The 144179-nt window shown below is 38.3% G+C and overlaps 6 protein-coding genes and 1 long non-coding RNA gene across 10 annotated transcripts in view; 4 read left to right on the top strand and 3 right to left on the bottom strand.

Annotated features, from left to right (window-relative positions):
* Positions 1-30286: 30286 nt before the first annotated feature.
* Positions 30287-31159, bottom strand: LOC138876112 (uncharacterized). Its single transcript, XM_070155008.1, has one exon. The coding sequence runs from the start codon at positions 31157-31159 to the stop codon at positions 30287-30289; it is 873 nt and encodes a 290-aa protein (XP_070011109.1).
* A 44086-nt stretch (positions 31160-75245) lies between these two features.
* Positions 75246-82068, top strand: LOC104247669 (probable sucrose-phosphate synthase 1). Its single transcript, XM_009803740.2, has 14 exons — positions 75246-75283; positions 75454-75646; positions 75836-75925; positions 76586-76824; positions 76953-77016; positions 77169-77867; positions 78061-78177; positions 78324-78455; positions 78555-78731; positions 79400-79453; positions 79544-79606; positions 79721-80638; positions 80743-80870; positions 81685-82068. Exons 2-14 carry the CDS (start codon positions 75461-75463, stop codon positions 81950-81952), a joined length of 3135 nt encoding a protein of 1044 aa, XP_009802042.1. The 5' UTR covers positions 75246-75283; positions 75454-75460; the 3' UTR covers positions 81953-82068.
* Positions 82069-84572: 2504 nt separating this feature from the next.
* On the top strand, positions 84573-92550 carry LOC104247673 (probable glycosyltransferase At5g11130). 2 transcript variants are annotated; one of them, XM_070155589.1, is made up of 4 exons: positions 84573-84679; positions 84763-84920; positions 90596-90950; positions 91824-92550. In XM_070155589.1, the coding sequence occupies exons 3-4, from the start codon at positions 90609-90611 to the stop codon at positions 92487-92489; spliced, it is 1008 nt and encodes a 335-aa protein (XP_070011690.1). In that variant the 5' UTR covers positions 84573-84679; positions 84763-84920; positions 90596-90608; the 3' UTR covers positions 92490-92550. The 2 variants fall into 2 exon arrangements, with proteins under 2 accessions (XP_070011690.1, XP_009802047.2); XM_009803745.2 differs by having other exon boundaries at positions 84760-84920.
* A 9768-nt stretch (positions 92551-102318) lies between these two features.
* LOC138876500 (uncharacterized) lies at positions 102319-113873 on the top strand. 3 transcript variants are annotated; one of them, XR_011401805.1, is made up of 6 exons: positions 102319-102495; positions 103427-103485; positions 104168-109892; positions 110824-110882; positions 111568-111658; positions 113807-113873. It is a non-coding gene; the product is annotated as an uncharacterized lncRNA (long non-coding RNA). The 3 variants fall into 3 exon arrangements; XR_011401806.1 differs by lacking the exon at positions 113807-113873 and adding an exon at positions 112836-113088 and having other exon boundaries at positions 104168-104258; XR_011401804.1 differs by lacking the exon at positions 113807-113873 and adding an exon at positions 112836-113088.
* A 3435-nt stretch (positions 113874-117308) lies between these two features.
* Positions 117309-122417, top strand: LOC104247670 (probable glycosyltransferase At5g25310). Its single transcript, XM_009803741.2, has 4 exons — positions 117309-117748; positions 118218-118345; positions 121092-121443; positions 121749-122417. Exons 1-4 carry the CDS (start codon positions 117437-117439, stop codon positions 122409-122411), a joined length of 1455 nt encoding a protein of 484 aa, XP_009802043.1. The 5' UTR covers positions 117309-117436; the 3' UTR covers positions 122412-122417.
* A 3055-nt stretch (positions 122418-125472) lies between these two features.
* LOC104247671 (uncharacterized) lies at positions 125473-137701 on the bottom strand. The gene is made up of 10 exons (XM_009803742.2): positions 136013-137701; positions 134873-135346; positions 134440-134741; positions 131687-132367; positions 131331-131609; positions 131019-131180; positions 130002-130940; positions 129653-129868; positions 126768-127028; positions 125473-126391 (listed from the first exon to the last, which is right to left on the bottom strand). Exons 1-10 carry the CDS (start codon positions 137394-137396, stop codon positions 126047-126049), a joined length of 5043 nt encoding a protein of 1680 aa, XP_009802044.1. The 5' UTR covers positions 137397-137701; the 3' UTR covers positions 125473-126046.
* A 3857-nt stretch (positions 137702-141558) lies between these two features.
* LOC104247672 (vesicle-associated membrane protein 711) overlaps positions 141559-144179 on the bottom strand; it is a 3899-nt gene continuing 1278 nt past the window's right edge. Inside the window, exons 2-4 of the mRNA XM_009803743.2 lie at positions 143664-143854; positions 142833-142996; positions 141559-142013 (exon numbers count right to left, since the gene is read on the bottom strand). Coding sequence (XP_009802045.1) covers positions 141923-142013; positions 142833-142996; positions 143664-143854 — 446 coding nt within the window. The 3' untranslated portion in view covers positions 141559-141922. The remainder of the gene's footprint in view (positions 142014-142832; positions 142997-143663; positions 143855-144179) is intronic.

The following is a 144179-nucleotide window of genomic DNA, read 5'->3' as shown; positions in this document are numbered from 1 at the left end:
TTTGTTGGGGGATGAATAGCTGCCCACCTCTTCGCAAATGCGGATCCTTTTTGCCAATCTGTCTTGTCGCCTTATAGTCCCCTTCGAGGGGTTTTCACTAATAATACTCTCTCTTTTCTCTCAGCTCCCGTCGCCTTACGGTGCCTGTGAAGGTTTTCACCGATAAGACTCTCTCGTTTTATCTCTCTCATCTTTCGTCGCCTTATGGTGCCTGCGAAGGTTTTCACCGATTAAGACTCTCTCATTTTATCTTTCAATGGGGGATTGGAGTGTTGCCGATATGACTCTCTCTTTCGGAGATTCTTTTTGGCCATCAATTCATTTCCAGTTTATGACCCTCTTCTTTGCTGGGGATCAGCGTATTATTCTCGGCTTCCATTGGCCTGACTTGGCATCTCTCGGATATTGATCGGGAGGTCTTTTTGGACATCGATGTTGGTTTTGTGTGGGTTAAAAAAAAAAGGCTGCCAAATATTTAACGTAACTTTGATGGGTGAAATGTTACAACTCTTGGAATCAAACCCTTTTTGGAGATTCAAAAACATAACTCCTGCCCCAGTTTTCTTGCTTGGGGAATTTTTATATTTACACTATGTTGAGCTATGCACATTATGCACACTATGCACACTATGGTGCACTATGACCGAGTCGTGAGGCGCCTACGTATCCTCTTTGAGGAATCAGGTCAAACGCAGTTCCTACGGTTCCTTTATTTTCTTATGATCTTTATCTTGTTTTCATTTTTCTTTTCTTTTTTTTCATATATTTTTCCCATTAGTGATTCCAAAAGAGGGGTATGAAAGAATAAATAAGGCTCAAAGGGGGGAAGCAAAGGTTAAAAGTGTTTGAATAGAAGAAAGAATTGCCTCCGTCATTTCATTATCCAACGAGTACCAAGTACAAACAAACGAACCAATAACTATCATAATCAAAGAAATTACGCATAATATCTTTTGACTGCATCAGAATTGATAGCCATGTCGACGCATCTTCCTTCGATATCTGTTAGACATAAAGCGTCGTTGGACAACACTCTGGTCACGACATAAGGCCCTCGCCAATTTGGGGCGAATTTGCCTTTTGCTTCGATCTGATGTGGGAGGATCCATTTCAATACTTGCTGCCCTACTTCAAATTTTCTGGGGTGCACCTTCTTATTGTATGCTCTTGCCATTCTCTTCTGATACAACTGGCCATGACACACTGCTGCCAATCTTTTTTCATCTATTAAGCTCAACTGCTCGAGTCGAGCTTTGACCCATTCATCGTCGTCAATCTCGGCTTCAGCGACGATTCAGAGGGATGGAATTTCGACTTCTGCTGGTATTACTGCTTCAGTTCCGTATACCAACAAATAAGGAGTTTCACCTATGGAAGCCCGGACTGTAGTGCAATAACCCAACAAGGCAAAGGGTAATTTCTCATGCCATTGTCTAGATCCTTCTACCATCTTCCTCAGTATCTTCTTGATGTTCTTATTGGCTGCTTCAACCGATCCATTTGCATTGGGACGATACAGGGTGGAATTGCGGTGTGTAATCTTAAACCGTTGGCATACCTCTCTCATCAAATCGCTGTTAAGATTTGCACAATTATCCGTGATGATCACTTTTGGGACCCCAAATCTGCAGATGATATGGGAGGGAACAAAATCCACCACTGCCTTCTTGGTTACCGATTTGAAAGTTTTAGCTTCAACCCACTTGGTGAAGTAGTCGATGGTCACCAGAATGAACCTATGGTCGTTGGTTGCCGCCGGCTCAATAGGCCAAATGACATCAATGCCCCATGCGACAAATGGCCATGGCGCGGACATTGTATGCAACTCTGTCGGCGGAGAATGAATCAGATCTCCGTGTATCTGACACTGATGGCATTTCCTCACGAAAGTGATACAGTCATGCTCCATAGTGAGCCAATAGTACCCTGCTCGAAGAATCTTCTTTGGCAATACATACCCGCTCATATGTGGCCCACAAACTCCAGCATGCACATCTGCCATAACTGTCGTGGCTTGACCGGTGTCTATACGTCTTAGCAATCCCAAGTCTGGGGTTCTTCTATGCAACACTCCTCCACTGAGGAAGAAACCATTTGACAAACGCCGAAGGGCTCTTTTTTGGTCTCTAGTGGCCTGCTCCGGATATATCCCCATCTTGAGGTACTCCTCTATGTCATAAAACCATGGTTCGCCATCTACTTCCTCTTGTACCGCGTTGCAATAAGCATGTTGATCGCGTACCTGAATGTGCAACGGGTCAACATACATTTTGTCGGGGCGGTGTAACATTGATGCTAAAGTGGCCAATGCATCAACAACCTCATTATAAACTCTCGAGATATGTCTGCATTCCACTAATCAAAATCGCTTGCTCAGATCGTGCAAATATTGTCGATATGGTATGAGTTTCAAATCCCGTGTTTCCCACTCACCCTGAATCTGATGTACCAGGAGGTCCGAGTCTCCCAAGACCAAAACGTCCTAGACATCCATGTCTGCAGCTAGTCGCAGACCCAAAATGCATGCTTCATACTCTGCCATGTTGTTGGTACAACAGAAGCGTAGCTGAGCTGTAACAGGGTAGTGCCGTCCTGTTTCAGAAATGAGTACTACTCTTATTCCAACCCCTTTCGCGTTTGCGGCTCCATCAAAGAAAAGCTTCCAGCTTGGTTCCTCGGGTAATTCCAGCTCACCTGCGTGCATTACTTCCTCGTCTGGGAAATACGTCCTCAAAGGCTCGTATTCTTCATCAACGGGATTCTCAGCCAAGTGATTAGCCAGCGCTTGGGATTTCATGGCCGTCCTCGTCACGTAGACGATATCAAACTCTGTGAGCAAAATTTGCCATTTTGCTAACCTCCCTGTAGGCATAGGTTTCTGGAAAATATACTTTAATGGGTCCAAACGGGAGATGAGATAAGTAGTATACGAAGACAAGTAGTGCTTCAACTTCTGAGCCACCCAAGTTAGGGCACAACATGTCCTCTCGAGTTGAGTGTACTTGACCTCATATACTGTGAACTTCTTGCTAAGATAATAAATGGCCTGCTCCTTCCTTCCTGTAACGTCGTGTTGCCCCAGCGCGCAACCAAACGAATTCTCCAGGACCGTCAGATAAAGAATTAATGGCCTCCCCGGCTCAGGTGGAACCAACACAGGTGGATTGGACAGATACCCTTTGATCTGGTCGAAAGCCTCTTGACACTCTGTCGTCCAGTCTACCGCAGCGTCTTTCTTCAGCAGCCGAAATATGGGTTCACAAGTCGCCGTGAGATGAGCGATGAACCTGCTGATGTAATTTAGTCTCCCCAGCAGACTCATTACCTCTGTTTTGTTCTTTGGCGGTGGTAAATCTTGGATGGATTTGATCTTGGATGGATCCAATTCAATACCCCGTCGACTGACGATGAATCCTAACAGCTTTCCTGATGGAACCCCAAAGGCGCATTTGGCCGGGTTGAGCTTAATATCATACCTTCGAAGTCTTTGAAAAAATCTCCTTAGGTCTGCTACATGGTCTTCCTGACGCCAAGACTTTATGATCACATCATCTACGTACACTTTAATTTCTTTGTGTATCATGTCGTGAAACACAGTAGTCATTGCTCGCATGTACGTTGCCCCAGCATTCTTCAGTCCAAATGGCATTACCCGGTAGCAGTAAGTTCCCCATGGTATAATGAAAACTGTCTTTTCTGCATCTTCTTCGTCCATTAAGATCTGATGATATCCTGCATAGCAGTACCCAAAGGATACGATCTCGCGCCCAGCGCAATTATCGATCAGGATATGGATGTTGGGCAATGGAAAATTATCCTTAGGACTTGCTTTATTGAGATTGCGGTAGTCGACGCATACCCTGATTTTCCCATCCTTCTTCGGCACTGGTACCACATTGGCCAACCAATCAGGATATCGAGAGACCCGAATAACCTTCGCCTGTAGCTGCTTAGTCACCTCTTCTTTGATCTTCACACTTATATCTGTTTTAAACTTCCTCAGTTTTTGCTTGACTGGAGGGTATGCTGGGTTAGTGGGCAACTTGTGAACCACTAGATTGGTGCTTAATCCCGGCATATCATCGTATGACCATGCAAAAACATCTTTGAACTCAATGAGGGTTTTGATTAATTCCTCCCTGATGTTTGGCTCAATGTGGATGCTGATTTTGGTTTCTCTGACATTATCTGCATCCCCTAGATTCACAGCCTCGGTGTCATTCAGATTAGGCTTGGGTTTCTCTTCATATTGGCATAATTCTCGGTTTATTTCTTCGAAGGCTTCATCCTCGTCATATTCAGACTCATTGTCACAATCGACCTCTTGTATCATTAAGTCGGAGTTGGATTGATTTATTAGACTAGGTCGAAGATCCGTTGTGCATGCCATGTCATTAGAAGCAGTAAAAAGAGAACTGTTCAGAAAGAAAAAGAACAAAACAAAATTAAAATGAGACAAGAGAAGAGAATTTTATTAAAATTGCGGGATAACAGGGTTCACACTTTTACAAACAAAATGAGATTTGGATTACACCCTGGAATAATCCGAAACAAGAAAGCAAAAATCAAAGCCTACTACCAGGACCCCCCCGGATAGGAAGAGGAGTAACCGTCCAATTGTTGGTTTTGGCCTCAGACCCCACAAACTGTATGTCTGCTCCGCTGGAACTCTCTCCAACTTCGACCATATTGACATCAGTGAACAGTCTTTCGAAGCTCTGGTTCAAATCCCCGTCTATCCCAATCAGTGGTCCGAGAATTTTCGGGACCGGTGCCCCTTGGCACTTGCTCTAACAAAAGATCTTGAGAGACGTGGCACAGGTTTGGGAAGAAACCAAACTTTCTTCTTCATTTTCCGCGCTCGCTTTACATCTGCCGCAGTCGGTTTGAACCCCAACCCAAAGGTCTCCAAATTCTTGGGCAAAGAGACAGGTTGAACAATCCCCTGAAGCTCAGCCCCCGGGCCTTTTCCCGGCACAAACCCATTACCCAACATCTCTGAAACCATCATGACCGTTGCGGGAGCTACCCTAGGGTGCTGAATGATCTCCCCATAGGGAATCTTGTTTGCCGACACTGCATCAAAAATCTGGTAAACCCAGGGACCTTTGTCATCATTGGTCTCTATGAAGGGCACAATGGCGCCTCCCATGGTGCACTCCATGTCCTCCCCATGCAGCACGACATCTTGTCTGTCCCATTCGAACTTGACCATTTGATGCAAGGTGGATGGTACTGCTTTAGCCGCGTGGATCCATGGTCATCCCAACAGAAGTTTATAAGATACCGCAGTGTCTAATACCTGGAACTCTATGGTAAACTGTACCGGACCGATGGTCAGCTCAAGTATAATATCCCCCACGGTGGCTGTCCCACTTCCGTCAAACCCTCGGACGCAAATGTTGTTCTTGTGGATTCTTCTGTGGTCGATCTTCAACTGGTTCAGGGTGGATAATGGACAAATATTGGCACTTGAGCCGTTATCCACCAATGCCCTAGTAACTGCCGAATCTTCACATTTGACAATCAAGTAGAGAGCTTTGTTATGTTCCGTGCCTTCCACCGGCAGATCATCATCAGAGAATGTTACCCTGTTCACCTCAAAAGTTTTGCTGGCAATCGTTTCAAGGTGGTTTACTGAAATTTCATTGGGCACATGGGCTTTATTCAGTATCTTCATCAGGGCCCGGCGATGTTCATCCGAATGGATCAGTAATGATAGCAGCGAGATCTGGGCCGGTGTTTTCTTCAACTGTTCGACCACGGAGTAATCCTGCACTTTCATCTTTTTCAAGAATTCCTCAGCTTCTTCTTCTGACACAGGTTTCTTTGTCACAGCTGGGTTGGATCTTTTCAACTCCATTGGAGCAAAACACCGTCCTGATCGAGTCAGTCCCTGCGCCTCACAACTATCCTCCTCTACTTGTTTTCCCTTGTACATCACCACTACTTTCTCATACTTCCAAGGCACGACCTTGCTATCAATCATTGGCAATTAGACTACCGGCTTTATAGTGACCAGTTCCCTACATACCCCTTTCAACACAACTGCGGGTGTGGGTGGTGTCCCTAATATTACCAATTTGGCTGGCTCTGGTTTCTTTGTTGCGGTGGACGGACTCTTTCCCAATATCACTACTGGCTTGACACCTTCCCCCTGCACCTGTACCCCTGGTCTTCCACCGGTCGATTCTTCTTTCGGAGCGGCTTGGATTGTCATCACTGTCTGTGATGGTTTAATTGGCTCTCCTCCCTAGTATACCAACTCGATCATGTGAGCTTCTTGGTGTACTGGCAATGGATTCTGGTTGATGTTGGGCGCCTCCGACGCCTGGACCTCGATTTTGTTGGCATCAATAAGATCTTGTATTGCCTGCCTCAGCCTCCAACATTTTTCAGTATCATGCCCCAACATTCCTGAGCAGTACTCGCAGCTTATCGATCGGTCCAAATTTTGGGGTGGGGGGTTTTGCTCTCTAGGCTCGACAGGACTCACCAAACCTAGCCGCCTCAATTTGTGGAATACGGCGGTATAGGTCTCTCCCAACTCAGTAAAAGCTCTATGTCTCTGTAGCCTGTCATTTCTAGCAGCTTGACTCCATCGAAAGCCCGCCCCCGGAGGGTTCCTGTATGCTCTTGGGGGAGGGTAGGCGCTTTGTGGTGGAGGGTATGTGTTTTGTGGTGGTGTATATATGTTCTGGGGAGCCGGCGCGTGCCATTACGGGCGAGCCGGAGGCTGAGTGTATGTTTGGGCTTGGTGCACGGAGAAGTGTGGTTCTCGAGGTGGATAGTAGTGTTGTGGCAGGCTGTCTGGATAATTTGGCCTGTGAGGGCTGGGTCGGTGGTAGTATGGTTTGCCGGACCTGGACCAACTGCTTGCCTCAACCGTGGCGATTTCTTCTTTCTTCCTCCTTCCTAGCGCACCTCCTCTGCCGCTCTGAATAGCCTGGGTCGTTGCCTTAAGCGCTGAATAATTAAGGATTTTGTCAGACCTCAAACCCTCCTCTATCATGACCCCTATCTTTACTACTTCATTGAAGGATTTTCCAACCGTCTTCACCAAGTGACCAAAGTAAGTTGGATCCAGCGTTTGCAGGAAGTAGTCCACCATTTCTCCCTCTTTCATGGGAGGATCAACTCTGGCTGCTTGTTCTCTCCAGCGGAAACCAAACTCACGAAAGCTTCCCCAGGCTTCTTTCCGGTCCTCATCAATGTGAGACGGTCAGGGACTATCTCGAGATTGTATTGAAAGTGACCCGCGAAAGCCTGCGCTAGATCATCCCAAGTGTACCATCTGCTGGAATCCTGCCTGGTATACCACTCCAATGCCGATCCACTCAAATTTTGACCGAAATAAGCTATCAGTAGCTCATCTTTGCCTCCTGCGCCTCTCATTTTGCTACAAAAGCCCCGCAAATGTTTCATGGGATCATTGTGACCTTTATATAAATCAAACTTAGGCATCTTGAACCCAGCCGGGAGTTGGACGTCCGGGAAAGGGCATAGATCCTTGTAGGCCACGCTGACCTGGTTTCCTAATCCATGCAGGTTCCTGAAGGATTGCTCCAGGCTTTTGAACTTCCTCATTACCTCATCTTGCTCTGGGACCTTAACCGGCTTTTCAATCTCCGCCGGTACCTCCAAGTGCGGATTGTAGGTATGGGGTTCTGGTGCATTGAATGTGGGTTCAGGGGGATAGTATTGCATATCGTGAGCCTGAAACAACGGCTCGCTGGTTGATCTTTGCAGGGTGGCCGATGTGGGTCCCATAAAAGTGGGAACATTTGGTGTTGGGAGAGGTTGATGGGGTGGTGGAGCTTGGGAATCATGGGGCTTCTCTCCTGATGATAGCGGTGATTCGGGAGGCTTGTTGAAGGGCCAGAGTGAGGGTATTCCGGCATATGCCCTAGTGGTTCAGGGCTCTTTTGTGCTTTGGCCAAAGCTAATTGCATTGCATTCATCTCTAGTCCCATCCTTTCTATCTTCTCCATCGTTTCTTCCAACAACTGGCTTACCGGCTTTTCTTCCTCGGTACTATTTTCTGAAGCAGTCATGCTCGTTGTTACCGGTCCTTTGGATCTGGTTTGATAAGGGTGTGTTGCCAGAATGCTTTAACAACTAGCTGTCTGGTATTTGTGGAAAACAACAAACTTGTTAGCATTAGAGTTTAACAGATTTGATAATAGCACATTGGGGATGCAATACTCCTAGGCAGTTAACCATTTCTAACATGCTTTGCTTCAAACACATGCGTCATCCCGACTTGCTTATTTGCCCCTTTAAAGTACTTTGGGAACCCTTGTATTTTTTCCATTTTTTTTTCTTTTTTCCTTTTCTTTCTTTCTCTTTTTTTTCTTTTCCTTTCTTTTTAATGGCGGTCGAATCTTATGTGGATTGCCTACGTATCACGTCCCCGCGTGAATCAGACCGGGTGTAGTTCTGCCACAAAGTAAAGACACAAAAAATTCTTTTGGAATCATTCAATTCATCACCAAAATTTGCTATTACAAATTACTTATCTCAAATAAAGAACAGCAATAGTACAGATTCCAAAGTTCTTAACCTGACTCGATGAAAAGAAAAAGAAAACAACATATGGGAAGACAATAAAGACAACAAACAAGACTCTAACAAGGGATTAAAATTCCAACTTAGGGGCTCGCGAGGCATCGTTCGGCCTTTCCGCAGACTTTGGTGTAAGGCCTCTCTGCAAGCTCTTCAACTCATTCATGATCTGGTGGACGTAGCCCATGATGGAAGCAAGGAGGGTATCCCGAGGGATTTGCTCACATGCTAGGCATCTCATGTAGATGTAGTGCCCAATCTCATCAATCATTCCTCGAATGTTGTCCCTCTCAACGAACAATTGCTCTATTCGCCGGTTCTTTAATCCCAGTGCTTGAGCATTGTCGGCGAGTCGATCCTGGAACTTCTCCATTTGTCTTTCCATTCTGGTCATCCCATCGTAACAGCGCCTTCTGTCAGCTTGGGCATCTCGTGCTTGTTTGAAGATCCGCTCCTGAAGAGTGGAGTTCGTTTTCCTTAATATCCCGATGCTCATTTCAGAATCCCTTATGACTTGTTGCAGACGCTTCCTTCGGGCCATTGTACCTTTTGCCCATCTGACCTTTATTCTTGCTATGCAAGCTTCCGATCTCTCTAATTCTTCTCGGCTTTTGCTGACTTGATTTCTTAACTCTGCTATCAATCTTTCGTCGGAGCGACGTTTCTGTCGGTCGCTGTTACTCTTACTGACTTGGCGAATGCGGGCTTTCAGTGTCTGGTTTTCTTTGGCTAATTTGTTCTTTTCACCCTGCTCAGAGGTGACTTGCACGTTGTTCTCAAATATAAGCCTTTCAACTTGTTGCTTTAGCTTCCCGATTTCAGCCCGGTAGCCTTCCTCCCTCCTTAACCAGCCCCACTGTGCATGCGACGATTCTGCAAAGTCTTGGACGTGAGCTCTCTTAGTTGGTCTCTGGTGCTAAAGCTCTCTTTTGTACCACGTGAGGTATTTTGGCGACACTTCGCCCTTGGCCCGATCTTGTACACAAGTATCTACTTTCAAGGTTTGACATTCATTCCAGATTCTTCGAACGACTGCTTCAGGGAACTGCCCACCAAGCCCGATTTCGACCACCTGGCTACTGAGATCCTCTTCCTTCGGGATTATTTGACATCGCCCCAACTGCCTCAATACTCTGTTTGGCGCATAAGGCTGGATACTTTGGAGACCCATCAACAACAAATGAGACTCGACGGATGACATGTGTATGACCTCATCTATGGGTAGCCACCCAAATGCCTATTCTATCTGGTTTGCTGAAACGGAGCGTAGTAGAGTGACCCATTCGGCGACCCCTTCTGGCAGGTTGAACCCGTCGACCCTGGTGGAAAACTCTTCTATACAAGTCTTTTGTGATGACCCATATTTCAGAAACTGAGGGCGATGACATAGATGCTCTATCATCCACATTTGCAGTAGTATATTGCATCACTCAAAGAAACCTCCTCCGGTTTTGCAAACAGTGAGTGCGCGGAAAATGTCTGCTATTATCATCGGTGCCAGAGTGTTGTTGTCTTGCTTGAGCAAAGTGCTGACGACCCCAGCGATTTGTATGTTAATTTTCCTATCCTTTCTAGGGAACACCAGAAAACCCAGAAAGGCTATCATAAAAGCAATGCACCTATGTCTTTCCCATTTCAGCCGGCTTTCCCCACTGCAGATCTTACTCTCGGGATTGTTGAACCCTCCAAGATGACCGTACCTGTCGTACAGAAATGCCAAACTACAAAACCCTTCTGACAACTCTGGGTTGTGTACCGTTTTGCGGATCTTTACGGTGTCTAGGAACCTGTGTATGGTCACGGTCCTTGGTGCAATGAGATACTGTTCTCTCATAGGGATTTTAGGACATCTGATGTACCCTGCCAGCTCCTCTAGCGTCGGGGTGAGCTCAAAGTCCGAGGAATGAAATACATTGTGTGCCGAGTCCCAGAATGAAATTAAAGCCCTTATAATGTCCCCTCACGGATCAATGTCCAGCAATCCAACCAAGTTTCCTAAGTATATTTTGACTGTATCTCGCCCTGATTCTTCCAAGTCGTTCCACCACATGCGTAAGCCCAAAGGGACTCTGTTTATAATGGCCCCAGATGAACTCTTACTCGTGCTCATTCTGCACATTTATTAAGGTGATTTAGACGAAAGCAAAAATCTTTATTTTGACTCCAAAACTATTTTTCCCATTTTCCTTAATTTTTGAGAAAAGAAAGACTGACTTTCCCAATACGGCCTTTCAGCTCTTCAGGGATGAAGATTTTAAGGCAGTGGGATTTTAACCGGCCAAAAGGTAAGAAAAATGGCCAAAGGCGGCCGTTTGTGCAAAGACAGCCTTCCGGCATCCCTTTCGGGAACATTCGGCTATTTCCGCAAAATGGCATCACCCGACTCTTTTATGAAAGAAGCAATATATATATATATATATATATATATATATATATATATATATATATATATATATATATATATATATATATATATATATATTATTATTTGCAAAAATAGGAAGTTGGACCCGATAAGGGTTGCCTACGTATCTCACATCCGGTGAGAATCAACCCGACGTAGTTCGGGTAAGAAAAATTAGCTAAATCACGAATCCAATTTTCTTTCCTCAAAAATCAAAATTTTGGTGGCGTTTTCATACTATTTGGTTTTTCTTAAATGAGCAGCTCTTAATTTTTTCAAAATTCCTGTTTTCACCCACCGGTCAGCATGCAAATTCAAAGCAAATTAAATGCGCCAACAGACAAGATGCAGTAGGATGGTCTTTTGTTCCAGGCTGTTATTCCTAGATGGGCCCAACCCCTGTGTTGAGCCCCCTAAGTCAAATACAACGTGATGCAAATAAGCGTTTTCCTACTAGGGATCCGGCATGAAGTCATGTTTTACTAAGTTTCAAACTGGGCTTTGTTCTAGACCTGGCTTACCCGAGTGGACAACTCGAGTCGAGGAGGGGGCTACGTACCGGGGACCCGCGGGGTCGTCCGGCTTTGTAACTTATCCGAGCCTCTTTCTACTTGGGCATGACACTAACAGAATAGGGAGTCTCAAACCAGTGAGCCGCATCCCCGAAGGTAAGAAGAGAAGGGTTTCGACGCAGTTTATATATACAGTCAAATAATATCAAAGCGGTAACACACATTATTTTGCACATGAAGCACATATCTCATAAAAATATCAGATAAAGCTGAACATAACAATTTATTCTAAGCTCGATTTCTAACCCTGAACCAGTGGTTCTGGGTCTAGTCCCCAGCAGAGTTGCCAGAGCTATCACACCTCCTTTTTCTGCCCCCGCGAGGGGCGAAGGAGTTTTTCCAATTAAAGGACAATCGAAACGGGATTTGTTTGTTTATTTCAGAGTCACCACTTGGGAGATTTAGGGTGTCCCAAGTCACCAATTTAATCCCGAATCGAGGAAAAGAATGACTCTGTATTACAGTCTGCGAACCAGAAATCCGGATAAGGAATTCTGTTAACCCGGGAGAAGGTGTTAGGCATTCCCGAGTTCCGTGGTTCTAGCACGGTCGCTCAACTGTCATATTCGTCTTAATTATCTGATTTTATACATGTTGAACCTATGTGCGAATTTTAACTTTTAACCGCTTTTATCATTTACTGTTATTTTTTATCAAGAATTGCAACATCGTGGAAACACATCTCGAACCACGTCACATTCAATGCACCCGTGGTTGTTGGCATATTTCAACTCTGTTGAGATTGAGATTTGGGTCACATATATGTGCACCCGAGTTTAAGAAGATAACATTATTAAATACGCGCCTAAAGCGACTAACGTGTCATTATTTTTGGGTGGGGCCGTGAAATTTGCTAAACGGCCCGTCCCGGAATCTAAGTACCCGAAACAACTATCCGTTGAGGGCCCCGCACTTCGGGTATTCTCGTTTATCGAGGCTCGTCTCATTCGTTATTATTTATTATTATTATTATTATTGGGCGAATTTTCAACGTTGTGAAAATACATCTCGAGTCACGTTACAGTCAATGTACCCGTGATTAAAGACGCATTTCGACTCCGCTGAGATTTGGATTTGGGTCACATAAATGTGCACCCGAGTTTAAGAATGTAATTTATTAAATACGCGCCTAAAGCGACTAACGTATCATTATTTTGGGTAGGGCCGTGAAACTTGCTAAACGGCCCGTCCCGGAATCTAAGCAATTTTAAAGCAAATATTTACTGAGGGCCTCGCAATTTTTGCATTTTTATTTGGCGAGGCTCATCTCATTCTTATTATTAAAAGGGCAATCCTAGAGGTGGCTAAGGTTTTCTATTGGGTTTATTTTTAACAATGAGAGAAAAAGAGCGGTTTAACTTTATTTACATGCTCACAAGTTAGTTATAGTCGGGTTCCTAATATGATTTGAGAAATCCGAACATGAACGCGTATTTGGGCAGTTGTTTAGATATTACGGGCCCAGGCCTAATGTGCATAAAATTAAACTCGGCATGGGCCACCCTTATTCCAATTGGGCCTATTCAATGTGTTTGATATATGTTTGACATTTATAAACAATGGGGGGGAACTGAAATGAAACGTACTATTTGCCTTAATCAAGCCATATTCCTACCAACTTAAAACAGGCCATTTGTTTAAAGCAGGAACTATTGGGTACCTAACATGCTTCTTGACAAAACAATAAGACACTAATAGAACATGGCTGCTACAACATTAATCACTTTCAATTATAAGCAACACACAGGGTTTTCCAACTAAATGACATGCATAAAAGTTCAATTATATCACAGCTAACTACATAGTTCTATTAGGGAAAGTAAATTATCATGCTGACAAACTATTTTTCAGTACATTTCTAAGCTGATTCAGAATAACTTCAACTCTTCCAATTTTCTTTGTATTCAAGCTTCAAATTTCAGCTTACATTGACAGTGTATCAGTCATGTACCTGGCATAGGAAAGCAAAAGAAAAAGAGGAATGATCAGCGGGGCAGTATGCAGCAACGCAGCAACAGCAGCAACGGGGATAGCCCAATAATAGACCAAAACTCAGCAGCAACTTAACTGAAAATCCAGCAGAAATTTCAGAAAACCCAACAGCAACAACCAGTGGACTTTCAATCCAAACAGAGAACCAAGACATTCAACTGAAACAGTTTTTAGCAAGTAAGAAACTATGAGATCTAAACTGAAACCCAGCATTGTGCCCAGCCAAACCAGACCAAACAGAGAAAGAAAGCAGGTGCAGAAACACAGTGATTTCTGCTTGTTATGTTCAGAACTCCAGCACTCTTTTAACTCTCAACACTTAAAATTGTCCAGCCCTTAATTTTTGATTCCCCCCCCCCTTCAACTCTGATGTGTAACCTTTTTCTTTTTATCCTTTGATGTCTAACCCCCTTTCTTCCCTCAAATGAACCTATTTATAGGCTAAATACAGGCCAGCCCTACTGCCTTGTTTACCCCAGCCCTCACATTCTGCCCATAACTCCTTAAAACTAAAAAAATGCCCAATGCTCATCCTCCTGACAGCCCCTTAGCATGTGCTTTCTGCCCAAAGGCATGGACAACCTATAACTTTTAATTACCCCCATGCTACCAAGTTTGGTTCCCCACTATTGTATTAGTTTAATGGTATTTTAGTACCCTATTGTCAGCCCATCTTAAACTACTCATTTCTGCTCTTTTCACACCCCAAACTACCCCTGTTAGCTCCTAATTGTTACTGTATTACCCCACTGCAGCAGTAGGACATTTTGAACTTCTGCAAGTTCGAATTCAAGCTGCCCCAAACTGAGTTCTAGCTATTATAGTGTAGCTACAATCCATTCCCAGATAATGTCAGACAAACAGCTAACGTAAATGATTCGATCAGTCATACGAACCTATATGAATCAGAATATTTGAACATTCAGTTTTATAAACTAATCGACGACGTTTATCTAATCGACTAAACTAATTATAACATAGAACAAACAGTCGACCAAACAAACAACACGAATAGGACATCAACTGTCTTTGACAATTTTGCACGACATAGGGAAACTACAGGCATTATTGATTCAACGATATTATTCAAATTGAAATATGTATATCACTATACGTATTCAACCATAAACAGAATAACAATCGACCGAATAAAAGGTCTTATGAAGATGGAGAACAAATTGGAGAAAATATCAGAAATACCAAATAAACCAAACAAACATGCTGACAAACCTAAACAACATTTAAACAAAAATAGAAGAGAGAAAAGGAACTCACTCTGGAAACTTAAACACAGACGACCCAAGCCCGAACTGGATTTGCCCATTTGAGGTCGAACAGACCTTAATCGAGGTATTCTCAACCGAGAACACTTCGATTAAAGTCTATTAGACCCCAACTATCCGTTTGATCTGGTCGGACTCCAAAATTTCTTGTGTTCTAGGGTTCGAACAGTCAGATTTGGGGTTTGGGGATTTGTGGGTAGATTCGGACCAAACCAAGCTTGGTTTGGTCATGAGTAAGGCTAGGATAATGGCTGGTGTGAATCTGGGGTGGGTTGGTGTAGATCGGGGTTTTGCTCGAATCTTCAAATCAAGATTCGTTATGAAGGGAGATGATTCGAGGCAAGGGGGTAACAGATTTGGGTTCAGGGAGTGTAGGAGGTGCTATGGTGTTAGAGGGGTGACCGGCGGCGTAGATGCCGCCGGGTTTCAGGCGAAGGAAGCTTAGGGAGGCTAGGGTTTGGGAGGTCTGGGTTTGGGTTTGGGTTTTGGGACGATGAAGGGGGGGTGTTCGGATGGGGACGTGGGGTAAGGGTTTGAGTTTATATATGGGGTGGGTGGTTTAATCCTGGCCGCTGGATCAATCAGGATCGATATCCAGGATTAGGGGGGCTCATCCATACGGTGTCGTTTGGTTAAGTGGGGGGGTCGGTTCGAATCCAGGCAACGGGTCGGGTTCAAGGCATGGGTAAGGGAGATGAGATCATGGCCGTTGGATTGATTTAAACCAACGGCTCCGATTAAAAGGGCAAAACGACGTCGTCCCAGTGTCCGGGCACAAAGGCATTTGGACTGGGTCTATGTATTGGCTTTGGGCCTGATTATTTTGGGCCCAATCCGAGTTTTTGTTTTTCCAACTCTTTTTCTTTTCTTCTTTTAATTAATAATCAACAAAAAATTCTAAAATAATGTGTAAAACCAAAATTATCCTAACACTATTAATCTTTAACAACAATTGTCACACAAGGTTAAACATTTAATTAATTTAGCACAAAATTACATAACGGCACACATGACTGACAAAACGCAACAAACCGTATATTTTGTAACTTTCTTTCTTTCCATAAAACGTGACTCAATTAATTCCAAGACGTACACTGAAATCTTGAAGGTGCGTGCAACATGTATTTTCGTATTTTTTAATTAATCACAACAAGGGTAAATATTTGCGGACAAAATAATTACCAAACATCATGCAAATTCTCACAATTGTACACAGATGAAATTTGTTTTATTTTTGATTTCTTTTTGGAGTAATTTTCGTGAAGCAAAAATCATGTGCTCACAGTAATATCATCACAGAGTATGTTATAAACTTTGTGATGATCATTGAATATTTGGTCCGTTCAAGTTCTTATTTTTTACATGCTTGCTAGTAGGTGAGGCCTTTTCTTTGCCTCAATAGGATTAGTAAGGTAAGGTTTAGCCCGAGTTGTGTTGCCTTAGTCTTATGCTTTTGGAAATTATCCATACGGCTATGAGATTATGTGCCCTTGTGAGACGTTGCCGACAGCTACACCATGAATCCTCTACATGAGGTTGTCATCATAAGGCAGTGTGAGGCGCAGAGGAGTGATTATATAGCCAAGGTATATGGGTAACACTAACGGTGTTATTGTCCCCCTTATTTATGCTTTTCCTAATTGTTGTATTTTTCTTTTTTCTTTTATTAATAAAAAATCAGCCCTAGGCGCTTGCTTAGCGGATAACCAAAAAAAAAGCACTCACTATTATCAAGGTATAATAGAGTCAAGATATATTGATTCAATTCAAAACATAGCACAAGGTTTCCTACTCCTAAAAAAATAAAAACTAAATACACCCGGTTCAAATAAAACTCTTGGAAAAGAACCGCGTCCATAAAAATCAAGGGGGAGTTATTACACTACCTAACAAAAGAAAATCTTTTTGTTTATTTATTTCAACTTTAATCCCCCAAGAATCCTTTCAAATAATATCTATCCTCGGGAAAAATTGAAAATTTTAAAAGTTTTATGATTTTTTTTCAATTTTTCTATCAAACTACTAAAACTAACAAACAAAAACTAAGACTAATATACATACAACATACAAATATCCCCCACCCCACACTTTAAGTTGTGGCATGCCCTCATGATACACAATTAAAAAGCATAAGGTAAAGAAAACTTCCCTAAATTTTCTTCTTTTCCGAATACTTATGAACTCCACCCTTAATTCTGAATGCATTCCTCCTTTTCACTCCTTGGGATTCTTTATGGAGCTCATTAAACTCAAGTCTTTTGAGAATACCTGCAAGACCCGCTCATTTCTTTTTTTTCTTGTCCTCATCTTGAATGGTGATTTACTCGTTCATGATTATCCTCAACTTGTTCCTGCATTCTTTCACATGATCAATCCATACATATTATTGTAAATCTCCAAAAATAAAATTCACATGATCAAGGTTAGAATAAGAAAACAAAGATGAAAAGTCAAGTGAGTATTTCTCTAGCATGTCCAAGACCATTTGTTTCTCATTCTATTCTGCTATATGTTGCAGATGTGAAAATGTGGATGGGAGTCTGAACTCTTTTTTCATTGCTTCACACTCAACCATAGCCTTACTCTCGGTCATCTCAGTTGAATCAGAGTCTTCTTGTACCGTGTAAATCTCTCTCTATAGACGCTCATCCTCTTGATTAGGCTCATTCTCGCAGGGTATCTCCTCCAAATATTCACCATCACAATGCAAAGAGCTTTCAGAAAGTGTACTTATTATTTGACTTACTTGCATTGTTAGGTTGTTAATGGTTTCATCATCTTGTGTAAATCTCTCTTCCACCTTATTTATGAACTTATACACAAGGTTTTCTAAACTACCATTCTCCCCTTGAGGTGGTTGTCTCACTTTGCTTCCATTCAGGTTATAATAAAGGTATTCACCCCCACTAGAGTCAAGATTGTGCCCATATGAATCCTCATATATGTATGGACTAGAAACAGAGTGAGACTGCTCAAAATACGAACCATAGGAAGAATACATACCTTCTTGACAATCAACCCATAGATTATTTTCACCGCATTTAAAACACATAGCAGACCGCTGATAATATTCAGTTGCTAACTCTTCAACTATTTTTTAGGCTGCTTATACTCCATCTTCATAACATTTAGAGTTCAATATCTACAATATCTTATCCAACTTGCTAGGTTCTACAAAACAAATCTTGAAAAGAAGTTAACTAATAAAGAAAAGAAAAAAAGAAAACAAATAGTTCGTAATTCCTGAATTAGCACCAAAAACTATTTCAAACACCATTGATTTCCAATGCCCGACAACGACGCCAAAATTTGTGAGCGCAAAATACACACTTAAATATGCTCGCTTGTCAAATATAGTATAATATAATATTGTATCCACCGGGATTGGAGTTAACCAATATTTTTGTAGTTTATAGCTTGGTTGCTATCCAAGATAATCAACAGTTGAGAATTATGAGATAAAAAACTACAATTAACTAAGAATCTACGGTTATTGACTAATGACTGTCGCGCCCCTTTTTCCTCGCGGTGTCCGGGTTTCGACATTTCGGGGACAACTCCTTTCCTTTTGGGAATTGGGTAAGAGATTTGAAGAGCCGCCACCTAAAGGATTAAGGTGTGTTAGGGCACCTAAAGCAAATAACTCATGAACTAGTTTACATTACCAGAGATTGGGTAAGGACTCGAAATTACCTTGAGGGAAAGGTGTTAGACACCCTTCGAGGTCCACAATGGTGCGTCCAGGCCAAACTCAATTTAAGCGAATTAGTCTTAAAAGGAAATAAAGCAATTTAAACAAATAGATATCACTTTTTTTGAACAAGGAGTGAAAAGGGGGTCCTAGGTTTTTTAGCCTATAGGATCACTTTTGTGCAATACTTGGTAATCGTCCCTAAGTTTGGGTACTACACATAGCATTAGCGCACATGTCATCATTTTCTTTTACTACCAAATTACCCTCCCCATTTTGATTATTACCTAAGCGTTCTAATAACATCCAATACGTACCCTATGCGTGCACTACTTGTCCCTTACCTCTAGCCCTGGAGGTATTTAGGGCCTCTATTTAAGGCGGTTGTAGACTCACCTATGTTGTTTAAAAGGAGAAAACTAAGCGACAAACAAAAGCCAAGTAGGATTTTCACACGAGAAACAATTAAGTGGGCTCATGTTAACCTCCACAAATAGACAAACTAATGCACGCCATTCAGAAAAGCAATTTTAAATGACTTTAGGATCCTATAGGCAGAATGTCTAAATGAGCACAAAAACATAATATACAGCAGTCTTAAAGCTAATACCTATCGGTTTGCCTACTGATTTGGTTAATACTCTTAATCTGGGCATATTTCAAAGAAGCAATCATAGTTTCAGACCCAGAATTTTGATTAACCTACAGGCTTGCCTAAGTGATAATCGGGCAAAACCCTATAGACATGGTATCTAAGCTATGAACCAATTGCTGATTTTAACAGACAGATTTTTATCTTTTAATCCTACAAGCATACTTTCTAAGTGCTGAAACTGATTATAGCATTATTTCTTATAGATATGATACTTAAACACAGAAACTTGTTTTTTATACATACTTCCTATAGGCATGATATCTAAGTGTTGAAACTGTTTTTACGCTTATTTTCTATAAGCATGATATCTAAGCGCAAAACTGATATTTCCTATAGGCATGATAACTATATGCAGAATTTATTATCTTATTTCTTATAGGCATTGTATCTAGGTGACTTTAGTTCCTATAGACAGGATCTCTATTACTCATGCGTAGGCAGAATTGTTTAAGCACATTGCCAGGAAAATGGTTATTCAAACAGACAAGATCCTATAGACATGGTTACTAATGTACACTGAATCAAAAATACGTGCAGATCCTATAAACATGATTTCTAATGTGCAGAATTAAACGTAAAGTTTTATAAGCAGGGTTTTTAACATGTGGATGTGCAGCACAGAATCACATTGATCATAAAATCCCTATAGGCAGGATCTCTAAACACTATAACAGTATCCACATTAACATAGCTAAGTCCTATAGGTATGATTTTTACCCAATCTCAACAAAGATATAAGGATAGACCCCCCAGCTTTTACTAATAACCCTATATCTGTTTATTACAGCACAAATTACATAAATTAAATAACAGTATCTATTATGCTATAGGGAGCCTTCATAGGCCCAATATGAACCTGGGAACCAGGCCTTAAAACATAGCAAATTTGGAGCATAATGGTAATCCATCCATAGCATATAAAATTGGGCTCCTAGTGTGTCAAAGTTCCCAATAGCCTCAGAGACCCCGGGCAATGCTCACACCAGGACCACACTCATAGAAACAATTTATAAACGATTGGAAGACCAGCCCCAATATGTCAGAATTCAGAGGAGTCTCAAGGACCCTAGGCAGTGCTCACACTGGGGGTGGTAGGAACTTAGATAACTAAGAGTAGAAGTTTAAAATCTAGTATGTAGAGGGTAAAGGGAGAACATGTTCGAAAGACAACTAATTTCAAAAAGCAGGGTAAGGGGTCATATTCAGAAACCAGTGTATACAAGATAGTAACAAAACTGCCCAAACAAAATCATGTTCAACCTATAATCTAACTAAATTGGTGTTGATTCAGGCTGCATACCCATACTAATACTTAAAGCAATCACAAAGCAAGGGTACCTGAACTAACAGACAGGATTAGCCATATATTACATGCTTGCAGTATCTAACAATAGTCGGAATAAGGAACATACAACTGAATTAGTCAGTGTTTCATGTTGAAGGTAACTTAGTTTAACATTGTCACTAAGTGAAATCACATAGTCAAATAGAAAACGGAATTATGCTAAAATCTTAAACTAATAAGCACATAGGCTTGAGTAGAGTGACTAAAGCATGCCAGTTGAGAAAAGCAGTAACAGAGAACATGTTGAAGTCAAAATAAACTATTACACAGAATGAGGTAACATGAACTGAAATAGGTCAATTGACAATGGAGTAAACAGGAATCATAGATCACACAGAAACATGATGCGGTTTGAAATAAACTACCAAATAGGCACATAGAACAGGATAGAATAGCAAGAGTTAACACATACCAGTAAAGGAGAAAAAAAATATACAGAAATAGGTAGGTTCCAAAATAGCTTGGCCTTGGCTTTCAGCCGGCCAAATAATAGCCACTTAGCACAGAAGTAAGGGAGAGAGCTTAAGTTTGTAGTGAAAAATAAGAGAGTTCAAGTTTTTTCTGAAAGGGAGAAGGGAAAGGATTTTATAGCATGCAATAGAGTAGAACACATAAGGTAATGAACCAATCACACACAAATAAGATATTAAAAATCAATTAACAATCATTTTAGGTAAATTATCAGGCGTAAAATCAGGCTAGCATTAGTTAATGGGCTCAATCAAAAGCCAAATAAGGTAAGGAATAGTTCCGGAATCAAGTAGAAGTCGACTTAAATAACTAGAACATAAAATTAGGCCAGTAAGGTTAAGTCAAAGGGAAGTAGCATAAATTATTAATCAGACATTGGTCCAAATAAGGTAAGAACAGGTAAATCGATCAATATAAGAAAGTATTAGTATCATACATGAAAGGAAAGACTGGAGTTTTAGTAAAAGATTTCAAAAAACCTTAATTTCAGCAAAACCAAAAAATCAACAGTAAAATAAGGTACATAATGTAGAAAGGAGAATCTTAAAGAAAACCATAATCGAACAGACTTGGTCTGATTCTGGAGAATCAAAACCCCAAAATTTAAAGAAAGAAGCAAAGAGTTATAATGGAATGCATAGAGACATATAAACAACACTACTAAAGAAAGTAGTTAAGAAATTGAAAGTCGAAATAGATCTAGAAATATCTGAAACCCTAATTTTAGGGAGAATAAATTATTTTAAAGAAACAACTATAGAAATAGCATAGATACACATAGATAAACGAAACATTAACGAAAAATACTCAAAATTACGGAACCTTGACAGATCTAAAAAGATCTGGGTCCTAATTTAGGGTAAGTAAAATTAAACGGAAAACCTTTTAACAAAAATCACGAAAAATACTCATGGATAGACATGCGAAAACACAACTGATATTTTCACAAAATAATAATGAAATATTAACAGATCTTGAATGATCTAAACCTCAACCTTAGGGTAAACAAGATATTAAAGAAAATCTCGGAGATTTACACCCAAAAGATGAGGAACGAACATAGATGAAGAAAGAGGAAAGATTCAAACCAGATTTGGTCCGAAATTAGGGAGATTAGCTTTCCATGTCAGGAAAATTACTAAATAATACCATAATCGAGTATCCAGGGGTGAGATAGGCTCAACAAGGTAAGGGAATCTTTGATTGATTACATATTGGTTGGAATCAAATGGGGGATTAGGGTTACGTCGCTTGGGTTTTGAGAGGAGAATAGGTGAGAGATGAGAGATTTTGAAGGAGGGGGATGGTAAAGAAATGGGGGATTGGGGTTAGGAATGTTTAATTAAAAGGGAAGAGTGAATGGGAGTCATTGATCTTGAGAGATCAACGGCTGGGATTGAAGATTAGCGGGGCGGGTTGTATAAAACGGGTATCGACCTGGTTTTAATAAGGGGTTGTTTGGATTAGGCTCAGAAGCTATTGGGCTGGTGTGAATGTGTTGGGATTGTGTATTGGGTAGTTTTAGGTCCGAAAATAGGAGTAATTTAGGGCTAGTTTTTAAATATCCAACATTTAATAAATAAATAATTATAAAAGTGACTAATAAATATAAAAATATCATTTATGCATGAAAATGATTTAAACAATTACTTAACATCATAAAAATACAAAAATTATTTTCTATATAGATAATATAATTTTGCATATATATGGGCTATTATTGCAAAATGTGCAATTCTAGCCTTAAAAATCCAAATGTAATTATAATAAAATACAATTAAAATATTTAAGTACTATATGGGCATAAATGACAAATTTATATGATTAAATCATCATAAAAAAAGATATGAGGGATAATTATTGGATATGTGTAAAAAAAAATGTTGAAATAAATTGATTTAAAGCCTTTAAAATTATAAAAAATTTAAAAATACTTGTGCATGTTTGGTAAATACATATACAATATCTTGAAAGTATGTATGCATATTAAAAATATGAGGGAAAAATTGGGTATCAATAGCTGGCCCTCTTTACTCGGGAAGGATGAAAGAGTTGTCGGGTAAAAAAATGATGGTCGATTTTGACCGAATGGAGGTGTTTTGAAAAATATAGGTCGCACCCTAGTCTCTGAGCTGCTTACATATCCCCGATTTTACAGGAATCAGGCCATGTGTAGTTCTGGACCCACCGGTGAATGAAATCGATGGAATTGTGATAGGAATGGTAGTATGTTTCGGAGAAGATTCTTTTGTGAAGGGTAGTATTGGATGGGTTTGTGCGTAATTGTGAAGGCAAATCTGAATTGTAACGGACGAATCATAGGGCAGATATCCGAACAGTCACAGAGTAAAGGCAGGTGATTGATGAGAATCAGTTAAATGGCAGAGTGCAAGTGGTACGAGCGGAAACTGGAGCGAAGGTTGCTCCTGTTTTAAGAACGGTTACTTCCTGGGTTACCTGCAAAACATAAAACACGATGCATACGAGTATATAGATTATTGCAAGAATTTAAACATGATGCAAATTCCCTTTGGACCATGAAGGTTGTCTTTGGACAGAGAGGATGGCGTCCTTAGACCATGACATCCTGGGCCATGAATCATGAGATAGGGGATTCACAGGCCATGAAATGATGTTCTCGGGCCATGAAATGGTGCCTCTGAACCATGACGCCTTTGAATAATGATGTGCGGTATTGAGATATCCTCAGGCCATGACATGGTGTCTTCAGGCTATGAGGATGATACCTTCGGACTATGACGCCTTTGGACAAATTGGCTATACATCAGCCCATGAAGTGTAGAGGCATGATACCAAAGGTAATAACAAGGAAACGCTTAGCCTCGTGCAAAGTTTGGGGGCAGAGCTTAGCCCCGAGAGAAGAAGATAATGCAAAGCTTAGAATAGAGCAACACTTATGCAAGGGGAGACAATGCTTAGTCCCATGAGAAGGCAGTTCCTAGCTTTATGCAAATATGGAGGCAAGACTTAGCCTCATGCAAGACTTGAGACAAGGCTTAGTCTCATGCAAAGAGAAGGCAGTGCTTAGCATTATGTAAATAAGTAGGCAGAGCGTAGCCTCATGCAAGATTTGAGACAAGGCTTAGTCTCATGCGAGGAGAAGGCAGTGCTTAGCCTTATGCAAATAGGGAGGCAGGGCTTAGCCTCATGCACGATTTGAGACAAGGCTTAGTCTCATGCAAAGAGAAAGCGGTGCTTAGCCTTATGCAAATATAGAGGCAGGGCTTAGCCTCATGCAAGAATCGAGACAAGGCTTAGTCTTATGCAAAGAGAAGGCAGTGCTTAGCCTTATGCAAATGTGGAGGCAGGGTTTAGCCTCATGCAAGATTTGAGACATGGCTTAGTCTCATGCAGAGAGAAGGTAATGCTTAACCTTATGCAAATGTGGAGGTACGGCTTAGCCTCATGCAAGATTTGAGATAGAGGTAGGGCTTAGCCTCATGCAAGATTTGAGACAGGGATTAGTCTCATGAAGAGAGAAGGCAATGCTTAGCCTTATGCAAATGTGGAGGCAGGGCTTATCCTCATGCAAGATTTGAGACAGGGCTTAGGCTCATGAAAAAAGAAGTCAATGCTTAGCCTTATGTAGTGAACAAGTAGCAGATAGGAATAAAAAATTTCTTAGCTGGAGATATATTTACGTGGGATGGCCTGATTTTTATGAGGATAGTGACTTTGATATGTGTATATTTGCGAATACAACTGTTATGCTTACTGTGCCTGCATTCAAAGAAAAATCGTGAGTTTTGTAGGGGGGATTGGTTTGTGTCCTTGTCTGCTTGCTTTGCTTTGCTCTGTTTTGGAGGCCCAATTTGAGTTACCCTGGGTAACACCTAGCGGCCATAGAAATAAAGTTTTCCAAAATATGCACTTATTGATGAAATAGAGTTATTTTAGAAAACATAGTGATATATAATATCAAGTAAATTAGATGAACTAATGATCGTAACACTTTTAGAGACATTGCGACTTCCTTGCACCAGAATTTTGAGGGTGCCCCAGTTTGATCCTTTGTCCGTTCTGCATGCAATGAAGTTTGTTGGATCTTGTCACACCTCCTTTTTGCGTGCCCGCCCCGAAGGGTAAAATGCGCGAGGGAGTTTTTCCAATTTAAGTGACAATATTCGAAATGGGATTATTTATTTATTTCAGAGTCGCCACTCGGGAAGGTTTGGCTTTTGGTGTCCCAAGTCACCGGTTTATCTTGAATCCCAATTCGAGGAAAATATTTGACTTTCCAAATGAAGTCTGCGAACCAGAAATTCTAGGTAAGGAATTCTGTTGATCCGAGGGAAGGTGTTAGGCACCCCCGAATCCCGTGGTTCTAGCACGGTCGCTTAAATTGTTATAATGGCTAAATATCTGATTTTAAATACATGTTATAACTTGTGTGCTTTTATTATATTTAAACCGCTTTTATTATTATTTATTTTTTTGGAATTGCAACGTCGTGAAAATGCATTTTGAACCACGTCACAATCAATGCGCTCGTGGTTGTTAATACATTCCGACTCCGTTGAGATTTGAATTTGGGTCACATAAATGCGCAACCGAATTGAAAAATGTAATTTAATTAAAAATCGCGCCTAAAAAGTCTAACGCGTTATTATCTTTGAGGAAGGCCGTAAAAATTTGCTAAACGGCCCATCCCAAATTCTAAGTATTTTATTATGACCAATTATCGAGGGCCCCACGATTTGCATTTTTATTTGGCGAGGCTCGTCTCATTTTTTGAAAGGATAAACCTACAGCGACTACATTTTCTATTATGTTTGTCTCTAAAAATGAAAGAAAGAAAATACATGCTAATTAAATTACATGCTTGGCCAACTCCGGCCTCTTATTAAATATCGGATTAATTATTTATGAGGCGGGGAATTGTTTCATGCGTTATTCCATGAGCGAACATGCTTTTAATTTAATAAAGAAAATTGCATACAAGATTAATAAAATTCTAAACTCACGCTAAACATTCTTCAAGTTGAATTTAAACTAACTTATTTAAACTAGATTAATGGAATTAACTACTAGAGGATGCTACTAATGGGATTCGAACATTGTCCTATAAACTGCCTAATGGAGTCTGATTTTGACAGAGTTAACTCAAATGATTAAAAGCTATATTGCGTTTGGCCAGGTTAAAAGCAATCTGCCCTATATGTACAAAACATGACTAGAGATGAAGTCTAATTATCAATATACTAACTACTTGTACATTCTACAAATTACATAACTATATCATATATACAACTAAACAAACTATATATCACAGTATTAAACAAACTAAGTTTCAATTAAGTACAAACTACCTAATGCATTTTCTATTGAGCTACAAACTAAAGAATTACACAAATCTAACAACATTTTATAAAACTGCAAGTACAAACGGCAAATGATTAAACTCTTTCGCATCTTTCATTTCATGCTCAACTTTACTGTTATATCAGTGTGAAATGATAGTGTGTACCTGGATGTTGGACATAAGAGGAGAAGGGAGTGATTAGTGCAGCAGCAGTGATTAGAAACAAACAACAACAGCAACAGTTTCAAGCAGTGAAATAAGCAGAATGACACCTAGTGAAAGAATTCAGCTACAACCGATGGAAACAGTGCTCAAAATCCAAGCTAAAACAAACTTCGGAAAACTCAATTGAGGACCAAGCAGAAAAGGTTTTGGGAACTCGAAGAAAGGGCCCCAAGTTCCGAATAGCACAAACAGGTAATGCTGATTTCAAAACAAAGAAAGGTGAAGAAAAGCAGAATTTTCAACATCTTCTTTGTTCTCAAGTTTCTTTTGGTTCCAAAAAAAAAACCTTCTCATTCTGTTTTTAAAACTCCTGATCTCTCAAAATGTTATATCAAACTCTCTACTGTTTTTTCCTACAGTTCCCCTTTGATGTTCTGCCCTCTTCCCCTTTTATTTTCTGATTCTTAGAACTTTTTCTTGTGTGAATGTTATCACAACTCTTTGCCCAAAACCCCTCTATTTTTCTGATCGTCATTTTACTCTTGGTTGTCCCTTTTATATCCCTATAGAAAATAAGTCCCCCCCCCCCAATGACAAACTGCCCAGGGCCTAAAAACAACTCCTAATGGCTGTCATTTCCACTTAGGAATGTCTAGGCATGGGTTTTTTCTACTTTAAATCTGCTGAAATTCAAAAAGGCAGTGGATACCCTACTGTACAGCAGGTTCCACTACTATTCTCATGTGCATCTTCAGCCTTTTATTATTAAACTCATCTTACACCTGACTTCTCATCTATAAAGATGTCAGCCAGGGTGTATTTGCACTATAGACTACTCTAATGGTTCAACCCATACTCAAACTGGCAGTCCACTTAACTTAAGCTCTGAAATTTTCATTAAAATTGCAGCTATAACCAATCCTTAAGTGGTTCTTGATTCAAACTTACAAACTATAAGCAGCTATACTCAATTCGTAATTGGATTCAAACAATGCTTCAGCAGAAATCAAACAATGTGCGTCAAATTATTACCATTCAAAGCTGAAACTAATCGACGACATATATCGAATCGACTATGTGACTTACAACACGCACAATCAATAGCAGATAACCAAACTTGAACAAGCACATATATGATTTTATATTGATAGGCACGGGGATTTGTGGAAAACTTAACTGATCGACAGAGTTTATTCGACTCGATTACACAAACTGTAATTACACGCAATAAACACACAGAAACAAATTCGACCAAATAAAGATCTGGGTGAGATGGACAGGATAGTCGACACAAAATGAAAACAAATCGAACTGACATTTAAGCACATGAACAAACATTAACAAAACAAACAACATGGAACTGACACGGAAAAGAAAAAGAAATACCTTAAAGAATTGAAAATCAGATGACCCTGTCTCGGATTTTGAATTGAACCTCTTTTGGGGTTGAACGGACTTTAATCGAAGTGTTCTCAACTGAGAACACTTCGATTAAGGTCTATTAGACCGCAACCTTCTCGTTTAATTGGACAAAACCCTCAGATTCCGGATTTCTAGGGTTCTTGGGCCTGATTTGGGACTTGGGGTTTTCTGGTTAGATTTGGACCAAACCAAGCTTGGTTTGGTCACGAGGGAGGTCAGGGGGGTACCTGGTATGGATTTGGAGGGGTTTGGCATAGGTTGGGGTTTGGCTCGAATCTTCAAACGAAGATTCGAGACGGTGGGGGAAGATTCGAGACCCATGGTTTGTAGATCCGTGTTCAGGGGGTCGAACTGTACTAGGGGTGTTAGTCTGGTGGTCACCGGCATCGTTGCCGCCGGGTTTACGGTGAGGGAAAGGAGGGAAGTGCTAGGGTTCTAAGGGGTTTTGGTTCAGTCTCTGAAAAGACACGAAGATAAGGGAGGGGGGGTCTAGCTTAGGGGGCGTGGGGTAAGGGATTGGGTTTATATAGTTAGGAGGAAAATTAATCTAGGCCATTAGATCATCAACGATCGATGGCCTGGATTGATCAGCTTAAATGGAAACGACGTCGTATGGGTTAAGTGAGACCGATGGGTCTCTGGGTGAGACGGGTCGGGTTAAAACGTGGGTATGGAGATGTGATCTTGCCGTTGATCATTCCGAGATCAACGGCCCAGATCAAGGATGATCAAGACGACGTCGTATGGGCGTCCCTGAGGTCAACTGATCTAGACCGGGCAAAACAAATGCTTTGGGCCCGATTTGGGTCCAATTTGAAATGGCCCAACCCCAATTTTATCCAATTTAAACTTATTTATTTTCTTTTCCCATTTATAATAAAAATCCGAATTTACAAAAATTCTAAAAATATGTTATAAAAAATATAAAAATCAAAATTATATCACAAGACGCCAATTGATTTTTAGTAATAATTAACACACAATATCATATATTAATTAAACAAATATCAACCTTTAAACGATAAAAATGACAAAATTAACAAAGACAAATATTTTTTGTGATTTTTTATTCATTCAAAACCAAATACGATTAAATTAAAGAACAAGAACCCAACTTTATGCGCGACATATATTTTTGTATTTTCAATTGATAAAACTAAACAATAACAGATAAAAACTACAAAAATGCCAAGCAAATTCACAAAATTATACACAAAGATAATTTATTATTATTTTTTGATTTCTTTTGGAGTAATTGTCGTGTAAACAAAAATCACGTGCTCACATATCTGCTTCGGAATTTTGAGAATCCTTATCAAAATTCTACCCCAGTTACTTAACCGATTTCTAATTTTCTGGCATATAATGGCGTCGGCTGGACTTGTTCCAGAATTTTGAGGGATGGTCCTAAAAATTCTGCCCCAGTTTCTGGTTCTAAGGGAAAATGAAGATTTTATTAAGATATGACCGAACTCACAGGGTTGCCTACGTATCCCCTCTTAAATGGGAATCAGGTCAAGCGTAGTTCATTTACATCAGATGAATGAATGCAAACAATCTAAGCATAGTATCTCTTGACTGCATCTGAATTGATAGGTTTTGACCAAACTTTTCTGTCCATTTTTGCAAGTATGAGTGTTCCTCCTATTAGTACTCGGTGAAACATGTAAGGATATTGCTAGTTGGGTGAAAATTTCCCTTTGGCTTCATCCTGATGTGGAAATATCCACTTCAGCACCAGCTACCCCGGTGTGAATTCTCTCAGTCTGACCCTTTAGTTGAAAGCTTTGGACATTCTATTCTGATAAAGCTGACAATGACATACTGCATTCATTTTTTTCCGTCTATGAGTGCTAGTTGCTCATAGCGGCTCCTTATCCATTCTGCATCGTTGAGTTCGGTTTCCTGTATGATCCTTAAAGAAGGAATTTCTACTTCAGCTGGAATGACAGCTTCGGTACCATAAATCAATAAATAGGGTGTTGCCCCAGCTGATGTGGGGACCGTAGTGCGGTACCCCAATAGGGGAATGGGTAACTTCTCGTGCCATTGTCTGTTATTTTCTACCATCTTCCTTAGTATCTTCTTGATGTTCTTGTTGGCAGCTTCCACAACTCCATTCATTTGAGGCATGTATGTTGTAGAGTTTTTGTGCTTGATTTTGAAGTATGGCTTTCATCAAATCACTGTTGAGATTGGCGGCATTATCAGTGATAACGGACTCGGAAACCCCGAATCGGCAAATAATACGATCCTTGACAAAATCTGTGACAACTTTCTTGGTTACAACTTTGTAAGATGCAGCCTCTACCCATTTTGTGAAATAGTCGATAGCCACTAAAATGAACCGGTGCACGTTTGAATAAGTGGGCTCGATCGAACCGATGAGATCCATTCCCTAGACAACAAAAGTCCAAGGTGCACTTGTTGCATTAAGCTTGTTTGGTGGTACCTTTATCATGTTTGTATGTACCTGGCATTGGTGGCATTTTTGGACGTACCGAATGCAATCTGTTTCCATGGTCATCCAAAAGCATCCAGCTCTGAGTATCTTCTTAGCTAGAACTAAACCGTTCATATGTGGTCCGCAAGTTCCAGCATATATTTCCTCAAGCAATTTGGAAGCCTCATTTGCATCAACACACCTTAACAACCCCAGATCAGGAGTTCTTCTATACAGGGTCCCTCTGTTTCGGAAGAAATGATTGGACAACCTCCGCAGTGTACGTTTCCGAGTATGGTTTGCCTGTTCTGGATATTTTCCTTTTGCCAAATAATCTTTGATGTCGTGGAACCAAGGTTTTTTGTCCGTTTCTTCTTCAACATGAGCACAGTAAGCTAGTTGATTATGGATCCTCACTGGGATGTGATCGATGAAATTCTTATCTGGATGTTGTATCATTGATGACAAGGTGGCCAGTGCGTTTGCGAACTCATTTTGAATTCTGGGGACATGTTTAAATTCTATCTTTGTGAATCTTTTCATCAATTCACGCACATGATACAAGTATGGTAGTTTCTTGGTGTTCTTCGTAGCCCATTCTCCTTGAACCTGATGTACTAGAAGATTTGAATTGCCAATTACCAGCAACTCTTGTATATTCATATCGATGGCCAAATTAAGCCTCATAATGCAAGCCTCATATTCTGCCATATTGTTGGTGCACGGATACTTAAGCTTTGCGGATACCAGGTAATGTTGGCCTGTTTCTGATACCAAAACTGCTCCAATGTCCACTCCTTTGAAGTTTGCAGCCCCATTGAAGAACATTCTCCAACCGTCGTAGGCTTCAGCAATGTCCTCTCCAACGAATGATACTTATTCATTGGGAAAATACATTTTTAATGGTTCGTATTCTCCTCCCACAGGATTTTCAGCAAGATGGTCTGCCAATGCTTGTCCTTTGACCGCCTTCTGAGTTACATAAATGATATCGAACTTACTTAACAATATTTGCCACTTGGCTAACTTCCTGGTTGGTATGGGCTTCTGAAAGATGTACTTCAGAGGGTCCATCCTGGATATGAGGTATGTGGTATAGGTACAAAAGTAATGCCTCAATTTTTGAGTTGTCCAGATCAAAGCATAGCAAGTGCATTCCAGCAGAGAGTATCATGCTTCGTAAGGTGTGAACTTCTTACTCAAGTAGTATATAGTTTGCTCATTTCTTCCTGTCTCGTCATGTTGTCCCAAAACAGATCTAAAAGCTCCATCTAATACGAACAGATAGAGTAGCAAAGGTATCCCAAGCTTTGGGGGGGGGGGACTAGAACTGATAGTGTAGACAGGTATTCTTTGATTTTGTCAAAAGCCTTCTGACAAACCTTGGTCCAACTAGTTTCGGCATCTTTCCTCAACATTTTGAAGATGGGTTCACATATTACCGTGGACTGTGCTATGAAGCGGCTGATATAGTTGAGGCGTCCTAGGAAGTTCATCAAGTCCTTTTTGCTCTTTGGTGATGGAAATTCTTGGATAGCCTTAACATTGGATGGGTCCAACTCGATTCCTCGGCAGCTGACGATGAATCCCAACAACTTTCCTGCGGGAACCTTGAATACACATTTTGCGGGGTTCAGTTTTAGATTGTTCCTCCTTAGCCTGTCAAAGAACTTTCTCAAGTCTTCTATGTGATTTATGGCCTTGTTGGATTTTATGATGACGTCGTCAACATACACCTCTATTTCCTTGTGTTTCATATTATGGAAGATGGTTGTCATGGCTCTCATATAAGTAGCCCCAGTATTCTTTAGACCAAATGGCATCATCTTGTAGTAGTAAACTCCCCACGATGTAATGAAAGTTGTTTTCTCTGCGTCTCCTTCGTCCATCCAGATCTAGTGATAACCCGTGAAATAGTCTATAAAGGATTGGAGTTCATGCTTGGAGCAATTGTCGATTAGGATGTGTATATTTGGTAGTGGGAAATTGTCCTTGGGACTTGCTTTGTTTAAATCCTAATAGTCAACACACACCCTGACGTTCCCATCTTTCTTCGAGACTGGTACAATATTGTCTAACCAGGTTGGGTACTTAACTACCCTGAGGACTTTGGCTTTGATTTGCTTAGCGACTTCCTCCTTGATTTTCAGGCTCATATCTGGTTTGAACTTTTTGAGTTTCTGCTTTACCGGAGGACACATTGGATTGGTAGGCAACTTATGATCCACTATGGATGTGCTCACATTGGTCATGTCATCATATGACCATGCAAAGATATCCTCATATTCCTTCAGGAAACGAATGTACTCTTCCTTCTGTGACAGTGATAACTGAATGCTTATGCGAGTCTCCTTGACGGTTTCGGCGTCTCCCAAATTGATTGCTTCGATTTCGTCTAGGTTGCACTTAGGTTTGTTCTCAAAGTTCTCAACTTCTCTGACAACCTCCTCAGGTATTTCATTTTCTTCTTCTGAGTCACTATCCTTATATTGCATTGTCTCTTTACATGTTACAGGCATTGGTTCATTAGGGAAAGTAATAACAACGCTGAAGAAAAAATGTGAAAGATAATAATGAATACTAAAAAGCAGTGCGTTAATTAAAATTTGAAAATATCCAAAACAGGTATGGCTCGATGACTCGAGCAATTATTTCGAAACAAAATGCGTATTTAAAAAATAATTATTGAAAATATCTTAAATGTCTAGCATGGCTATAAAAACAAATCAGGCTAATTTCCAAGCTACCTAGGGACTCGGCGGGCCGGGGATGGTGTGGCAGTTCAATTCTTGATAACAGCTCCCTTCTCTATAGTCTGAATGGTGAGGCCTTCTTCCTCCTCCTCCTTAATTATCACATTGCAATCCATATTCTCGACTTCCAGGAATAAGTTTCTCAACCCAGCCAAAGCTTTTTCCTCTACAGATCCCCATATTGTATTGGCCTGGTGAAAAGTCTGACTTAGGTGTGGTACTGGATGCTCGAGAGGGTAATAAGGACCACGCCATAGAGGCGACCAATCATCATATTCTTAACAGGTGTATGTATATCCCAACCCAAAAGTTATGCCATGACGTTTCAACTGTATCGGTTTGGTAATGCCCTGGAGTTCCTTCCCAAGCCCTTTGTCGGGTTCATATCCAGACCATGCCAGTATGCTTTCTATTTTGTTACTCCACCACTTGTCCTTCTCAATTGCGTTGACATGTTCAATGTGGTGATAAGTTTCTCCACCCAACCTTCTTCCATTCTTGATAACCGGGATAGTTTGACTGTTGTAAATGGGGTTAATTCTATCTCCGTGAATGATTACCTCCTGATGGTTCCATTCGAACTTCACGGCCTGGTGTAGCGTGGTAGACATAACCCCAACAGCATGTATAAAAGGTCTACCTAATAGAAGATTGTATGTAGCTGATATGTCCAGTACTTGGAACTCAATATCGAACCAAGTTGGCCTCATCTGCTGACAAAGGCTAATCTCCCCAATCGTGTCCCTTTGAGACCCATCAAATGCTTTCAAGTTCATACTTCCTGCTCGTATCTCATGGAAATCCTTGCCCAATCTTTTCAGAGTAGTCAATAGACAAATGTTGAGGCTTGAACCCCCATCTATTAGGATCCTGGCAATGAATTTGTCCAAGAATTGTACTGTGATATGCAATGCACTGTTGTGACTTAGTCCGTCGGGTGGTAATTCATCCTCATAGAAGGTGATCTTGTGACTCTCCAGTACTTGCCCTACCATGTTGACCATCTCTCCATTGGTGATATTGTTGGGCACATAAGCTTCATTCAACATCTTCATCAGAGCATTCTTATGCGCCTCTGAATTTTGCAATAGTGACATGATGGATATCTGGGTGGGGGTCTTGTTTAAATGATCGATGACAGATTATTCTATCGCATGTACTTTCGTCCAAAGATCTTCTGATCCAGTTTCAATGATAGGTTGTTTGGTAGCAGCCTCCTTGCTTGATCCTCCCAAATTTTCGGGTGTATAAATCCTTCTAGTTCTGGTCATTCACTGTGCGGCACTAGATTCTTCCATCTTTGCTTTTCCCTTTCACCTAGCTTTGGCAATATAATCCCAAGGTATGGCGTTGGACTTGAAAGAAGGCATGGTTGCTACTGTCATTGTGAAAGGTGTGGCCATTTCTACCTCAAATGGAATAGGTGTGGCTACAGGTGGTGTTACTTCTAGCTTAAATGGAACCGATGCGGTTACCTCAACCTCAACTGGCGGTTATACCTGGACCATAATAGGATTGAGAGTGACTACGGGCTTCTTAGGATCGTCACCCTTTTTGCTAAGTCCAATTGATCCCTCAGGATCCCACTCCTCATCAATTTGTATCACATTGATCCCTTCACCCCTATGATCTAGAAGAGGATTGTTACGGACGTTGGGTGCAGCTTCCTTTTCATGTATGACCTTGTTATCAATCAATGTCTGAATCTTATCCTTCAATGTCTGGCACTCGTCAATGGTGAACCCCTTTATACGGAATGATATGCACAGGTTTTATTCGGATTGACCTATTGAGATGAATTTTCCATTGCCACAGCTGTAATAGAGGTAACATAACTAGCAGTCTTCAATCTTTCGTACAACTGGTCGATGGGTTCAGCAATGGCGGTGTATTGTCTGGGTGGTTTGCGATCAAAATTAGGTTCGGGGTTTCTAGTAATTTGGACAGGTTGGAGGTCAATGATAGTAGGTTGGCTGGGTATTATAAGTGTGATAGGTGGTGGCGGGTTGAGAATATCTGGGAGGCGAGGGTTGGTATATAGGTGGAGGTGTTTGGTATGTGAGTGGAGATTTTGGTCCTTGGGCCACCATTACTGCCCCTAGTTCTTTCTTCTTTGATATGCCACCTGATTGCAGTGCTTTGTTTGTGGCCTGCAATGCCTCAAAATTTGTCACCATCCCGCTTTTAATGACCTCTTCAATCCTTTCTCTGATTTGATGATATCAGAGAACTTATGATTCTCAATAACCATTAGCCTTTCATAATACTGTGGATCATGTGCCCGGACAAAGAACTTGTTTGTCTGTTCCTCGTCTAGTGCTGGTCTGACCTTGGCTGTTTCTAACCTCCACCGAGTAGCATACTCACGGAAAGTCTCAGTTAGCTTCTTCTTTAGGTTCTAGATATAGAAGACATTTGGTGCATTCTCCGTATTGAACCTAAACCGGTCCATGAAGTCTGATGTCGTGCTCACCCAATTGGCCTATTTCTTAGGATTCTGGATTATGTACCAAGACAGGGCATCTCCGGTAAGACTTCTCATGAGGAGCTTCATTCGAATACTTTTATCTTTTCTGACCCCCACGAGCTTGTCACAATAAGTTCTCAAATGAACCTTGGGATCACCTGTTCCATCAAACATTTTGAACTTGAGAGGTTTGTAACCCTTCGGCAGTTCCACATCTGGTTGTATGCATAATCCTCGTAGTTTAGACCTTCTATCCATTTACCTCCTGCGACTTGTCAACTTCTTGAGTTCCCCGGCCATGTTCTTGATGAGTAGGTCCTTCTCAGTGGATTTTGGTGTATAGGAGATTGGTTGAGTAGAGTGAGGTAGGGTTTCCACATATATGGGGTTGTTTTGGTGGGTGCTAGGGATTTGGGTGTAGTGGTAATCATTGGTGGAGCTTTGAGGATCGAGAATAGGGGTGGTGTGTTCTGAGGAGTGGGATAAGTAGTGGTTTGTGGGTACTGGGTTGGTTGATGATGGTGTTGTAAAGAAGTTGGTATCGGTAGAGGATTGGGATTTTGAGGTGGTCTGGCGTATTGATGGGGTGCAGGAGGATTTTGTGGACGTTGGTTTGGCGTATTTTGAGGAGGTGCTGGGTTTTGAACGTTTTGTTGGTTGACGTCTGGGACGTTTAGGGTGAGGGAGAGGTTTGCCAAGTTGCGGACTTGCTCAAGTTCTCCTTGTAACTCCAGTATCTTTTATTCCAATTGTAAGACCAAATCATTCTAGGCCGGAGTACTTCAACCATCTAAAGTTTCGATATTCTTAGCATTTTCTTTTCGGATACCACTCAAATCATCCATCTTGGCTTTCCCTCTGCTTTTCGGATTACTTAGAGGAGGAGAAGGAGGAGGGCCTCTAGATCTGGTGTGATATGATGATGATGCCAGTATGTGCGAACCAACCTTAGGGGATAGGAATAATAAAAATAAAGAAAAACAAAAGGTAAACAAGTCAGTAAGGATTCTAAAAATTGTTTGCACTATTTAAACACATATTGCGGGAATGTAAATTCGCGTCCTAATTTGGGAGTCTCATTGTGCCTGAGGTAGGCCTAGCGACAAATGGATTTGGAGAATTTCAGTGCCAATAATTTCCTCGTTTCATTAATGTAAAAATAGATGAATCTAAAATGACACTAAACAAGATAAGTCACTAATGACACTTGGCCTTATTACATTTGAAAAAGCAAATAAACCTAATCTACTTGGTCCTAGAAGGACTTTCTCTAGGCTGGATGTTTTTGGCTTCGTCGATCAAATTCCCCTGTTCGTGCAGGTTCAATAGTAGGTATGCCCTTGCTAAATGTCCTCCTTCTCTTCCTTCAGTGCTCTGGCAATCGGTGACTCTCTTCCTCATTTTTCCCTCCAATTCCATCAGACAGTACTCCAGATATTCCAATATTTTGCTTGATTTAACAGCCATCTCCCTCCATTCATTAGTTAGTTCCATATAGGTCTTGTGTCGATCAATGTTCTTGGCCTTGGACTCGTGAACTCTTTTGCGCAGTTTGTTTTACTTCACTTGTGCCTCGACAACTTCATCTATGACTCTATTTCCTGGACCAACCCTTGGCTCGAATATTCCTGCTATGTTATCTTCTAACCATGATGGGTAAAAGTACACATGACCGGCATGATATCGATCTGGCTCAATGGTATCCTTTTTCACGATAATTTTAAAATGCCACATGTGCTGAGCTTCACATTTATATAGGACATCGTCATCCTGTAGTGACTCATTTTAGCAACTCGCGGTATGACCTGCTTCATGCCTGCCTGTCTCATAACTTTGATGGAAGCATAAGGGTATATGCCCCTAAACCTGATCAGTACCAAGTATGGAACATCCCTAGATCTGATGATGAACTGGTCGGTAGGGAACCATTCGAACATCCATTGAACCTGATCCTCGGTCAAATTACTAAAAAACTACGCCCATCGTATAGCATTTTTGGCTTGAGCAAACCTGTCTGGGATATAAGTCATTCTCTTAAGATGATGGAAAGCTATGTGGTCATTCCACAGTCTTTACGGAAACTCTTGACAATATTGACCTTTTTGGAGATGCTCTAACAACTAAACTTGTAACAGCAAATTACAACCTTCGAAGTATGTGTGCCCCTTCTGACAATGCTCTAAGGCCCGCTATATGTCTGATATGATCATAGGGACAATGGTATATGTTTTCCCCTCGATCCCATCCATCAAGGTTTTGGCTACCATGGCTAGTCTGGTATGGATTTTGTCCCCTTGGATCGGGAACACTAACATACCCAAGAAATAGACAATGAAGACAAAAACCCTACGGTGAATCCAACCCAAGGAAGTGATGGAGAATTCATCATCAAAAATACGATAAGATTTTCTGTGATCGTATCGTCCATAGTGGAAGTCGAAGGGTATGTAGGAATTTTTCAGGCACTCCAAGTCATCATTCTTCTTTAATCCCATCATCTTTAGAAAGCCCCTAGTAGAGCAATTTTCCGGCACCAATAAACTAGGACTATCCCAAGGAAGCCCAGCGAATCCCCCTATTTCTTACAAGAGAGGGGTCATTTCTATGTTTCCAAAGCGAAACACGGCTCTTTCTTTGTCCCAGAACATTGCGGTAGCTTCGATTAACATGTTGTTCGGCTAGAGGTCCAATAAGAAGGAAAATTTTCCAAGACCCTTTTCATATGATTCTTATCAGTTGATGGAAGGTCCTCCCACCACTCTAGCAACAATGGTGGTATGTTACGGACCATACCGAACCAGGGGACTTCGTGCCTCATTTTCTGCAAAACAAATATGGTTAGGCCCTTTCCCCTTCTAGATCCGACTATTTATACAATAATGATTAGCATATTGGCATTTATTTCTCCAAAATTAATGCACACAATCGTGGTTGCGTCCGTTGGGATTATGGAAAACCCGATGGACTTTTGGACGACGCTTGTCTTAAAGGGTTATTATGTGGACAAAATATTAACTCGGCTAGGTTCAATCATGATGCATATACAATTAATCAGAGTAAGGTTTCTAGAGATGTCTAGATTGGTACCCTCAAGTGGACAACTTGAGGGGGAAAGGCACGGAACCGTCGACTGCACCGCTGATCAACTAGTTTTACCACAAATACGTCTTTTCGAATTTAAAGGGTGATATATAGGAAGGGCGCAAACACTCATCAAGCGTTTCTATAGGATTGATTACGCACGAGTGGAATATAATGTCGAGCATAATTTATGCAACAATAATAGCATGTTGTCACGTATTTGCACGTTAAAAATGATAAATGCGGTATTTAATAATTGAAAGACATTTAAGAAAGAAAACAAAGAGACAAGTCAGTTTTTGTAATAAAGGAAATCATAAATGCTTAAAAATAGGCAATTCAAATAAGGGGGAAAGGGAAAAGGTGCACATGTATTAACAGAATAAAGCATGTTTAAGACTAATTCACAAAAATAAGTTTGTTATAGTAAGAGCCTAAAAATATTCCCAGCAGAGTCGCCATGCTGTCACGCCCCCTTTTTCGTCGCAAAGTCCGGATTTCGATATTTCAGGGACAACTCCTTTTCTTTTGGGAATTGTGTAAGAGATTTGAAGAGTCTCCACCTAACGGATTAAGGTGTGTTAGGGCACCTAGAGCAAATAACTCATGAACTAGTTTACATTACTAGAGATTGGGTAAGGGCTCGAAATTACCTTGAGGGAAAGGTGTTAGGCACCCCTCGAGGTCCACAACGGTGGGTCCCGGGCTCCCGGCCAAACACAATTTAAGCGAATTAGTCTTATAAGGAAATAAAGCAATTTAAACAAATAGATATTACTTTTTTTGAAATAGGGTGTAAAAAGGGGGTCCTAGATATTTTGGCCTATATGATCACTTCTGTGCAATACTTGGTAATCGCCCCCAAGTTGGGGTGCTACACATAGCATTAGAGCACAGGTCATCATCCCTTTTAATACCCAATTACCCTCCCTTTTTTGATTATTACCTAAGCGTTATAATAACATCCAATACGTACCCTATTCGTGCACTACTCGTCCCTTACCTCTAGCCCTAGAGGTATTTAGGGCCTTTATTTAAGGCGGTTTTAGACTCACCTATGTTGTTTAAATGGAGAAAACTAAGCGACAAATAAAAGCCAAGTACGACTGTCACACGAGAAGCAATTAAGTGGGCTCATGTTAACCTCCACAAATAGACATACAAATGCACGTTGTTCAAACAAGCAATTTTAAATGACTTTAGGATCCTATAGGCAGGATGTCTAAATGAGCACAAAAATAGAATATACAGCAATCTTAAAGCGAGTACCTATCAGTTTGCCTACTGATTTCGTTAATACTCATAATCTGGGCATATTTCAAACAAGCAATCTCAATTTCAGACATAGAATTTTGATTAACCTACAGGCTTGCCTCAGTGATAATCGGGCAGAGCCTTATAGACATGGTATCTAAGTTGTGAACCAATTGCTGATTTTAACAGGCAGATTTTTATCTTTAAATCCTATAGGCATGCTTTCTAAGTGCTGAAACTGTTTATAGCATTATTTCTTATAGATGTGATACTGAAACACAAAAATTGGTTTGTTACACCTACTTCCTATAGGCATGATATCTAAGTGTTGAAATTGTTTTTACGCTTATTTTCTATAGGCATGATATCTAAGCGCAAAACTGATATTTCCTATAGGCATGATAACTATATGCAGAATTTATTATCTTATTTCCTATAGACATGGTATCTAGGTGACTTTAGTTCCTATAGGCAGGATCTCTATTACTCATGCGTAGGCAGAATTCTTTAAGCACATTGCCAAGAAAACGGTTATTCAAACAGACAAGATCTTATAGACATAGTTACTAATGCACATTGAATTGAAAATACGTGCAGATCCTATAAATAGGATTTCTAATGTGCAGAATTAAATGTAAAAACTTATAGGCAGGGTTTCTAACATGTGGATGTGCAGCACAGAATCACATTGATCATAAAATCCCTATAGGCAGGATCTCTAAACACAATAACAATATCCATATTAACATAGCTAAGTCCTACAGGTAGGAATTCTACCCAATTTAAACAAAGATATAAGGATAGACCCCCCAGCTTTTACAAATAACCCCATATCTATTTATTACAGAGATTATTACAGTACAAATTGAATAAATTACATAACAATATTTATTATGCTATAGGGAGCCTTCATAGGCCCAATATGAACCTGAGAACCAGGCCTTCAAACATAGCAACTTTGGAGCATAATGGTAATCTATCCATACCATATAAAATTGGGCTCCTGGTGTATCAAAGTTCCCAAGGGCCTCAGGGACCCCGGGCAATGCTCACACTAGGACCACACTCAGAGAAATAATTCATAAAAGATTAGAAGACCAGCCCCAATATGTCAGAGTTAAGAGGAGTCTCAAGGACCCTAAGCAGTGCTCACACTGTGGGTGGTAGGAACTTAGATAACTAAGAGCAGAAGTTTGAAATCCAGTATGTAGAGGGTCAAGGGAGAACAAGTTTGAAAGACAGCTAATTTTAAAAGGTAAGGGTAAGGGAGCATATTCAGAAACCAGTGTATACAAGACAGTAACAGAACTGCACAAACAAACTCATGTTCAGCCTATAATCCAACTAAATTAGTGTTGATTCAGGCTATATACCTTTACCAACACTTAAAGCAATCACAAAGCAAGGGTACTTGAACTAACAGACAAGATTAGCCACATATTACACGCTTGCAGTATCTAACAATAGTCAGAATAAGAAACATACAGCTGAATTAGTTTAACATTGTCACTAAGTGAAATCACATAGTCAAATAGCAAACGGAATCATGATGAAATCATAAACTAATAAGCACATAGGGTTGAGTAGAGTGACTAAAGCATGCCAGTTGAGAAAAGCAGTAACAGAGAACATGCTGAAGTCGAAATAAACTATTAGACAGAATGAGGTAACAGGAACTGAAACAAGTCAATTGAGAAAGGAGTAAACATGAATCATAGATCACATAGAAACATGCTGAGGTTTGAAATAAACTACCAAATAGGCACACAGAACAAGATAGGATAGTAGGAGTTAACCCATACTAGTAAAAGAGAAAGTAAATATGCAGAAATAGGTAGGTTCTAGAATAGCTTGGCCTTGGCTTTCAACCGGCCAAATAATAGCCATTTAGCATAGAAGTAAGAGAGAGAGCTTAAGTTTGTAGTGAAAAATAAGAGAGTTCAAGTTTTTTCTAAAAGGGAGAAGGGAAAGGGATTTATAGCATGCAATAGATTAGAACACACAAGGTAATGAACCAATCACACACAAATAAGGTATTAAAAATCAATTAACAATTATTTTAGGTCAATTATCAGGCATAAATTCAGGCTAGCATCAGTTAATGGGCTCAATCAAAAGCCAGTAAGGTTAAGTCAAAGGTTTCGGAATCAATTAGAAGTCGACTTAAATAACTAGAACATAAAATTAGGCCAGTAAGGTTAAGTCAAAGGGAAGTAGCATAAATTATTAATCAGACATTGGTCCAAATAAGGTAAGAAAAGGTAAACCAAACAAAATAAGAATGTATTAGTATCGTACAGGAAAGGAAAGACTATACTTTTAGTAAAAGATTTCCAAAAACTTTAATTTCAGCAAAACCAAAAAATCAGTAGTAAAATAAGGTACATAATGTAGACATGAGAATCTTAAAGAAAACCAGAATCGAACAGACTTGGTTTGATTCTGAAGAATCAAAACCCCAAAATTTAGAGCAAGAAGCAAAGAGTTGTAATGGAATGCATAGAGACACATAAACAACAGTATTAAAGAAAGTAGTTAAGAAATTGAAAGCCGAATTAGATCTAGAAAGATCTGAAACCCTAATTTTAGGGAAAATAAATTATTTTAATGAAACAGCTATAGAAGCAGCGTAGATACACATAGATACACAAAACATTAAAGAAAAATACTCAAAATTAAGGAACCTTGACAGATCTGAAAAGATCTGGGTCCTAATTTAGGGTAAGTAAAATTAGACGGAAAACCTTTTAATAAAAATCACGAAAAATACTCATGGATAGACATGCGAAAACACAAATGATATTTTGACAAAATAAGAACGAAATCTTAATATATCTTGAAAGATCTATACCTCAACCTTAGGGTAAACAAGATATTAAAGAAAATCTCAGAGATTTACACCCAAAAGATGAGGAACGAACATAGATGAAGAAAGAGGAAAGATTCAAACCAGATTTGGTCCAAAAATAGGGAGATTAATTTGCCATGTCAGGAAAACTACTAAATAATACTATAATCGAGTAGCCAGGGGTGAGATAGGCTCAACAAGGCAAAGGAATCTCTGATTGATTCCATATCTAGTTGGAATCAAAGGGGGAATTAGTGTTGCAGCGCTAGGGTTTTGAAAGGAAAATAGGTGAGAGACGAGAGAGTTGAAGGCGGCGGGTGGTAAAGAAATGGGGGATTAGGGTTAGGAATGTTTAATTAAAAGGGTAGGGTGAATGGGAGTTGTTGATCTTGAGAGATCAACGTTGATCTTGAGAGATCAACGGCTGGGATTGAAGATAAGCGGGGTGGGTTGTATAAAACGGGTGTCGATCGGGTTTTAATAAGGGGTTGTTTGGATTGGGCTGAGGAGCTATTGGGCTTGTGTAAATGTGTTGGGCTTGTGTATTGGGTAGTTTTAGGTCTGAAAATAGGAGTAATTTAGGGCTAGTTTTTAAATACCCAACATTTAATAAATAAATAATTTATAAAAGTGATTAATAAATATAAAAAATCATTTGTACATGAAAATAATTTAAAACAATTACTTGGCATCATAAAAATACAAAAAAGTAATTTTCTATATGGATAATATAATTATGCATATATATGAGCTATTATTGCAAAATGTGCAATTCTAGCCTTAAAAAACAAATGTAATTATAAAAAAATATAATTAAAATATTTAAGCACTATATGAGCATAACCGACAAATTTAGATGATTAAATCATCATAAAAATGATATGAGGGATAATTACTGGATATATGTGTAATAAAAAATGCAGAAATAAATTGATTTAAAGCTTTTAAAATTATAAAAATTACAAAAATACTGGTGCATGTTTGGTAAATGCATATACAATAACTTGAAAAAATGCATGCATATTAAAAAATATGAGGAAAAAATTGGGTATCAACAATGACACGCGTACAAGAAACAAGCAAAGAAGGTTATCAGTGGGAGAAAATAGGTTTTTGATAGGATAGGTGCAAGATAATTGTCTCGTATTTAACTCTAGATAATTCACTTCTATTGTTTAAGTGAGCCTCTCGAATTCACTCAATTATTAGTTCACACATTTAGAAGAAACTCCTCTATCGATTAGGTGTCAACCTAACAAGATGAACTAAGTTAAGCTCGGTGAAGATATACAAGAATTTGTAGTGGATTGGTCTTTAGGAGAACCTCTCTCGATTATCCTCCTAGATGGGTTTAATCAATAATTCAACTAGTCTCTTCCGATTACTAGGAAGAATTAAGAATTCAACCAACAAAATAGATTGCAAAGATATCACAAGTTATGCCTCTCTCGATTAGATGAACAAGTGAATATAGATGCAACGATTAAATCATCCAAAACAATTCAATACATAAAAACTAGAGTTATAATCTACAAACAAATATCAATACACCAAATCCATCAAACCTTAAAGAGAACTACTCCATAGATATGGAGAAATTCATCACAAATAAGTTAAAGTATAGGAAAACATAAATTCAATCCAAACTCGTGTCTTGAGTGAGAAAGAATGATGAATTCCTTGTGCTCGTGTTCTTCCAACTCCTCCTTAGCCTCCTTAGATCGAATATGTGTCAAAAGTCCTAAAAATAATGTTTTTCCATGTATATATACCAAGTAGGGTCGGGCCCAAACGAAAATACCTTTTCCTACATGAAATAGGACAATTACTCTGTAAAATTTGCACAGGCGTGCTGCATGGGCCGACGCGGCAGGCGTGGGAATTTGTGGGAAACTTCAGAGAGCTAGTTCTGACAGGCAGTAGAGATTTGCACTAGCGCGTCGCACAGTGCATCACATTAGTGCAAATTTCTCAGAGTACGGATTTCGCTTTGATTTTGACATCAAGACTTGGACCTCGACCCCCAAACACGATCTAGGATTAATCCCTTAGGCTTTTACTCATACTTCAAATCTCCAAATAGCTCAAATTCATTCCATAACATCTACATAGCTTGAAATCACTCCTACAAGGCATAAAACACACAATTAGTGTAAAACACTAGCAATTAAAATGCAAACTCAATTAAAGTGCAGTGAATTAGAGTATAATAAGCGACTAAAATATATAATTATAGTCTACCATCAACTTCCAACTTCAAGTTTAACATGTTTCCCTTCAATATCCGGGCTTGCTAAGGCCTAAAAAACAACTCAACTCAAGTAGAGGGGTAAAGAACATACCTTATAGCATACAAATCCCTGATTTTTAAAGCTTACTTTGTTGCTATGCCAAGTCTGAACATGCAACTGAGATGGAAACGGCCGCTCTAAGGGAGGCGTGGCTTGATGAGCGAATTGGCGGGCTTGAGAGAGATGTCTCGAGCCTGGGTGATCAAATTGCTGTTCTCGAGGCTGAGAGGATGCAATTGTTGGCTTTGACTCCTCCTGTGTCCGTCTCTATTGACGTTCCTCGCCGTTTGTACGAGAAGTGGATCCACGCTGAGGCTCAGCGGGATATATATAAGGGCTTGTTAGCAGCGGGGAATGTTCTTGAAGTCGCTTTCGAAGAAGTTCGTGTTAAAGCACGTGAGTCTTGACTTGCATGCGGCTATGACCCCGTAACTAGTGGAGGCGATGATGTCGAGGACGAGCTTACCTTTGATGATGAACATTCTGATGGAAAGGTTGACGGTGGAGGTGAAGCCGCTGAACCAAGCGGGGAGAGAGATGTCGGCGTGGATGGGGATAATGCTGAGTGAAGCTTTTGTACTTAATTTTTCCTCATGTATTTAGTTTTTCTGTACTTTGTTAGTTGGGTGGGGCCCTTTTGGCCCTTTGTAAGGCGCTATTTTTCCTTTGAATGGAACAGTTGATTTGTCCTTGGTTGTTCGTCTTTGGCCTTTCCTTCCTTTTTCTTTTCGAATTTCTAGGATTTTCTTACAATAAGTCCCTGACTTTTGGTAGTTAATTCGAGCGGGGCAAATGTATCTTGCTAATTCAAGCAAGGTCAAATTTAGACTTGTTAATTCGAGCGAGGTCGAATTTAGACTTGTTGATTCGAGCGAGGTCAAATTTGTCTTGCTAATTCGAGTGAGGTCGAATTTGTCTTGTTAATTTGAGCGAGGTCAAATTTAGACTTTTCAATTCGAGCGAGGTAGAATTTAGACTTGTTAATTCGAGCGAGGTCAAATTTAGACTTGTTGATTCGAGTGAGGTCGAATTTGTCTTTCTAATTCGAGCGAGGTCGAGTTTGTCTTGTTGTAAATTCGAACAAGGTCGAATGTACATTTCCTGTGTTGGCGTGATGTGTAAACTTGGTGGAGTTGTGTAAGAATTTCGAATGTTTCTTTGCTTACTCATTTACTCGAGAATACTACATGTTGTTATACGGGCCGTACATATATTCGAGGAGTCCCAGTCTATCTAGTCCCTTCATCGCTTGGCCTGGAGAGGTATTTGATAGGCTGGGCGATGAATGTCTTGCTCAGTGGCTAGTTGTGTCGTCGCATAGTGGCTTTGGCGAGCGCGTGGGTGAGTTTCACGCACTTGTGTTCTATTTGCTTGTTGGAGAGATTCATATGTTTTCCTGGATGGTGACCTAGTCCTAGTCTATACAGAGGTAGGTTTAGTCCGTTCGTACTTGGTTTTACAGTTTTGTAATTTTCACTTTCTCACCATGTTTTTCCTCCATAGGTTTTTAATAAGCTCAAATCTAAGCTGCTTCGCCGTGAGGCCAGATTGCGAAAAGTCATAAACGGGGAGAAATCCCTCAAGCTTCTTTGCGATGAGAGGGAAGACGAGTTGGCACACTTGCGGTATGAGGTGAGTCGCAGTTTGAACTATGAAAGCTACCTCGAGGAGGAGGTAACTTCTATTTCAAGGGAGAGCGTGTTTCTTTTTCTATCTTTCGAGGCTAACTTCGGTTATTTTAGTTTCAGAAAAAGACGGAGGACCTGGAACGCCTTCGGAGCGAAGTTGGCCGAGCCAAGCGCGAGTATGATGAGTTGAAGGCTTGGGCAAACGTTCAAGCTTCAGCAGAGAAAGGTGCTTTGGCTAAAGCTTCCGCCTTTAAGGTTCAACTTCGCTTAGATCGTGATAATAGCTTGGTTCGAACAGACATGATTACAAAGCTTGAGTCGAAGCTTTTGAAGATAAAGGCTGAGGTTGTGGATGCTCGGGCTGAAGCCGTAATGAGTCGAACCAAGGCTGACAAAAAAGTGGCAGTCTATTTGAAGGACATTGTCGATGCTCATGCTGAGCTAAGGATGTATATCGATTGGGAGAGTAGGAATGAAGAGTACGCGAGGTGCAAATCTCGAAGGGAAACCCTCGAGGAAATTCATGCCAGGGGCTTCGATCTCTCGGGAGAGATAAAACAGGCGAAGTCCGAAGAATATAATGCTAAGTTCCTTCTGTCTGATGCCAAAGATGGAGAGAAAGAGGCTGACGGACCATTGTCCCCGAGGGGGACGTAGATTAGGCCTTTTCTATCTTGTTTCGTGTATAGTGCTTTCAGGGAACCTTCTAAATGACGCTTATATTCCTTCACATTTATGTATAAAGGAAGCCTCGTGGTTTTATTTTTCATGCATTCCCCTTTGCCTTGATTTTAGCCAGATGAACTGGTCTTCGAATTAAAATGAATCCTTAGATTCATGGTGTAGACCTAGGCTCATTAGGCTGGCCCATAGGCTCTTACGCGCTTGGTCGGTATGACCTTTTAGTGTAACTGTTTTGGGTTCAGTCTCCGAGTCGTGTATCAACTCGAGCTCATTCGACCCTCAAGGTTTTGAATTTAAGGCTGGCCCTTAGGCTCTTACGTGTTGGTCGGTATGACCTTTTATATGGACTGGAGGCAGTGGCTCTTACGCATAGGGTCGGTACGACCTCTTATATGGGTTGCGACAGTGGCTCTTACGCATTGGGTCGGTACGACCTCTTATATGGGTTGGCGACAGTGGCTCATATCTTACTTCATTGATGTTCCACAAATCCCCAATTTTTAGAGCTTACTTCATTGCTATGTCTTTCTTAATCAGCCGCAAAGAGAGAAAGAGGCAAACTATCGATACTCGGGTTCCTAAGCATTGAATCGACTCGTTTCACTTTCTCCAGCTTTGATTTGGCTTCAAAACCCTAAGGATATGTTAGGAAGTCTAAAGAGAGTTTTAGGTCCGAATTGGATAGAAAATGAGGATTGAAGACGAAGGCCACCACTTTATATAACGAGATAAACCATCATTGGCTTTGTGGGTCCCAAAGGGAGCTGCTTGCGCAGTCTCGCAAAAAAGCGAATATCTCTCTACTCAAATAGCGTATTGATGAACAGTTTAATGCGTTGGAAACTAAAGTTTCAAGTACATTGAGAGAAAATCTCATTAATATTAGACCCAAAGTTTCAGTAAAATTATGTACGTAACTCGCGACAACTTTTGTCGACTTTGTTTCATAACTCACTTGACTTCAAACTTAACATATGACTATCATACGACTAAAATACCTCATAACAAACAATTAATTGTCAATTTTCCATGCATTTCCATCTCAATTTTTAGCCCAACCACTTGAAGAAGCCTGCGTACATATGACATTTTAGATGAACCATTAAGGGGTCGTTTGATATGCGGTCTAAATTATTCTGGGATTATAATCCTAGGACTAATTTATACCACATTATAGATGGGATGAAATAATCCCACATTTGATGGAATAATGTGGGATATGATGGGATGTCCTGGATTAAGTCTGGGATTAAATTTATACCTTTTTTGGTTGGCGGTATAAATTTATCCCAAGATAATTTTATGCCTCCAACCAAACAAGATATAAATTTAATCCTATATCTTATCCCACATTATACCTCATACGAACGACCCCTAAGTCATATATATATATATAACCGAGCCCTTAAACTTGGTTTTTATTTATTTATTTATTTAGACACAAGAACTAAACTTGGTTCCCATTGAACACCTTAACTTAAGTCCAAGTATATCTATTAGACACATATTATTGACAATCAAAGTCTGTGTGTGATACATTATGTATGAGCACGTAATGCCCTATTTTTCTTATGCATAAAAAATGCCTTCTACTTTGCGGTCGGCTACTGAGGCTGTAGGAAATGTTTCGCGTACTATCGTCGATGAACCAGTACAGGAACCTCCCTTTGAAAATGTTCATCCCTCGAGGATTCTCGATAAATAATGATTTTAAGGTTGAAAAAACTTCTTCCGTATCAGGTAGGTGCGAAGACTTCTTGAGGTATATTTGTTCGATTACCGAAGAGATCCTCCCAACGGTCCAGATAGATTGCGACTAAGCCAACAAAACTGTAGTGGTCCCTAACCCCGATAAGTCCATTACTACCCATGTCGAGGGATACTTAAGTGTTTGTACTTATCCCTTTACATTGGGACCAATGGACGGTCATTATAGATTTCTGCAAGAGTTATGAAGTTTGCCTCGGTCAGATCCACCCTTCAATATGGAGGATCGTGATCCTCCTGCGGTACTTCGTGACCAAAATGGATGGCTATCGGTTCACCATGGATCATCTACTTCGGTTGTACAGTCCCTGACTATTCTAAGGGGGAATGATGAAGCTTGTGCATCAGGCCAGCAAAGCCCCGTTCTCTAGCATCGATAAGGATCAAGACCAAGGCTGGCAAGGCCGTTTTGTTTGAGTGTTGAATTTGGACCTGATTTCGGCGGAATGCATGCCATTCCCCAAGAAGTGGAATACAAAATGTAAGTGGAGCTCTCTTTTGAATGTTGATTTTACGCTTGTTTTTTTCTTTTTCTTATTGATGTTTGTGGTGGTGCAGCCATTGCTCGGGTTCCCAATGTTGTCCCTTGACTCAAGGAGTGGGTCAAGGGTATCGTTTCTCAACTACCATACTCCGACTGTTCGTGGCGCAAACGCTCGAAGGGTCGTTGGGAGGCCCGTTCCCATGGTAAGATCTCCTTTCTGATTGGGTTGAGTTAGGCTTCTCTTTCTACTATCAAGTTCTTACTCCCTTTGTTTTCTTTCTCAGGTTTTCCTAAGGATGTTGAGCTTAGGCCTCCAGTTGGTGATGAGGACTTTCCCATCGAGTCTCTTGCTCCAAGGCAGGCCAGAGAGAAGAAAAGGAGGAGGGCTCCGAGCTCCCCGATCTCGAGAAAAAGAAACTGAGGAGGAGGCTGGTACACAAGCCAAAAGAAAGCACCAGTGCCTGAGTGCCCTCATCGGACTCACTCTACCAGATGAGGGACAAGTCCGAAGAAGAAGAATTTGATCTGGTGGCCCTCAAGCCGTCGCAGCTCGAGGGGCAAGGGGACTCCAATATAGAGAGAGGCAAGGCTGATTTGCCTCAAGTTAGGGAGGCCGACGAGGAGGCCGTGGTAGAGGCTTCCTAGGGCATGGGTAATGCCCCAAAGGATACACTTGGTGTGATAGACATCACTGATTTGCCTTTGTTCACTGAGTCCATGTATAACAAGGCTCAGACAGTGAAAGAACGCCCCAGCGAGAGGGCCCACAGAGAGGACAACCCCCTCCGTGCCTTTTTTGATGGTGTAGATTCTACCTCCATGGAGGACGCCACCGGATTGGGTGACATAGAGGTGCCTAGGAAGAGTCCATCTTCGGGAACAAGCGGGCCTTCCTCAAGCCCGAAACTAATCAACTGATTCCTATCTTCAAGTGTGGATTAAGAGCGGAAGTGATCGATCATCATCTCCATTTCAGAGGATGCCCGGGTCCTCTCTGCCTCCGTAGAGGTGGACAGTTATCTTCGGTGTTTGGTGACCGAGGAAGACCAATCCAAGATGAACGAGGTGGACGCGCCCTGCTTATTTAACGAAGCACAAAAGGCGCTAAATCGGGTAACTTCAAATACCTCTTGATGACTTTAATTAGACTAATTTATAGATAGTCATAACATTTCTCTTTGTTTCTTTAGGCCTCAGTGCTTTATCATGATACTTTTTTCCGATATCAGGATGAGCTGAACTAGCTTGAGTCTGATGTCCGAGCACTCACTAAGAAGAGAGATACTTACAAACTTCTCAGTGAGCAACGTGAAGGGGAGGCTAAGAGCCTTCAAGCTGAGCTAAAGGTGGCTCGGAAGGAGCACACTGACCTGGTCGAGTAGGTAAAAAGAATATTTGAGGTTAGTGACGATGAGCTAGACTCGATGACTAATTGTCGAAATTCGCAGGTCCAACAGAAGATCGATTGGATCGACCAACTTCGAGCTGAGTTTGATGTCATTAAGGCCAAGACAGACGAATAGAGAGGCAGGATGGACCGTCTGGCCTTGGAAAAGGAAACTGAGCGGACACAATTGGCTTCGGCTGAGGTCCAGCTTCGAGCGGCAAAGGAAAAGGCTGAGGTACATGCCAAAAAGATTGAGGAGCTCCAGTCTCAGCTGAGTTTGGTTGCCGCCGCCTGTGAGGATCTCGCAAAAGAGCTTAAAGCAGCCAACTCAGTAGCTGAAATAACCAAGGTTGATGTCGATGAGATGGTGGACCAGTATAGAGATGATGCCGAGGTAGACCAGGACCACTTGAACGACATCGTTGAGTATGAAAAGCGGCAGTCCCGAAGGAAGGCCCTCGAGGAGGTTCATGCTTGGGGTTTTAATTTGTCGGCCGAGATTGCGAACGCTAAGAAGCTCGAGGCCGAGGCTAGGAAATTGGCTTACCTCGAGGAAAAGGAAGATTACGAGGGTGATGGCCCTAGTGATGAGGCAGCCCCCGCTGAAAACCAGGGCACATAGACGCTTCACAGATGTTTTTGTTTTTTGCGCTTTTTGTATTATCTTCCTTTTTTGTTTGAGTTTGGCCTTTGTAAAAATTTATATCGAGGTAGTTTGGCCCTTGTAAAAAAATCTTTTGATATATATAAGGCTTTTTTCCCTTTAAGAATTTATGAGTTCTTTCTTTGCTTTATTATTTATATTTGCAAAGATCGAATGCCTTAGCATGAAATAGTTAGGTCATGTTCGGAGGTTCGAACAGGCCTTTCCTTTGACATTATTTTGTTTAAGGCATCATGGGGTTTTGGTATGACCAGAAACTTTTCCCCAAAGTACTTATAAAGTTTTATATTATAGTTTGCCGAGGGTAGCCTTTAGAACCGGTTAACAAATTTTAAGGTTTGTTTATTGTTACGAGTCTCGAACGTCTACGAGTTGTTTTAATATGGCCGTAGACTTTTTAGTTTGGGTGTTGCCCAGTGGGCTTGTTATCCTGAGTTATCCGGGCTTGCCTAAGATAATAGTCCCCGAATGGGGATGGCCGAGCCTTTAAAGTTTAAGCGTTTCCTAATAGGTCTTGTGCCCCCAAGCTTTGATAGCCCGGGCCATTCGAGTTTGAAAGACAGTCACCGAGTGGGAGTGATAGTTTGAACTTAGATTAAGGCGGCCCTTGGGCTCGATACCTTTAGGGGATCGGATGTTGGAAATTTCTTAAGAAAAGAAAAATTTTGAGGGACAAGATATTTATCCGCAAGGTAAAGACTCTTTTTATTCTTGTGTGTAATACTTACACTTATGTTCAAGCTTTGTGCCAGGGCTCGAGCAGTCTATGCGGGCACGGTTCATTTGACCGTTTGGCCCTTATAGTAAATCCTATCAATCGAGTCGAGACCGTTCAATAACAAAGTCTCTTTCCTTGCTAAAGTCGTTATCCTAGGGTAATGCATCCACTGTCCGAGGTTGATCATAGAGAAGTCTTAGATATTGTTGATGTGATCTTTGACATTGATTCATGATCGGACTTCGATTCTAAGTTAGCACGATCCATTATTGCCTCGTTAAAAACCTTGATGGAAAACCCATTTGGGACAAAATCGGTTCAATGGAAAAAGGGTGCAACGTGTGCTTTCACGCCTAAAAATTGTATCATTCCTTATCGTTTACTTGCAAGTGTTAGTTCAAAGATAAGTAAAAGGAATGAATGGGGTTGTACCTTAGCAGTAGTATCACTTCAAGTGAGTTACATTCTAGTTATTCGGTAGCCATTCACCATTCAATGCTCCGAGTTTGTATGATCCTTTTCTGGTGATCTTGATAATTTGATATGGCCCTTCCCAGTTCATCCCCAGCTTCCCCTCGTTTGGATTCCGGGTGCATAATGTGACCCTTCTAAACATTAAGTCCCGGACATTGAAGTGTCGAAGGTTGGCCCTTCGATTGTAATATCTTTCAATCCGCTATTTTTGGGCGGTCAATCGGACAAGGGAGGCTTCACACCTTTCATCTAATAGTTCCAGGCTCGTATTCATGGCCTCGTCATTTGATTCCTTGGTTGCATATTGGAACCTGAGACTTGGTTCTCCGACTTCGATCGCTATTAGAGCTTCAGCGTCGTAAACCAGTGAGAACAGGGTGGCACTGGTACTAGACTTCGACGTAGTACGGTACGCCCATAGGACTTCGAGCAAGATTTCCTTCCATTTTCCTTTGGCATCGGTTAACCTCTTTTGAGGTTTTGGAGTATGGTCTTGTTGGCTGATTCTGCTTGTCCGCTCCCACTAGCGTATTAGGGTATTGATATGATCTTTTTGATCTTATAGTCTTCAAGAAACTTGCTTACTTTGCTACCGATGAATTGTTTCCCGTTGTCGCACACGATCTCGGCCATCATTATGAACTGGCATATGATATGGTCCCAATTGAAATCGGTGACTTCCTTCTCCCTGACCTTCTTGTATGTATGGGCTTCCACCCACTTAGAAAAAAGTCAGTCATGAACAATATAAATTGAGCCTTACTAGGTGCCCATGGGAGGGGGCCAACGATATCCATTCCCCACTTCATGAACGACCATGGTGACAAAATTTAATGCAGTAGATCCCTAGGTTGATGAATCATCGGATCATGTCTTTGGCATTCATTACATTTTCGTACGAACTCCTTTGCATCCTTTTCCATATTGATCCAGTAGTAGCCGGCTCTGATTACCTTTCGAACTAATGATTCGGTGCCTAAATTATTTTCATAGGTGCCCTCATGAACTTCCCTCACACCGTGTTTGGTTTCTCCTGGTCCTAGACATATTGCTAGTAGACCATTGAACGTTCTTCTGAATAGGGCTCCATCTTCGGACAAGCTAAACTGGGTTGCCTTTATATGCAAGGCCCTCGATTCTTTTGGATCCAAGGGTAGTTTTCCGGTCTTCAGATATTCTATATATTTATTTTTCCAGTCCCAAGTTGGGCTTGTAGAGTTTATCTCGGTGTTTCCCTCTTCCACTATCGATCTCATGAGTTGTATAACTGCCCCCGAGTTGAGCTCATCGTCCTTGACCAATAACCCTAAGTTAGCACGGGCATCGGCCTCACTATTTTGATCCCGGGGTATGTGTTTCAAAGTCCACTCGTTGAATCGATGTAATGTTACCCGCAACTTATCCATGTACCTTTACATTCGTTCTTCTCTGACCTTGAATGTCCCATTAACTTGGTTTACCACAAAGAGGGAATCGCACTTAGCTTCGATCACTTCTGCCCCCAAGCATTTGGCTAGTTCGAGACCTGCAATCATGGCCTCATATTCAGCCTTATTGTTAGTCAATTTCACAGTCCTAATAGATTGTCTAGCTACATTGCCCGTTGGTGGTTTCAATATGATGCAAAGTTCGAACCCTTTTGCGTTCGATGTGTCGTCCATAAAGAGGGTTCAGATCCCCGAAGACACCCCTGAGTTCACCAACAACTCTCTTTTGACCTCAGGTATTAGGTCCGGTGTAAAGTCGGCCACGAAATCTACTAAAATATGAGATTTAATGGCTTCCCGGGTCGATATTCAATATCTTACTCACTGATTTCCACGGTCCATTTGGCCAACCATCCCGAGAGCTCAGGTTTATGCATTATATTTCGCAATGGGTAAGTAGTCACAACACATATAGGATGACATTGAAAATATGGTTTCAGCTCCCTAGAGGCGCTAAGCAAAGCGAGTGCTAATTTTTCTAGGTGAGGGTACCTAATCTCGGCCTCATCTAGAGTCATGCTAACATAGTAAATTGGAAATTGCGTACCTTGCTATTCATAGACCAGGACTCCACTTACCACTATCTCTGATACTGCCAAGTACAGGTATAGTTGTTCGTTTGTCTTCGGCGTGTGAAGCAGTGGTGGGCTCGATAGATATCACTTGCGTTCCTCCATGGACCATTGCCACTCCGGGGTCCTTGAGAAGTTATTCTTCTTCTTTAATAGCGAGAAGAATCTGTGGCTTTTATCAGAGGACCTCAAGATAAATCGCCCCAGGGTGGCTATGCATCCGGTTAATCTTTGCACGGTCTTCACGTTGTCCACAACCAATCCGAGTATTTAACCTTCCGAATGGACCCTATTTTAAGGAGCTTAGATACCTCGTCCTTGATTAAAGCATGTTTGACCTCGAACCGGGGTCTCTTCTGCTTGACTGGGTGGAATTTTGGGTCTAGGCTTAGCTTGTGGGTGGTTATCTACGGCGGGATCCCTATTATCAAGGTGGGACCAAGCGAAACAATCTTTGTTAGCTATAAGAAATTGAATGAGTTTTTTCCTGAGCTCGGGACTTAACCCCACGCCTAGGTATACCTTTCGATCGGGTAGATGCTCGATTAATATGACCTGTTCCAGCTCCTCGGTCGTCGATTTAGTGGCGTCGGAATCATCGGGGGCTATAAAATATTTGGGGACTGATAACTACAGATTCTAGCCTATCTTATGCTCTCTTTTGCTTAGGTTTTGGATCCCAGGGTTTGGTCAAAATAAAGCAAGAAATCATAACCAGCTCATAAAGGAGTTAAACCTGCACAAGTTCAAAACTGAGCTAAGAAGGAAAAGAACGGTCGTATAAAGTCCACTACTGAGGCGGCCACAATTACGCTGTCAGTGGAATCGAGATTCAGAGAAGGAAATTTTGGGATACAACAAACACCACTGACAGCGGTGAAATAACACAGCAGCGGAATACTTGACGCGGCCGCTATGCTAAATCTGCTGAGGGTGAATTAAGGATTCAGAGTCCTGGAAAATTGAGCTTAAATGAAAAGCGTTGTTCGCTAACATTTTACGCGGCCGCGATTGAAGACAACGCTAAGGCGATCTATTTTACGCGCCCAGCAAAATCAAGCTCAAACCTAGTCCAAAATAAAAGAATTGTGGTCCGCTCTTGCCTTTGCGCAGCCGCGAAAGTTCAAGCACTGAGGCCCTCAGTATTGCACTGACAACGGAACCTCCGTAGGGGTATTTTTGTCTAGTAATTTCAGCTGTGTATAAATAGATCTTTTTTATATTTTTAAGGTATCTTTTGTACTGAGGAGCTTGTGAACATTCGTATTTTACTACTTAGAGTAATTTTAGAACAGCTTTAGCTATTAGTCTTAGATTTTATTCGTGTACTTAACTTTTATGGCTTATATTTCATCTTCATCTTTGATTTCTACCTTTATTATGAGTAGTTAAACCCATTAGCTAGGGTTATAACCCAACCCTAGAGTGGGCATTTAATGGGTCTTCTATTTTAGGGCTTAATTGCTTATGGGTTAGTAATATTTAGCTTGATTCATGCTTTAATTGTTGAATTGATGGTTACAAACACTGATTCATGCCTTTATGACTTAGACTCTTCTTGAGAAAAAGGGAGAGGAAAATTAGGCTAACAAGGAATTGGGATGCACTCAAGAGATTGATAGCGCCAATTAAAGGGTTAAACCTAGAGATAGTAATACCCGACTTGAGCCAATTTTACTTGTACTGTTTGAACACCCAATTGGACTTGAGAAAGCCAATTAGGGCAAAGTCACTCAAACTACCGAGAGGTATAAAGTGAGTAGTTTTGTGTATAGGTTATAAAGTGAGTATCTAGATCCCATTAGATACTCGCCTAGATGTAAGTCACTTCCCTAGTGCTTTTTATCACTTGAGAATACTTTACGAAAATATTGTACTTACCATATTTTTAGCAATTCTTAGCATTAAAATTAAAATAGAAACAACTCCAATCATGGTTAAAAGTGCAATTAAAAACAACACGCATAGCTAGATTATATAGAAACCTAATTCCCAACCAATATTCACTCCATGTGGAAATCGATCCTGACCCTTCGGGTAAAAGCTGCATCGACCACTCCTTGCCATTGTATAGTGGTGTAGGGTTGGAGCCGATCACTCTTTGGCGCCGTTGCCGGGGAGTTAAATGGTTTTGGCTATCTAGCTGACTAGTTATGTGTTTTGTTTTTCTTTCCTTTTGTTTTACTAACTTGTGTGAGTTAATCGATTTCAGGTACAAAATGGCAAACAATGATCCTACCGGAAATGTTATCCCAGGGGAGGAGGTAGATGATAATGGTGAAGATGAGGTGCCTCTAGTACCTCAAGCTCAAATAAGAGGCTGTCGAGCCAATGAAAATATTCCATACCCTCCCCCAGCTCCTCCGAGAGTAGCTCTTCGAGTGCTTTCAAATGAAGGGTACACAAGTGCAATTATCCCACCTCGAATCCGGGCGGGCAATTTCCAGATTACAAATGTCATGCTCACCTTATTAGAGCAAATAGGGTACTTCACATGCGCTCCCCATCAGAATGTATATAAACATCTAAAGGGCTTTGTGGATACCTACTGGGGAAGCAAACAACCAAATGTGTCGGAGGATGTATTGAGACTGAGATTGTTCCCTCTTTCACTTAGAGAGAAAGCTTTGGACTGGCTCGAAAGACTCCCAACCATTCCATCACTACGTGGGATGAGTTGGCCGATAAGTTTATAGCCAAGTTTTTCTCACCAGGACATATGGCTGCATTAAGGGATGAGATCTTAGCATTTAAACAGGAACCAAATGAACCCCTTCATGAGATCTGGGATAGATATAGAACTATTGTCAAGGAATGCCCCAACAATAATATGACCGAACAATGATCCAACAGACATTTTATCGAGGTATAAACACGACCAATCAATGTACGGTAAACTAGCTAGCAGGGGGTAATTTTATGAAGCTGCCTTATGTTAAGGCTTATGCGATTCTTGATGAGATGGCTGACACTTCCTCAGCCTGGCAAAGTTAGGCAAATGTTCCTCATAGGGGCCCTCATGTCATAAATCTTCACAAGGAACTTCAAGACCACGGACAAGCCATAGCTGAGTTGACAACAATCATGAACCAGTTAGCCAAAGTATAGCTTTAGCAGATTCAGGGACCAAAGCAAGTGAACGCAATGGAAGGTGTTAATCTATTTGTAAACAAGAGGAGATAGCATGGGCAACAAATGCAAAGCAATCAAGATCAATATGAGCAAGGTAGCAGTGGTTACAACTAAGATAGTGGGTATTGTGAGCAAAGTGAAGAGGTTTTGTATGCCAACAACTATCAAGGACAACGAGGTAATGCTCCAAATCAACAGTGGAGATCGCAAGGGAATAATCATAATTGGGGCAACCAAGGCGAAGGAAATTGGAATAATAACAACAACAACTCCAACAATTGGGGGAACAACAACCAGAATTAGGGAAACAACAACAATTGGGGTGACAAAAACAACCAAGGAGGTTGGAATAATGGTAATCAAGGTAATCGGGGGCCGGGTTTTCAAAGGCCTCCAATGTTTCAACAACCAAACAATCTGCCTCCATTTCTGTCCCAATGTCCTAGCTCGTCCAACAATGAGATGGAATGGATCGAGTCAATGTTTGATCAAATGATGAAAAAGAATGCCGACTCTAATGCCCAATTGGCATCCCATAATACCTCTATCCGCAATCTAGAGGTCCAACTTGGCCAAATTTTGCAAGCCTTAAACACTCGCCCTAAGGGGGCACTACCTAGTGATACGGTAGTAAACCCAAAGGTTGGGAACAATACCGGCCATGCAATGGCGGTGACCACAAGGAGCGGTAGAGGTGGTGAAGCAAGTACCTCCAAGCAAAAGGAAGTTGTGAGTGATGATGTCAAAGTGAAAAATGAAGATGATCCTATAGTTGTTGAGCAAGTGAGTGAAGAGAAGTTGGATGGTGAGATGAGAATTGATATTCATGAAAATGAGGAGGAGACTCAAAATGACGTGAACCCATCTTGGTAGGGGTGTGCATTCGAATCGGTTTATCGATAAATCAAATCGATTATTTTATCGGTTTACCGATATCAGTTTATCGATTTATCGATTTCGATTTCGATTTCGAAATTTTCCTTATCGAATTATCGATTTCGATTTTGATTTTGTCCTCTTTGATTATCGGTTTATCGATAAACCGATAATATAATAAATCTGCTTTATACTATTGAAGGCTGAGACAAAAAACCAAACTTTCACGTACGTTTGAATATTATCTACAAAGAGGTGGATCCTATCCCTTCCCAAGTGATGATTTGATAGTGTCTTTTTGTCACTAGTCTTTGCAAATTCACCGACAACTCACTTTGATTCCCCCATTGTACCTTTTTATTTACCACATCGTCTTTTTGCTTCTCTGAAATTTTGTACTACTATGTCATTTAGATGCTTTTTTTAAAGAAAATATTTTTCGTCAAAAATTTAACTTTCTTACAGGAAAAATAATTTTATATAAAAGATATGTTTTCTAGATACAAAAATCATGCGTAGGAAAATCTTTACAAGCTTAATTCGGCCTACCCTTATCAAAAAGAGAATCACATACAAAATATACGTTTTGTCTCAATTTATATAATAGTAATATTTGTATAACAGAAATGGTCCAAAAATATCCCTAAATTTTACGACTGCAAACCCAACAGAGAAAGTGAACTCCGACGTACTTTAGTTTTGTTGCATGTGCTTGTTGACATAATTTTTATGTTATAAACAGTGTTCGTCTTATTTTAGCTTCTTTTTGTCCATATTAGTTAGGCGTGTTTATAGCGATATACTTTTCGTGGAATCCCACAAATTTTCTTATTGGTGTAATTGATAACCGAATCGATAAGCCCCAAAAATCGATAAATCGAAATTAAAACAATCAAAACCTTATTGAAACGAAAACGATAAGCATATGTGCAAATCGATAATCGATAAGTAATTAGCGATAACGGTCAAAATCGAATTGATAAATCGAATGCACACTCCTACATCTAGGGAACACGTGATAGATATGCCGGAAACGGTAATGCCTAAAGCCAAGGCTCCCTTTCCTAGACCTCCTCCGCCTTACCCTCAAAGACTTGCAAAGCAGAAGAATGAAAATCAGTTTAAGAAGTTTATTGAGATGATGAAAAATTTGTCAATAAATGTGCCCTTGGTGGAAGCTGTTGAGCAAATACCGGGATATCCCAAGTTTATGAAAGACTTGGTAACTAAAAAGAGATCTATAGATTGTGAGACTATCAAAATGACTCATCAAGTGAGTGTCATTGTGCACTCGATGGCTCCAAAGCTTAAAAATCCCGGCGCATTTATCATTCCATGTACCATTGGGAGTGCGGATTTTACAAAGGCCTTGTGTGATTTGGGAGCAACTATAAATTTGATGCCTTAATCCGTATTCATAACTTTGGGTATTGGTCAACCGAGAGCTACTTCAATGAGATTGCAAACGGCCGATAGAACAATGAAGATACCGTTTGGTATTATTGATGATGTTCTTGTCCGAGTTGACAAGTTTATTTTGCCTGCTGATTTTGTGATTCTCCACTGCGAAGTCGACTATGAGGTGCTGATAATATTGGGAAGGCCTTTCCTAGCAAAAGGGAAGGCATTGGTTGATGTGGAAGCAGGGGAGCTCACCTTTCGGGTGGGTGACGAAAAAGTTGTCTTCCATGTGTGCAAATCAATGAGACAGCTGAATAGTCCTGAGGTTTGTTCTTTTGTGGATCTGGTGACGGAGGTGATAGTTGATGACACGAGTTCCATGATCAATGTGGAGGATCCTTTGGAAGTTGTATTGTTGAACCATGATGTGACCGAGGATGAAGGCTTGGTAGAGTATGTCAATGCATTGCAAGGAATGGGTTCTTACTCCTATTAGCCCCATAAACTTTCCTTGGATCTTGAGAACAGAAAGACTCCACCAACAAAGCCTCCAATTGAGGAACCTCCTGTATTGGAGTTGAAGCCTTTGCCTTCACACCTCAAGTATGAATTCTTGGGCTCTTATTCAACTTTATCTTTTATTCTTTCTTCTTGATTTACTAACGTGCAGGTAGATGTCACCATTGAGTTGCTTCAAAGAAGGAAGAGGGCAATTGGGTGGACTCTAGCTGATATTTGGGAGATAAACCTCGCCTTTTGCATGCACAAGATTATACTTGAGGATGATTCCAAACCCTCCGTGGAACATCAAACGAGGTTGAACAAGGCTATGCAAGAGGTCATCAAGAAGGAAGTTATCAAGTGGCTAGATGCAGGGGTTGTGTATCCCATCTCGGATAGTTCATGGACTTCACCGGTACAATGTGTGCCGAAAAAGATGGGTATGACTGTGGTCACAAATGAGCAAAATGAGTTGATCCCCACTAGAACTGTCACCGGATGGAGGGTATGCATGGACTATCGGAAGCTGAACAAAGTGACCCGCAAAGATCATTTTACATTGCCCTTTCTTAACCAAATGTTGAATAGACTTGCTGGGCATTCCTACTATTGCTTTTTTTATGGGTACTCAGGCTACAACCAGAGTCGAAACGGAAAGGGGCGCGGAAGGGAATTTTCCAATTAAAGGACAATCGAAACGGGACTTATTATTTAAGGATCAGAGTCGCCACTTGGGAGATTTATGGTGTCTCAAGTCACCGGTTTTAATCCCGAATCGAGGAAAAGAATGACTTTGTATTACAGTCTGCGCACCAGAAATCCGGATAAGGAATTCTGTTAACCCGGGAGAAGGTGTTAGGCATTCCCGAGTTCCGTGGTTCTAGCACGGTCGCTCAACTGTCATATTCGGCTTGATTATCTGATTTTATACAATTATGAACTTATGTACAAACTTTAAACTCTTTTACCACTTTTATTATTATTATTATTTTAACAGAGAATTACAACATTGTGAAAAACGTATCTCGAACCACGTCACATCAATGTACCCGTGGTTATCGACACATTTCGACTCTGTTGAGATTTGGATTTGGGTCACATAAATGTGCACCCGAGTTTAAGAAAGTAAATTGTTAAAGGCGCGCCTAAAGCGACTAGCGTATCATTATTTTTAGTAAGGCCGTGAAATTTGCTAAATGACCGATCTCGAAGTCTATACAATTATTAACTAATTATTGAGGGCCCCGCAACTTGTGCGTTTTATTGGGCGAGGCTCATCTCATTTATTTTAAAAGGATAATCCTAAAGTGCCTACATTTTTTCTATTAAATTTGTCTCTAAAAATGAAAGAGAAAATGTCCTAATTTATTTACATACTTACGAGTTGTTATAGTCGGTTTCTGAACACAATTTGTTAAATCAGAATGTAAACACAATATGGACAGCCCGTTGGCCAACGTGGGCCCAGGCCCAACGTGTATGGCACAAAACTGGACCTGGGCCAACTCTTTCACATGTTACTACCTAGTTACATTATACTACGCATGCTCACAGTTTGTCAAATGAAAAAAAACTTGGCAATCTAATTTTATCCTAAACCATTTACATGCTGAAATTAACCAATAGTATCTAGCTAAACAATATTCCTACAAGTTCCAAAATGGGCTATTTGTTTAATGAGCTAATTGTTGAATGTTTAAGAATAGTCTAAATCAGCTAACATGCTTTTTGAGATATGATAATCATCAAACCATAACGAACTAACTGAACAGAGCTACTACACCATTAGTCTTTTTAACTAGCATACATAGACAATTCGTCCCCTAAGCTACTGTCAGATGTTCCATTATATATATCAAACAACTACATGATTCTAATTAGAGGAAGTTAAATAATGTACATATACAACTAAAATTCAGAATATAACTAAGATAAATTCAGAACTTCAACTCTTCATTTCATATTTATGCTTCAGTTTCCATTCTACAAGAACCAGTGTATCAATTTGTGTACCTGATATTGGAAGCAAAAGAAGAGGAAAATCAGCAGAAATGCAGTAGCATATAACAACAGCAAAACCCAGCAACCAGTAACAACCAGCAACGAGAAACCAGTGACGGATTTTAAAATCAAGAAAAAAATCCAGCAATAACCAGTGAAGTAGTAGCAAATAACCAACCAAACTCAAGGAACAAACCAAATGAAAATCCAGAAACACCAACAACAATCAACGGGCAGAAACAAAGTGAACCTTTTTAGATTGAAAGACCAGTTAATGTTTAACCCTTAAATTCTGACCCCTCTGTATATCCAGTGTATGCAGAGTGTATATCGAGTGTATACTACTCTCTCTTTAGATTTCCAGAATGTTTTTTCCTCTCCGAAAAATCCTCAAATCTCTCTTAATATTCAGAAAATTCTTTTAATTCTCCCTTCATATTCAGAAAAATTCTCCCCCAATCTGTGTTCAGCTCTTCTAATCTCTTTTAATATTTTCGAATCCCCTCTTAATATTCAGAAAACCTCTTCTATTCAGAAAAACCCTCCTTACTTGTGTCCAGCTCCCCCCTCATTTATTTACAAACTTGAAGCATTTAAACTAAGTCCCACCATCTTCTACCCATCCCCCTTTTGAATCTCACTACCTAATGTTTTGTCCCCCACTATATTAAATAATGTATTAACTCCCACTAACACATATCTTTTCCTTATTTAATTCCCTTATTGCCCCACTACCGCATGTTTTGTCCCCCACTATACTAAACAATGTATTATTTTAATATATTAGCGCTTAGTGGACAGAACACTCAAATTAATCAATTGTTCAAATTTTCAATTCCAAAAATACCCCTCTAAAATTACTGAAATTACCATTCTACCCCTGAAAATACTGCAATTTACCATTCTACCCTCATCAGCTATAACCAATTCACCTAATCAATTAACCAAAATACAGCAGCTATAACCAATTCCTAATCAAATTTCATCAACAAATTTAAGTTAGAAACTCAGATTATGTCAAATATCATCAAAACAAAGACTAAGGATTCAGGGAACCAAACCATATGATACAATAAAGAAACAACTGAAATCATTTTGATTGAACAATATTTTTTAACAACAAACATACTTTCAGATTCAATAACAGTAACAAATTGAACATAACAAACAAGTAGATTCAAATCACTAAACTCAATAATCAATTGAACTTCAAATTAAATCTAACAACATTACAACCAACAACTTCTATATTAAACTAAACAAGAACGAATGAATAAAAACAAACTGAAGAAATAATCAAGAAATGATAAACAACGAACAAGAAAAGAATCAAACATATACTGATTTCAAATCCGAGAATATCAAACAAAGTACGGACAGAAATGAAACTTAAACCAACTAACCGGAAATGAACAACGACGAACTCGAACGAAAACGGAAAACTCGGACAGCAAACGCGACGTACCGGATCTCGACTCAACGAAAATCCACCTTCTCTTTTAACCTCGACGAACTCAAACTGGACTTCACCGAACGACGAACAACGACGGACTCAAACAAAACCAAACGAGACCTTGACAGAACTTCGCCGGACTTTAACCGGACTGCTTCGCTTTTCCTCCGTCTATCTCTCACTTTGTTTCAATGACCTCTTGTTGCTACTCTATCCGTGTGTGTGCGTGTGGTCGTGGAAGCAGCAGCAATGATGGTGGTTTGGGTTTGATGATAGTTCGACGCTCGTCGAAGAAGATGAAGACGGGGCAAAAGAAACAGCAGCCATGGGAGGTTGGAGCTCGACGGACTATGGTTGTTTAGCAGATGGTCGTTTGGGACCTATGGGGACGAAGAAGAAGAAGAAGAAGAAGAAGAAGCGATGGTTGTTTCATTGGTCGTTCATGGCTGCTGGACGAAGAAGAAGAAGCAGCAAGGGTGGTCGACGGAGTTGCTACTAGTTTGGGGCGATGGAGGCGACGTTCATGGATGGTTGCTTGGTGGAGCAGCTGGTCGTGAGGAGGAGGCTATGGATGAAGAAGAAGAAGCAGCAAGGGTGGTCGACGCAGCAGCGCTGCTGCTCGTCAATGGCGGACGGGGGGGGGGGGGTCGACTGGTTTTTTCGCAACTGGAGGGGTCGTTTGGACGTGAGGATAGAGATGACGACGTGAAGGGGAAGGGGCAGCCATGGGAGGGGGGCGTTGGAGCTGGGGGGTTGGTTTGGAGGGGTGAACGAAGAAGATGAAAAGAGGGGGGTGCATGGGTCCGGCGGCTAGGAGAAAGAGAAGGGGTCTTTAGGGTTTTTTGAGTAACAAATGAAACAAAAATGAGAGAAAGAGTGGGGGGGTCATGTGGTCAGATGGGGGGGCGGTTGGGCTTGGGTCAAGAGGTTTTGGGTTGGGTAGAAGTGTTTTGGGCCTAGGTTCAAAATTGAAGAAGAGGCCCAATTCCGATTTTCTTTATATTTTTTGCTCTCTTTTCTTTTACTTTCTAATTAATAAAACTAAAATTCTAAATTAAGTTATAAACTAAATTAACTTATCAAAAATACTAATTAATTCCTAGCAACAATTATCATACATAATTAAACACCAATTAAAACAAAATTGCACAATTTGACATTGAATGCTAAAAATGCAAACGATGCATATTTTTGTAATTTTCATTCTTGTAAAACAAACTTAATTACTTCTAATTTTAAACTTAAATCCTAAATGCCAATGCGATATTTTTTTGTATTTTTATTAATTTAACAAATAAATATTCACAGACAAATACCAATATTATCCAAAAATACCACGAAAATTCTCAAAATTTGCACACAAAGGAAAATTATTTTATTTTCAATTTTTTGGGAGTAATTCTCTCATAGTGCAAAAATCACGTGCTTACAACTGTTTTGACTTCGCAGGGTGTTGGGAATTTCAGCACCTGTTGGAGTGTCGAAGACACTACTCTCATGTTGTGAATCCATGGCTTCCCGAATAAATTGTATCTCATATCTCCCTCGATTATATAGAATTTAGCTTCCTGCATGGTTGCTGCGATGTTCATCGGCAATGTTATCTCTACTTTAGTGGTCTCGCATGCCATTTTGAACCCGTTCGGGACTCAGAATGCAGGTACGGTATGGTCTTGTAGGCTGAGTTGTTCCACGACCATTGATCTGATGATGTTAGCCGAGCTACCTAGATCAATTAACACATGCTTAAATCAATATTTATTTACAAGTACCGATATTACTAGTGCATCATTGTAGGGTTGCAAGATCCCCTCAACGTCTTCATTGTTGAAAGACAAGGTTCCTTCCAGTACGTAATCCCGAGTCTGTTTCTCCCTTGTGATGGATACTTTGGTGTGCCTCAGCATTGGCCCTTGGGGAATATAGACCCCACCAATGATCATGTTATTGACGTGCTGAGGTTCATCCTGCTCGATCTGTTTGTTAGAATCCTTGTTCTTGAAGTGGTTCTTGGCCTCACTCAGGAACTTTCGGAGATGCCCATTGTTGAATAGTCGGGCCACCTTTTCTCTTAATTGTCGGTAGTCTTCTGTCTTGTGACCATGAGTGCCATGATATTTGTACATTAGATTGGGATCCCTTTGGACTAGATCAGATTGTAGAGGTCGGCGTCATTTGGTGTCCTTGATGCATCCTATAGCTAATACAATGGTGGCAACATCGATGTTGAATTTGTATTTCGATAGCCTTGGTGCTTCCTTAGGCCCAATAGGCCTGTCGAAACCAGTATTGCTTATGAGTCCCCGGTTGCTCTGACCTCGATCACTTCTCTTTTTATTTTGCGTAGAATTTCGCTCGAGCCCACTGCTTCTTCGATCTCTATTGTACGGCTGGTATCGATCCCTATTTGACCTCGGTTCACGATCGATATCTCTCTTGACTCTGTTGATGGGTTTGACGGGATAAACGGACCCTGAAGGGGCCCCAAGTTGGTCATCTTCGACTCTGATTTTTTATTGATACCGATTATGCATGTCGACCCAAGTAACAACCAAATATTCTATCAGATTTTGCTTCAACTACTGTGAAGCCACCGAGCTTTTGATATTGAGTCCCTGGTGAAAGCTTGAACGGTCCAATTATCAACAACTGGTCGCAGATCCATCCATTTCATTTGAATTCGAGATACGAACTCTCTGAGCATCTCATTATCCTTCTGTTTTACTTTGAAAAGGTCTGACTTCCTAGTCTAGACCTTGATAGCCCAGGCGTGTGCTTTCACAAAAAAATCTGCAAGCATAGTAAATGAGTCAATAGAATTAGGAGGTAATTTGTGATACCATATCATAGCTCCCTTTGATAGGATCTCTTCAAATTTTTTCAACAAGACAGACTCGATATTATCATCCTCCAAGTCGTTCCCTTTGATGGAATATGTATAGGAGGTAACATGTTTGTTTGAGTCGGTCGTTCCATTGTACTTAGGAATCTCGAACATGCAAAACTTCTTAGGGATCGACTTAGGAGCCGCGCTCGGAGGGAAAGGTTTTTGCACGAACTTCTTAGAATCCAGGCCTTTCAATATCGGCGGTGCTCCCGGGATTTGGTCGACCTTGGAGTTGTAGGTTTCTACCTTTTTGTCATTTGCTTTGATTTTCTTCTCCCCTGATTCTACCCGTTTTGTCAGTTCCTCAAGCTTTTTTATGACCTTGGGGTTAGTTCCCGATTCATTTTCATTCGACCTCTTTGTAACGGGTTCACCCCTGTGGGTGATTTCCCGGGGTAGATCGAGTTCAATTTTGCTTGGTGTGTGGCTTTGGTTCTGTAACTGAGCTATCGTCGCCTGTTGAGCCTATAACATTTCGAAGATCACCCATAAATTGATCTCGTCTCCCCCATTGTTTTGTGTATTTTGAGCTGCTGATCGGGATCCACCGCGGATGCTATTCTCAGGGTTGGTAGGTAGATTTGTGTTGATAGACACATGCAAGTTAGGGTCAAACGGGTTCGCGACTGGAATTCTGACGGGATCAACGGGCAGTACCTCATCACCGGGTGCTACATTGTTATTTTCACCGTGATGACTGGACTCATTGTCAATATGTAGGGGTGCGGATTGAGAGTTCGACATTTTGAGTTTTAACCTGAAATTAGAGACACTTCAAAGAACAAGTATAAAGTAGTATGTGTTATGGAGATTTGTATCACATAACCACTATTATCCTTAGCCCCACGGTGGGCGCCAAACTATTTATCCTCAAAATCGGATAACAATTGAGTTTGTAAGTGGTTTTAAGGATACGCGAATTAATTTGACCCAAAGCGATAACTTGAGTTGCAATTGAAATAAACAATGATAAAGTAAATTTAAACCACACGAATTGAACAGTTATAGTCTTGAGAGATTGGCCACCCTCGAATTGGATGCACTTCGATCGGTATCAGGACACAATTGAATAAAAGCTTAGAGAGAAAAAAATAATGTATTGTTTGGAATGCATGTTACAATAGTTTTTACAAGTAATCAGACCCCTTTATATAGTAGAGGAGTCCTATGTTGGGTACAACTCTATAAAAGATAAAAAAATTCCCTAATTAATTTATTGTCGATATATGCTGAGATCTCTACCATGATATTCGATTGGTCACAAATATCACGGCCTTCTGTTGGCCGAGCTTGACAACCTAACAATGTTCTTCGAAGTTAATCAAGGCCAGAACCGATTCCGAATCACAACCCCGATATCCTCGAGGGCGGGCGCTATGGTCCGGACTCAGAATTGATGAGATCTCTACCTCGGTCTAGGCCCCCTATTACCATATCTCGAGTTTGATTTATCATATTAGAGACCGGGATGTACTACGAGACCGGTTTTACTCGTATACAGGCTTGAAGAGCTTGTTATAAATTCTTTTTAGAGCAAATGACATCAAAAATTAGTTGAGCAGTATCAAAGGCCACTGATAATGAGCCATATCACAAGCAAAAGAGTACCACCATCATTTATCATTAATTTATCTAAATGTTTCTCTAATTCCAATCTCTTGGGTAAGTACTACCACCACAAATCAATATACCCAATTGAATAATCCAACTTACAAAGCAAACTCTTAAAGTAAATTGTGTAAGAAATATCTCTTTCCCATATATGTATAATACACATTTATTAACTGCCCTCCCGATGGTAAATCCAAACTTTAGTTCTATCATGTGGATTCGAAACTGTTGCATTACTAGCGAAATTTGCAGGCAACTGGCAACATGAATATAGTTGAACATTTACATCCATTGCATGGGGTCTAACTGAAAAGGAAGAAGAATAGGGAATGGGGAGAAAAAAAACAATAGATGGAAAAATGGGGGACGTGGGTGGTGGCAAGAAGAAGGGGCGGGGCTGGGGTGGGAACTAAAAATAAATTTGTAAAAGATTTTTTTTTTAAAAAAATTCAGTTTACCATATAAAGGTGTCTGATAATAAGCACAAACTCTTTAAAAAGACGGAAAAAATTGTGCGTAATTGATACATAATTTGGATAGTATAAGTATTCAATAGGAACAAGACTTAATTTAAATGTCTAAATGAAAAAAAATAGTCAAGTTTGAGGGGCTACTTATGTATTTGGACTATATATTTTTTCCCCTTTTAAATTATAAGCATGCTCACGAGGATAAGTAAATGATTTATAGACAATATTTTTGAGATTAATATTATTAAACACAGTTGTGGAGCAACATATATGCAAGGAATGTCTAACACCTCTTCATTGAAAAATTATATTATTTAGCTTGGTAATTTTTTTAATGTATATACACTATATATTAACACACTTTGACTCTTTGTTGATTTACCTCTTTACATTTTTACATTTTGATTGTTATTAATAAAAATTCCGAGTCTACTGATTAAACATATTCCTTAACAAATAGTTGTTTTAAAATGATGGATGATATGAATAAGAAGGAATAGTATTTTAAACCTCGGTGTCATCAACTACTTTGCATGTAATTGAAGGAAGCTTTATCGTTGTGGTTTGTGATACCAAATTTTTTGGTTAAACTTTTATTTAACCAAGTAAAAGTATTTATATCTGCTAGTTCTTTTGGACTCCAGAACTAGACCTATCTATAGAAATATCTGACTAATCAGTTAACAAAACTTCCTATAACAATTACATTGAACTATATTAACTAGGAAAATTCTTCAACTTTTCCAGCTCTTTGTGCCACTTTGTTTCACTTTGCCCTGCGATATGTAGCTCCATTACAATGTCTTTGATCCTCTGATTACAAGCAACTATTTTCCCTTGAAATCTTCTTTTGTTTCTCTCTGCCCAGACATGGTACACCATTGTTGTGAATAGGAATATCAATACTTCACCTCGAGCTTTACTAGCAGTCCTTCTTTTCAACCATTAAATCTCCTCTTCCCAGCTTCCAATCTGATGTTTTTCATTCAGCCATTGTAACAGTAGAGCCCATATTGTTCTGGCATAATCACATCCAAAACATATATACTCCATTGACTTTTCTTCTTTTGTTGCGCATAGTACACATTCCTTTGCTACTGTTACTCCCCATCTCTCAAGTCGATCAACTGTAGTCAATTTCCTATGTACTACTAACCATAGGATGAATCAGTATTTTGGTATTGCTTTAGATCCAATTAATACTTTTTTCCACAAGATTGAGGTCTCATAGTAATGTATAGCTTTTTGATGCTAAATTTGCCATTTCTATAGTACCTGTGCAACTCAACACTTGTATACTTTTCCATAAACCAATATCTAATATCAAAAATCTTTCTAACAAGCCAGCATGCTTGTTTAGGAGTATCAATCATCATGCTATATTGCCCTTTGATGTAGTAGCTATGTATCTATTGTATCTATAAGGTATCCTTCTTTATACTAACAGCCCATAGTAGTTTACACAGTGCAACTTTGTTCCATATATAAATATCCAGTACATTTAACCCACCTGCTAAGAGAGACATACAAACTGTGTCCCATGCAATTAAAGCTCTCCTTGATGGCTCACCTCTTCTTGTCCATAAGAAAGTTCTACAAGCTGAAATTATTAGCTTAAGAATTTTCTTTGGCAACAAAAATACTTGTGCCAGTAAGTCTGCATTTCAAAGATTACATTTTTCAGCAATTGAAGCCTTCCACTATATTATAGTAGCTTAGTAGTCCAGCAATTAATCCTAATTGTGATCTTCTCAATCAATGGCATACACTGTTGAATTGTGAGCTTCTTGGAGGATAATGGTGCTTCAAGGTATTTGAATGGTAGTTCCCTTAGTGTAAATTGCATCTCTTCTAAAATCATATCTTTGAATTCCTTTGTAACACCTACAATGTATAAATCACTCTTCTCCATGTTAGCCTTAAGGCCTGACACTTCTGAGAACTGATTGAATCTGTCTAGTAGTAATCTGATAAATACCCTATCTGCTCTAAACACATGATCAAATCATCTGCAAAGCATATGTGAGTAATATTATTTCTGGAGCACCTCGGATGATAATTAAAGTTAGGGTTATCCTTCAGCTTCTTCAATGCCCTATTCAGAAATTCCATCATCAATACAAAGAGATAAGGAGACATTGGATCTCCTTGTCTTAGCCCCTTCTTTCCCTGAAAGTTAGTTGTTAACCCTCCATTTAGTATCAATGAATAGATGACAGTAGATACACAGTTCATTATCAACTCCACAAACTTAGTAGGCATACCATACTCTATCAATATCATTTTTAGAAAAGGTCATTCTATTGAGTCGTATGCTTTCCTTATGTCCAACTTTATGCAGCATCTTGGTGAAACTCCCTTTTGAGTATATCCCTTGACTAGCTTGTGTGCAATAATGACATTATCAAGTATGTTTCTCCCTTCTATAAAAGCTGACTGAGAAGGTCCCACAATTGAGTCCACTACCAACTTCAATTTTGCTGTGAGAATCTTTGATATGATCTTGTACACTGTAGTGCAGCAAGCAATAGGTCGAAACTCTTTGACAGAGTTTGGGCTAGCAACCTTAGGTACTAGTGTAATTGTTGTGCAATTAATACTATTAAGTAACTTCCTAATTTTGAAGAATTCTTGTATAACTTGCTTGACTTTTCCTCCAATTATGTGCCAGTATTCTTTGAAAAACTCTGCTGGAAAGCCATCCATCCCTGGTGCTTTTTTATTTGGTAGCTCTTTCCCTGCCTTATCAATATCTTCCATAGTTACTGGGGCAATAAGCAATTGTTGTTGCTCCTTTGTAAGGTAGTGTCCATCTCTAGTTGTTTCAATATCAATACAGGGGATCTCACTTGCTGAAGTGCCCAATAAGCTTTGGAAGAAGCTTTTAAATTCTTGTTCAATCTGTTTTGGTTCTGATACTCTCCTCCCTTGTTTATTACAAATGGATGCAATTTTGTTCCTTGCCTGCATATTTTTTAGTTGAGCATGAAATAATTTAGAATTTCTATCTCCTACTTTTATCCACACTGCTCTGGACTTTTGTCTGAGTACCTGTTCATTTACCCCTTCCCATTTTTCAGTCTGCATAATCAACTCTCTTTCTTGATCAGTTAGTTGTTGGTTGAGAGGGTCATCATCCAGCTTTCTTTGAGTATTCTGCAGCTCCATTCTTAAGTTCACAATCTTCTTCTCCAATGAGTTCATCTCCTTGTTCATCTGTCTGGTTCTATTCTATAATCTTTGCAGCTTAATCCACACATAGTACATAGTATACCCCTCAATTTTTAGTTCCAGACCTCATTCACACTTTCTTTAAACTCCCTTTGATATAGCAAAACATTGTAAACCCTAAAAGGCTTTTGTAAGTGATTCTTTACCACTTCAGTGTTTATCACAATAGGTGAGTGATCAGAAATCCATGGCGGTTCATATACAGCTTCTAGGCTACTATACTTTGTAAGCCAAGAGGCATTTCCAAACATCCAATTAATATTATTATAGATTCTATCTCTTGCATCCCTTTTATTGCACCATGACCACTGACAGCCTTTTCTATTCAATTGTCTCATTCCAATATCTCTTATACAGACTTGGAAATCCACTAATTTAGCTTGATGTATAGGTTTGCCATTTATTCTATCATTAACAGACAGAACACTATTAACGTCTCCTATTACCAACCAAGCCTCCTGCATTGTGCTATAAATCTGCCTTAGTTGATCCCATAGCTCCCTCCTTTGGTGCACTTTGTTCTTTCCATATACAAAAGTGATGTAACATGAGAATTGTGACCCCTTTTCCTTCACTTGGCAATGAATCAATTGTGTAGTGACCATCAGAATTTGGACTTGGACCATACTGTCCTTCCAAAATAACCATAACCTCCCAATAGGACTTGTCTTCTCATCTAAAAACACTTGCCAATCCCCACAAAACTTACTTTTAACTTTGCTCACACTTCTAGGCTTTATCTTTGTCTCAAGGCAGCCTAGTAAAGTATTTGTGCTTCAGCAGAAAGGCCTTGAGTTCTCTCTGCTTGTAGGACTTATTCAGCCCTCTTATACTCCAAGAGCTTATTATCATGGTGGATTTTCCTCATTGAGGCCAATCCCTTCAGTCACCTTTGCAGTGCTGCAATCCTCTTGTATTCTCAGAGAGCTATACCTATTAGTCATTAACAGTTTCTCTATCTTAGTGTCATTTAGAGTTCTCTTGCTTTGAATTTGTACTTTCATCTTCTGCTTTCCTTTGGATCTTTGTTGTGGCTGGAATGCCTCCTCTTGTTCAGCATTCTGTTCTGCATTCTTCTGTTATTCTTGTTGCTTCTGCAGCTTCTCACTTGTCTCCCCATTGTGTTCTTTCCCTGTCTCCTGTTGTACTAATACTTCTGATTGCTCAACAACAGATTTTACTTTCCATTGTGTTTTCCTCTTCTGTTGCTTGAATGGTTTTCCTTATTTTTGTTGTTTCTCCTCCTTGTGTTGCTGCTTTTCTGCTGGGGCCTTCTCACAGTTAAATTCATGCTGTCTTATTTGGAAAAATACTTCACAGAATGAAGGTCTCCATTCATAATCTAGGACTTGCTGCATATATTTGCCATCAGCCTTCTCAATTAGCATTCTGTTTGGTAATTCCTGAGAAATATCCATTTCAATTAACATTCGCGCATAGGATATTCTATCTCCTTCTATCATTAGTCTATCAAAACATATAGGTTTCCCTATATAACTTGCAATTCAACCTAGATTCTCCTTTATCCAATATTCAATTGGTAACCCTGGAAATAGCACCCAATTTGGGACATTTCGCGTCATTTCTTTACTCATCTGAAATTTAGGCACCCACTGTTTCAATATCATAAGTCGATTATGAAATGTGTATGGTCCTCTCTGAACAACTTTGTTCTTATCATCTTCAGATTCAAATCTGAATACAAAATATCCATCATCATGAAGAAATACCTGGGAATTGCTACGAAGTTCCATATGTCATACACGAATTTGAGCATCTCTTTGAAGGATGGATTTCCACCCAATACATACCCAATTAGTGATGCTTGCCACTTCTGGGTTTGTTTAGCCACCTCCACTTGTTTTAGACAAACCACCTTTACTCCTTCTTTGATAACTGCAGGATAGTACTCCAATTGCATCCTCTGTTGTTGAGATCTGTTGCCTTTAACCACCTCAGCTAGCGTCGTCTCTGTTCCCTCATGGTTTGAGCGTTGATTTGAGAACGTGAGCTTCCTAGCTGCTGTGTTGCTATCCGCCTCTACTGGTTGAGCCTTCTCCATTTCAGTACACTTTGAAGCTTGCATGACAGTTAGTGCACTCCCCATTCCAGTCATTCAGTGGACTAATTGTATTTGACCTATTGTTTGTGAAATCCCCGACTCTGATATTACAATTATTTCTCCTTTTGCCGCCTCCGGTTTAGCTGGCGATGCCGTTATCTGTGATTTCCATCGAGTCATCATGATGAGCGTACGTTAGCTATCCCTGCGTAACGTGCGCCTTCAGAGTGAGCATGACTCTTCTAAAGATTACACTGCTTTCATAGTCGGGGCATCCCTCGGGAATGCACGCCTTGCGTGAGTCTTGATTGGGCCGGCACATGTACCCTTTGTTTAGACAACGTGTCCCAGTTTTAACGTGCCTATAATCATTGACAAAATTGGTTCAATGGAGGGCACTGATAGTAGTAATTTAATAAAGGTATTGTAGTAGATGTTTAATTTCATCTCGTCAATCATATTTTTTGAGGTATATCTTAATTTGCATAAATCTTTAAATAATATTTAAATAATTTGAAAAGAAAATAAATTACTTTAACATACACTCCTTACTTATTTTTCTTGTAATTTTGTCATTTACTATATCATTTTATTTATGCATAAATTTAAGGGAAAAAGTAAATTCAAGAAAATAACTAATTTACGAGTTTAGCCTCTCACTCGGTCACCACCTCCTACGTCGCCGTTTATTTTGCGTATGGACCTTTTCCAACCGTCTCTCTTTCTCTCACACACACATGCAAAAACTGCCATACAATGCAAGCAAAGGTTTCTCATTTCCCCATTTCACATTCTCACTTCTCTCTTTTTCACACACTCACACAGAGTAATACACACTGACATTACAGCAACATGATACATAAAATTTTCTGTACATGTTTATACACCATTTAAGTTTGAAATTTACTGAAGAATTTGGAGTTTTTTTCTCCTTCTAGTCTGAAAATGGCAGGAAACGAATGGATAAACAGTTACCTTGAGGCGATCCTGGACGTAGGTCCGCCGATCAACGATCCAAAATCATCGTCGCTGTTGTTAAGGGAAAGAGGTCGGTTCAGTCCCGCTCGTTACTTCGTCGAGGAAGTCATCACTGGTTTCGATGAAACCGATCTTCACCGCTCTTGGGTTCGCGTAAGTCCTCCTTTACCGGCCATTCTAATGGTCCTACTCATTAAATTTATACAAGTGTATTTATGTTTGTGCACAAGATATGGAAATTGAAGCAGATAGAGAATTACATTTTTTTTTTTGGGCCGAATGAAATGCATATTTAATGACATGAGTATTAAGTTTAGATCTCTTGAAATTGTTGTGTCACAGGCTTCGTCAATTCGGGATTCGCAGGAGAGGAATACAAGATTGGAAAACATGTGCTGGAGGATTTGGAATTTGACTCGCAAGAAGAAACAGGTTCTTAATTAGGAATATTATATCCCTGGTTGTACTTTTAGTTCACTTGTTTTTCTTTTTTTTTTTTCTTTTTTTTATTGGTTAAAATTTTTTGATTTCATTAGTTCTTTGACTTCACTTAATTGCATCATCTTTCAATTTGATGAGTTTATGACTAAAAGTCAGTGATGGTTATTCACACGCAATGTATAAGTGATACCATTTATGTTGTTTAATAGTATCAAATACCATTATGAATGTCACTCTACTAGATTTATTTTATGTTTAGAACTTTGCCTGTATCTTAGTGAGAAACATTTTGAAACCATAGCAATGCCAATAATATTATTCAGGCAAATTTCTTGCCCATCGTATGACATCTTTATCCAGTTTGTAGTATATATCAAGTTAGGAAAATGTGATAAACCTGTATTGTCCAATTGATTCCCTTCATATAGAGTTTATGAATTTGTACATTCTTAATCTCAAGTCACTAAAAGCTGGACAGCTGCTATAACAGTTACCAACTTGCAAATTACACTGGACAGTGTGGTAGCTCTCATTTGCTACCACTTGCTCTGGTTATTGTCAATATCCTTGGTTACTGAGACATGCTCTCTTTACCATTGTATAATTGGTTCAATCAGAAAGTAATGTCTGCCCTTGCTATGATATTTGCAGCTTGAAGGGGAAGAAGCTCAGCGTGTGGCGAAAAGGCATCGTGAACGTGAAAGGGCACGTAGAGAGGCAATTGTTGATATGTCAGACTTATCGGATGGGGAAAAGGTAGATATGGTTGGTGACCTCTCAGCTCATGGTGATAGTGTCCGAGGAAGAATGTCCAGGGTCAGCTCTGTTGATGCGATGGCAAATTGGGCTAATCAATACATGGAAAAGAAACTTTACATTGTGTTGATAAGGCATGATTCTTTTTAGTTTCTGAGATCTTATGTTTTAATGTATTCCATAATTAATACACTTCGGGTCCTAAGAGTAAGTTGAAGTGTCTTCATATTATCAATTCTGTCTAACAGAAACCTTACTGCAGTCTTCATGGCTTAATAAGGGGAGAAAACATGGAGCTTGGTCGGGATTCTGACACGGGTGGCCAAGTAACTTCGATATTTTCTTTGAACAACACTTTGTTGGCACAGTTACTCATATAACTATTATCTGCTACATCGTCTTAACTTTTTGATGCTCTGTGTCAGTATGTGTTTCTGTTTCTTTAAGTTGGTTTTAAGTTTTTCATTTTTCAACTCAGGTCAAGTATGTTGTGGAATTAGCTAGAGCTTTAGGCGTGATGCCTGGAGTTTATCGTGTTGATTTGTTGACAAGACAAGTATCAGCACCTGATGTAGATTGGACTTATGGTGAACCAACAGAAATGCTAAATCTAATAGACTCTTCAGATACCATGCATGAAGTAGGAGAGAGTGGTGGTGCCTACATCATCCGCATACCATTTGGCCCAAAAGATAAATATGTCCCAAAAGAGTTACTTTGGCCTCATATTCCTGAATTTGTTGATGGTGCACTTAGTCATATAGTCCAGATGTCAAAGGTTCTAGGCGAGCAAACTGGTAGCGGGCAGCCACTTTGGCCTGTTGTAATCCATGGACACTATGCAGATGCCGGTGAGTCCGCTGCTCTTCTGTCGGGGGCTTTAAATGTACCAATGGTTTTAACTGGCCATTCACTTGGACGAGACAAGCTCGAACAACTACTAAAGCAAGGACGGCAACCAAAAGAGGAGATAAACGCAACTTACAAAATAATGCGGCGTATAGAGGCTGAAGAGTTGTCTCTTGATGTGTCTGAGATGATAATTACTAGTACACAGCAGGAAATAGAAGAACAATGGAATCTCTATGATGGATTTGATCCAAAGTTAGAACGCAAACTTAGGGCAAGAATGAAACGAAATGTCAGTTGCTATGGCAGATTTATGCCTCGCGCAATGGTGAGCCACTTTTTCTTTTCCTTTAGATTTAGTTCTGTCTTCACTGTACTTAAAATATGCTCTCTTTCTTTTCGTATAATCTGTTCCAAAGACTTTCTTGAGCTCGTTATTCTTGCATCATCTTTGTATCTTTATCTAGTTATTTTCTTTGCCCTTTTGTGTATATATTTACTTTGTTATTTTACTTTGGCAGGTGATTCCTCCAGGAATGGAATTTCACCATATTGTTCCACATGAAGGTGACATGGATGGAGAAACCGAAGGGAATGAACATAATGTTGGGAATGCAGATCCGCCTATTTGGTTGGAGGTTTCAATCACTATCTTCCTTGAATCTATCATCCTCTATGTTGAAGATTTATGTGGCTCCTTTTTCTATTTTTGCTTCAACCAGTCATCTACTTAACATTGTGAAGATTTGATGTAGGTCCTAACTCAATTATAATTCTTTGACAGGTCATGCGCTTCTTTACCAATCCACACAAGCCTATGATACTTGCTCTTGCCAGGCCTGACCCAAAGAAAAACTTAATCACTCTAGTCAAGGCATTTGGAGAGTGCCGACAGTTGAGAGAGCTTGCAAACCTCGTAATTACAAATTTCCCCAATACATCAATATTTTAAAGCCTATTTTGCGGTTTAATTATAGTTCTTTTTGTAATATTCTTCTATTATGTACCATTGCAGACATTAGTGATGGGAAATCGTGATGTAATTGATGAAATGTCCGGTACAAATTCATCTGTCCTTGTTTCAATACTTAAATTGATCGACAAGTATGATTTATATGGTCAAGTTGCATATCCTAAGCATCACAAGCAATCTGATGTTCCGGAAATATATCGTTTGGCTGCAAAATCAAAGGTAGAGCAGCAAATTACATTAATATCTGTGATCTTGGTGTAAGCTGTTTGTATAGCTTGTTCCCACATAATCTTTTTCCCCTACCGAACTTCCATTCTTTTATCTATGATTATACAGTGTTACCCCGTCTAACCTCCAGATTGAACACGCATGAATCACTTCATTGTTTATTTGTTTCTGAAGATAGACCATTCACTTATAGTAAATCACGTGATGATATGACATATCCTCGTGTTAGACCTTTCTCATGATACGAAGACTAGATGGAAGTTTTGGATTGTGGAGCAGAAGTGAAAAGTAGTCGCAATAGTTGAAAGTGTCTGCTGCCTCAGCTTTCATGAGGGCTTAGTGTTCAGATTGCTGCTTCAGTTACAGGGACCTAAGAATTGATTTCAAAATCTGTCTACTTCATGATAGGCTGTAATTCTTAAGGTTACTATAATACGATGCAATATGCTTAGAAAAAACAGGTATAAAATGAACAATGACCGGGTGAAAAATGACAAACTGAACGCTTTTCAGTTTCATAGCGACAGTAATGTTTTTTTCACATAGTTATAGTAGCTGAGAATGCCAAAAGGAGGAAGGTTGTCTGAACGTTTACATGGCGGGAATTAACCTCATATCTTTTCGTTAAATTTTCACTTGTCAATATCACAATTTTGCAGGGGGTGTTCATCAATCCAGCATTCATTGAACCATTTGGACTCACTTTGATTGAGGTGCTTGTTGTGTTTTCTTTTTCGTAGTTTAACAGATTTATGGTGTATTTGCTTATTCCATTTGCAAACTGATGTCTCATATTCAAACAGGCAGCAGCTCATGGTTTGCCCATCGTTGCCACAAAAAATGGTGGTCCTGTTGACATTCACCGGGTTTGTCTCTTGATGGAGCTAACTTATTGCTTGAGGGACTTTTTTGTTTGTCTATTGGAGCTGAATTTAGAAGTCATGTTAGTGTTCGAGGTCTGACTATTAACTTCATTTCAGGTGCTTGACAATGGTTTGCTAGTTGACCCACATGATCAACATTCTGTGGCTGATGCGCTTTTAAAGCTAGTAGCTGATAAGCAACTTTGGGCAAGATGTAGGGGTAGCGGATTGCGAAATATACATCTCTTCTCTTGGCCAGAGCACTGTAAGACGTACTTAGCGCGAGTGATGTCTTGCAAACAAAGGCAGCCAAGATGGAAACGAAATGAGGATCAGTCTTCTGATTCGGAACCAGATTCACCTGGAGATTCCTTGAGAGATATTAAAGATCTATCTTTAAGCTTGAAGCTCTCATTGGACGGGGATAAAAATGAGAAAAGAGGTACTTCAGTGACTGCCCTGGATTTCGTGGAAAATGCCAGCAAAAAGAAGAGTCAATTGGATGATGTGGTCTCACCACTGCCAGTAAGTAGGCCCATGGAGAAAGCAGAGCAAAGTAAGTTTTCACTGTCAAGGAGAAGGAAGCTAGTTGTGATTGCTGCGGATTGTGATACCATAGCTGGTTTGGCAGATATTACCAAAATAATTACTGAGACTGTCAAGAAGGATAATAGTGCTTCACACTGTGGCTTTATCTTGTCTACAGCCTTGACCATTACTGAGGTGCAGTCATTTTTGGAGTTGGCAAAGTTCAAACCACATGACTTTGATGCTTATATCTGCAATAGTGGTGGGGAGGTTTATTATCCATGTTTAAATTCAGAAGAGAAATCTTTGGGGCCTCCTTTTACAGTAGATTCAGATTATCAATCTCACATTGATTATCGTTGGGGTGGAGAAGATCTGAGGAAAACTATAATTCGTTGGGCAGATTCTTTAAATGACAAAGTTAAAAACAAAGCTGAGATAGCTATAAAAGAGATTGACTCAGCATCTTCACATTGCTATTCTTTCAGAATAAATGATCAATCATTAGTAAGTTCACCTCCTCATAAAAGCATCTCTGTGTGGCAATACTACCTCTAAGTGTTCAACTCATCTAAGTAACTCTAATGTTCTGAGTTTGATCTCCTCTTTAGGTTCCTCCTGTGAAGGAAGTTAGGAGATTGTTGAGAATTCAGGCGCTAAGATGCCATGCAATATATTGCCAAAGTGGTAGCAGGCTAAACGTGATCCCTGTTCTCGCTTCAAGAACACAAGCCCTCAGGTAATTTCCTGCCCATCTTCTTTCTCCTTCAAAACTTTCTTTTTAACAAATTTTCACAGTGCTAGTATCAAATTGTCAATCCTTTTAGGCGTGAATCTTGAGTCTTAATTTTGACTTTACAGGTTAGCTAAGTGGTAAAATTTGTCTAAGGATCTTGACTTTACTAGATATTTACTTTTGATTTTGACTAAGAAGTGAGGTGAGATTGAAGATATCTTGAAGAAAAAAGGGATTTATTTCTGAAGACCTAATAAAGGATTTTCCCTACAACTCCCCTTTTGTCTCCTTGATTATGCTTTGAAATTCTGAGGATTACATAGTAGGGGAACAGCAACTAGCTTTCTCCATTGCATAAATGACTTCAGTTTTCAACATGTATTTTAGGTGGAAATACAAGGTTAAAAAGTTCATAGGAGTAAACCTCGCACCTTTTGTTGGACCAAATGCATTGTTTCTCTTCTAGTCCTCAGCTGCCATTCATTTGCATATTCAACATCCCTTATTTCTATTAAGAATTTATCTTGTCGTACACTTACATTAGGTTAGGTTTTTGATAGAAGTCCTTCTAGTGTATTCGGAGATTTGCATGTTAACAAAAACTGTAAAATCTCTACTGTAAGAGAACCTCTAGCTTGTCCTAGAACACTATGTTGGAAAAAGCGAGTCCGGCTGACAAAATGGATATAGATGATTCATATAGCCGAGCCGACCCCAATTAGTCAGAGATTAAGGTCTGGCAATTAATTTTGTTGTTGTGATCACTTCTTTTATATGCATAAGTAAAAGCTATATTAACTATTGACTTTACATTCAGGTACATGTTCATTCGATGGGGCATAAACTTGTCAAATCTTGTGGTTTTTGTCGGAGAAAGTGGAGACACGGATTATGAATTATTACTTGGAGGAATACACAAAACTGTAGTATTGAAGGGAGTTTGCAGCGATGCCTCTAAAGTTCACTCAAACAGGAACTACCCTCTGGAACATGTTTTGCCAGCCAAGAACCCTAGCATTGTTGAATGTGGAAGTTGCAGCAATGAGGACATTAGTGTAGCACTAAATAACCTTGGATTTCTTTAGGGGCTAGATGACCAGTTCTGCTCCTGTGTCTTGTTGCATTCATGTAGTTTTCTGGATAATGTGTAAGAGATAATGTTTTTGATTTTCTTTAGGAAGCCAAGTTTAGTTTTATATTAGTGCTCCTCCAATCCCCACCCAAACACCAGGGTGGTATAATTAGTGTGTATTGTTTGATATTAGTAACTGCAATTGCAATTCTGTAAACGAAATAAGGCCAACAATACCCTTAACGTATTGAAAATAGCTCAAAAATATCCTCCGTTAATTTATTGGTCCGCAAATGCCCCTAACGTTTGTTTTTGGGCTCAAACTTACCTCTGTATCTAACAGAACTAACCTGGTCATTTTTTTGACTTTAACTTCGCCATGTGTCATTTTTTTAACCCGCCACATGTATTATTTGTATTAAATAAAACTCACATATATATTATACATTAATATTTTAATATATATTTTACATAGATTATTATTTTTAGGATAAATTCACCGGTTAACGCCGGAGGATTCTCTTGCCTGATATTATCTGATGACTGCACAAGTCTATGAGAGAATTTGATTGCAGACTCTTGCCTGGCTAAAATAGAAACCTATGTCCCTGAACATTGTGATAACTATTTCTCATATCAATATTATCATAGGGATGAACAGAAACAGATTTCAAACATTGCTTGATATTTCTCATAATCGATATTTAAATTGTTTGATCTTCATATATACGTGTAGGTTGTGACATTGCAGGCAGAGTTAGCTTATGTTCAAGCCCGTCTTTCCACCATGCAATATGCTTCTTCAGAAGTGGCAGAAACGACGTAATCTTGCCAAAGGCAGCCCATATATTATCATCTGAACCAAATAAAATTGTTTCTTCTGTAGGATATAGTCCAACCTCGTTCTATGCGGAAGAAGCTAGCACCGGCTTCTTCATGTGAGGTCTCAAAAGCAGGCAATGGAATCTTCCAACGTTAGCCAGTGTAGTTTTCCATCATTAATGAACAACTACACCGTATTATTTCTCCTAAAAATAATATCATGTAAAATATTAATGTATAATATAGATGTGGGCTTAATTTAATACAAATAATACACATGGCGGGTTAAGAAAATGCCACATGGCAAAGTTAAAGTCAAAAAATTGACCTGGTTAGTTCTGTTAGATATAGGGGCAAGTTTGAGCCCAAAAACAAACGTTAGGGACATTTGTGGACCAATAGGTTAACGGAGGGTATTTTTGAGCCATTTCCAATACGTTAGGGGTATTTCTGGCCCTTTTCCCTTCTGTAAAATGACTGAGCCACAATACAATATAAGATAAAATTCAAGTTCTATTTGTGTTCGTTATATGGAACGTAAAGAGCTCACAAGTTGTTGGAATGAAATGAAAAGATATGATGTTATTAGCAGCAAAAAAGGATTCGGTTACCTATCAACAAAGAGGCAAAACATGGGTCATATTTTTTTTTTTTTTGGGCATAATATTTAATTTTTAGAGCATTATATAAACATATAAAACATATTAAAATAAGTAAAATAAAAAGACGGCGAATTTTGTCAATTAGGAGGAGGATAATTTGCGCCGTAAATATAACCATATGAAAACTACATGCTGCAACAGCGAAAATTTGCGATTATTTAAATTTCAAACTTTATAATGTACATTGACTAGTTTATATTGCCTCTCCTTCTCCTATCCTAGACACCTAATCTGAATATTTTGTGAATGTCAAATCTCTGCCTGATGTAATATTTCTGATTATATTTTTATTACATATTCTTTCTGGGAAAATCGGCAACTGCTGTTATTATGAAAATCAAAGTAAAGTATTAATTCTATATTGATGTAGTGTGTATGCCAGTGCTGCAATAGTAGTGATGAATCAAGACCGTGGTCCTAGACATTATTAGCATTAGCTTCGTGTGTTAACTTCTATATCAAGTTAATTAATAGAAATTGTAAGTGTACGTTTAACTTTGCCTTGCTCGATATTATCAAGTGAAGTTAATCAGTCTAATCTCACGTTGATGCAGTTTTACTTAACTCCGTATCACTAGGCGTTAAGAATGGTAGGCAGATTATATTGTTGAGCCTTCTACAACAATGGATAATAAGTGATTCTGAAAACAGAAAAATGAGTTAATTAATGAACAATCACCTTTGTAAAACAAACTCTTTCACTGCCAAACATCACAAAATTAATTACTCTAATTAATTAGAACATTACAAAGACAAATTAATAATATATTAATTTTTTACATGACCAATAGTAGATTAAAACTATTTCTGCGCAGGAATCGATTTAAGTGTAATATTGCAAAATGTAAACCACAACAAATAAGTTAGTGTTACGAAGTAATACTTGATCATGGGGTGTCTCCAGAATTATCTCTAAGGACGTTGATTCCATTTCATTCTAAGAAGAAAACACAAAGATAAGTGTATTCATTGAATTGTTGTAAAAATCGAGAGTGAGTAAGTTTTTTGGTGCGGCAAACTATATAAAAAATCAAGTAATTAATTTGAGATAACATCACACCGTGGAGAATATCTAAATTTGTCATATATATATAAAAGTCTCAGTTATTTACTAGACTTGTACTTCCTTCTCCTTAACAATGGCTAATGCTTCATCACTATTCTATCCCTCTCTTTTCCTCCTACTATTGCTCGCCTCTCTCCATATCCAATTCCCTAATCTTTTCCGGTCTTCTTCTTCTTCCACTCAACATAAGGTATAAAATATTAGTGTGTATTTACTTCGTCATTTTTTATGTTTCTAATTATATTCGTTTGGTCTCTTTATTCATTATAGAAGGTGCAAAACTATGGAAAATTTGGGCAGATTGAGGAAGGATTGGCAAGAGCTAGAGCAGCTATACGTGAAGCAGCTAAGAGACGGACTTATATTTTCTATGAAAATGGGAGTTCCATTCCAACAGGATCTGTCTACAGAAATCCTTACGCCTTTTATCAGTTAAGCTTTCATGTTGTTCTTCTGCTTTTCTTTTCTCTAGTCGTAACCTAACGAATAGAAAGGGGAGACCCGGAGCAATGGCAAAGTTGTCTCTATATGACGTTTAGGTCACGGGGTTCGAGCCGTAAAAGCAGCCACTAATGCATGTATTAGGGTAGGCTGTTTATATTAACCCCTTGGGTACGACCTTCTCCGGACCCTATGGGAACACGTACAGGATGCCTTATGCACCGGGTTACCTTTTGTCCTACCTAACGAGTAGGATTATTTAGAATTTTATTTATTTTGCATAGATTCTCTTAAGAAAAGTATTTGAATTGGAAAATGAAAAATACAACTATATTGATTAAATTAAAAAGAAATAAAAGAGAAATATACATATACATAAATCATTTTGTCATCTAGGAGTCTAGGACATAAGGGTGTGGCCAATGAAGCGAGTAAAAATTATAGAAAATCAGAGTTCAATCTCCAACCGTGATATATAGGTGCATGATCATTTCTTGCATCGGATGGGAGAAAACATTTTATTGCAGGTATATAAGTTGATCCGAAAATCACCATTATTAAAAAAATACAAGTCATTTTATCACTCAAGAGCTTGGGGGTATGGCTTTACTAAAGAATCAACACAATCAAAATCTGAACAGAGAAGTCAAAAAGATGATCTTTTTGTCCATACAAAAGGCCTTTAAGTTAGATACGCTCCATTCTTTGATTGATACAGAAGCTTATACAATTGACCCAAGGGTAAAGTTTGCATGGGAGGAAGTGCGATAACCTTTATTCATGTTAGTACATGTACGAGATTTTCTCAGTTAATAGAGTCAAATTAATTTGAAAACATTTTTTTCTTAATGTAGCTTCAATTTATTGAGTAAAACGAAAAGGGTGTATGGCTCAAGTTCATTATGATGCCTTTTATGTTATGTTGTCTATTTTGATTGATTATAGGCTATAGCTTGGAAAGATAGTGACAACCACAAAATTGTAAATAAAAAATATAGTACAAACTCCTTCTAAGCCCTAAAAGACAAATCATAGAGAATATTCGAAAGAATATTCCTAATGCCCCCTAATGGACCTATATTACTGTAAAATTCGTACAATCTCATGTTCGCTTGTCTGTCGTCCCCTGCAGAACGTCGAGCTACGAAAAATTCTTCGCTTGTCGTATTCTCGTCCAAATTTAGACCCATACAAATACATGAAAATGTAACGTGGTCGGATAATATTTAAGACAAACAGAAAAGTTTTGATCACAAAATTTGGGAAGCAAAAGGCGACCCATTTTAATTTGGGTAGAAATTGAAGATAGCACTTTTCAGGTTAATGTTAATAGAAACTCAATGATTGTTTCAAAACTAAACCTTAGTCATTTATTTAAGACACTTTTATTTTTTCCGTTTTATCATTTTGATCCCGATACTCTATGGAGTTTCATCCCAACATTTATAATTTTTAAAACACACTATTTTAAACCCTTCCGGCCTCGTGTGTACTTCAAACGCACGAAGTGGATCATACAACAACAACAACAACAACAACAACCCAGTATAATCTCACTTAGTGGGGTCTGCGGAGGGTAGTGTGTACGCAGACCTTACCCCTACCATGAGGTAGAGAGGCTGTTTCCAAATAAACCTCCGGCATCCTTCCCTCCAAGAACTTCCCACCTTGCTCTTGGGAAGACTCGAACTCACAACCTCTTGGTTCCCACCTTACTCTTGGGAAGACTCGAACTCACAACCTCTTGGTTGGAAGTGGAGGTTGTTTACCATCAAAGCAACTCCTCTTGTCTACATCATATTTTTAATGATAAATCATTATTTTTTTCACTTTAATTTCAACAATTTTAATTTTCGTTTTCTTTTTGCACTCTTCTTGTCCAGCTATCTTCATTTTTTCAGCAGAAACAATAGGAGTTTCTGCCTTCAATTACCAGCGACACCATCGCCATGAACAATTAAAAACCACCCGTCTCTCGGTTTCAGAGATTTTTGTCCAACGCCGCCACCGGCTGCTTCAAATTTATCATATGAACCACTTTGAACACCTTTCCTCCATTGATTTATGCCAATGCACCACCACTTAAATTCCTCAATATCCTCATATGTCCACATATTTTACATTGTACACCCACCCAACCACAAAGACCTTCATCAACCACTCTTCACCCTCTAAAACCACCATATCTCCACGGTAAACTGCCAAAAAAAATTAGATCTTCAGCTTCTCTCCATCAAATAAAAATTCACCATTATATATCGAGTCCACCACCTGAAAAATCATTAGTCCTGAAACGATTGTTACCCAAAATAGATTCAACACTGCAGTGACCATAGATCTAGATCATCTGAGAAACACTAATGGGGGTTGCTCTTAGAAATGGGTTCTTAATATTTTTTCTGAAATTTTGATTGAAAGTTTGTGAAAACAAATAGGGGAAAAAACGGGAAAGGCATAAGGGGAGAAAGAGAAAAGAAATAGAGGAGGTGTGGGGAAAGAACGGGAGATGGCTGTTGTGGTTATTGAAATTGGGTTATTTTGTTAAGATGCAATCTTGGTAAATTGAGTTCTAGTCCTCTTAGTTTTTAGTTGGTCTTTTTAGTCTAGTTGTTGTTGTCTCATTTGTGAGTCGACACGTGTCTTGTCCTTTTTCTGAAATAGCCGTTAGTCATAGTACCTAGGCTGTCTACTGTTCATTGGTTTTGGAATCTTCACAGCTGTTAAAGAATGGGAGTATATATCTTAGCTGAGTCACTGTAAAAGGGATAGGAATGAAAAATCTTATTGGTTCTTATTTTAAATTCTCTTTTTGTTCTTTTTATCTTATTCAAATAGCTATTACGCTACAATGGCAATTGCAGAAAGAGAATAAGACATGGGGGGAGGGGGTGGGGAAAAGAAGAAAGAGGAGTCCCTTTTTGTTTTTTATTATTATTTTTTTTCTTTTTATTTTCCTTTTTATTTTTTCTATTTATTTTAATTATTTTTAGTCTAAGTTTTAATGTTTACGTTCGTTGTTGTACGCGTGAAGTCCAACTCCGTTATTAAGTTGTCATGTATGTTTGGTCAATGATCGGAGGGATTTTAGGTAGTGTGTTTTAACAACTATAAGTGTTTGAATGAAACTCCATAGAGTATCGGAATCGGGATGACAAAACGGACAAATAGAAATTTTTGTTAGGCTATTCTGCCTTTTTTTAATGTGAAAATAAATTTGAAACAATAATACTCCTAGTTAACACACAAAGAGTTAAAATTTTAGTACAATGCACTGAAGTTCGAAACTTTTACGTGTGAAACTTCAGCACACTGTGACGGAGGTTAGAACTTTTACAAGTGAGTTCTAAATTAATCACTAAACTCATCATATTCTAAAATGTACCTAAAGAAGTCGCAAAACAAATTGTGCTTTTACATGTAGTGAGTTTTGAACTCCAACACACTAAGCTAGAGTTTCACGTAGTGATGGCAAAATAGATTAAAAATAAATAAATTATTCATCCATATTATCCACTAAATAATAAGTTGGATAATGAATTTTTTAAAAACGGATCAAATATGGATAAGAACCATATTATCCACTTAGAAAATGAATAATCGATGGATTGTTGGGTTTTTAAGCTATATAAATGCTTATAAGAGGGTGAATGAGAAATAGAGGGGAAAATGAAATATTTGAGTAATATCTGAGTTTCCCTCCTTGATAAAAGAATTTTGTCCCATATTGAAAGAGGAAGAGGTTTTTGATGGGTATATAAGCAATTGCTCTTCTTCTAGCTTTTAAAAAGTTGAGAAGAAAGCAAGTCTCGCATTGTCATCGTCGCTCGGCTTCGGTCAAATGATTGATTGATTAATTTTTTGGACCAAATTTATTTGTTAATAGTAAAATAGTAACAGAAATGTAATTAAATATCCGTTTTAATAAAAAAACATATTAATATTAAATCCAACGATCCGTTATCAGTTTTCCGTTTTTCAGTTTTGTAACTGAAAATTAACCTCCCTCTTCAATTCTCGGTTTATTAGTGCATAAATTAGCCATTTATATTATGGCATTTATGCTATGGCCGTTTTGCATAAACAACTATTCTGAAGAGTTGCAACTCTTCAGTTTTCAGCCCAACATTGGTTATAAATACAAGTCCATTCTCTCAGAATTTCCATACGATTTTCTGAGTTATCCTCCTTTCTTCTGCATTGTTTTATCTTCAAAGAAAGCAACATTAAGTGTGATTTGCTACTGAACTTTGTGTTCGCTGAAACACTCGGGTTTGAAGTGTCACTACACCAATGTGTAATTCGTTCTATCCTGGGAGGAAATAATCCATAACCTTGGGTACTAGGAGGGGATTAAATTCCTTAAGGAAACACTGTGAATTCAGTGGGCTCGGATTAACTTTTATTTCTTTACATTTTCTGTTTATATGGTATTTTATTTTTTCCAGAATTATTGGGTTTAATTTTTACATTTGTAAAGACTCAATTGGGGATTTCTCAAGCTTGGGAGACTAGGAATTCTTCCAAAAGTGATCATATTCAAAAGCCATGGATAATATGATTACCCATATTATCCTCCAATTAACCTATTTTCTATCCGTATTAAATATGAATGAGGCCGAATAATTTATCCGTTTTGACCCGCTTATATTCGACCCAACCGGCCCGTTTGACACCATTAAATACACATGTAGTAAATTTTGAATACGAGCGCACTGTGCTAGAGTTTTTTCCCCGTGTTTTAGCTAGTGATATTTTTCATTAAATTTTATTATTTGTATTGAAAATTGGCTATATTTTAGTTACATGGCGTTTGGTGGCTACATATTAACACGCCAAAAAAGTGGACAGGGCAGAGGCGGCCTATGTTATATAACGAGGGTTCACTAGCATCCGTAGTGTTCCGAAAAAATTCTATGTATATATTGATATGCCTTTACAAAATAGTAATGCATATTAGTAGTGGCACCCTGTATATAAAATAAATTTTTGTTGAATGTAATGTGCACCCGCTACCTCTAAATCTTGGGCTCACCTCTGGAATATAGACTACGCAATTTTTACTCTATTTAGGACGATTGGGGTGGTTACTTATTTCGGATCAATTATGCCTCCCCCCTCCCATCTTCTTGAGCCTAGAGTCTTTCGGAAATAACTTTTTTAATCCCTCGGGATAGGGGTAAGGTCTACATACTCACAAAGGCAGATCCATAATTTGAACTTTATTGGTTCAGATTATTCTATTATATCTCATGTAATTTAATGGGTTCAAAATTTATTATTTGTACATATTTTGGACAGAGATACAGAGTATAAGAGGACGCCTCTGCCAGGGGCGGAAGGGTGTCCACCCGAGCCCTCTTCACCGAAAAATTATGTTGTATATGTAAGACAAAATCTATTCTTTACCTCTATATATTATGTTTTGAATCCCCTTGACACAACCCAAAAGCATAGCTTAGTGGTCAAAGGGGTTCAAAACCTTTGTAAGGTCATTGGTTCTATTCCCCCTAGCCCTCCGCCATTGGCCTCTGAATATATAGGTTATCCTTTCCGTACGTAATACTTGAAACATCTCTTTTATGACAGTATTGTAATTCCGAAGTGATAAGGTTCAAATTCTAGCTCGTCTCTACTTACTTAAAACATATCAAATTATTTATGACAGGAGCCACATAGAAATGCAGAAGAGGTTGAAAATATGGGTGTACAAAGAAGGAGAGCCACCACTATTTCACAGAGGACCAATGAAAGAAATATACTCCATCGAAGGGCAATTCATTGATGAAATGGAAAGTGGAGAAAGTCCTTTCCTTACTAACAGTCCTGAGAATGCCACAGCCTTCTTCCTTTCTATCAGCATAGCTAAGGCAGTCAAATACGTTTACAATCCAAGATGCAGTTGTGGTTCTCGTTGGCTGCAGAATATTTTTGTCGATTATGTTAACGTTGTCTCCAACAAGTATCCTTATTGGAGCAGAAGCAATGGTGCTGATCATTTCTATGTTAGCTGCCATGATTGGGTACGTCTCATATATTCTTCTTCCACTAATACTGATTGTCAGTTTTTATTATTACCCTGTCCGTATATAGAAGTTAAACTCTCCAAAATATAAGTCGGGATTGGAAGATCAAACCTTGTGGGCTGACTTCAAGAATCTATTGATTGATTTCTTTTAAGAAGTGGCATTGGTTATTCATAAATTACACTAACTATGTAAAAGTCAATAGATTTGAACTTTGAAGCATGAAAATACGTAAAAGAAGATGATCACTAATAAGAATGTTTTTTTTAAACTCTTAATAGCAATAGTGTCATTAAAATGTGTTACTATATTATTAAAAAGAAGTGTTATATTAATTTAAGCTATATCTATTTTTAGCTCCTTCCTTTCTTTTTTTTTTTAATTTCCCACTCGGTGTCCGGTACCCTCATTGGAGTCCGACGAAATCCGGATTTGCGCCGCATAGGGCACCATTCGAGATGAAACGCTTCTTACCAAGGATGTTTCCATACTCAGGACTCGAACCCGAGACCTCTGGTTAAGGGAAGAGCAGCCACATCCGCTGCACTGTATCCTTTGGTGGTAGCTCCTTCCTTTCATGATTAGTGCCTTGAGTTGATAAACTGAAGAGTAGAAAATTTCTATGAACCCCTTCCCCCTCCCCCCCCCCTCCTCCCCTCCCATACATTGTAGGACATTGAAATTTTTGAGTTAAAGATGGGAGGTTTCAACTATTAGTTTATAAAATAAAATGAAAATAAAGTTTGTCCAATTTTGATGATCTAGTATTGAGGTAAATACTAGTGTAGTTCAAACCTACATCATGTCTAAATAGAACCAATTTGGAGTAATAACATAACGTATAGATACTAACTTCTATTTGTATTTCAGGGACCTGATGCAACCAAAGCCAACCCCAAGCTATTCAAAAATTTTATTAGAGTTCTTTGCAATGCCAACAGTTCAGAAGGATTCATACCATCTAGAGATGTCTCCTTGACAGAAGTAAAAATCATCAATACAGTATCACTTAACCCACCTGAGCTCGGCCAATCACCAACAAATCGTTCAATCCTAGGTTTTTTCGCGGGCGGAGCTCATGGTTACGTGAGAAAACAACTTTTAAAACATTGGAAAGACAGAGATATTGACGTTCAAGTCCATGAATACCTCCCAAAAAACTCGAATTATTTCGAATTAATGGGACGAGCAAAGTTTTGTCTGTGCCCTAGTGGTTATGAAGTAGCAAGTCCTCGAATCGTGGAGTCTATTCATGCAGGATGTGTACCTGTGATTATCTCTGATACTTATGTGTTGCCGTTTAGTGATGTTCTTGATTGGGAGGAATTCTCGATTCAGATATCAGTTGGTCGGATACCTGAACTTAAAGAGATTTTGGAAGGTGTGTCAATGGAAGAGTACTTAAAGAAGCAGAAGATTGTCATGCAAGTAAGGCAACATTTTACATTAAATAGACCAGCTAAGCCTTTTGATTTGTTGCATATGGTACTTCATTCCATTTGGCTTAGAAGGCTCAATGTTAGAGTTCTTGATTAGCAACTGATTGTCTCTCTCAGAATAAGTAATCACTAGATCAATGTATATGATTTTACAAATACTCTCACTCTTGCTATTTTAATTATCTATGTTTTGGGTATGTTTTACTCTCACTCTTGCTATTTTAATTATCTATGTTTTGGGTATGTTTTTGTGTGTGTTTGTTTTTGGTTAGATGAGATAGTCATACACTTCAATATGATAGCAGAGCGGGTAGGGATCCTAGATTCGAGTCTCAATGTTACCCATCAGATATTTCATCTCTCCCAAAAAGAATGATACAATTCGGATTTCGAGAGTCAAACCTTTTAAATTTGATTGCAAATCCGAACATAGAATCTTTAAAGTTTTTTTAAATAAAAAACATATATGGAAACTATAGAAAAAGTACGTTAAGTCACAATACTTAACGATTTCAAAATATTTAAAAGGCATAAAAAAAAGTGGCGGTCAAAGAACAACTCATTTTGACTCTCAAAATTCGAGGTGTATTATTCTTTTTGCAGCGGAGGATTAATGAATTTCCATGCGCTTGACACATGCATCAAAAAGAACTAAGCTCGTGAGGAGGTCAACGAGAAAATTAAGTAAATAAAAGTAGGCTCTTTCTAAGCGCTTAAACTTTTAGATGAAATGGTTTTACACTTCTAACATAATTCAATTGAACTCCTTCCTTACTATATGGAACAGTTCTACAACGTAACATATTCCTTAAAACCAATTTAAAAAAAAAATACCTTCCAAATCGGATAACAGGAAACGTGGAACATTTTATCAAAATATAAATTGGAGACTCAACATCTGCTTCGCTTGTTCTAGATCAGAAATAGATAAACGTGGCGTGCTTCAAGTCCCCACTTAGAAATTTTTTATTGAAAATTGGAAGATTTTTTGAAAAGTTTTGCTCGGTTTATTCTTTTGTTTAGGAAGTCTGTTCAAAAAGTCATTTGGACGGAGAACGGGAGAAGCATATGATATTTTTTATTCAGAAAAGTTTCCAGAAAAGGAAACTAGGAATTAAATATCCAAATACGTTTGAACCGTTAAAAAAGGTAGCTCGGCATACAATCATATTCACATTGGGTTTGGAGAATGACCGCACCCTTAGAAGTCATGTGATGTAGACAATTTATTGTAATGCAAGTATTAGTGCCTACTCCCACTGATGTTTGAACTGTTGCACTCAAATATTTTTTGCGATATATTGTACAAACATTAATTCGTTTGTGAGGCAGGATGATAGAGTTTACTACAGAAACAGAAAATAACAGGAAGAAATACTAATGTATTACACTGAAAAACACAGGATCTACTTCAACAAAATCTGAGAATAACCACTCCAACACGGCTAACTCCTAAATTACAGCATATAGTATTCTAGACTGAATAGAAAATGACTGAAATCAATATACTAGCGATATAGAGCCAAAATACATATTACTAAGATTACGAGACATGAAGTTTCTAGACATTCGAGAGGCTAGAACTCTCCCAAGGATTCTATATTTTTCTGTTGAATATCCTTTTTTTTCCTACTGCTTCCTTCTTTCTCCAGATAAAACTGCCCACTACATGAGTAATTGTCAACAGACATTTACTAAGTTTTCAATTTGTTATTTTTGGCCCTCCTGGAATAAGTTTTTATAACCTGCGGCCATTACCCTCCCCTATATGAGTCACCGTGTCCTCAAGGTGAAAGTCAGGAAATTGTAGATCAATGACTGCATAGTCCTCCCAAGTGTTCTCAAATTCAGGCAGGTTCTTCCACTTGATTAACACCTCCCATTTATCATTAAGTAGCTTCCTGATCTGCCTCACTGCTTCAGGTTCAACTTGAAGCTCCAATTCTGTTGTAAGAAACGGAGGCAGGTCTTGAGTAGGTGTAGTTGGTTGCAAGCATTGTCTCAACTGTGAAACATGAAACACTGAGTGAATGCGTGCTCCAACAGGTAACTCCAACCGATAAGCTATGGGACCAATCTTCTCTAGAATCTTGAAAGGGCCATAAAAACGGGGACTGAGTTTTTCATTAATCTTCTTAGCTAGAGAGCGTAGTTTGTATGGCCGAAGTTTGAGATACACCATTTCTCCAACCTCAAAATTCACTTCCATGCGATGTCGATCAACTTGGTTCTTCATTCTTTGTTGTGCCTGTAATAGATAGTTTTTGAGCTCAGTTAAAATCAAATTTTTAGTACGAACTTGTTCATTTACTTCTTCCACTGCAGAAGTAGTGTCATCCATGTGAAAAATCGATGGTGGATCCCTCCCATATAATGCTTTAAAGGGTGTCATGCCGGCAGATATGTTAAAGGATGTATTAAACCAATATTCAGCCCAAGCTAGCCAATGGAACCATTGTTTAGGATTTTCTCTAGCCATACAACGAAGATATGCCTCCAAACTCCTATTCACCACTTCCGTTTGCCCATCAGTCTCTGGATGATATGCGGAGCTATAGCGTAATGTAGTTCCTGCCATTTTAAACGACTCCCTCCAAAACTGGCTAATGAACAAATGGTCACGATCAGACACAATAGATTTAGGAAAACCATGCAACTTAACCACTTCCTTAGCAAAAACACCAGCCACATCTTTAGCATTAAAAGGATGAGAAAGTGGGATAAAGTGTGCGTACTTAGTAAGACAGTCTACCACAACCACTATGGTGTCAAACTTATGGGATTTAGGAAGACCAGTAATGAAATCCATACTTACATCTTCCCACACATGCTGAGGTATAGATAAAGGTTGAAGTAATCCAGCTGGACTCAAAGTTTGAGACTTATTCTTTTGACAAATTTCACACTTGGCAACGAAGTTTTGCACATCGCTTTTTATACCTTCCCAGTAAATATTTTCGGACAGCCTCTTATATGTGCGAAGATACCCCGAATGGCCACCTATTGGAGAAGAATGAAACTCTTTCAACAACCCTGGGATTCTCGATGATCCTTTTGGCAAAACCAAACGTCCCTTGAACAGTAGACATCCATTCTTCAAGCTGTATTTGTCGTCTGTTTGCTGTCCTGTAATTAACCTTTGCAAGATTGAAGCCATTTTACTGTCTCTTTTTACTTCTTGGTCCCATTCCTCCTTGTCTTCGTATTTCCAAACCGAAAAGGCATATAACTCTGCAGATTCCCCGCGTCTGGACAGTGTGTCAGCCACTCTATTTTCAGCACCCGGTTTGTACTTGATCTCAAACTTATAACCCATGAGTTTGGAAACCCATTTCTGCTGATTCTCATCCATAACTCGTTGTTCCAGCAAAAATTTAAGGGCTTTCTGGTCAGTTTTAATGATGAAATGATGACCCATCAAGTAGTGATTCCATCTCTTGACGGCCAAGACAATGGCCATTAGCTCCCGTTCATATACAGAGCATTGTCTTGCTCTAGAATAAAGCATTCTACTGAAATATGCAATAGGTTTACCTTTTTGCATTAAAACTGCACCAACACCAAATCCTGAAGCATCAGCTTCAATAACAAATGGTTGAGAAAAATCCGGCATCGCCAAGACGGGTACTTGAGTCATAGCCAACTTCAATGCCTCAAATGCTTGTTGAGCTCGTTCCCCCCACAAAAAAGCATTTTTCTTCAATAGATCTGTTAATGGGGCAGCAATCTTACCATAGTCTTTGACAAACTTTCGGTAGTAGCCAGTGAGTCCCAAAAATCCCCGCAAAGACTTTATATCTCTAGGAGCTGGCCAAGATATCATACTCTCAATCTTGGAGGGATCTTCCTGCACTCCTTCAGAGGAGATGATATGGCCCAAGTATTCAAGTTTAAGCTGCCCAAACACGCACTTCTTCTTGTTGATTATCAGTTGGTTCTGTTTGAGAATATCTAAAGCAACCTTCAAATGTTCAAGATGAGAAGCATAGTCCTTACTGTAAATCAAAATATCATCAAAGAATACTAAAATAAATTTCCGCAAATGATCTCTGAAAATATGATTCATCAATGATTGAAAAGTCGAAGGTGCATTGGTCAAGCCGAATGGCATGACCATGAACTCATGATGTCCCTCATGGGTGCGGAAAGCTGTTTTCGCTTCATCTCCAGCTTGAATGCGAATCTGATGATATCCCGACTTGAGATCCAACTTGGTAAATATGGTGGCTCCCCCTAGCTCATCAAGTAGCTCATCAATGCATGGTATTGAAAATTTGTCAGGGACTGTAATGTCATTAAGAGCCCGATAGTCCACACAAAAATGCCAACTTCCATCCTTTTTCTTAACAAGTAATACTGGACTAGAATATGGACTAGTACTAGCCCTAATGATTCCAGCAGCCATCATCTCTTTGACCAAACGCTCAATCTCAGCTTTTTGAGAATGAGGATATCGATATGGACGAATGTTTGGTGGTTGTGTTCCGGACTTAATATTAATAGCATGATCCTGAGAACGACGTGGTGGTAGACCCGAAGCTTGCTCACATACTTCTGGATAATCAGATAACAACTCCTCGATCTCCTTTGATGTTATAGTTGTTGCACCTTCATGTACTACCTGATTCAACTCAATCCAGAATCTTTGGTTCCCTTTCTTTACTAAATTGTTCATAGCTTTTAATGATACAACTTCCGAACCATACCTGGATCCCCCCGAAGCAACACCATTCTTCCTGCATCTTCAAATTTCATGGTAAGACGTTTCCAGTTTACCCTCATCTCACCCAAAGTGGCTAACCATTCCATCCCCAATACCACATCAGTTCCAATTAAATCAAACAGAAAATATTGTTGGTGAATTTTTACTCCCTGCACGTCCAACCTTACCCCTTTGCATACTTCATTCCCACCGACTTGTTGACCATTACCAACTGTTACTTCAAATCTGTTGGTCTTCTCAATAGGTAATTGCAGATGACGAGCAAGGTTGGAAGATATAAAATTATGGGTTGCTCCACTGTCCACCAAAACTATCACGTCGTGCCCATGAATTTTTCCCACAAGTTTCATTGTTCTTTCTCTAGTAAGGCCCACAACCGAATTCATATTCAACACCATCATAGTAGCCTTTTGTTCTCCTTCATCTGCAGCCTCTCTGGCGACCTCAAAGAATTCTTCTGTTTCCTCTTCCTCTATGTTAGGTGCCTCTGAAACAATCAAGAGGTTAAGTTGCTTATTCTTACAACGATGGTTAGGGCCAAATTTTTCGTCACATCTGAAACATAACTCTAACTCTCTTTTTCGGGCAATTTCTGAATCAGACAACCTTCTGAATCGTCCTTCGGATTTTGCTGCAGAAGACACGTTGAAGCCAGTTGGCTTTGATGGAGCATGAAATTGCGAATCAATGTTGCGTCCTGCTGCTCCGGCTCTTGAATCATGTGCTTCAAGTACGTTTGTGACCCGAGAGTAACTGGGTCTAAATCCAACTTGTTTGTTGCTTGAACTGCCTCTAATTGGTTCAGAATTAAACACCTGAACTTGCTCCAAAATAGAATTTCGATCCTCTACCTTTTGAGCCATCTCCATTATCTCCCTCAATGTTTGAGCCCGCAAAAGCATCACTTCTGCTCGGATTTCCTCTTTAAAACCATTCAAAAACACTCCAGATAACAGTCCATCAGATTCCTCCCTCATAGAACCTGTCACCTTCTCAAATTCTTCACGAAACGCTGCAACAGTGGTGTTCTGCTTTAACCCCATTAAGACGGCATACTGGGGAACGGGTTGGAACGGGTTGTCTAGACTCTAACCAATAATACCAATTTAAGGCTTTTCCTTCTAAACAAACACCGACTACCTGCAATCTTTCTGCTTCAGAAACTTCATTCACTGCAAAGTATCGTTCCACTCTAAAAATCCATCCCATAGGGTCCTCTCCTTCGAAAACCGGTAGTTGTAGTTTTCAAAATTTCTTCCCATCTTTTTCTCCAGCCAAGTTAACATTACTTCCCTCTTCTTGGCTTCCCAAAGTTCTGGTTGGAGAAGGGGATGCTTCTGCAATCACAGTTCTCCCTTGTGCTTCAATTCTCGCAAGAGACTCTCTCATTTCTTGGAACCATCCTTCCAGCCTTCTAACATCTTCTCTTACCCCAGTCAAATTAGTTTCCACTTGCTCAACTCGTCCCTCCATTTTACTCCTTACCATACCCGAACGTCACCGCTCTGATACCAAATTGATAGAGTTTACTACAGAAACAGAAAATAACAGGAAGAAATACTAATGTATTACACTGAAAAACACAGGATCTACTTCAACAAAGTCTGAGAATAATCACTCCAACACTGCTAACTCCTAAATTACAGCATATAGTATTCTAGATTGAATAGAAAATGATTGAAATCAATATACTAGTGACATAGAGCCAAAATACATATTACTAAGATTACGAGACATGAAATTTCTAGACATTCGAGGGGCTAGAACTCTCCCAAGGATTCTATATTTTTCTGTTGAATATCCTTTTTTTCCTACTGCTTCCTTCTTTCTCCAGATAAAACTGCCCACTACATGAGTAATTGTCAACAGACAGTTACTAAGCTTTCAATTTGTTATTTTTAGTTACTAAGCTTTCAATTTGTTATTTTTGGCCCTCCTGGAATAAGTTTTTATAACCTGACGCTTATCACAGGATTTATTTTTTCACTAAATTAAGCATTTTATATTTAAGAATTGAAAAACCAAAAAAAAAAAAGGAAAAAAACATGTCAGTTTAAGTTGCAGCGATAATTAATTAATTATAATCAGTGAGCACACTCTCTGTTGTAGAAATAATAAAATTTTCGTTAAGAACATGGAAGCTGAAAATGTTTGAATAGTCAAGGAAAATGCTCATATAAAAGATTTAGATTTTTGTCTTACTGCTTCATAAATATTGAATTTCGTCAATAAGTCAACATAAGTACGTTCGAGATAATCTGGACATGATTACGCTATTAATCAAATGGAATTTGACCAAATTTACAAAATTACCGAAATATGCGTTGGAACTTGGAACCCAGCAATAAAACTGTTTAGCATTTTTCAACTCTAGTTTTCTTCTTTGATTTTTCAACTCTGTAACTCTTTTTTTCTTTGTAACTATCATGGGCTAACATGGACACAACTCGTAATGTATAACTATAAGTGAGAAAATACTGTATCAATAAACCATCTTTCTTAAAACATGAATACATATGGGTCGTCAAGGCCTCTGACATACTGTACAAAATGAACCTCTGTCTACAAAGCCTTTAAGATTATTCGACATCAAATGGGACAGGGTACCGGCCTACGTCTGTAGCAATACTCTGACACGAAGACTTATAGACTCGGCTGCACTCCGAATGAAGTGAAGTCTTACCGATCCTTCGCTGAAGCTAACCTCGTCTACTATGAGAGCTCGTCAATCTGATTATCTACATCTGTAGGCATGAATGCAGCGTTCCAACAAAAAGGACGTCAGTATGAATAATGTACCGAGTATGTAAGGCGAAACTGAAATATAACAATAAGTCAACATTAATTAAAAGCATATAAGAATCAACCTGAATCTCTGAAGTGTCACCATATATGCATATACTTATTATACTTATATATATAATGCTTCTCTTTGAGACTGTTATCCATATCGTATGATGCATGACTGCCTAACTGATCAATGGTAACTGCCCGACCCGTTGTAGCACGGTGGTAAATGCATGACTGCCCCACTGATCGTAGCTCAGTGGTAAATATGTAACTACCCAACCGGCCGTAGCTCGGTGGTAAATGCATGACTGCCCAACCGGTGGTAAATAATGATACATAACTGCCTAACCGGTGGTAACTGTCCTACCGGTCGTAGCACGGTGGTAAATGCATGACTGCCCGATCGGCCGTAGCACGATGGTAAATGAATATGCATGAAGATGCATGTATCACTATATTATAAGCATTAATATCTTTATCATATACCTCAATAGAGACTAAGGAACATGCTTAGACATGCTTGAATATCATTTTACAAGATTGAATAACATTGACATCCTTAACTGCTAAGAGTAGAACCACTATGGAATAGCATTACATTTACGTATAGTTACTTGGATCATGTCAAAAAAAGGAAGGATTTGTCTTAACATACATGAGCTGGTTCTCTGAATAATCCCTCTAACACACGGCAATCGCGACAAAACACATGACGACAAGATCAGAGTAGGAAACAATTCGTATGATATTCTTGAGAAAGATTGAACCGTACTCCCTTAAAATCGCAATTCTCACGTTGCTAAGCATTGTAAGGAATCATATAAATCCTTGAATTCCATCTATTACTTTGTAGTCTCGTATGAATTTGATGAAGTAACTCATGTTGACATCTAACTTGCTTTGTAAAGGATTCACATGAAATCATATTTGAGAATCCCACCAATCTAACTTATTTAATATTATAGGGTCATATTGTAGGATTCATAAAGCTTTTTATTATTTTGTAGAGACACAAAATGAATTAGAATGGTTTTTAAGTCTTTAGGTGTGGGCCCCACTTCTTTGGGATAGCTAAGCCACTAAACACCCTAACTTTGCCACCTTGAAATATGAATTAAGAGTCACTTTAGCCAAGACTCCTTGGGCTGCCACGTTTGGGATTCAAGAGCTTATCCAAAATATCTTAATTACTTAATTAATCCCCCACTAAAAATTCATAATTATTCAATTATTCACATAATTAAAAATTATCTCAAATTACTTAAAATACTACTCAATTTTAATACATTTTATACATCTTATTATCATGGTCATGTGGTACCATATAAAATCAATACATACACTATTATTTCATTAAAACATCCATGTAAAAATACATATATTTTCTCAACTTATAATTTTTCTAATCTCATATAAAGAGTACAAATTTTCGTACGCTTAATTCTTAAAATGGTAAAATGATAACCTTCTTTTCTTGTGAGAAAAAAGTTTCTATCTTTACAATAAAGAAAATCTCATAAACTTTCTCATATTATACGTATAATTTAAAGCATATTCGGAAGTAGTATAATAAAATCATATTTTTCAAACTTTTTACAAAAATATTCCACTCAAAATACCATATCAAATGTATATAACAGTATCAAGGTTGTTAAACTTACGGGATCTTACAATAATATAGTCACAAATCCTCTATAATCTCATGAATGGTCTTAACCCCTTCAAGCTCTTATGGATTATTATGACTCATCCTAATATTAAAATATGGGATATAACAGTAATTATAGATCCTGTTACAACCCATATTTTTTTACGGGAAAGTACGTCGTAAGTCCGTTGATGTAAGCTCAGAAATGAGATCCTCTTGGAAAGTATATAAAGTGATTTAATGGTGTTACATCCCATTTTTTTCTTGCAAGCCTTTGAGAGTTAATATTCAAGGATAAATATTTACAAGGGTACATGTTGTTACACCCCGTACTTCAGATGTTACTATCATTATAGGATTATCTAATGCAAACTCAAAAAGGATGAAATCCTTCTACAAGGACAAGAAAGGTTTGCCGAAGTGTTCTGCAAGTTAAGATAAATATGAGACTTGTTAATCATGATTTAAATGAGTTTAAAGCCATGATATGACTATATATGATGTTTGTATATGGAGTATAAAGTTTGAGAAAAATTGGATTTAAGTTGCGAAAAAACCGACTAAGGATTTGTCTTGTAATGAAGCTTTTTGAGTAATAAATTTTGTGTGCTATATGAGATATTTTTGGGACATATTATATATCAAATTGAAGGTCTTGGAATGTAATTTCCAACGCTCTTAACCGTTTGCTCATACGACACCCGGATAAAAAGTTATAAGTATTGGAAGACGAGCCAATTATAGGGTGCCAAGTAGCACCTTTTGACTTTTCAACAAAATGGAGATTATCTCCTTTATCTCATCTCTTTCTGCATATTTCCAGAGAGCACGACCAAATAATACCCCTAACATCACCCTTAAGGTCTCTACAAGGGTTTCAAATAATACCATCATCCCGGGCACGAAATCACGAAGCAATAACACAAGAACGATCCCCACGACGTAAGTATTGCTATATAACCTTTCTTTTTCTTTATAGTTTGAGTGTTGGAAGGTATTTAATAGTTAAGAAAATTCTTAATTTCTGGTTTTAAGCTCTTAAATATCAACTAAGGTTGATTAATTCATTTCATAATATTTAGAACTCACGGGAAGGTGATCGGAAGCCGTGAGTTCGAGTTATTTGATTTGTAATGGACTGTTTTGTGGGCTATTTCGTGTAGCTTTTGGGCTGTATCTTTTGCTGATATTTAATGGAGTTTTTGGAGGATAAATGGTTTGAAGAAATACCACATATTTGTGAAATAATGGATTAGTCATTCTTTGTAATATTTTCGGGGTGTTGGACACTACTATAGTCGTTGTTTTTGGTATGAATTGATTGGGGTGTGTTGGGCTGTTGTAAGCTAAATATAATATAGATTTCGACTTGCAACTACTGTAGGAGGCAATTATATTGTGTTCCAACAAGTGCTTAAGGTTATATTGACATCGGTTGAGTTAAATGGATGAACTAGACATGAACTAGTGAATAAAGTTGCTAATTAAGAATAATTGGAGTTGTGGATCATTTTCTTTGTTATGGATATATGGTATAAGGTTGGAATTATTGATGAATGACTTCATTATCATGTTAATGATACTATTAATTTAAAGTAAAAAGTCTATAAGGGATGATAAAGGATATACGAATTCCAATTGGAGCTTGTCGCTCGTCGTAAAATAGTTATGACTTGTTGTAGTTTTATGGTGTCTTGTTATTGATAATTGGTATTGATGGATTTCTCTGGTAATTGTTGTTGGTATATGGTATTGGAGGAGGCTCTTGTTACTGGGGAGATGCTGCCCAAATTTATATAAATGAGCTACAAGTTTAAGTTGCAAACTTAGCCTTTATTCAACACTAATTTTGAATCTCCTTATGCAATGGTAGATTGAGTTGAGTTGTTTGAAGAGTTGCTTAAGATGTATTAAGGACTCACCATGGTTAAGGTATGTTAAGGCACTTCCCTCTTTCTTTTGGCATGATCTAAAGTGAAATGAATACACTATTTCGTAACAGATCTACTCCTAGAAACTAAGGTTGCCCATGTTGTTCTTTCCTTATAAAGTTATTCTAAGCAAGTATGTATGATCCTTGAATCCTATAGAAGCTCATATTGATGGTATGATGTCCATAATGTTAATTGAAGGTGCAACGACCTTAAGTCACTCCAAAAGGTTTAGAACGTGATTCCATGAGTTTAGCATGCATTATATATAATATCTATTTTACTCTACCGAGCCGCACTATAGTAGGTCGGGTACGATATATATTGTGTAACCACTGATCAGTTGGATTTACCGAGCTCCACGTGGCCGGGTACGATTCTACCGAGCCTTATGATGGCCGGGTACGTTTTTACCGAGTCCTCTTTGAGGCTGGGTACGATATGATGATGATGATGATGATGATGATGCTTACAGACGCGTATATTTTTAAAAGTTTATGTATATATATGTATTACGCATTTCATGTCAGCAGCTCACAGAGGCACGCAGATGTTACAGGTTGTATCTCCTCTATCTCTCTTTATATTACTATTCTTGTTTATGCTTTCTTGCTTTACATACTCGGTACTTTATTGGTACTGACGTCCCTTTTGCCTGGGGACGCTGCGTTTCATGCCTGCAGGTCCCAATTGATAGGTTGACATTCCTCCTAGTAGGCTATCAGCTCAGCGGAGGTGTTGGTGCACTCCACTTGCTTCGGAGTTGCCTATTTGGTCAGTATGCTTTAGATATATATTGATTGACATGGTGGAGCCCTGTCTCGACCTTTATGATTTTATGTACTCTTAGAGGCTTGTAGACATATGTTATGTATATGAAAATCATATGGCCTTATCGGCCTATGTTCAGTGTATGAGTTATCACTTTGGTTTTATAGGCACGTATGTCACATGTATAAGTTTTCATGTCATGTCAGGTCGTCCAATATTTAGTATTCCCTTATATTTTATTTCTGTTATCTCATGACGACCTTTCTAGGCTATTTGCCCATGATATTATGATATGACAGATACGTTATGTTGGTACTCGGTTAAGTAAGGTATCGGGTGCCCGTCACTGCCCATTGGTTTGGGTCGTGACAGAAGTGGTATCAGAGCAGTTCTGTCCTAGGAAGTCTACAAGCCGTGTCTAGTAGAGTCTTGTTTATAGGTGTGTTGTGCACCACACTTATAAGCATGAGGCTACAGGGCATATAGGATTGTCACTCTTTCTTCTTGTTCTAGATCGTGTGCTAGATCTCTGTTATAAGAATTCAAACTCCTAAATTTTGTTTTATTCATAATACAGTGATACTTACATCCAGAAAGATAGTTGGTAAGAGGTTGAATTTTGATGCGAAAGAGTTGAGTCAGAGGAACTCGATTTTGCATCATGCTTATGATGACTAAATATGAGGTCTTCAGCAGATCATATGTGTATTTAGATGTGTAAAGCTCTTGATAAGGATCCCTAAGACAATAATATCTATCCACTCGTATGGTAAAAAGGAATAAGAGAATCGGAAAGTAGACACAAGTTTCACCAAGTAAAACAAGCAAGATGTTGAAGGGTACGAGGTACCTAGTTAATGAAGATTATCAGTATTTACAATTCAGGCAGAGAAATGTAAGTATTGGTGTTACCTTCAATATTATGGAGATATATACAATTGGCCAAACCCATCTGAGTTATGCCATATGGGAGCTAACAAATATAGTTTAAGAGAAGAATGTGATATCAAGATTCAGTTCGGGTTTGAGTAACCCAAAGATTATGGATGGATTGTTATCATTAACTAATGTTTCCGAAAGATGGTGCAAATGTGGTAATAGATCTCCTTATGAGATACCCAAATGGTGAACTCTAGAGTAGTACAATCAAATATAAATACTGGAATATTCAGAAATTTCAGAAGATAGGCAGTGAGATCCTAAAAGGGACAAATATTTACCTTAGTATGACTCTAGCCCTAAGTAAAAACAAAATAGGAAAATGTTAGGCATTCCAAAGAGCCAGTAAGATGAAGCTAGGGGAGCAAAAAGGGAAAGAACTTTTTGTTGGAATTTTCAGAATAAAGTGATAGACAAAAAGTATTATCCGGAGAATAAGAAGAGAGTAAATGAAGCATTATGAGTAAGATGTGATATATGGGTGATAACAGTAAATCAAAATATGACACGATGATAGAGTCTATAGTCAAGTGAAGGAAAATACAAGAGGTGATAGTCCTTGAGGCAATAAAAGAGTATAAACCATAAAGTCATATCCTTATTTCGAGAAGTGAGTTGGTGACTTCAGCGTGATTACAAGGAGGAAAGGTTAGACCCCAGAGTAATAAAAATCAGTATGGGCTGGTGAACAAGATAAACTGAACATGAATTAGGGACTGAAGGATTTTATAATGGTTGATATCATGAGAATTTCAGAGATAGCATTCCGACAATAATAGAATGGACAACAAAATAATAACATTTAAGGTTCATTCAGGAAGATGCTTCCCAAAGCAAGCACGTGGAGCAGAGTTAAGCCTAAGGGAGTAAGTGTGCCAGTTACACTAAGTGTCACCCTTATGCATAATAAATTCAATTATCCCCGTTATAGAGAGGTTACCGTAAGGCGAGTAAGATGTTAGTGAAGATGTGAAAAAAATGACAAAATGAAGAGGTAACTATGGAATAGTAAATGAGGAATGCGGCAAAAGGGTGAAAGGAATGAGATTGCATCTATTCAGATCCTATAGATATGATATGACTCCAGAACATTATGCAAGCATGATACCGGAGAGAAGCGGTAAGGGTTGCACACCCGATGATTGATAAAGAAGTACAAATGAACACTTGATACATAAGGAGTCAGTGTGAGAGGTAACTTAAGACAAAGTAATTAACTAAAGAGAGATTACACAGAATATAGATATGAGAATGGACCAACGAGTAGTTTGTAGTTGATTTAGGAAGAGCCAAGTTATGGCTATACAAGAGGTTATAAGCAAATCAGCAGATCATGCAAGATAAACGTAGTGAATCATAATCTAGCAAATTCAGTCTCACAGATATGATGTCGTAACCTTGAGAAATGTTCAGATAGGAGTTGGAGTATTTAAAGGTATTGTATAAGTGTTACGGAAATAATGGAGAGCGCCACTAAGGAGATAATCAAAATCTGAGTTTAGAATTAACACAACGAGTACAAGGGCACGAAGGTATGTAACTAAGGATGTTTGTAGGCGAGTAAGAATATCGAAAATTCCTTCGGGTATATAGTATAAAAAGATCGTAACTTTACAAGATCCAGAAGGTCTCCTTAAGTACTACAAAGAAATACTAGCTGAGGAAATAAGGAAGAAGGCTTCAACTTAAGCATAATGACATAAAGAAGATATGGTTGGGTAACAACAGTCCCACTACAACATTGTATGCACTCAATACGAAAGTGGCACCTATCGTGACTAATGAACGGGAAGTCAAAAGTGATATTTGAGATCAAATGAGTTATAGGAAATTCAAGTATTGATGGGAAATAAAATAAGCCAAGTATTCATGCAACAAGTGGCAAAACGACCAGGAAAAGTGATTGCTTACATTTAAAGAACGCTGAGAAGGCACGAAAGGAATTATTCAATCAATGATCCAGAGTTAATTACGTTGTGAATGCACTTAAGACTTCAGAGTTATATCCATGCAGCATATATGTTGACATTCATACAGCTATAGGAGACTCTAGTATAAGTTAAAAGAAAGAATTAAGTCCACGCACCTATAAAGGCTTGAATTGTTAAAAGATTATCTCATGGATGCTACATAGAGTCCATGAAGGGCTAATGTAATAGCTAATACCATAAGCTGAAGATTGGAAGATAGCCTAAGCTTAATTAAAGGCTGATAAGAAAGAGGAAGCTCGAAAGTTACATCACGAGTCCGATTGTTAGACCCAGATGATTATAGAAATCGTGACTCAAACCATAGCAGGAATACTTTTAATAGTAGAGGTATAAAAGAGATAGTACAACAATCATATTCTATAAAAGCTCTACGATAAATCAATTAGAAGAGTACCATCCTCATAAGACGTTAATGCGAAGCTCCCACCAGATTGTGTATGCACCAGGGTTGCAAGTATTATAGTAGAGCTTTAAGGTATGGATGTGAATTCCACTAATGTAGAAGGGAGGTTATGAAATTGATAGAATATACGGTGCGAGATTTAAAGGTAAGTATGGTAAATATGAGTGAGAAGATGGCAATAATAGGCAAGGTCTCAGGATTAAACCCGTCAAAACAAGAGGTCTGATGATTTCCATGAGCTATAGAAAGCTCGGTACACTTTGAATGAACTTAGAGGAGTATAAGAACATGAGCAATTAGAAGAGATGGAATACTGCCCTGGTAGTAGAATAAAGGTGTAATTGTGATTGTTAAGAGAATAACGTTTGGGCCTTCGATTGAGTAATGATTTAAAGAAAAGAGATTTTATGGATGGCACGGTATTAGAATGCCCCCATAAGATTAATACGTTGGGATGTTATGAAAATGCAGTTATTGAAGTATAGTATCATCCCTAAGTGCATCAAGAATATCACTTCAGATGTTCCCTGATGAGATGCGAGCCTTAGTGACAATGTATTACATCCGAGGCGATGGTTGGAGTTAGTGAAAGACTATGACGTTTATACTTTATATCATCCAGGGAAAGAGAATGTAGTAGTCAACGCCCTCAATCGTAGATCTATGTTTAGCCTATCATATTTAAAGGTATAGAAGAGTGAGATAGCTTGCGAGCTTCATCTGCCAGCTAATCTTGGAATTCGATTACTAGATGCAGGTGGTACCAAAGTTACTACTTAGGACATGGAAACCCCATCTTTAGTAACTGAAGTGAAGGAATTCCAGTATGAAGATCATGTGCTAGATCATTAAAGAGATACAACCCCTCAAAAGGAGAAAACACTATTTGAGATTACAGGAGATGGAGTCCTCAGATATCAAGGTCGATTATATGTTCCTAATGTGGCAGGGTGAGATGGAGTACTAAGATATTGAGGTCGATTATATGTTCCTAATGTGGCAGGGTTGCGCCGGCAGGTTATGGGACAAGCAATGAGAAAGTAACCTATAGTTGTGTAGCACACCTCGGTAATAATACCAAGGCTATAAAACGAATTATAGCAATAGTCGTACATTCAGCAAAGTACCAAGCGAAGAGCTTAAGTATACCTATATATGCCTAGAGGGACATCATGTCTTAGTTCTATATATGTATTCACAATGTGAAGCCAAGAGATTGGCAAAAAGCTGGAGGAAAAAAAAGAGAAGAGTCGTGCATAAAAGGACATAGTCATATAGGACTCATTATAGAAGGTAGTCGAAGTTACGAGATTGGAAGAACTCCGGCCATAAGTCGCGATGTGAGAATAGGCCTAAAAGGGGGAATGCCCTAGTTTTTGGATTTCTTCATAGAACAATTGCCTAGATGGCAAAAGACAATATTAAAGTATTCATAAGAGCCATATGGTATGATAATGAGAAGCGCATCAGTCAACATTCGAGGACGAATGTTCTAAAGGGGGGAATAATGTTACAACCCATATTTTTGTACGGGAAAGTACGTCGTAAGTCCGTTGATGTAAGCTCAGAAATGAGATCCTCTTGGAAAGTATATAAAGTGATTTAATGGTGTTACATCCCATTTTTTTCTTGCAAGCCTTTGAGAGTTAATATTCAAGGATAAATATTTACAAGGGTACATGTTGTTACACCCCGTACTTCAGATGTTACTATCATTATAGGATTATCTAATGCAAACTCAAAAAGGATGAAATCCTTCTACAAGGACAAGAAAGGTTTGCCGAAGTGTTATGCAAGTTAAGATAAATATGAGACTTGTTAATCATGATTTAAATGAGTTTAAAGCCATGATATGACTATATATGATGTTTGTATATGGAGTATAAAGTTTGAGAAAAATTGGATTTAAGTTGCGAAAAAACCGACTAAGGATTTGTCTTGTAACGAAGCTTTTTGAGTAATAAATTTCGTGTGCTATATGAGATCTTTTTGGGACATATTATATATCAAATTTAAGGTCTTGGAATTTAATTTCCAACGCTCTTAACCGTTTGCTCATACGACACCCGGATAAAAAGTTATAAGTATTGGAAGACGAGCCAATTATAGGGTAAGTAGCACCTTTTGACTTTTCAACAAAATGGAGATTATCTCCTTTATCTCATCTCTTTCTGCATATTTCCAGAGAGCACGACCAAATAATACCCCTAACATCACCCTTAAGGTCTCTACAAGGGTTTCAAATAATACCATCATCCCGGGCACGAAATCACGAAGCAATAACACAAGAACGATCCCCACGACGTAAGTATTGCTATATAACCTTTCTTTTTCTTTATAGTTTGAGTGTTGGAAGGTATTTAATAGTTAAGAAAATTCTTAATTTCTGGTTTTAAGCTCTTAAATATCAACTAAGGTTGATTAATTCATTTCATAATATTTAGAACTCACGGGAAGGTGATCGGAAGCCGTGAGTTCGAGTTATTTGATTTGTAATGGACTGTTTTGTGGGCTATTTCGTGTAGCTTTTGGGCTGTATCTTTTGATGATATTTAATGTAGTTTTTGGAGGATAAATGGTTTGAAGAAATACCACATATTTGTGAAATAATGGATTAGTCATTCTTTGTAATATTTTCGGGGTGTTGGACACTACTATAGTCGTTGTTTTTGGTATGAATTGATTGGGGTGTGTTGGGCTGTTGTAAGCTAAATATAATATAGATTTCGACTTGAAACTACTGTAGGAGGCAATTATATTGTGTTCCAACAAGTGCTTAAGGTTATATTGACATCGGTTGAGTTAAATGGATGAACTAGACATGAACTAGTGAATAAAGTTGCTAATTAAGAATAATTGGAGTTGTGGATCATTTTCTTTGTTATGGATATATGGTATAAGGTTGGAATTATTGATGAATGACTTCATTATCATGTTAATGATACTATTAATTTAAAGTAAAAAGTCTATAAGGGATGATAAAGGATATACGAATTCCAATTGGAGCTTGTCGCTCGTCGTAAAATAGTTATGACTTGTTGTAGTTTTATGGTGTCTTGTTATTGATAATTGGTATTGATGGATTTCTCTGGTAATTGTTGTTGGTATATGGTATTGGAGGAGGCTCTTGTTACTGGGGAGATGCTGCCCAAATTTATATAAATGAGCTACAAGTTTAAGTTGCAAACTTAGCCTTTATTCAACACTAATTTTGAATCTCCTTATGCAATGGTAGATTGAGTTGAGTTGTTTGAAGAGTTGCTTAAGATGTATTAAGGACTCACCATGGTTAAGGTATGTTAAGGCACTTCCCTCTTTCTTTTGGCATGATCTAAAGTGAAATGAATACACTATTTCGTAACAGATCTACTCCTAGAAACTAAGGTTGTCCATGTTGTTCTTTCCTTATAAAGTTATTCTAAGCAAGTATGTATGATCCTTGAATCCTATAGAAGCTCATATTGATGGTATGATGTCCATAATGTTAATCGAAGGTGCAACGACCTTAAGTCACTCCAAAAGGTTTAGAACGTGATTCCATGAGTTTAGCATGCATTATATATAATATCTATTTTACTCTACCGAGCCGCACTATAGTAGGCCGGGTACGATATATATTGTGTAACCACTGATCAGTTGGATTTACCGAGCTCCATGTGGCCGGGTACGATTCTACCGAGCCTTATGATGGCCGGGTACGTTTTTACCGAGTCTTCTTTGAGGCTGGGTACGATATGATGATGATGATGATGATGATGATGATGCCTACAGACGCGTATATTTTTAAAAGTTTATGTATATATATGTATTACGCATTTCATGTCAGCAGCTCACAGAGGCACGCAGATGTTACAGGTTGTATCTCCTCTATCTCTCTTTATATTACTATTCTTGTTTATGCTTTCTTGCTTTACATACTCGGTACTTTATTGGTACTGACGTCCCTTTTGCCTGGGGACGCTGCGTTTCATGCCTGCAGGTCCCAATTGATAGGTTGACATTCCTCCTAGTAGGCTATCAGCTCAGCGGAGGTGTTGGTGCACTCCACTTGCTTCGGAGTTGCCTATTTGGTCAGTATGCTTTAGATATATATTGATTGACATGGTGGAGCCCTGTCTCGACCTTTATGATTTTATGTACTCTTAGAGGCTTGTAGACATATGTTATGTATATGAAAATCATATGGCCTTATCGGCCTATGTTCAGTGTATGAGTTATCACTTTGATTTTATAGGCACGTATGTCACATGTATAAGTTTTCATGTCATGTCAGGTCGTCCAATATTTAGTATTCCCTTATATTTTATTTCTGTTATCTCATGACGACCTTTCTAGGCTATTTGCCCATGATATTATGATATGACAGATACGTTATGTTGGTACTCGGTTAAGTAAGGTATCGGGTGCCCGTCACTGCCCATTGGTTTGGGTCGTGACAGATCCGATGTGACTTGTTGCTATTGTTCTATCATTTATCTCTATCTCAATTGTTGGTGTGTTGCTCATACGTCCTACTTGATTAACTTGCAAATACTATGCCTATTCCTTGCTTTTATAATTACACTCATGTAGTATCTATTCTATTGCACTTTAATACAAGCCTTCCACCATACTAACCATTCATGCCTCTACTTGTTAACTTGTAAAGATCATGTGTCCTTTCTTATTTGTTATGCTTGTACCTAGGCCTCCACCGTACTAGTTAGCTGAAGTTGATATTCTGTATTTTCCTAATTGATGTCATTACTTATATGCCTTCTGCTTAGTCTATTTCTCTTGCCCACATATATATCCTCGTTCATTATTATTATTTGAGTATTTCCTACTTTATAATTCATGTTATCGGTTGGTATTGTTATACATATATTGGGTGAGGATGAGATAAAAGCACGAAGGATGTTGCCGTGCAATTGACTTAATATCTGAGTACATTCCTCATGTTATGAAAGTTATGAAGTGACTGTCGTGGTTTATTGGTTTCATTCTAAGGAAAGAATTGGTCGAGGTATTGGAAGATCTAAATTGTGATCTCTGCTAGCACTCAGTTACTGTTTTCCGTATTTGTTTCATGTATTCTTCTCTGTTATATCTTGGTATAGTTCTATTGCCGATTTACGGTGCATGATTTATTAATGAGTATTTTTTAACTAAAAAACCTCATCACTACTTCGACGAGGTTAGACAAGATACTTACTGTATACATAGGGTCGCTTGTACTCATACTACACTTATGCACCTTGCATGCAGATTTTCTTTTTGAGCAGAGTTGCTGGTAATGTCGAGAGATGATTTTAGATATAGCTGTCACTTGTCCTTGGTAGCTTAGATCTTACTAATCTGTTATATAAATTTCAAACATGTCATGTAATTATTTGTATCAGCTTTGTAAATTCCAAATTTTAGATGTTCATAATTTGTACTACCAGTTCTTGGGTCAATTTGTAAATATTCATAAAATTCTTCACTATATTTCCTATAATCTCATTTGAATTGTATTTTCTGTTAGTTGGCTTACCTAGCGGATCGAGTTAGGTGCCATCACGTCTAGTGGTTTTTGGGTCGTGACAAGAGGACATCAACCACATCTTCTTTGATGGTCCCAATGCCAAAGTTTTCTAGATTAACCTGGCTAAGGCCATCACCAATAGCCAGAAACTCCCCCAAAATGCTTTCACAATGCAAAAATGGGAGGATACTTGGCAAAGACTTCAGCATATCCCCTTCAATGCATGTATTGACTGGAAAATAATGCTCCCATTTTGTTTCTGGGTCATCTGGAAAACCAAAAACACTAATATGTCTGAAAAAAGAAAGAACCACATCTCTATCCATCAAGCAATTGCTATGGCAGTTGAATACTGCCACGTAGCTGCTAGGCAGAAGTCACTCCCTGTAAGAGTTACTCAATACCTCAAATGGCAGCCACTAGAGGTTAGGATAAAGCTTAACATTGATGGACCTTTTTGTGTTTCAACTAGGCAAGGGGGTATAACAGGTGTCTTTAGGAACAATAGAGGGGACTAGTTTATGGGCTAGCTACATGAAATATTTAACTAACACATCCCCTATTACAACGGAGCTTCAAGCTCTTTGGCAAGGGTTAAGAATTGTTATTGATCATATGTTATCTCTAATTGTAATTGATACTGACTCCACTAAGGTAATAAACATGATAAAAATGGCAATTTGACTCACAACCCCATAATCTATGATTGCAGGTCAATGATGGAGCAGCTGGGGAATCCAGCCATAGGGCATAGCTACAAGGAGCAAAACCAAGTGGCGGACCTCTTCGCAAAGGAATGAGCAAAAAAAGGATGCTTTGAAAATACTTAATTTTTGGCAGTTCCTCTGGTGTTTTCTAACGAGGCAGTGTGGGCAAACATTAGGAATTATTTTTAAGAGGAAAGTCAATATTTGTAATATTTATACACTTACTAGTTTTGTTACTACTCAAGGGAACTCCTATTCCGGTACTAACGATGTAATTTTGCAGCACTATTGATAATATTATAATATTCAGTTTACTACAAAAAACTTTTTGTGTATTTATCACGGAAAAGGGCCTAAACTACCCTTATCGTTTGCTAAATGGTTTAAAATTACTCTTCGTCCATATATTCGTCCAAAAAAGTACACGAAGTTAATTCTATTATTAAAATTACTCCCACGTTTAACGGAAGAACCTGTGGGCCTTCAATTTAATGACATGACAATTTTTTACTAGACCACGTGGTAGTTTCAGGCCAAAATAACTTATTTCGACCCACTTACCTGATCCGATCCTAAGTTTGTTACATGGGTCATAAAACTACATTAACCCTACCGATTTTCAGTCTTCTTCTCCCAATTAGAATCTTGGTCATCTGAAAAGCTCATATGAGCTTTTCCCCCAAAATTTCCTTTTCCTTCAAAGCTCATATGAGCTTTTCCCCCAAAATTTTCTTTTCCTTCAAAGCTTGATTTTGTGTGTAAACATTGTGCCTTTATTAAATTACTTTACAGCTAAATTAAATCACTCACCGAAAAATTCAAAACACTAGCCAGAAAAACAAATAATTTCGTTAAAGTTATCGGAGAAATTAAAATGGCACCATCGACGAATAGTTTAATTCTATCACTGAAGGTTGTGCTAATATCAATTGGGACACTTTCCTTAGCACTGGTATTAAAAGCGCCAATTCCACGGGTTTTTAACGAATTCCCAACTATTTGGAGTACCGTTATAGCTTGGCTTAAACCTCTGTTTCTCTTTATTTTTATCAATGGTATAATCATCGTCATCACTGCCACTTCTTGTTCCTCGAACCATAAGGAGCCCAACTCATCGAGCGATTGATTTCAACTGTTGACTGCTAGAATACCTCCACAGTCAGATTTGATAGCGATTATGCAGTCGGAGCTTCACTCAGTCAAAAGAGAAGTAAAGTAAGTGTTTGAGGCAGTCGCACCTGTGCAGGTGAACAAACTTTTTACCCAGGCGTTTGAGGTTAAGCTTGTGGTGATGAATGACTCTAGAGCTGTAAATGTGAATCCAGTATATGAAGATGCGAAAGTTGAGCCTGTTGACAGTGATGCGATTATGATTTCAAAATCTGTTGTGGCTCCGTTGTAGGAAGCTGAAACTGAAATTTACTAGTGTAAATTTGGTCCATTTCTGTTTTGTAATTTGTCCAAAGATGGGGTTTATGATTGGAGAAGAAGAAAGTGGGAGGTCAGATTAATGGGAATGGGTGTGATAGATTCCACCCATTTTTGTAAATGGTTCGGATAAGGTAAATGGATTGAAATAATATCCATTTTTTGTTTCAGTCAAAGATTGCCACGTGACCCAGTTAAAAATCTCCACGTCATTAAATGAAAGACTCACCAATTTTGTTGTTAGTCGCGGGGGTATTTTTGTTAATAGAATTAACGTAATGTATTTTTTTGGACGGATAGGTGGATGGAGGGTATTTATAAACTATTTAGCAAACGAGAGGGATAATTTTGGCCCTTTTCCGTATTTATAATACTACACTTACCACCATTTTTTTTAATTTCTTTATAACAATTAACCTATTTATCATTAATGTAAGAAAATTGTAATCTGACCGTGGTCCTAGACATTATTAGCATTAACTTCTCGTGTTCTATATCAAGTTAATTAATAGGGACATTGTAATTGTTTAATTTTGCTTGCTCTATATATGAAGTATGAAGTGCGGAGCTATCAGTCTAATCTCGCGTTGATATATATGCAGCTTTACTTAACTCCATATCACAAGGTGCTAAGAATGGTAGGCGGCAGATTATTGTTGAGCCTTCTGCAAAAACACCATTTATAATAAGTGATCCTTCAACTCATACTCCCCAAGTGAAGCAGGAAAGAAAGAAAAGAAAAATAAAAATAAAATGAATGAACAATCATCATGATAAAACAAACTCTTTCACTGACAAACATCACAAAATTAAAAAAAAAAAACTTAACATTAGAAGGGGAAATTAGATAGATTGCAAATTTTCTCGCAATAATTAGAATAACAGATTAAAAGAATAGCTACAAAAAGAAATAAAAACGTAACATTGTAAACCACTAGGGAGATTAGTGTACGAAGTAAAACCTGAGGTGAGGTCCCACACTGAGTCGTGCGTCATAGGCCTTACATAACTCATCCTGTCACACAACAGAATAACACCAAACATAAAGATGAACATTCCTCCATATGAAATATTCATCTTCATAGGAGCTAGGTTTTTGGTAGTAATCGTGACCAACAACCATCAACTCACGACTTGTTAGTAAGGTGAGAGTTTTAAGCTCAATTTCTGGTGGCGCACCCTCCACACAAGCACCATCTAATAAAGGGAGGACGGAGAAAGATATATATAAGTGGCCCAAAACCTTCGATCCTTCTTTCTAAACGGGGATCCTTGAGGCACTTCGATCATCTTCTAATTTTGTCGTTGTTCATTCTCATTTGGGGGAAGTGTTTGCATTTTCTTCTCGCGCCAGCTCAGACTTTGTTAACCTAGCGTGTAGTACAAAGAAGAAAGTAAGAAAAAATGGAAAAAATTTCTCTAAAAAGAAATTGATCCAATTTCCTTCTATGAAGCAAACACAGAGAACTAAGATTTGAATGTATCTTATAATTGCTTCCCATGTTCTAAATTAGACACAGGTAAAACGTAGTATATACAAAAAAGAAAACCGTTACTTGATTAAATTTTTAAAAGATTAGCGGAGAAGTTCCTCTAGAAAAAAGAAAAAAGAAAAAAAAAGAAATCGGAGAAGTTCCTCTTGTTAACCAAAACATCTTCTTCCACTTATTGCAACGAGCTTACAAATTTTCAAAAATAAAAAACTACGAAATATTGAAATACGTGCTTTTTTTTACATGAACGCTTTTCACCAAATAATTCCTTTCGAAAAATAGTTCCAAAGGTTATTTGAGGCAGTAATATTTATTTTATTATTTTTAAAAATAAAATAAAATTAGTAATAAGGTGTCTTGCTATATCGAACAAAGTAGTTTCATCCCATAATCACCTAAGCGAGGCGCTAGCGAGCTTACCAAACTCATACTAGTTCATTGCGACCCTTTCGAAAAAATGTCGCTGTCAATATCCAAAAAGGGTAAGGGCCAAAAAGTAAATTCAGCTGTAACTTCAATTTCATTAGCTATCACGCCATTCACCTTTTTTTCCGCCATTTATAAATTACCCCTAAACGAAGAAGAAGCCGAGTAGGAGAAAAACTGCTCAATTCTCTTCTATTCTCTTTCCCCGCCATAACCGCCTCTTCACATTCCTTGAAAATTCTCGCTCTCTCTCTCTCTCTCACACACACATATACACATATATATAGGATGATGATTTTTAAAAAGAGTGGTGATAATGAAGGTGGTAGTAGTGGTGGTGGAGGAGTACTTTATGCTTATTTAGGTGTACTCTGTTGTGTACTTGTTGTATCAGTGATAGCAGTTTTTCTCGGAAGCGGCTTCCGATCATCTGCGGTTGCTGTGAATTCTGGTAGTACTGTTTCGATTGTTGAGTTGCAGAAGAAAGTGATCGCCGCCGCCGTGGCTAATCAGAATCCGTCGCGAGCCATCGCTTCTGATATTTCGTTCTATCGGAAGAACTCTTCGTTCGCTCCGATTCATAGAAAATCTGCCGTTGTTGTGAGTTATTTCAATGCTCTTCCTTAAATTTCATCGGAGATTACAGTTTTTTTTTGTTTTTTGTGAATTTGGATTTATTGATAGAGCTTGCTTTAATGCTTTAGAAAACGTCATTTGTTCGAGAGATTTTCTGAATCTGTGGAGTTTTTTTATGAACAGAACAATAAAACTTCAGTTTATTCATTTACGTTTGTGCTTGGTGAAAGTAGTACTGTTGATAGAGCTTCACTGAATGATTCAGAAGAAAGCTTTAATTTTGAAGTTTTAGCGATTTTTGTGAAGTTTTTGAATATGTGGAACTCTAAGCATCACGTGCTGTATCAGTTTTTGAGAGATTATCTGATTCTAGGAATTTGTATATACGTGAAACTCTTTGAAACTAAAGTTTTCTTCATTTACGTTTGTTATTGGTGAGTTTTTTGAGTGTGGAATAATATGAATGCTATTTCTGGAACATTATATTCGGCAGAGGAAAGTTGATAAGAAAGAGGAAGGATTGGCACGAGCGAGAGGGGCGATTCGAAAAGCTGCTGGTGTTCGAAATCAGTCGATCATAAACACCGGTGGAATCTACCGTAATCCAGGCGCATTTTATCAGTAAGTCTCGTTCAATTTCAATATATATGGAAAAAATATGGAAAAATAATAAAATTTATTTAAGATTAAAGCTCTAAAAGGAGCTTTTTTGCAAGTCATAACTACTTTCCTTCTAAGTTACTCACCAGAACCACTACAGTTCACATTCCAATTGTGTTCTCTTATAATTTATTGTTTATCACCTCCCTTCTATACTCCGACGTGAAGTTTAATGTAAAGACTGACCCAAAGTCTTGATCATTGGACGAAGTATTGGTTTTTAAACTATATGTACAAATTTAGTATTAGCACACGCGCACGTATATAAAATATTGTTAACTGAATACTATATAATTCAGGCCAAAGAAACAAGAATATATTGTTCAAGTCGAGAGTAATATTAAATGTGAGTCATAATTAGTTTTTCCCAAACTCCAGCATAGAGTGGAGGGTAAGAAGGGATGTAGGATTTTTATTAAACTAGTGGATGATTTAGATCGTTGATATACTTATTAATGTAATTTGTATAAATGTAGATATATAGTACTCCTCTTTTTATAAACAATTGACTTATATATTTACTAGTTCAACGCAGTAGTGAGGCTGCATCTATTGACCTGTACTAGGTCGGTCTTCCCCATGGGAGGGTGCGCTTTGGGAGTGGAGTATTAGCCAGTAGAGGCAGACTCGGATTAGGGTATTATCACTTTTAGTTCGAGCCAAAAACTATTTACTTTGGTAGTCAAAAAAGTGCATAAAACCTATATAATTTTTGTATATGACATACAGAATATATATATACAAAAAAAATATTAAAAAATTCGCTATTATTTTGAAAGCGGTTATATATACAGTGTCATTTTTTAAAAAAATTAATAATTTATATATATATATATATATATATATATATATATATATATATATATATTTAAAAAAATCTTTAGACGAATATAAAATTTGAACCCAAATTAAAGAATTAACCTAACCCATAAGAGACGCTCTAGCTCCGCCCCAGTTAGGACGTCAATTAAGTGGAATGTTAGGAAGTCTTCTAATTGACGCATGGTATGTCTAGTGCGCACAATCAATGTTTCCTACAGAGGTCGCACTTGATTGCCTTCTGTGGAAAAGCCGCTTTGTTATATTCATTGGTCGTGAAAAATACTCCTCTTATATGCGGCTGGCATGTATCCCTTCAAATTTTTGGGCGGCTCTGCATTTTCATCTTACCTTAAAATTTTAGTTTGGCTTTTGTAAATTTTTAAAATATAAAAAGCGAAAGATGAAACGCTTCTTCTATCATGTGTTACATATCGAATTTTAAGAGTCCTTGTACTTAACTGATACGCCGTTGACTAGTTTGTCACGTTATGTATCTACCATTTACACTTCTTATGATTGCATATTAAAGTTATATTTTCTTTGATTCCTAATATAGGTTTGAAAATTTGTTATGCATCCGGACTAGTATCTATGATTTTTTGTAATTGAGACCAAAGTTTTTTGTTCCCACCGCAAGAAAACATGAAAAGAAATGCCTAATATATCTCGAAATTCATTATACGCAATAGATAACGTTAAAACTTTATACTTACAAATGACGTGGGAAGTAGTCCTTGTTAGCACACAAGGAGTGCTTATTAATCGTTAATGACAATAAAGCCTCCTTTAAAATGTATCTTATCTGGAAATTAAGCAAAAAATCGGATCTTTGATCAAAAAATGTAATTTGGTTTTGACCGAATATTTGACGATTGGTCATAAAAAAAAAAGTGTCGTCTATTTATTGCATACCCCGGGAAATAATTACGTAATTTGTTGCGTTTGAAGATTATTTCCCATAAATTTAAAATTGGACATAATGTTTAGCGTAGCATTGCAGAATTTTGCATGGAATCGAAAAGATTCAATTCTGTTTTTACTAACTCCGTCACCTACCCATGTAAAGTGATGCTTTGAGAGTCAGCTCAGCCGTAACTGTGAGATAGTGTAACTATCTTACTGATAGCTAGCTTTGGCTTTATGAGATCAAATTAATATTGAAACTGGTAGTCCACGTCTTCATTCTGAGTGTTTGCATATGGAACGCCAGCTAACAAAGATGTTTACTTTTCCTTAAAATATCAGCTGTAAGAATGGCACCACTGCTACCAGTCTAATGAAAAAAACGTACCTCTCTCGGCAGTTTTGGTAATTTATATTGATAGGTCATGTGATGTAGTAATTTCTCTCTTTATTTCCTCAATACGTTTATGGTTTTGCCTTTCATTTTCTTTTCTTTTTTCCTATTGATACATTAATACTTCACCTACATACATTAAAAGCTAAGCTAGGAAGTTTAGTTACTCAGCATTGAACACGGAAAAATTCTTTCTGTACATTTTATTTTTTCTTGTATCTCAATTCATATTATTGATCATAAGTAAATGAACCAAAAGGAGTTAGAAAAAATAATTCCATATTATAAGATTAAGGATTAAGCAAATAAGATTAGTGTGATTGAGTTTCCTATGATTGCTTATATATTAGTTTTCTAATAATTTGCCTTGCGGTTGAAGCGATTGGGATTTCACGTAACCAACATATATTTGATACTTAATACTTATGTTAGTCATTATTTTTTTATTGGGACTTAAGATACGTACCCACTTTGTCACTTTTATTTTGTAGGCAAGCTGCTGTTGTTATAATTACGTACTATTGCTATCATTGAACATCTTAGTGGACTTGACTATCATTTTGTATTACAAATAATTATTGTTTGTAGGAGTTACAAGGAGATGGAGAGGAGATTCAAAGCGTATGTATATGAAGATGGAGACTTCATAATAGTCCATAATGGGCCTTGTAAAGATATATATGCAAGTGAAGGAAGGTTCATTAGCGAGATGGAACATGGTAACAGTAAATTCAGGACAAGAGACCCTCATTCAGCCCATGTTTATTTCATGCCTTTTAGTGTTACTTGGATGGTTAAGTTTCTCTACAAGCCACTTTCATATAACGTTACTCCTCTTAAAGAGTTTGTGTCTGATTATGTTCGACTTATCTCAACAAAATACCCTTTCTGGAATCAAACTCATGGAGCTGATCATTTCATGCTTTCTTGCCATGATTGGGTAAGCTTTGTTAGTTTTGTACTAATTTGTTGAAAGCAAATTGCATGTTTGCTTGGAGCCGAGGGTCTACCAGAAATAGCCTCTCTACCTGCATAAGGTAGGGGTAAGGCTGCGTACATAATACCCTCCCCAGACCCCCTATTTGTTGGATACATTAGGTTTTTTGTTGTTGTTGTTGTAAGCAAAATTTTGATCATTCCATTAAAATTTATAAATTGGATTAGCAAAATTAAATGTTCCTGACAATTAGTATGTCGTGAAAAGTGCTATCACTCACACATGGTCTGTTGCTACACTTATTGCAGGCTCCTCTTGCTTCAAAAGGCAATGATTTTTTGTACAATACATCAATAAGGGTTTTGTGTAATGCAAACTCCTCAGAAGGTTTCAATCCTCAGAAAGATGTGAGCCTTCCTGAAATCTACCTTTACAATGGTGGAGTGTCCCCAAAGCTACAGTCTCCTCCACCAGCCAACATTTCAAGGCCTTATCTTGGATTCTTTGCTGGTGGACTTCATGGCGATATCCGGAAAAACCTCTTCGAACACTGGAAAGGGAAAGACTCCGATCTTCGTGTATATGAATACCTGCCTAAAGACATGGATTATCCCTCGGAATTGTTGAGGTCCAAGTTTTGCCTATGCCCAAGTGGCTATGAAGTTGCTAGCCCAAGAGCCGTTGAAGCCATTTATGCCGAATGTGTTCCTGTTATGTTATCAGATCATTACGTCTTCCCTTTTAGTGATGTGCTAAACTGGGATGCATTCTCAATACAGGTTAATATTTCTGATATCCCAAGGCTAAAGGAGATATTGTTGGCTGTTCCAGAAGACAAATACATGAAGCTCAAAGAAGGTTTAAGAGCTGTGAGGAAACATTTTGAACTAAACCGGCCTGCTCTGAAGTTTGATGTGTTTCATATGATATTACACTCTATATGGCTCAGGAGACTAAATTTAAGGCTCTAGATGGAAACATGATATATATATATATATATATATATATATATATATATATATATATATATATATATATATATATATATATATATATATGAGTTACAAAAGAAGAACTAGGGGGGAGAGGCATAGGGGTTGGAGTGAATAGAATCGATATCAAATGTTACCAGGGTTTATTTAAATGCTTTTTGAGTTAAATTCTTTCATTCTCTAGAATTTGTTTGTAATAGCATCTTTTGCAGATGGGCGCATTCTTCCATATATATATTGGCCTATAGGAGTAAACAAGTCCTCTTGCTTCAACAAGACAATGTAAATGAAAACATTCTTGATCTTTTTTTTTTTTTTTTCATTTTGGAACGGGAGAAGTATCAGTGTTTGTTCTACAAGATAATATATATCCTTGAAATTTTTGTCAAAAGTGAAATGTGCAAGGAATGAATTCGTCTTGACCAATTTACATATCCATGTCTACATATGTTGTTTGCAAGCTCAAATTTATTTGCGGCATAGAGCTTTACCTAAGAACCAGAGAAATATGGGAAGGTATATGATACTTTCTTGCGATGTAATGTCTAATAAGAGACTTTTAAAAAATCCTTTTTAGGTATTTGATCCAAATGAATATACTTAATTTCTAATCCAATATTGTTGAAATATTTCAATTTTTTTGTTCTTCCATGTTCACAATGAAGATGTAAAAACTCCAAAACCATCCTGGATATATATATATATGAGGTAGAGCTTTGTATAAAATTGATAAAAATAGACGTGGATATCAATTGTATCTTTTTTTTTTTACGGAAAAGGGCCTAAACTACCCCTATTGTTTGGTAAGTAAATGTTTTGTTTTTACCCTCCGTCCATCTATCAGTCCAAAAATATATACCACGTTATTTTTATTAATAAAATTGCCCCTCGTTTTAACGGTGTAACATGTGGGCCTTCAAATTAATGCACTGATATATTTTTATTGGGTCACGTGGCTCTACGTTCAGAAATCAAATATGGGTATACCCCGACCTATTTGTTAGGAATTTTTACCTCCTATAACAAATGTTAATACCTTATTTATATTAAATAAATACTATTTAAAAAATTATATTCTATAGATACCTTTTAATGTTTATAGCAAAATATCTAATTTTGGTTACCTCCTAACCCTAAGCCACTAAATACGTTATTCAGTTACACTATTTTCTTTCTCTCTCTACTTTGATACATGACATTCTCTTCCCCCATCCCTGAAAATACGATGCTCAATCTCAAAATTCCTCTCACCCACATCACCTACGTTCTCTCCGATCCCAATTTCCCCAATTCCATCGGAGCATGCATATATGTTACCACGTCAAATATGTTGACATATGGTTTCGACAATTTGGACAGATAGCACTAGGGTCATCGGTTGCGTAGGAGCTGCTGCAACTGCAAACACATCTATATAAAGTTTAACAGATTCAAGCTCGACGGTCATTTATCACTATATTTATGTTTTTTTAAGAATACAAACAATTTGTTTCAGTAATGGATTCTTTCACACCCCTACGACTGCTTCAATACAAGATTCAAGCTTTAACAGAGTCCTTATTCTGCCACCATTGCTCGACGACGAATTCGTTGGAAATTAGGGTTTGTTTTTTAACAAAGACGACGGAGATTGGGGTTGGGCAACTTGAATTTTCTATTAATATATTTCAATGTATCTCGCGGTATTTCCATGTATTTCATTTTATTCATTGTCTTTTTTTTCATTGTATTTCAATGTATCTTGTTGTATTCCATGTATTTCATTGTATTCACTGTCTCGTTGTATTCCATAAATGTATTCATGTATTTTTTGAATTAATATAATTTATGTATTCAGATGTATTATATAATTTATCTGAAGATTGCTATATTTTTGGGGTATTTTTCGGTTGAAAATCTTTTTTATAACTGGAAATACAAAATTTATGTGTTATAATTGAGTTTGTTGAGTTATATTAGGAGTTTATTATGTTAATTGATTCACTTTCCATTTTAAAACAGTGTAATCCCCTGTTTCACGCCGTGAATACAGTCGAATACAATAATTTGTCCAACTGTAATCACATGTTTCACGTCATGAATACAGTCGAATACAACAACTGATTAGCTGGACTTCCCTGATTCACGCCTATTTTTGCTATTGTATTCATAAATACAGTAGCTTAAATACATCTAATACATCTTATAACAATAGAAAACGTATCTACAATCTATAATATAGCAACAGAAAACGTATCTACAATCCATACAAAATTTTCGCTCGTATCTCTAGTAAATTCAATGATGTGAATTAAAATTAAGTGCGACTAAAATAACCAACAAAACTCGGGACCAAAAAGTCAATTCTATTTTGTTCGATTTAGTTTTATATATTTAAGAACAACAAATTTAATCTAGTTAAGTATCAACCGAGCTAAGCTCCTGGACACCCTTGAGTAATTATCCTCCCTTACAATGTATATGGCAAAGTTTGTAGTGATACAGAGTTTAAGAATGAGTAGAAGACTTCTAAAACTTATTATTTTAAATATGTCATAATATTTGTATAATTATAAAAACTATTAACACTTTTGGTCTTGAATATGTTACAACATTTATATATGGCTATAAAATTTATAATTAAACTAAAATATAAAATTTAAGTTAAATTATTTCAAAATTTAGAAAACTATTTTTCCTTTTGGAGCAAATGAGTTGGGAGACCCATCGTTATACACGTACAGGGTTCCAATACTAATTATGATATCACCAGAACGAAATGAATTTATTTCCTTTTTCTAATTTGTTGATACTGGTGTCCAAACCAGCATACACACTGCTACCTCCCACCGGCACAAGTGCGGGATAACTCTACTATCAAGGTTTAGGCAAATGAAAAGAAATTACTGTGCATTTTTTGTCTACTGAAATTTGAACTTTGATCTACAATTCTTTTCACTCATTTCATTGACCACTAAACCATACCATTGAGTTCAAGAAGCAAAAGCTCAAATCCAGAGATGTGAATCGAAGCTTGCCAGGTCTTATGACAAATGAGCAATGAAGCAATTTATCATGATTCTAAATCAATGAGCCTCTATTATGTGCAGGGAAGCTACATGTATTACATATAGAATATGCAACGTAAACCAGAACCTATCAAATACAACCGAAGCAAATATGTAAGAAGATTTCAAGACAGACCAAGAAAACTATCACAAGTGGTAAAAGTGGGTATATGCAAGTTATAAGGCTGTCAATGGAAGTTAGAGAAGTAGTAACTGTATTTTAGATGTTAGAGAAAAGGTAACTTGAAAGTTATATATGAGGATCGTGGAAAGTTTCTGCAGAATGAGATGAGCAGTAAACAAAACTTTCTAGCGCTTTTAATTGATTTGAGGAGAAAAACTCCGAATGAGTGTGGCATTTGCAACTGTTAGTGCTATTGGACTCTAATGACTTTTCCCTTTCTCCAACAGTCCTACCAGCCATAATGCCTAGAGATCTAGAAAATGGAAAAAAGATTACCACCGTACACATTCAACTGCTACCAAGCTCCTAATAGATGAGAAAGGCTCGAGAATGAGACGACAAACCACATCGTCACCGGTGCAAAATGAGTCTGAGACCCAGATTCAAGAATGGTTGAACCAGGGCCTGATGGAACCATTTACATGTCCCTTGCTGTGGATCCCAACACCATTTGGTATCAGGGAAGGGGGCAGTCCAACAGCCATCGGAGGAGGAGCAGTAGGAAACAGTGCATGAGTGGGCGGAAGGTTATGGGGGCTTACTAGAGGACTACCAGCTGGATTTCCTTTATGCTGTTGGATAGCATGGATCTGTCTAAGTCCCTCTTCATGAATCTGTGCTAATGTCTCCAACTCCTTCATCGATAAAGCTTCCAAACCAGCCCCATACAGTGGAGCATGCCGAGACATTTCTTCCTGAAGTGATGCTTCTAGCTGACGGATGTAGTGCTGAAAGATGAAACAACCAATAAAAATGACAAGGCATCAGTTCTGATTCCTAATCTCTAATCACAAGTAAATTTTACAAAGGAATGCATTAAGCTCGGACGTAGAAAATGGTAAAAAGAAAGATAAATATGCAAAGGACAAGGGCAAACAAGTAAATCCTCAAATTATCTGTAACGTGAAAAAAGAAACCCCCAAAAATATCATAAAGAGGTTCACAGCTTTCTTGCTTTTTCCACCTCTTCCTATGCCACTTGTCGGGAGGAAGTTCAAGCAATAGATGCAAGGAACAACAACAAGAGATAAAGACTCCATGTAACCATATCATGCAGCAAATGCAGCATCAAAAAAAGAGGGAAAAATTATCAAGAGCAAAAACCTGGCAAGCTTCCAATTTGGATTCCATCCCGTCAATAAATGCTTCACAACGAGCAACCTGCTCCTCCTTTTCACGTTTCTCCCCTTCCGTTTGTCCAACTGTTTGAGTCAACCGGCGTACTTCATCCTCAAGTGATTTTCGTATTTCTTCTAGAGTCAATTTTTCTGTCGCATAACGTTTCAATTCTTCATCGAATCTTTTTCGAGCAGCTTCAGCACTTTTCAACCTTTCAGCAAGAGCATTTTTCTCCTTTGTCACTCTCTGAAGATTGAAAAGTTACTATTAGATTTAGTGGCCAAAAAGTAACACGTACTAAGAATTGGAAAAAGAATTGGGCAACCCCCTAACAAGAACAACATAAATAAAAAGCATACAAATCAACCATTCAGAGCATAAACATCAAAGCTTATGAAAATATTAGCAGTTCCAGAAGGAGATTGGACCTTTCAGCAGTAGCGAAAACAGAAATCAATTCTGGATATTTCTAAACCAAAACTCACCCTCCACTTCAATTTGAATGTCCACGTTTGAATTTTACTCCATCCATGTGAAATTGTTTTGCTATATTGGACATAATTTCGAGACAGATTAAGACTAAAATGAAACTACGGACATGGATGGAGTAAAAGAATAATAAAAGAGATCAAATTCTGTACAAAATTTAACTGAATATACAAAGTTTGATGTGATCAGTGGTCCTTTTAAAAGATTACTAACATACTGATCGTTTGGACAAGCTGTAAGATACGGACAAGAAAATACTAAAGGAAAAGCAAGTTCAAGATTTAACCAAATATGGAGCTTTTTTTTTTTTGTTTTGAGATCTCTGATTGATTGATTATTTGTTTATTTTTATTTTGCAACTAACAAACTGAGTCTTCTGACACATCTTTAAGGGGTTATTTTATTAGACATATAAGAAAAAAATAATACAAATTCACACTGCTGATAAAATATTCAGTTTCACTATAAAACTCCACACAAATAATACCTGCACAACTTATATGGGAATTAGCGTATTATTTTATGTGGAATAGGATGTGGAATAAAAACATGTATATTACTAATACTGACATAAGAGCAACTAAAAATACTAAAATACAATTAACACTAATTCTTACATTTGATAATGCAAGCCCAGCATAACATATTATTTACCAAAATCCCAATCAATGTATTATTGCAACCCACAGATCATAATTCCTGCATAACTGCTTGTGAACCAAATGGCATTTGAGAGCTTTATTCAGTGTTTTTAATTATTCCCTTTCAACTTCATAGGTCAGGAGATTCCCATAGTAAGGACTCTTATAGCGTGACTCCTAAGAAAGCATGTGTGGATCTAAACTTTTATTTCCTTCCGTTCTTATTTTTGTCACAGTTTTCCAGCCACAAACAGCAATAAAAAGAGCACACCATTTAGGATGATAAACCTAACTAGGATGCCAGAAAGGACTAATTACACCCTATCTAAGTGATAAACTGACAAATTCAAACTGATAAGCTAAATACACGAGTTGAACCAACTAGAGACTGGAAGTACATAAACTATTGTATCCATAATTCCTTTTTTGTTAAATGACTGAGAGATCAGCTTCGAAACTCTGATATTAAATGACCCCACCCCTCTACCCTTCTCCACTTAAATACCAAAGTTGCTGCAACAGCCAGATTATCTTCAAAGGAAGCTGCTGACTTAAGGTATCCCCTTATCCGAGGGTGAGCTATAACTTTGCTGCTTGCCTAAAGGCTTATTGGTAGCTCTTAGGTTCAAACCCGTGACATGTGCCCACCACACATCCGGCGATGTACTGCCTTCGCTGTTGTACTGCCTTTGCTGTTGAGTTGAACCACTGTGTACTATTGTACTCATAATTATTTCGTATAACCAACTGAATGCATTTATAACTTCGCGTTCAATAAGACCAAGAATCTCAAATTAAAGGAATGTATGATTGCCCACCACACATCCAACAAAGTACTGCCTTTGCTGTTTGAGTTGAATGCGTACTATTGTACTCGTAATTATTTCTTAAAACCAATTGAATGCATTTATAAATTCTGGTTCAGTAAGACCGAGAATCTCAAATCCATGGGATGTATGACATCTCAAGTTACATATGTTTGTTTAATCAACAACAAAAATTCACAACTCAAAATGAATCCCACACTCCCTCCCTCAATCCCAAAATGCATGATACGTTTATTACTATTCGGAGTCTATGTTGCTCGAACTCTCCGAAAATGTCGTTGGGTGCGTGTCGGATACTCCAAAAGTAGTGTATTTTTGAAGTATCCGACACGGGTGCGGCAACATTTTGGAGAGTCCGCGCAACATAGTTCGGAGTATGAGTGCTAAGGTGTCCAAATTTCAGGTTGATTTAGGATACTGATATTTTTGTTGAAATTAACAATTTGTATATTTTGACACTACACTGAAAGGTGTAATTAACCACACTTGTCAAAATCTTCTTTAAATATTTAAGAAAACCATAGTCAAAGAAAAAGAAGTTTAAATCCTCCAAGATAAAGTGTCATACCAAATGAGGTTGTGGAAGTAATGAAAACGGACAGCTTAATAAGAATAAATCAAAACGAGATCAATGGAAATTAAGGCAGAGGATGGAGTGAGGGCCATTAAGCTTTGAAGCTATCTAAAGAAAACCAAGCGACTGCGGAAATGGCAGAGGACTGAGCAAGGGCTAAGTAAAGCATTAAGTTTATCTAAACATAATTAAACATTACTTTTGCTTAGATGGGCTTAAAGTTATTTAACATTGTTTAGATAGCTTCAAAGCGTTAATGAGCTCATCCAGAAAAATATACAAAATCAAGCCTTAATGAAAAATAATAACTGGTGCCAATTCAGAAAATGAACTGCATACCTTTAATTCGTCACGTTTCCGTGATTTCAATTGGGAAAGTTGTGTTTCCGTATCGTGCAAGCGATCTTGAAGAGCCCTTTTCTCTGCTGTGAGCCTAGTAATTTCATCATCACGTTCAGAGCGTAGCCATTCAAGTTGACTTTCAACTTCTTGTATTTGTTCCATGAGTTCCTTCCTTTCCCCAGAAAAACGATCCATCTCGGCCCTCATCTCAGACTGTGCCGTAAGGTTTGTAAATTTCATCAAAGGAAAAATATCAAGTAAAGAAGATATTTTTTCAAGCAAACATCCACCAATAACAAAGAAAAGAAAAGAAAGCCCAAACATGGAACACTAATGATCAAAATACCTTGAGTCGATTATTAATAGCCTCTGATTCATTAAGCTTTTGGGAAATGATAGCTTTCTCTTTAGCCATATTGGAACTTTCCGCTTTCCTTTCCTCACGAAGACGTAGAATTTCATCCTCACTAGTGCAGTATTGATGCCAAAGTGCAGCACGATCAACATTTGCAAGTTCAGCCACCTCCCTCATCATGCTGAGAACTGGTCTAACAATTTCTTGCTCCTCGTGAATCAAGATTACCAAAATCTCCAAATCTAAATCTACTTCACGTGCACCTTCTGTCGAACTTGTGGCACGATCAACAAGCCTCTTGAGGATCCTCAATCGGTAAGACTCGTCAGCATACCATTTGAACAAAATGGTGTAAAGCAACTTTACAAAACCTTTTACACGCTGATCTCCAGAGAGTGCCAATGTCTCAGCTAGACCAAGAATTGAAGTAAAGTCATCTTGCTGGGCTCTCAATTGCTCAATGGTTCCCCCTTCTACAACCAAATCAGTATGCTGAAAATTTTCAGCAATGTATTGAGAGGTCAAATTTAATCTCCGAGCAAGACGCCTCTCCAAAACTATGGCTACAGATTGGGCGACAATGGCCCCTCGAGCTACAGCTCTTTCAAATGTCTGGGAAGCTTCGACAGCAAGACACGGAACTGATAACATCTCAATCAGCATATAAATATCAGAAAAATGATGCGTCAAATGGAAAGCTTGTTCATCCACTGTATGTGGCCTATCAGAATTGTGACAACTTTCATCAAATATGAAAAGCCCACAAGGTTCAGCTGAGTGGTTGTCAAAAAAATCACTGTCACAATCTATATCTCTCAGAATAGCTTCAGCAATATCTGCACAGCTATTTACAGTCCGACTCAAATAATCAAGAACACATGAAGAGACTTCGGTTCCCAAATTTTTAAGCCTGCCACGTATGGCTCTCACCTGCAGGGGAAATCAAAATATTATACCTTTAAAAAGATGAAAGGTTAAATGTATACAAAAACCAATTCCAAGGCATACTGCTTCTGGAAGATGTTGACAGTGAAGTGCGGCCTTGAATATAAAGTCCACTGTTGCTGCCAGAGGTTCATCATTGGAATCTGCTAAAAGATCAAATGACTGGAAAAAAGCACGTTCCCATACATCATTATCGCATTCCAATTGGCTGAGTGCACCAAAGATCTGAAAGATTTAGCAATCAGATCATCGGGAAAAGTGACATTATGAATCAAAAATCTGTATTCTCCCAATGCTATACATGATCTATAAAGACCAAAGTTACATTTTCACATCTCAGATGAAGTAAAGAAAGATAACTTCAGATTATCTTACCGGCATCCTTAGTGCAGGTTCGGCGTCTGGCTTTTGAAGTCGTTCTAGAAGCGCACAAGCAGCAAGAGGATGTTCTGAATGCTCAACCAGTTTCGGTACAAGAGCAACTAGGTCGGCTTGCAAATGCTTCGGAGCTTTATCCAGTACAAGCGCTATCTTCTGCGCAGACTGGGGCCTCCTCCTTGGTTCAGGACACCCTTGGGGAACAGCTCCATCAAGTGCTCTCAAGGAGTTCACAATCAACCCAAGAAGCTCCTCAGACTGCTCTGGCCATTTGGTCTGAATTACAGTGGCTTTGAAAGGTTTATACAAGAACAACTTAAGCATAAAACTTCAAGAGCAAGACATAGTAGTACCTTTGCTCGCTGAGGATTTTCAGAGAAACCACCAGCAGATGTTTCTGGTGAACAAATAGGCTGTACAGAGAAAGCCTTCTCAGGAGTATCAATCCTGCCGATGTCAGAGCTTTGCACAGCAGATGAATTCATGCTTTCATCCGCCATTGAATCCAGTCTGTCATGGACTAAAAGTTGCGAAGGTTCATTTGCACCACTGCCACTTGGAATAGCTTTGGAACTCACTTCAAATGACTCAGTATTAGAAATTCCTTCCGTAGGTTGACAGCATTCAACCATTATATCCAAAAGTAAATCAATGATTGCTTGCTGCAAGACTTTTACACCCATCAGCAAGTTCATCAAACTTGGTGAAGATTCTTCATTCTTATTTATCTTCTTTCCATCATTACAGCCAGATATCTTAGTAGGAAGGAGCAAGCGCTTTACTTTAGCAGGGTCGTCAAGATAAACACGAAGTCCTGTCAGGAACCCAGCTATTGCACCAGCATCCATAAGAAGTTTTTCTCTTAAAGTGACTTGTGGCTGTGAAGGATTATCTCCATAAGTGAGGTGAAACCCTGCTCTAGAAAGAAGATTCCGGAATATATCTTCTTCATCTCCGCTTATTCCTTCACTATCTTCTGAGTCAATGAGTTCATCAGGGTCAGTTGTCAAAGCATCATCCTCGGATGCCAATACCTAGAGGAATAACAAGTGAAATTACTAGATCAATATATAAAATTCCATGGGGAACAAAAATAGACAGAGAGTTATGGCATGGGGCACTCAAATATGTCCACTGACCACAAAGGTACATCAATCAATCAACTACATCTCAATTCCAAACTAGCCTCTATATATTCAGCTCCATTTGGACTGCAAAAATGCAACTGTCCTTAAATAACTAGAGAAAGCGGAACTCGTGGTAAAACATAAAGCCTCGGACTTTGGAGATCGTTAAAAATGATACGATATCCTCTATTTCCTATGAGTTAATAATAAAAAGGGGCTCACATTATGGAAATGAAAAGATATAAACACCAAGCTAAAAATGCTTACAAGTACTGTAATGGGTCCATCGATACCCACACACCCCCAAAAAATACGCTACTCTCAACCCCGCCACCCCCACCAACCAAAAACAGGAGGAAACCGTCTACCATGAAAAATAAACTATCATGATATGATTACCAAATACCCTTGCATTTACCACTATCTTTTTTGCAACTATAACATGAATTATTAGTAAAATATATGCAACAAAAGATGCTGAAGAGCAATGTCCCTTGAACCAAACCTACTGTTAGCTCAACATAAGGGAGAGCGAAGGGAAAGATCGGAAAATGCTGAATAAAATTATAATTACAGAAAGAACACGTCCATAGCAGCTAGGTTGACAATTAAGATTGGCTAGTGACCAGTTGACTATAGATAGTTAACATAATTTTTCTGATTGTTATAGATAATTAACATAACTACTGCATGATAGCTAGGTTGATACGTTAAATATGAGGTTATCTTAAGTTAAACTTCACATACAAACAAAAAAATGCACACCAACAGAGCAACAAATTGAAAGCCACGCACAACTTCCTTTTGTGAGCATAAAGAATCTACTTCTCTGCCTCAATGTCAACTGCAGATCCCTGACCCCCCTTTTTGGTTGTACATAGTCATACAAAAAGTTGTTTCCTTCTGGTATCTCCAACTAGGTTTTGCCTTTCCAGCCAAACTCTTTGCTCTTCCTCTCTTCTACCCTCATTGAAACCACCCCCCTGCATGGTGCACAAAAAGGCCAACACTCTTCATCCTCCTGCCACGATCTATCTAGTGGCAGAAGAGTTCTCTGTTCCTTACATTAACAAAAGTTATAGTCCTTAGATACTTGTTGATCAGAGCACGTATATAAGTTTTTGACGGGAGTAATTTCGATCCAAAGTAACAACATATGTAACTTAATATGTCTACCAGTAAGTTTCTTTTAACATCTACACTCTTTTCATTTTGGAGACAAGTCGGTCCTCTAAATTCTTTTTGGGAAATAGTCAGTCCTTTGGAGTCCCGATTGAATACAATACTCAATTTAAACTTTCTCTAACTCTTCACACTAGACAAAGTGGGTCAAGCTTTCCAGGATAGAGGTACTAACTTGTTTGGGAGGTGTCTATGTTTGTGTCTAGATTTATGCATCCACAACCCCTACCCCCTGTTAATTCCACCAATAGTAGTGACAGGAAAGAGAAGGGAAAGAGTTTAAGTTGGATACACAGTGAACATCCTAGACATTACCAGAAAGAATCCACCAGTGGATCAGTCTAATGAACATCCTGGACATTCTCCAAAAGAATCCAAACAGTTCAATAAAGAAGATTTACAAGTAAACCTGGTTAAATCAATAATTCATTGGTAAGCCATATGATATCTTACAGCGAAAGTGCAGATGGAGCATCTTCACCCCTCATATAAAGAGGAAGCGTTTGTCTCAAGCTACACATTGCATCATGACAGTACCTAATACTCAAAAACCTAAATTCCAGAGGCACATATTTCAGTGCTTAGTAAAAAGAGACAAGGAGGAGAATGAACATCATTGATAAATTCGTGTAAATTGGATAAGGAGTGCAGTTGAAATGCATGTCTCTGTGTCTTAGATATTGTTGTTAAAATACACTTCATGTAAATTGGATAAGCCACAGACAGAAAGAAGTGGCAGATACCTTCCCACCAACAATCAAGGAAAACCAATTTATACAAGTGCGTCAACCACTAACCTCAAGGTCAGAAAATTCAAACCAAGGACAGCAATCCAGAATTTCACAGACAAAGATGACTGTATCACGTACGAGAAATCCTGCGTCAGGTTCCAACATATCTGAGACCTTAATAAATTGAAGAACGGAATTATTCCAAGTTTTAGTGCAAATGGAGGACTCCTTCCACACTGTTTTAGAAGGATTTTTCTGGTTTAGAATAGCCATCCTGTATCTAACCCAAAAGTTCTTGTCTGGATCAGTACCAGCAGACTGATCACTCTCTAGATATATGCATATAGTGTCGAACGATTCATATACACCTGCATTTTAAAATAAATAAATAAATGCCAGTTGTCAACCGTGGAATTCAACAACGATGTTTAGAATCATAAGGGAGAGAAGTAAAAGGGGTGGAGAGGAGGAAGAGGATGAGAAGGGTATAGCAATTTACCAATACGAAGCTCACACCCGCCTGCTTGAAAGAATTTGCTAAATATTTTCCGTGTCTCCATTATCTCCTTGAAGGACAAGAAGTTCTCCACCTTCCATGTAAAAGAACTTTTCTTCCCACCTTTGTCCAACTGGGAACCTCCATTTGCTGACTCATTATCCTGATCGATCAATTCCTGAAAGAGGGATGTCTCCTTTAAAATAAGGACTTCGGCAGAGAACACAACAGTATCCTGAAAAAGAAATCCAGAATCTTGATCAAAGAGACTAGTAAGGGTCACAAATTCGCGCCAACCCCAGTCCTTTGCAGCTTTAGAATACCGATTCTGAGATTCCTTTGTGACAGACTTCTCCTCCATCTTTTGGTTTACAACAGACAACCGATGGCTCACGAAACAACTCCAATCACTGTTAGTATTCCTTGTATCTGTGACTTCGAGAAATACCGAAAGGTGGCATGGAGGCTGAGACTGCCCTGATACCGTGAATAAATGTACTACATATTAGTTTAGTGGAGGAGCAATAGACAAGCAACTCAAAGAAGCTCATATACTTCCAAATGAAAGACTGATGCACGAAGATGAATGAGGAATCTACACATTTCATATATTTTGGAGTCAAGCATTCAAAGTGCTCAGCAATTAACATGCTCATGACTAGGACACTTTGAGGCAATTGTAAGTGCATCGACAAACAGACAACAGAAAGGGGCACCCAAGGGTGTAAGCTGGAAAGGACCATGGGAGACCAGGATTCCAATTCCAAACGTTAGGTAATTTCTTTCGATATATCTAAATCGCTGGTGTAGAGAGGTACCAGAATCCCCACTAGTGGAGTAGGTGCTCAGTGGATTAGGCAAGGTGAGCGCAAGCTGCCATGGGCACCACCAGTATTTTATAAAATAAAAAAGTCATTATGACATATTTCTTAAGAAGTAAGAAAAGGCAATAACCAGAGAAATGTCCACATTACATGAATATGATCCTCTTATTTCTAGGGAACCTTGACCTCTAATTATACTGACCAAAATTTAAGGGTATCTGTATATCGAAATTCAGAAGCCTATAAAAGGTAGTTACAGCAATAATATTTAAAAAAAATCCCATGTAAAGAGATTGCTGTGATCAGCATAAAGGCATACCTCTGGGGTAAACAATCAGCCGACAATCCCGATTGCCAATCTGAAACCTCCTGCTCTTTATGCAAAGCCCTGTAATCTTTCTTTTCTTTAAAAGATCCTTCAACCTTGTGAAGTTCTCAATCCTCCAAGTAAATTTGCCCATATGACCGTCAGATTTCCTGGCACTACTGCCACTCCTAAGACCAATCAATCCGCCATTCTTGGAAAAGCTACTAAGCTCCTTAATAACGTGAAACGAAGTACTGAAAATTGCAGTGTCATCCACCAAGAACCCTGAATCCGACCCCACAAAATCTGCCATCTTTATGTAATCATTCCATCCCAAGCTCGTGTTATCCCCACTCTTATTATCAGCAGCAAACCTTCCATAAGAGTCCCTATGCATATGATTCAGACCCGGCTTCTGATTCAACAATGACATCCTAAACAAACACCAACAACTCCTATCCGAACTCGAAGTCTTCTCAGTATCCTTACTCTCTAAGCACATTGACAAATGATCCACCCCATTTACCGAGCTTTGATACACACTAATCCTTACATTACACTCCCCAGCGGGAAAAACCGGGCTCATAATCTTCTGAGTTTTAATCATTTCCTTAAACAAGCTAAAATTATGAACCTTCCAAGTAAATTTCCCGCTCAAAACATCACCAGCTGGGCTAGTAACTACTAAATTCGAAGCAGAATTAGATTGCGTTTCGTTATTATCACGCGAAAAACTAACTGACTCATGAAGAATAAGTATATCAGCAGTAATAAGAATGCAATCATTGTTGCATAAAAATCCTAATTTTGAGTCTAAGATGGAATTAGAAGGAGTAAAATCACACCAGCCATGAGATTTCTTCTTCGACGAGAAGCGATGCCACGAGTCCCTGTGGATAGACTTTGAGCTGTCCGTTGGATGCTCAATAGCGAGGCGGTAGCTGGCGAAGCAGTCCCATTTAGACGACGCCGTATTTCGAGGGTCCATTATCTGAAGGTACACGGATATATAACCCGGCAATGCTTGTGAGTCACCCTTAGGGTAAACTAGCAAACGGCAATCATAACCGCCGACTTCAAAGTATTTGCTCCACAACGCCCTAGCTTTCACTCGTGTGAAATTACTGATTGCCCATTTACACACCGCCGCATACTCACCTCGCCTTTCCACAATCACGGACTCCGCCGCCACAGTAGCTGTGACAGAGGTAGGGTCGCGGGAGGCAGCCGGATCCTCCAACGCCGCCATTGGTTTCTCCGACGATGACGTGGCTGCCGGAGATGATGACATCATCGGACGCCTCGGCACCATGACGGTGGACGGCTGTGATTGCTCGGCCGACGATGAAACCGCTGTCTCTCCGGCGGAGGCCAAATTCTTATGGTGGTTTCTCATTTTCTGTGCACTTTTAGCTGATATTCTGCTTAGGAATTTTTTTCTTCTGGTAGATTCTATAAGGTTTTTTACTTTTATTTTAAATTGAAAATTATATTTTCCAAAATTTCTTCTTCTCTCTTAGTAATATTATATACCAATTACGTGTATTATGAATATGATAGTGTGGTTTCTGTGATCATCAATGGCGGAGAAGAAGAAATAGGAAGAAGAAAGAGGTATGGTGATTATTGCCAAAAATGTATGTGATTGTGGGTGACAGAGTGAAAGAGAGGACAGCAGAGGAGTACGAACGAGGGTGCACGTTAATTATCGTGGGCGAGCCCTTCTTTTTTTATTGCTTTTCCATTTTTTAGTTAATATTTCGTTTGCTCTATTTGAATATAATATTATTATTATTATTTTGGAAAATTGAATAGTTGTATCTGAATTGAATGTTAAGATGTAAATTGATTTGTTTTTATAAGACTTATAGTATTTTTATTGTAATCTTTAAATAATAAAAATTTCATTTTAAGAATTTAAAAAGGTGATGTCCAAAGTTCGAATTTTTTTCTTTTGACTTCTTTTTTTTTTTTTTCTGAAATTTTATGCTTATCATGAGGTGAGCTTCTACCTGAAAGGAAAAATATTGTACTATGTATATTCATTTATTTTTTTGAGATTTTTTTATTTAATAGCTTATATAATAGAGAAACATACGTTTGCTAACCTATTAAAGCTGATTAAAAAATGTGATTCACTTCAATATCAAATTTTATATGTTCGTAGGCTAAATTATTGCATGATTTTCTTACTTTGTGCTGATTTTATTCTTTTAGTATCATATCGTAAATTGAATGATAAGATTTTTAATATGTTACACGAAAGAGATTACATAACAAATGCTATTTCGTTTGAATTATGCAATATTAATTATTGGTAATAAAATTCTAAAAATAGAAAAGAAAAAGAGGGAAAGATGCACCCAAGTCAATAGCAGGATTTACACTTTTACTATATTTAGCTCTCTTCTTATGGTTGATGTTTGGGAAACCAACCAATTTTGCTTGATTTTTACACCAATATTTGATCATTTCTTCACTTTTTGTGGAGTTACTTGCATAGCAAGAGATTTATTATATGGATACGATTCAATACGTCAATTATTACATAATTTATTAGTATTACTAGATATAAATGAAAAATGTTATAAAACGTTAATAGAGTGTATGTGTTACAACTAGGGATGAACATAGTCGGGTTGGTTCGTATTTTACAATTACCAAACCAAATCAATTGTGTCGGATTATTGAATCTAAAGACCAAACCAAACCAATAAAACTCGGGTTTTTCACTCTCGGGTTTTCGGGTTATTCGGGTTTTTTCAGGGGGGTTTTTTCCGGTAAAATTTTCGTAGAACAAAACATATAAATTATGCTCAAAATATTTCTTTAGTCCTAGTAAGATACAACTATATAAAGTATTTTCCAAGAAAATAATACGAAATATGAGATATGTCATGACATTATCCTAAAATATTCAACAATAAAGACAATAACATTAATGTAATATAAATATTGCTAATTAAAAAGCCATAATAAAAATAAACATAATCTAAAAGTACTAAGTCATGCTAAAATAAGTAGACTAATAAGGAATTATTAAATACATGACTAAACGCTAAAGAAAAAATAAAAATAGGTTATGCATTTTTATCTAAATTATTACAAAACAAAAAATAGATATTCAATGCATTCCCGTTCGTAGTATTGAATTAAATGTCTTTTGTTAGAATTAGTATTGATTTGATTTTGGTTTGGGCTTTGTTAGCACTATTTAATTTACTAATATTAATGGCTATAAAACTTATTGGAACATTCAAAAGTTCTAAGTCCAACCTTAAAATAATACCTCAAAAACTAAAATTATAAAATCTTTTAAGAAAGATTTATAAATTACATCACAATAAGTATATTTATATATTAAATATATCTAAAATTTATATATATGTAATGTCGGGTTGGTTTGGTTTCGGTTTGACTTTCTTTAGTTAAAACCAAACCAAACCAATTATGGTCGGATTTTTTTTACAATGCCAAACCAAATCAAACCAACCCATAGTCGAGTTTTTTTTTCTCGATTTAACTCGGGTTATCGCGTTGAAGCGGTTTGTCGGTTTCCTTTGTACAGCCCTAAATACAACTCTTTAAGATCATGAGCTAACACAAAAGTAAGAAAACGAACTTTTACCATATCAATATTGTTTGATAATTATTTCAAATTTGAAATAATTATAGATAAAATTATATGCTACAAAATTAATGGTACTATCTCATTTCAAGATAGGAACTACGGGATTTCAACATCAAATAACGCAAACTTGTTTTATTTCTAATTTCAAATCTGCCAAAGTTTGAAACCTAACCTTCCAACCAATAGGACTGTGACTCGTCTAACATTCCTTCCAGCCAACTTCCCCAAAATAACATTCCTACTGCAACTTTCTGATTCCATTTTTTGTCGCTTTTACGTTATTAGTCTTTTTTTTGTGGGGGTGGGGAGATTCAAGAGAATCCCGTGGCTGTTACCTTTTGGGTGTGTATTGAATAACCTGTTTACTATACAATAGCTCGTAAATTATACAAGAAAGGTAAATTGTACTAGACAAGCCCGATACGACAAGCTCTAACTTAGGCCGTTGATTAATTCCAGTTTATCAGTTTGAATGACAGCATTAAATGGACAATTGCTTGCATAAAATATGAAGTATCTTACAGGGACCGAACTTCTAATTGTAACATGTTTATTTTTTCCCGATATTTATCATCATCACCTAATTGTAACAGGTTCAATTTTGTATTTACCTAATAGGAAACATGATATATTCTTTTTTTCGAAAGTCTAGTTATAGTGACACTATCAAAATGAAAGCTAACTAATTCGTCAGTTGACCTATTTTACCAAAATACAAGAGGAAATGAGCATCTTTTGATTTTTCCTTTGTGACAGTCGCCCCATTTAACATATACCTATTTTTTTTAAATGTTTAACTTATCCACTTTTTAAACAACTTCAGCCCCCTTTCTTCTCCTCCTTCTCCTTCGTTTTCTTCTTCTTTCTTTCTTTTTAGGTGCAAGCATCTATATTCTAGCATTGAACAAGGAAAGCCCTACAGTCCACATACTTTGCAACAACATGGTTGCTATGCTAGAGGTATAATTCGTTATTTAAGATTTTATTTACTCTGCACAATCTTAAGGTCAGTTGTTGGCTCGAATCATATAGAGGATGCCCTTTTTACTACGAAAACATGTTCGAGTACTCAACAGAAGATCAAACCAGTAGCTTTAATCCAACAGATGAAAATTCAAAAAAGTCTTGGACATGAAAACTCAAGCTGATTAAAAATTCCTCGTTTGGTTCAAAACTTAAATCCTCCCGCGCTTAAGTCAAGTCCTTTTCCAAATCTGGTTGTTCAAATGAGTACTCAGCAAACTTTGACAAAGGGTCTCTACCAATGGCTAAAGAACATAGTTATAATGTCAAAGAAGAGAAAAAAGAACCATTTGTACAAATTCAAAAAGGTGCATATTCAAAAGGAATGAACAAACAAAATGTTGTTGATCAAGATCATAGAGATAGACATAGAAGGTCATTTTCAGGAGCTATTAAAAGATTTTCAACAGCTAAATCTTCTTCTTCTACTTCAGCTCTAGCCAGTTACAAAAACAAAAACTTCGCCAGTTACAAAACAAAATTTCAGCTTGCGCCAGTTACAAAACAAAAATTTCAGCTCCAGTTATAAAACAAAACTTCTTAAGTTCGCCAGTTACAAAACAAAAACTTCAGCTCTAGAGCTGAACTTCAGGCCCGTCTACTAGAATGCTGAAGTTTTGTGTGATTGTCTTTGCTACTTCAGCCCCGTATGCTGAAGTTATGCGAAAAAGCGGGTACGCTTGCACTTTTTTTGCAAAGCGGGCACAAGTTAAAACGTGACACAAAAAGCGTGTATAGATGCAAATGCCCCCATTGTGACACCAAAGGAGACTGCACCAACACATTGAGACGGAACATTCCTAGATTTGAAACCTTCTGATCCATATTCTCCCTCCTACTAGAATATATACATGATCGATGAAAAAAATATCAAAATATACATCACCATTCACCACAGAATACATTCCAAAATACAATCAGCAATATATATTCCACCAGAGTTAAGCCGAGAGTCAATGGTGTATCATTATACTACATAATCAGTTTCACAAAACGTTGAAATCTGAATAGGTTACATGAGCTCAATTCCAAAAGTAAACTCTCTCCACGTTTCTCAAGCAAGAGTTTAAGCAAACTTATAACCTGAATAACTTCTAGCAATTGGTACAGTCGTACAGATACTACATTGCAAGCACAAGATCAATGTCAAAGCATGAATTCAAGCTTTACCTCTAGAGAACTAAGATCAAAGAATTGCACGTATGAGAACCACAATAGAGAGCGAGAAAACAACAACCAAATCCCAGTAGATGTTGATCCAGTGATGCTCACTTCAAACAAGTTGGAAGTGTGAGCCCATGACAGACGAAAGCCAAAATAACATATATTATCACAAGGAGAAGGAATATTAGTGCAACCCTGCAAAAAATCAAACATCATGTATAAGTATCCTGTCAAGATCACAAAGAAAGATAAGCAAAAATAAAAAGGAATACTTGAAGCTGGAGTAGTACATAATATCGTAATCATGCTAGCAAATCATTAGCCACTTAAGGATAGAGCAATATGAATTTTCAAGAGAATGACTATAGTAATAAGTATATGCAATCAGCCATATGCATTAGAACTACTTCACAAATCACACACCCTTGGAACAATCTCAAAATCCAAATTAAAGTAGCAAAAGGTAGCAGCTATATAATAATATAACAACAAGTGGCACTAGCTATATTGAAATGTCAAAGAAGAATTTGTCACCAACTCCGAAGTCAACTAAAGCAGCAAACAGACAAAACACACTGGGACATATAACAAGGTGTCAATGTGTCATGCTAATAAAATACTAGACATTTTATCATACTACAAGAATGGGGTTTATTGACGTTTTAAAGAATATTTCTCTAGATTGATCCTTTGAGATGCACACAGTTTCAAGTCATTTAGGTAGTCAGTAGCACTATAGCTTCCCCGATGTAACTAGGGATTAAGTGCATTTCCTTTTTCTTTTCGTTTCCTATTTCTTAAAGGGAATTAAGTGCGTCAGACATGCAACCCTAAATGTTTGAAGTTGAGTTTAAACTCCTATCCAAGAAAAGGCATGACTTCATTTTAGATAAATGACACCATCACCCCCTCCCCCCACCCACCCCACCCCACCCAAAAAAAAAAAAAGGAAAGAAAGAAAGAATGAAAAAGACAAGACAAGAAAAGAAAAGAGCTCTTGTTTAAGCTGCATACGTGAGCTTGACATTTCTCCACCACACAGTGCTTCTGAAACGCCGAGCTTGCTTCCTGAATCGGAATGTATTTCCTTGCATATTAGCAGTTTTATCAACCAGCAACTCCAGGCGATCACCTCTCTCCAGAACTTTATCGATATTTTCAATCATGACATTACGCACCTGTTAAAGGCATGGGATATCCTCAAACTTCTCAGTAAATGACAAAATAAGGCTGTTATCATGTGATTGAATGCAATTTCTAGCTTGTATGAAAAGATGTATAACATTACAGAAAAGATGTATGACATTACAAAAATCATTAAATCAGTAAGTCACTACTACATGGATTACGAGGAATGTCTTAATACTGACAGATAATCTGAGGGAATTGAAGAACTGCATCAATACACCATTATTTTATTTGGTCTATAACTCATTCCTATCCCAATTTGTCTGGCATTCTTTGACTATAAAATAGAGTATAAAAAGGTAAGAAAGACTTTTGACAAATAAGCTAAATATATATAAAAGGCCCCAAGTACCATTATGTCACACATAATTTTTATCTGTCCAACTTACATCAAGACATGTCAATGGTAAAATGAGAATGTCTAACTATACAAAGGTGCCAACCTTTTTGGGATGGACAAAAAAGGAAAGAGTGTCAAACAAATTGGGGTTGGCGAGTGGTATGTTTTCCATGGTATTGATGAGGTACCAGTAACAATTTTGTTGAGTCATTTAGAGGTAACCAACTATATATGCGGCATCCCTCTTCAAATTGAGAAAATTGCTGATGTGCATTCATCTAGCACATTAGCTTCCTGAACAATATATGGGAACTGACCTGGCTCATTTCACCCTTTAGCCTGTTTATTCTGTCTGCATTTGGATCACTAGAGTAATACTCGATTTGCTGGCTAAGGACCCTTGAGAATTCATCATTCATGGCATAAGCTTGTGCAGAGAGAACTGCCCGACCATAGGTTCTCACAAATCTTTGGTGAATTTCTTCCAGGAATGCAAAAGGGATTCTTCCTGTAAGGAGTTTCAATACAGTAAAATATCCATGGAAGATGACAGTCTTCTGAGCTAACAGTCAAGAATATAAAATGAAGTTTCTCCTAGTGCAGTAATATTACAGTAGATCAGTCTGTGTAAGATTTAGAAAACTTCAATTTTCAAAATCCATAATGTGCCTTAAAAGACTGATTATTTAGTGTTGAATAGAAATAGACCAGAATAGAGCTGAACAAAAACAGAAGATTCATATAGCTCCCAACTAATTTGGACTTGAGGCAGTTGATTCATTGACAAGATCAACTTCACAATTTAAAACGTTTTAACTAAACTCAATTAGATG

This window comes from Nicotiana sylvestris, chromosome 8 (assembly GCF_000393655.2).
Source record: "Nicotiana sylvestris chromosome 8, ASM39365v2, whole genome shotgun sequence".
Classification (NCBI taxonomy): Eukaryota; Viridiplantae; Streptophyta; class Magnoliopsida; order Solanales; family Solanaceae; genus Nicotiana; species Nicotiana sylvestris.
This window is presented reverse-complemented; position numbering and strand designations above follow the sequence as displayed.

Coding starts and splice junctions, on each gene's coding strand:
- LOC104247671 (XM_009803742.2), bottom strand. CDS start 137,396: ATGAGAAACCACCATAAGAATTTGGCCTCCGCCGGAGAGACAGCGGTT. Junction 135,347..136,012: donor GCTGATTGTTTACCCCAGAG/GTATGCCTTTAT, acceptor TCACGGTATCAG/GGCAGTCTCAGCCTCCATGC. Junction 134,742..134,872: donor CGGGTGTGAGCTTCGTATTG/GTAAATTGCTAT, acceptor TTTAAAATGCAG/GTGTATATGAATCGTTCGAC.
- LOC104247669 (XM_009803740.2), top strand. CDS start 75,461: ATGGCAGGAAACGAATGGATAAACAGTTACCTTGAGGCGATCCTGGAC. Junction 78,456..78,554: donor TGAGAGAGCTTGCAAACCTC/GTAATTACAAAT, acceptor GTACCATTGCAG/ACATTAGTGATGGGAAATCG. Junction 79,454..79,543: donor TTGGACTCACTTTGATTGAG/GTGCTTGTTGTG, acceptor ATATTCAAACAG/GCAGCAGCTCATGGTTTGCC.
- LOC104247673 (XM_070155589.1), top strand. CDS start 90,609: ATGCAGAAGAGGTTGAAAATATGGGTGTACAAAGAAGGAGAGCCACCA. Junction 90,951..91,823: donor ATGTTAGCTGCCATGATTGG/GTACGTCTCATA, acceptor TTTGTATTTCAG/GGACCTGATGCAACCAAAGC.
- LOC104247670 (XM_009803741.2), top strand. CDS start 117,437: ATGATGATTTTTAAAAAGAGTGGTGATAATGAAGGTGGTAGTAGTGGT. Junction 117,749..118,217: donor ATAGAAAATCTGCCGTTGTT/GTGAGTTATTTC, acceptor TATATTCGGCAG/AGGAAAGTTGATAAGAAAGA. Junction 118,346..121,091: donor AATCCAGGCGCATTTTATCA/GTAAGTCTCGTT, acceptor TATTGTTTGTAG/GAGTTACAAGGAGATGGAGA.
- LOC138876112 (XM_070155008.1), bottom strand. CDS start 31,159: ATGTTCTTCAATGGGGCTGCAAACTTCAAAGGAGTGGACATTGGAGCA.